At 40.6% G+C, this 144179-nt stretch overlaps 3 protein-coding genes across 13 annotated transcripts; all 3 read left to right on the top strand.

Annotated features, from left to right (window-relative positions):
• The first annotated feature begins 26418 nt into the window (after nucleotides 1-26418).
• On the top strand, nucleotides 26419-114010 carry LOC114319672 (uncharacterized). 11 transcript variants are annotated; one of them, XM_082878635.1, is made up of 25 exons: nucleotides 26419-26927; nucleotides 28701-28880; nucleotides 30919-31045; nucleotides 33205-33268; nucleotides 33401-37418; nucleotides 37550-37626; nucleotides 38725-38826; nucleotides 38976-39068; nucleotides 39224-39262; nucleotides 39907-39996; nucleotides 61112-61291; nucleotides 63075-68161; nucleotides 68303-68379; nucleotides 69474-69575; nucleotides 69725-69817; nucleotides 70652-70740; nucleotides 106486-106590; nucleotides 106733-106808; nucleotides 107480-107576; nucleotides 108491-108570; nucleotides 109058-110348; nucleotides 110493-110561; nucleotides 111324-111400; nucleotides 111557-111593; nucleotides 113694-114006. In XM_082878635.1, the coding sequence occupies exons 16-21, from the start codon at nucleotides 70689-70691 to the stop codon at nucleotides 109068-109070; spliced, it is 423 nt and encodes a 140-aa protein (XP_082734761.1). In that variant the 5' UTR covers nucleotides 26419-26927; nucleotides 28701-28880; nucleotides 30919-31045; nucleotides 33205-33268; nucleotides 33401-37418; nucleotides 37550-37626; nucleotides 38725-38826; nucleotides 38976-39068; nucleotides 39224-39262; nucleotides 39907-39996; nucleotides 61112-61291; nucleotides 63075-68161; nucleotides 68303-68379; nucleotides 69474-69575; nucleotides 69725-69817; nucleotides 70652-70688; the 3' UTR covers nucleotides 109071-110348; nucleotides 110493-110561; nucleotides 111324-111400; nucleotides 111557-111593; nucleotides 113694-114006. The 11 variants fall into 11 exon arrangements, 10 of the variants coding, with proteins under 10 accessions (XP_082734761.1, XP_082734762.1, XP_082734764.1 ...); XM_082878636.1 differs by lacking the exon at nucleotides 39224-39262; XM_082878638.1 differs by lacking the exons at nucleotides 38976-39068; nucleotides 39224-39262 and having other exon boundaries at nucleotides 33175-33268; nucleotides 33401-33529; nucleotides 37314-37418.
• Nucleotides 44863-45243, top strand: LOC145795947 (uncharacterized). The gene has a single exon (XM_082880899.1). It carries the CDS (start codon nucleotides 44863-44865, stop codon nucleotides 45241-45243), a length of 381 nt encoding a protein of 126 aa, XP_082737025.1.
• Nucleotides 114011-116002: 1992 nt separating the features above from the next.
• On the top strand, nucleotides 116003-117953 carry LOC145795946 (uncharacterized). Its single transcript, XM_082880898.1, has 4 exons — nucleotides 116003-116081; nucleotides 116178-116530; nucleotides 116629-117105; nucleotides 117336-117953. Exons 1-4 carry the CDS (start codon nucleotides 116003-116005, stop codon nucleotides 117951-117953), a joined length of 1527 nt encoding a protein of 508 aa, XP_082737024.1.
• The last annotated feature ends 26226 nt before the right edge of the window (nucleotides 117954-144179 follow it).

The following is a 144179-nucleotide window of genomic DNA, read 5'->3' as shown; positions in this document are numbered from 1 at the left end:
TTTTCAAAGTAATATTCTGGTTGGAAAAACAAATAGTCATTTATGCTATTTGACAGATAGTAGTAATATACTGTCTCTTTTCTTTGACAACTAGTAGTAATATACTGGTGTCATTAACAATTGCAGAATATTATTTGGTGTTACAGAAAATTATCTTGGAATTTTATTTTTCTAGTTTTAGTAACAAGGAAAATAAAATTATTTTGTTGTTATCATTTATTTTCTGGTTTTAGTAACTAGAATTTATTTTCTGGTTTTGGTAACCAGAAAATTGTTTTGTGTTTTTTCTAATTTTTGTAATCAGATATTATTTCGGTATTTTATTTTTCTAGTTTTAATAACAAGAAAAATAAAATTATTTTATTTTCTAATTTTAGTAACAAGAAAAATAAAATTATTTTGTGTTATAATTTATTTTTTGGTTTTAGTAACTAGAAAATTAATTTGTGGTATTTTATTTTCTAATTTTAGTAACATAGAAAATAAAATTATTTTGTATTATAATTTATTTTCTGGTTTTAGTAACTAGAAAATTAATTTTGTTAATCAATCATGTAACTTTGTGTATCGGTCACAATCTGTAAATTTTGTACGTGACTTACGATTTCGTTTGTAAGATCACTTAATTTTGAACCTTTTGTGAAAAGGTGTTAATTCTTTTGACTTTATCATAGTTCATTATGAGTATACATGGTAGAATTTGTTTCTAGAATAAAATATTAGTTTTTCAAACTAATTTCATTTTTATTACGAAGAAACCTTTGTGGTAAGATTATTTTCTTTATTTTTCTGAATCATTCTTTATTTTCTGTGTGTGGATCCGTAGTCGTGAATAGTTTCTACACATGAGTCAGAAAATATATATATTCACAAGAACATTTGAATGCATATTTAATTAGTTTATTTATGTACAAATCAAACTGATTAAATGAAGGTATATTTTGTGATTTTGGAGTTTAAAATTCAAAACGCGTTGAATTTTATTTATGAGTCGAGAATTTTTTTATTTCATGATGCAAGTTTTGGGATCATGCATGATTAATTTATTTTGTTAATTCATTTTTTTTAGTTGATGCGTTTGATATGTATGTATGACATCAACTCAAATTATTTCTTAATAATAATTTCATGTGATTTGGAATGACAAACTGATATGTTGACCTTATACACAAGCGGATTAATTTGAGTTTTTCCAATAAATTTTTGATGGGTGTTTAAACACTAGAGAAATTTAAACATGAAGATGCATATAGTTATGTCATTCCATTTAATTGGGAAGTAAATTTAAAAAATCTTTTATGTTGATTTTTGTTTATTTTGAATTATGTGACATGAGATGTCATTAATAATTATTTTACTTGCGTAGTAGAATTTGTTAAACCATGAACCATTTTATTAATATGGGGGTGTATCTCTTGCATTAGTTGCAAGAATATATACAAACAAATGGGTTTTTGAATTGTTTGATTCTTAGGCAAAAATTTTTATGAGGATATGATTTTGTCAAAACTTTAATTCTGATTTGTGTAGTCATAATTATTTTGGATTTTTCATTTGAAATTTATGAATCATGATTTGAAATTTCTGAATCCAGCACATCATAGACAACAAATGATGAATGTCATGTTACTAAATTCAGGCTTACAACAGAACTTGTGGGGGGAAGCAATATTGTCTGCTTATTTTGTTCTTCACAGTAGTGCATATCGGTTTCTGACTTATAAATCAGAAATACCTAATATAAATGTGAACACTATTATAGAGTCAAGGAATGCTATGTTTTTTGAACATGTCTTTCCTTACAAGAAAGGACAAAAATTAAGTTCACAGAAAAGAACTTATGATTGTACACAAAGTCAAGAGACTAATGACAATCAAATACAAGAGACTAGTAATGGTCACGACCAACAGGATTTAACTGATGATGAACCAAGACGAAGTAAGAGAGCGAGAACATCAAATTCCTTTGGTCCAGATTTTCTGACATACTTGTTAGAAAATGAACCTCAAAGCTTTAAGGTAGCAATAACAGGTCCTGAAGCACCCTTGTGGAAAGAGGCTGTTAATAATGAAATTGAATCCATTATGCAAAATCATACTTGGGAATTGATGGATCTTCCACCAGGTTCTAAACCTCTTAGATATAAATGGATATTCAAGAGAAAAATGAAAATAGATGGTTCAATTGACAAGTATAAAGCAAGACTTGTAGTTAAAGGTTACAGACAAAATGAAGGTCTGGACTATTTTGACACATATTCCCCTATGACAAGAATAACATCCATTCGCATGCTTATTTCTATAGCAGCGTTATTTAATTTAGAAATACATCAAATGGATGTTAAGATAGCTTTCTTAAACGGTGATCTACAAGAAGAGATCTATATGGAGCAACCCGAAGGGTTTGTAGTATCAGGGCAAGAAAAGAAAGTTTGTCGACTTGTAAAATCCCTTTATGGATTAAAACAAGCACCTAAGCAATGGCATGAAAAATTTGATCATGCAATGCTTACTAATTGGTTTAAGATAAACGAATGTGATAAATGCATCTATGTTAAAAACACTGACCAAGGATATGTCATAGTTTGTCTTTATGTGGATGACATGCTTATCATTGAAAGCAGTCAAAACATGATCAAATCAACTAAACAGATGTTTAACAAAAAATTTGATATGAAAGATATAGGGGTCGCAGATGTTATATTAGGAATGAAAATTACTAAAACATCTGACGGATATGCATTATCTCAATCACATTATATTGAGAAAATTCTTGGTAAATTTATCAAGGATGATATGAATTTAGCTAGAACACCTGTAGACGTCAACCTTTATTTATCGAAAAATAAAGGTGATGCAGTGTCTTAGTTAAAATACTCCCAAATTATTGGAAGCCTAATGTACCTAATGAATTGTACTCGTCCTGATATAGCTTATGGTATCATTAAATTGAGTAGGTACACTAGTAACCCCGGAGAAGACCATTAGAAAGCGATCATTCGGGTTCTTAGATATCTAAGATTTACCCGTGATCATGGTTTGAACTTTACTTGATATCCAGCAGTACTTGAAGGTTATTGTGATGCCAATTGGATATCGGATACTAAAGATTCAAAATCCACTAGTGGATATGTCTTTACAATAGGAGGCGCTGCTGTTTCTTGGAAATCCACGAAACAAACATGCATCGCACGATCCACAATGGAATTCAAGTTCATTGCTTTGGACAAAGCAGGAGAAGAAGCAGAATGGCTTCGTCACTTCTTAGAAGACATTCCAATGTGGCCAAAACCTGTGCCAGCTATTCGCATTCATTGTGATAGTCAATCTGCAATAGGCAGGGCACAGAATCATATGTATAACGGTAAGTCACGACATATTCGTCGTCGACATAATACCGTAAGGAAATTGTTGTCAAACGGAATAATCTCAATAGATTATATAAAATCTAAAGAGAATATTACGGATCCGTTAACAAAAGGTTTGACAAAAGAGCTAGTGTATAGTTCATCGAAGGGGATGGGATTAAAGCCTATTACATAAGAGTCGTCATAATGGTAACCCTACTTATATGACTGGAGATCCCAAGAACTAAGTTCAAAGGGACAACTAAGTTATGTATGGCTTGCCAGAAATCACCAAGGGATTAAAAATTCCCTACCCATGCCTATGGTGAGAGTGATATCTGCAACATATGTTGTATGCAGGGGTATAAGGATAAGCTTTGCTTTTAATAATTACTTATATCTTGATTAAGGAATAAAATCAAGACGAGTATAAGGAGATACTCACAATAAGTCGAACTGGGGCCGATTCTATGAGAATGAAAAGGCTAAATTCTCTAGAAACATTCATGAAAACCAGGGGCGTTCAAGGCCAAAATGAACACAACAGTGAGAACCACGATGTGTTAGAAGATATTTTGTGTGAAATCTATTGTCTTGGCTTACACAAACGGCTGAACAATTCAAGGCATCGCGTCCATTGGTTAGCCAGTAAGTCCGATAGGTTATCACTAGGGAAGGTTCAAGGCTAAAAGCTACCTATCCTAATGCAAGATATTTTCGACTTATACTCTTTTGATAAAGTCTACATATTGTTGCATTTCCGTTGTCATCAAATTCCATTCATGTGGGAGATTGTTGGAAATGGTTATAAAATTCTGGGTAAAACCAGAATTTTTTCCTAAGTTTGGTCTATTTTTTAGGTGGGCCTCGTGCGTCATTTTACACGGGTCAAAGTGGTAACGCGTTCTATGCTGCGTTGTGATTCACGTGGTATATTTGGTTGCTCAAAACCATTACCGAGTGAATGGGAAATTGAAGCCAAAGTGTGCTCCATGGAAATATAGTTTTGGTGGAAATTCCTTAAGGTTGTAAAATGGCTTGTCCCACATTGATTTGGTGGGAGGTTTTGAATGGGTTTATAAGGCTTGGGTTTGGTACTGAGGGTGTGCCCCAAGGGGTACCCAAGTGTTTTAGAGGGAGAGGTTATGGGCAAAATGGGCTAGACCCATTGGACCCAAAAATCACCACACGGGCGCGCGCCGCCGGCCGTCCGGGCTGGGCTTGGGCGCAGGTGCGTAGTGTGAGGTTGGGCTTGTTCGGCCCAATACTAATCTTTTTGGGCCAAAAACATTTGAATTTAATTTTATTTTTTGGTAAAATAAAATCCATAATTCAAAATTAAACTGGTGTGGTTTTACTGTACATCCAAACAGGGCCCTTCCCGAAATAAACCAGTCTGGTATTATTGCACACCCAAACAGGGCCCTTCCCGTTTTGTTATCTGTTTGAAATATAACCCAACAGATTCAAATCTGTTTGAATTCAAAACCAACAGGTTTCATACCTGTTCAATTCAAAATCAATAGCCACCTTTACATCTATAAATAGACTAGCCTCGCATTTGGATTAATCTCCAATTTTCGTACTCCATCCTCTGCTATAAACCTCTGCATTTTGCTGCATTTATTTTCTGAAAGAAAGAGTGTAAATACTTAGTGTGTTCGTAAGGCAAACAATTTGTAGTGCTGCTATTGTTTGTAGTAGATCATTTCATCCTGGGAGATAGACGTCCAATTTTTGAAAGCACCGTAGAGAGGACGAATCTGTCTTAAGGACACAGTGTCAAACACTGGACTTGATCAGATTATAATTCGAAAAAATTAAATCAAGTAAGTTATTTAATTTATTTTCAGTGTTTTATTATTTATTTAAATCAGATTTTAATTTTGTTTTTGTAACAAAATAAAATCTATATTTATTTATTTATTTTTAATTCGAGTTTGATTTTTGTAATCAAACAAATTCTCTCATTTCCTTTATTTCTTTTTATTCTGGTTGTTGTTTAGTACACAATAGAATTTAATTTATTTAAATACAGTGAAGATTGTCCAACAGTTTTGAGCTCGGCATATAAGGTTGAAGTTAGGTTTAAGCCGTTTGTTGCATCATTTATGCTCTAAGTCTTCAAGTACATGCTATGTGTGATATGTAGGTCTTGCGCCAAGCGTTGAGCCGTCTGTTTAGAGGTTTTCTCATCTTTTCTTTTTTTGAGGTAGAGATTTCTAGTTCTCTTTCAATACTTTCATTTATGGATAGATTTGTGGTATTTTTCCTTATGCAAAATATTGTCTTTTATGCATTTTGTGATAAACCATGAGATTAGCAGTTTGGGTTTGATGTTCTGGGGTTTTCCTTTTTGGGTTGGGTTATGATTTTTGGTGAATAATGAACAGAAAAGTTGGAATCAAAAGTGCTTTTGTGAAAAGTTTCAATTTCTTCAAAAACCCTAGTTGGCTCATAAAGATGGTTGATGGTTTTTGCTTAAATTAAAAGTGGCATCACGAAGTTGAGGTGTTAAATTGCACATATCCATGTTTAATTGAATTTTGAAAATGTTTGGAAAAATCTATGTAACAAATTGCGATTGAACTCTTGTTGTTGATATTCTAAGTTGTGCTATGAGATGAGATTGAGTTTGGGGATTTTGAATTTATGAATTGTATTAATGATATGAGATTTGTGATAAAATGATAAAGTGGAGATTTAAGAAATGCATTGAGTTGTGTTGTGTTGAGTAGTGTTAGGTTGGGTTGTAATTGGTATCCACACGGGGAGTCAAGGTGCCCAATTGCCCTGTCTGAGCTTATCATTAGACGAATGTGGAAAAATATTTTTGGGTGTCCATTAGTCCTACCATATAATAGTCGACAAAAGTGAAAAAAATGAATGATTTTGGTACCCACGTCCTGCCGTATAATAGTCGGTAAATGTGCGGATTGTATTAAATGTTTCTGGGTGCCCACATCCTGTCGTATAATAGTCGGTAAATGTAGGGATTGTATTAAATGCTTTTTAGGTGCCAAGTCCTGCCGTATAATAGTCGGTAAATGTAGGGATTGTATTAAATGTTTTTGGTTGTCCGCTCGAGCGGGTCTTTTTGCGCTCGAGCGGGGTTTACACACTTCCAGTATTTCGTGGCCCTGCAAAACTTCTGCAGGTGTGTTTTCTACGCTCGAGCGGGTTTCTTGCACTCGAGCGGGATTGTTGGCGCTCGAGCGGGTAGTCCTTTTCCTGTAAAGTTCTGGGAGATGAAAATCTGCGCTCGAGCGGACTGGTTTTCACGCTCGAGCGGATGTGTTTTGCTTTTGTTTCTTGGCGCTCGAACGGTTATATATGCGCTCGAGCGGGACCAGATGTTTGTGCTTTACGCTCGAGCTCTCTATTCTACGCTCGAGCAGGTCATGCGTATATGAGTTATCCGCTGGGTGATTTTAAATCACTTTTTACTTTTCTTTCTCTCTCCTACTTTTTCTAAAACCCATTTTTGAGAGCCCCTCTCTCTAGAAACTCCCTTATCTCTAGGGTTTGATCTAGTTAGAGTGTCCTCCTTCTCTTCGGCCTTTGTAAAAGTTGTGTTGATCGTTGAGGGCGTCGTTTTGATCCGAAAATCTTGGCTTTTGGAACACTTTGGTTTTGGTCTCTTCTCCATCCGAGCTCTAACTTCGAGGTAGGGATATCCTACTCCTCTTTATGAGCTTTGTCTTTAAATTTTAGCATTTCGATATGTTGGGGGTTGTTGGGTGATTTTGAGAGAGTTTGGGCCTTTGTGTAATTTTACAAAAGTTGGGTTTTTAATTATATAAAACCTAAATGCATGTTTGGCATGAAGGAATGAAATTAATGTTGAAACATTGATGAAAATGAAACCGTGGGGGTTGAAATGTTAATTATGAAAAATGCCCTAATTACATTGATTGATTAATTTGTACAATTAATTGTTAGAAATGAGGGATTGAATTGAGAATGAGGAGATTGGAAAGGGGAGGGATTAGAGGGTGTAATTGGATCATTTACCGCTCACCAAATTGAAATGTTGATTTAATATCCATTTTGTGCATTTATTTTCTGTTTAGAAATAACTGCTTTGGGCTATCGGAGGAGGATAGTCTTGATTGTTGTAGACAATGCATGACGATTAGGCAAACTAAAACTAATCGATTGAATGCTTCATAGAGTATGACGGTGGTTGAATACATTAATTTTATGTATTGATTGACTGTATATAGAACCTTTGAGTTTATATGCATTATGTGTAGAGGAGGAGATATGGGGATGTACTCCGCGGTTTAGGGGAAGATGGGGGATGAACCTCTAAACCGGATAGTGTTGGGAGGAGATGGGGGATGAACTCCGTAGATACAGCTCATATGCTTGTCTAGAGAAGTGAAGATACAGCTCATAGGCTTATCTTTGAGAAGTGTAGATACAGCTCATATGCTTGTCTAGTGAAGTGTGGATACAGCTAATATGCTTATCTGTTGATGTGTAATTTGTTTATCTGTTGATGTGTTGATACAGCTAATATGCTTATCTATTAAATCAAGGTGGAGAATGAAAAGTGACATAGACTTGTATGTTATGAAATTGTGATGTGATATATATGTGGACGTATCAGTGTTGGCCATTTATCAATTGCTAATCTTTTAGTCATTGTTCATAGTTGGTTTAGTATATTTCTGCTGGGCTGTGGCTTACCCTATATGGGAACATCATTTTCAGGTACAGGTAGCATGCCACCTCCAAGGACATAGCTTGGGAGACTGGAGGCGGACAGACTTTTGTTGTTTTATTTCCTTTTGATGTATTACATGTAAATTCAAGCCAAGGGCTTAATGTATAATCGAGTTAGTACCTTTTTGTAACCAAGTGTTAACTTGGAAAGCTGTAAGCCCGTAGGGCATTTGCTTTTGTTGTTAACATGTAATACTTATGTAATGAAATACTCTGAAGAATTAAAGAATATGAATCTTTTATATATAAATGCATGTTTATATTGATGGGTTTAATGTTATTATTTTGAGGGCGTTAGAATTTGGTATCAGAGCGTACCGGGTTCGAATACTTTGGGTACGTGGGAAGTGATTAGGATCACAATGGGTTTGTCTCGCTTGATAGAGACTTAGATGTAGTGTCATATGCTATGTGTTTAATTGATAACATGCTTATGTGACTATGTGGGTATGGGATTTAGTTTCTAGGATGTTGATTGGATCCTTGGGTTTCTGTGAGTCTTGTTGGAAAGGCACTTGATCAATGTTGTTTCTAACCGGAACTCTAGTAACGCCTCGGGACTATCATTATCTGAAAATGAAATTCGTAAGTGCTTATGTGTTTATGTGCTTACGTGGAATGAATTACAGTTGTCTATGCATTAGGACGCGAGTGTTATAGCTTCGGCACATTTGTGAATGTGCTAATAGTCTTGGTTACCTTTATTAGGATGTTAGGATGAGGGCGTGGTAGGCGTGGCAGGCATGGTAGGCAGGAGGCACCTTTACCGGATGACGTTCCGGCAGTGCAGGAGGGAGTTGGTCAGGCCAACGTGGCCGAGCTAGTGGGTCAGCAGGCTATGGGCCCCTTGGCCCGAGAGATAGCGGGGGCTTTGGGTATTCTCAGAGTTGAGAATCAGGTTGCTGAGGCAGGGCCTTCTTTCTTGAAGAGGGAATTCTTCCGGTCTAACCCGGACAGGTTTGTTGGGGATCCGAAGGAGCCACTTAAGGCTGACGAGTGGTTGGAACAGATGGAGAAGACGTTCGAGATGCTTGGCATCGAGGACGGGACTTTGAAGGTGACCTTGGCATCCTTCCAGCTGAAGGGAGATGCAGGTCAATGGTGGAAGTACGAGAAGGGCAGTGTTGGTGGTGCATGGGAGGCGTTTGTGAATGCTTTCTAGGAGAAGTTTTTATCTTCAGCTGCAAGGGAGAAGCTGAGGGAACAGTTTTGCCAGCTTAAACAGTAGGGCTTGTCAGTGGCCGAGTTTGAGGCTACTTTTACTAGTCTGTCCAGGTTTGCACCTGAACTGGTGGCATCCGAGGAACGCCGTTGCTTTGAGTTTGAGCGAAAGTTGAGGCGAGGCCTCAAGTTGAGGGTTGGTGGATCTTTCATCCGAGAGTATAGGCGTTTGGTGGATGCTGCTGCTCATATGGAGATTATGATGCAGGAGGAAGACGAGGGGCAGAGAGGCTCCAAGAGGAGCCAAGATGGTCAGGGTGACGGCAGGAGACAGAGGGGTTCTAACCCTCAGCAGTCTCAGGGTGGTTTGGCTAGGTCGACCTTTCTAGTGCCGATTGCAGGCTCCGGGAGAGGTAGTCAGGGGGATTTCACCTATTACAAGTGTGGCCAGCTGGGTCACAAGGTTTCGGTTTGCCCGCAGAAGGGAGGGGGTCAGCGAGCTGCTTCTTCATCAGCTAGACCTCAAGGCCATAGTCAGGACAGGGGCCAGTCCTTGTCTTGCTATCAGTGTGATCAGCCCGGGAACCTGAAGAGGTTTTGCCCGCAGTTGAGTGCCACTTTGGGAGCGTCTGGTTCTAGGCAGACGTAGAGTTTTCAGCCAGCTCAGTCTGCGCAGGCCTCGAGGGCCAATCCGGGAGGTTCGTCATCCCAGTCTGTGCAGCAGTCTTTTGCTCCTAGAGGTGAGCAGCTGGATCAGGGGCCTACAGGGCGCGTGTATGCTGTTACCACGCAGGATCTAGTACCGGCTCCATCAGTAGTGAGAGATACTTTTCTGTTTTGCAACTCGGTTTCTAGTGTGTTGATTGATACGGGTGCGCCTCATTCTTTTGTATCTGCTGCATTTGCATCTGTGTTGGAGTTGGAGATAGCACTATTGGCATCTCCTATATGTGTAGTATCGCCTGTTGGTGGTCAGTTGATCTTGAAACAAGGTGTTAGGGGTTGTGATATAGAGGTCGCCGACCATAGGCTTCCTTTTCCTTTTGTTGTCATGCCCATGAAGGGTTTTGATGTTATTTTGGGTATGGACTGGCTATCGTCATACCGAGCTGTTATTGATTGCTACCGCCAGAGGGTCACCGTATGTACCTTGAGCGGGGAGTGTTTCCATTTCTTGGGGGACCGGGTGGGTAGTGTGTTGCCACCGGTATATGATCCGCGAGGGCGGGGAGAGCTTAGTGGTCTACTTGCTAGCTTTATCAATAGTGAGTGTGATGAGACCCAGATTCTATTGCCGAGGGTGGTTTGTGAGTATTCGGATGTCTTCCCCGAGGATCTCGTTAGTTTGCCACCTCACCGAGAGATTGAGTTCTCTATTGATCTAGTGCCCGGCACAGCGCCGATTTCTATGGCACCTTATCGTTTTGCCCCAGCCGAGTTGAGTGAGTTGAAGATCCAACTCCAGGAATTGCTAGATAAGGGTTTTGTTCGCCCTAGTGTTTCGCCGTGGGGAGCACCGGCCCTCTTTGCTAACAAGAAAGATGGTGCCTTGAGATTGTGTATAGACTACCGGAAGTTGAATCGGGCTACGGTCAAGAATAAGTACCCTATGCCCCGTATAGATGATCTGTTTGTCCAGTTGAAGGGTTCCCATTGTTTCTCTAAGATAGACTTGAGATCGGGTTACCACCAGTTGAGGGTCAGGGAGGAGGATATTCCTAAGACGGCATTCCGTACGCGGTATGGCCAATATGGATGTAAGCCTCAGGGCATTTCTTTTATTTGTATATGAATGACATTATTGTGTAGCGAAAGGGAACATGTATATTTATTTATTCATCAAAAAATGAATTGTCATTTGTAAATAGACTAAATTAATGAATATTGGTAATGTTATCCGACTAATAAAATACAGGGCGTTACACGAACGACCGGTAAGATGAAATTCGAGTCATTCGGGCCAAGCTCAAATTTGAGCTACGTAGCAGAGCTCTTTTTAGATTCACTCAATTTAAATACACTTAAAACGTATAAAATTTATGATCTTTTTTTTTATTAAAAAAAAAAAATCGCTAAATATTAACAAAGATACAAAAAAAATTAATATATATTTTTTGTATTTATTAAATTTTTTAAAGATTTCTCCAGTCGTTTTTTTAAAACTTTTTAAGTATATGTATCTAAAAAACAAATGGCCATATATGAAAAAATTTCATTATAAATATAAAAATATATATATGAATTAAAAATTTAAAAATTATTTTTGAATAATTTTAAACCAACCAAAATTTTAAAAATTAGTTACTCATTCCACATTGACCATCCAAATTTAAATTTAACACATTTTTTTTCACAAGCTTCATAAACATTTTTTTTATTAATTCGATATACAAATTCATTGTATTTTAAATTTTTATATGAGTTAGTAACAAATAACTTCTTTAAAAAGTTTCATAAAATTTTTTTTAAAAAAAATCGATTAATTTGAAAATATGATGTACTACATACTTCAACTTAGATATTGGTTCAGTTAATGCAGCTTTGGTAATAGAGCTAAAGTTGATTTGAAATAGTTTTGGAAATAGAGATAATTTGGAATTGGTTTGAAATATATTGAATATAATGACTTAAATGTTAATCCTTCATCAATTTTATTTGACATAAATAGACAAATAATTTAAATTAAAAAATTAAAGTTTAAATTGACACAATTAAAAACTCATAATTTATTTTATTAGAATGGTTAAACCATTTTTTTTTTGAATTTTTTTCCATATTTTTAATTAAAAAAAAAAGAAAAAAATTCAGTGAAACTAATTGGTCATTCCCATAATGGATAAATTACAAATACATCCCTTACAATTTGCTTAAAATATAGATTGTTCTCTGTACTTTAAAAAATTACAAATGCCCACTTATCAAAATATTTTATTCGATAGAGTTAAATAAAAAATAAAATTCCTTATTGATTTACCATACAATAATAAAAAGGAAAATTAGTGAAACATATTATAGCGATCCTGGTTCTTCCTACATTGATTATTGTATCCGGACTTAGGTTCCGTGGAGTTGATTGTTGTATATGTCTTGTTGTCATCATTCAATTCCATATATTTGAGTTTTAGGATGTATTGGGCGTGTTTCAACAGGTTGGTTAAGCTTTAGTCTCATTCCTTGTTGCCCAGATTTTTGGTGGTCCGCTCGAGCGGGTCCCATTGCGCTCGAGTGGAGTTTACACACTTTCAGCATTTTGTGCCTCTGCAAAACTTCTGCAGGTGCGTTTTTCAAGCTCGAGCGGACCTATTGGCGCTCGAGCGGGTGTTCAAGGTCTGTAAAAATACTGGAAAGGGTTAATCTACGCTTGAACGGCTTTTCTTTCGCGCTCGAGCGGGTGTGTTTTGCAGTTGTGTCTTGGCGCTCGAGCAGGCATTTTTGCACTCGAGCGGGTTCAGTTTTTTGTACTTGACGCCCGAGCGTCCTATTCTCCGCTCGAGCGGACTAGTCATATATCAGTTGGCAGCTGGGTGATCTTAGATCACTTTTACACTTTCCTTCTCTCTCTTACTTTTCAAAAAGCCATTTTTGAGAGCTTCTCTCTCTAGAATCTATCTTCTCTCTAGGGTTTGATCTAGTTAGAGTGATCTCCTACCCTTAAGCCTTTACAAAAAGTGTAGAGCTTGGTGTGGGCTTCCCATCAATCCGAGAATTTGTGGATTTGGAGCATTTCGGGATTTCTTCATCTTCTCCTTTGGTTTCATCTCTTGAGATAGGGATTCCTACTCATCTTTATGAGCTTTAACCTAAATGTTGAGTTTTTGTATAAATTGTTTGATTTGGGAAGTTAGGGTTTGTAATGTGTTATATTGAAAAGAGGGGTTTTTGCTCTTTTGATTCAAACAAATGGGTTTTAGGTCTAAAAAGGAGGTTATTGATGCTGTTGATAATATTTGGACCTTTGAGTCACTATTGAGAAAAAGGGGAAAAATGCCATGTTTGGGTATATTTGGGTCATTAGTATAATTAATGACAATTGTTATAGAATCATGAAATTGAGTTCAAAATAATGAAATTGGTTCATTATGTAATAAAATGGTGGAGTTGGAATTATTAATCACTCACCTTCGAAAATTGTTGATACTTATCTGTTGAATGCATTTATTATCTGTTTAGAAATAATTGTTTTGGGCTATTGGTGGAGGATAGTCTTGATTGTTGTAGACAATGCATGATGATTAGGTAAATTGAAACTAATCAATTGAGTATGTCATCGGATATGACGGTTGGAATAATACATAAACTTAAGTATTGATTGATTATGTATATGATATGTGTTTATATACATTGTATTGTGTGGGAGGAGATAGGGGATGTACTCCACGGTTTAGGAGAAGATAGGGGATGGACTCCTAAACCGGATATTATTTGGGAGGAGATAGGGGATGGACTCCATTGATACAACAAATATGTGTATCTATTGAAGTATTGATACAGCAAATCTGTGTATAATTTGTGAAGTATGGAAGTATTTTTATGTATTTTGATACAACAATTATGTGTATCTATTGAGGCTTATGGAAGTGTTTTGATATGAGTTGTTATCTTATTGAATTGTTGAAATGGATGAATTGTTGATATGAGATGTAATCTCATTAAAGTATATGGTCAGGTTCTGAGCCAGGATTATGAATTGAGAAATTGGATAAGGAATGGAAAATGGAATGAAACATGGACACTTTTGTCATGTAATTGAAATGGTTTATGAATTGATTTATATGAGTTAAATATTTATCAAAAGCCAATGTTTTAGTTATTGCTCATATTATTTTAGCATATCTCTACTGGCATTGGCTCACCCTATATGGGACATCATTTTCAGGTCCAGGTATTATGCCGCCTCCGAGATCTTAGCTTGGATGGCTGTGGGAGTTGAAAACTCTTTGTTTATTTTTGTTGTATTACCTATATATCAAGCCACGGGCTTATTTTGTATAGAGTTAGTACTCTCTCTTTGTATCCAAGTGTTGACTTGGAAAGTTGTAAGCGTAGAGGGCATTTACTTTTGTTGTCAACATGTAATACATTTTGTAATGAATACTCTGATAAAATGTAATTATGCTTTATTCTCTTATGTCTAAGCATGTCATGAATGTATGATTTATGGGTTTATTTTGAGGGCATTACAACTTGGTATCAGAGCGTACCGGCTTTGAATGCTTTGGGTACATGGGAAGTGATTAGTATCACAATGAGTTTGTCTCGCTTGTTAGAGACTTAGATGTAATGTTGTGTGCTTATGTGATAATATGCTTATGTGATTACTTGGGTATGGGATTTAATTTCTAGGATGTTGATTGGATCCTTGGGTTTCTGTGAGTCTTGTTGGAAAAGCACTTGATCAATGTTGTTTCTAACCGGAACTCTAGTAACGCCTCGGGACTGTCATTATCTGGAAATGAAATTCGTAGGTGCTTATGTGATTATGTGCTTACGTGGAATGAATTACTGTTGTCCATATATTAGGACGCGAGTGTTGTAGCTTCAGCACATTTATAAATGTGTTAATGTCCTTCGTTACCTTTATTAGGATGTCAAGACGAGGACGTGATGGTAGGCGAGGTAGGCCTAGGAGGCAGGAGATGCCAATACCGGAGGAGATTTCGAAGTAGTAAAAGGGAGTTGATCAGGCCAATGTGGCCGAGTCAGTAGGACAGCAGGCTATGGGCGCCTTAGCCCGCGAGATGGCAGGAACTTTGAGGAAGTCCTTGGGCATTCTCAGAGCTGAGAATTAGGTTCAAGCCCATGTTGCTGAGGTAGGGCCTTCCTTTCTAAAGAGGGAGTTCTTCCGGTCTAATCCGGATGAGTTTGTTGGGGATTCAAAAGAGCCACTTAAGGCTGATGAGTGGTTGGAGCAGATAACGAAGACGTTTGAGATGCTTGGCATCGAAGACGGGGCATTGAAGGTGACCTTGGCATCTTTCCAGCTTAAGGGAGATGCGGGTCAGTGGTGGAAGTTCATGAGGGGCCGTGTTGGTGGTACATAGGAGGCTTTCGTGGATGTTTTCTAGGAGAAGTTTCTGTCTCCCGCTATCAGGGAGAAGTTAAGAGATTAGTTCTGCCAACTTAAGCAGCTAAGTTCTTCAGTGGCCGAGTTTGAGGCCGCATTTACTAGTTTGTCCAGGTTTGCACCTGAACTAGTGGCGTCTGAGGAACGCTGTTGTCTGGAGTTTGAGAAGAAGTTGGGGCATGGCCTCAAGATGAGGTTGGAGGTTCTATGACCCGGGAGTATGGGCGCATTGTAGATGCCGCAGCCCATATGGAGATTATGATGCAGGAGGAGGAGGAGAGGCAGAGAGGCTCCAAGAGGAGTCAGGATGGTCAGGGGGACGGTAGGAGGCAGACGGGTGTTAACCCTCAATAGTCCCAAGGTGCTTTTGTGAGGTCGACCTTTCCAGTGCCGAGTGCAGGCTCTGGGAGAGGCAGTCAGGGAGACGTCACCTGTTACAAGTGTAGTCAGTTGGGCCACAAGTCTCCAGCTTGCCCACAGAGGGGAGGAGGTCAGAGAGCAGCTTCATCTTCGGCTCGACCTTAGAGCCAGAGTCAGGGCAGAGGTCAACCACTGTCTTGTTATCAGTGTGGTCAGGCAGGGCACCTAAAGAGGTTTTGCCCGCAATTGAGTGGCATATCTGGTGCATCTGGGCAGAGGCAGAGTTTTCAGCCAGCTCAGTCAGTTCAGGCCTCGAGGGCCAATCAGGGGGCTTCATCGTCCCAGTCTGTGCAGCAGTTTTTTGCTCCGAGAGGTGAGCAAGTAGATCAGAGGCCTACAGGGCGTGTGTATGCTATTACCGCGCAGGACCTAGTACCAGCTCTACCTGTTGTGAGAGGTACCTTTTTGTTTTGCAACTCAGTTGCCAATGTGTTGATTGATACGGGTGCATCCTATTCTTTTATATCTGCTACATTTGCATCTATTTTGGGTTTGGAGTTGGCACAGTTAGCATCTCCTATTTGTGTAGTATCACCTGTTGGGGATGAATTAATTTTGAAACAAGGGTGTTGCGGCTGTGATATAGAGGTCGCCGACCGCCGGCTTCCATTTCCTTTTGTAGTTATGGCTATGTTGGGTTTTGATATTATTTTGGGTATGGACTGGCTATCGTCATACCGGGCTGTTATCGATTGTTACCGCCAGAGGGTCACAGTATGTACCCCGAGCGGGGATTGTTTTCATTTCTTGGGGAATCAGGTTGGTAGTATGTTGCCACCGGTGTATGATCCGCGAGGGCGGAGTGAGCTTAGTGTTCTTGTCGGTAGCCTTATGAGTAGTGAGTGTGATGAGATCGGGGTTGAGTTGCCGAGAGTGGTTTGTGAGTACTCGGACATTTTTTCCCGAAGATCTTGTTAGTTTGCCACCTCATCGAGTGATCGAGTTCTCTATTGATTTAGTACCCAGTACGACGCCGATTTCTATGGCACCTTATCGTTTTGCCCCAGCCGAGTTGAGTGAGTTGAAGATTCAACTCCAGGAGTTGCTAGATAAGGGGTTTATTCGCCCTAGTGTTTCGCCGTGGGGAGCACCGGCCCTCTTTGCTAAAAAGAAAGATGGTGCCTTGAGACTTTGTGTTGACTACCGGAAGTTGAATCGGGCTACGGTTAAGAATAAGTACCCTATGCCCCGTATAGATGATTTGTCTGACCAGTTGAAGGGTTCTCGTTGTTTCTCTAAGATAGATTTGAGATCGGGTTACCACCAGTTGAGGGTCAGAGAGGAGGATATTCCTAAGACGGCACTCCATACGCGGTATGGCCATTATGAGTTTCTGGTAATGCCATTTGGGCTCACTAATGCACCGGCAGTGTTTATGGACTTGATGAATCGGATATTCTGAGAATTCTTAGATCGTTTTGTGGTCGTTTTCGTGGACGACATTCTGATTTATTCGCCTTCGGATGAGGAGCACAAGGAACACTTGAGAGTGGTGCTTGAGTTGCTCAGAGCCCATATGCTGTATGCCAAGTTTGGAAAGTGTGAGTTCTGGCTAAGAGAGGTTAAGTTCTTAGGCCATGTGGTTTCCGGGGGAGGGGTGTCTATTGATACATCTAAGATAGAGGCAGCGCAGGATTGGGCACAACCTAAGAGTGTTTTTGAAATCTGCAGTTTTGTGGGATTAACTGGATATTACCGTTGGTTTGTGAAAGATTTCTCTAGGCTAGCTTCGCCGTTGACTAGATTGACGCGGAAAGGGGTCAAATTTGTATGGAGTGAGACTTGTGAAAAGTCGTTCCAAGAGTTGAAGATTAGATTGACCACCGCTCTGATTTTGATTATTCCGGAAAGAGGTTTGGGTTATGCTGTCTATTGTGATGCCTCACGAGAGGGTTTGCATTGTGTGTTGATGCAAAGAGGGAAAGTGGTAGCCTATGGCTCACGTCAGTTGAAAATACACGAGAGGAATTACCCTACACATGACCTAGAGTTAGTAGCAGTGATATTTGCCTTAAAGATTTGGAGGCACTACCTTTATGGTGAGAGATTCGAGGTATTCTCGGATCATAAGAGTCTGAAGTATTTGTTTACATAGAAGGACTTGAATTTGAGGCAAATGAGGTGGATGGAGTTCATTGAGGATTATGACTTTGAGTTACACTATCATCCGAGAAAGGCCAATGTTGTGGCCGATGCGCTTAGTAGGAAATCCATTAGTGATGTAACTTGTATAGCCATCCGGGAGTGGGAGATGTTGGGTGCACTTGGCGAGTTTGATTTGCTTCTGGACGAATCCGCCGAGGTTGCGGTCTTGTTTTCTGTTGTTGCGCAGCCTACACTTGTGAGTCAAGTGTTAGAGGCACAGAGAGGTGACCTTGAGGTAGAATCCCTCCGAGAGAAGATCTCCAGTGGAAAGGCTGAGAAGGGTTTGTCTGTGTATCCCGACCAGGGTGTAAGATACCGAAACCATTTGTTTGTGCCGGAGTCTTGCCGAGAGGAGGTACTCTGAGAGTTTCACTATTCACGCCTTGCGGTGCATTTGGGAGGCACCAAGATGTATCGTGATTTGGGTCGTCAGTTTTGGTGGTGGGATATGAAGAGAGATGTGGCAGTTTTCGTATCAAAGTGCTTTACTTGTCAGCAAGTGAAGGCCGAGCATCAGAGGCCAGCGGGTTTGTTACAACCCTTGCTATTGCCGAGTGGAAGTGAGAGTATGTCACTATGGACTTTGTTGTGGGTCTTCTGAGGACTCAGCGGGGTAGTGATGCTATTTGGGTGGTTGTAGACCGGTTGACTAAGTCAGCACACTTCATCCCTATGCGCTTGAGAGATTTGGTAAATCATCTTGCCGACTTGTATATTCGGGACATAGTGAGGTTGCACGGGGTCTCAATGTCGATCGTCTCAGATAGAGACCCTTGTTTTACTGCTAGGTTGTGGCAGAGCTTGTAGAGTGCTTTGGGCACTGGATTGACCTTTAGCACGGCTTATCATCCAGACTGACGGGCAGTCCGAGCGTACTATTCATATCCTTGAGGATATGCTTCGAGGTTGTGTTCTTGACTTTAGTGGGTTATGGGAGAGGCACTTGCCTTTGGTGGAGTTTGCCTACAACAGCAGTTTTTAATCGAGTATCGGTATGGCACCGTTTGAGGCCTTGTATGGCTGACCGTGTAAGTCTCTAGTTTGTTGGGCCGAGGTGGGTGATGCGCCTTTGTTGGGTCCGGAGTTGGTGAGGGAAACAACGGAGAAAGTTGAGCTTATCCGTGAGAGGCTTGTTACAGCCCAGAGTCGCCAAAAGAGTTATGCCGACCGTAAGAGGAAGCCTTTAGCATTTGAGACGGGTGATCATGTTTTTCTGAAAATATCACCCAGGCGAGGTTTGATAAGGTTTGGGAAGAGTGGGAAGTTGTCCCCTCGGTTTATTGGTCCTTTTGAGATTCTTGAGAGGATTGGCGAGGTTACTTACCGTTTAGCTTTGCCACCGCAATTGTCCAGAGTGCATGACGTGTTTCATGTTAGTATGCTTCGAAAGTATGAGCCGGATCTGTCCCATGTGCTGGATTGGACCTAGGGATGGCAATTTGACCCCGGCCCGATGGGGACCCGACCCCCCGACCCCGATTAGAACGGGTTTTCCCCGAAAATTATCCCTATAGGGTCGGGGATGGTATTGAAAATTAAATCCCCGATAGTTTCGGGGTCGGGGATGAGGATAGGTTTCTCGGCCCCGGCCCCGGCCCGACCCCGCCCCGAGTAATACCCGAGCATCCCCATATATATATATATATATATGTTTAGTTTAGGGTTGAATCTCATTTTCATTTCAGGGGTCAGTGGGGATTCATTTCTCTCCCTCACTCATTCTCTCTCTCTCTCTCTCTCCCCCCTCCCTTCCTTCCCTCCATTCCCCCCCTCCCTCCCTTCCCTCCACCGCCGATCTTCTTCACCCTCCACCGCTGATCTTCTTCACTCGCCACCAGTAATCTCCTCTCCCTTCCCTTCACTCACCGATCTATTTTTTCCTTTATCACTGTCGTCTCCAAAGGCGATCCCGCCACCACCGTCGTCTCCAAAGGAGATCCCGCTACCATCGTCTGCAACTTCTCCATTGATGCCTCTTTTTCTCTCAGTTCCGAGCACTCTTGGAGAAGGTGAAGACGGAGCAAATCGATCCGAGATATGAGTTTTGTAGATCTGAGATGTGATATGAATTTCACTGCTATTTTATCTTTGTTTGTTGATGTCTCTCTTTATCTCTCTTTATCTCACTATTAGTTGTTGATGTTGATGATGATCAGATGAAACAAATTGTAGTTGTTGTTGTTGTTGATGATGTTGATGTTGATCCGATGATCTCAGTTTGTTTGTTTTTTGTTGTTATTTTTTTTTTAATTTTTTTTTTGAGCGGGGAATTTCGGGGTCGGGGATACCCGATCCCCGTTAGCGGACGGGGGCGGGGATGGTGATAGGTCGGGGATCGGGGCCGGGGCCGGGGACGGGGACATTATTACCATCGGGGATCGGGGACGGGGAGTATGATCCCCAGCCCCGGCCCGGCCCATTGCCATTCCTAATTGGACCGATTTGGAGGTTGACGAGGATACCTCGTATGAAGAGAGACCGGTTCGGGTCTTGGATAGGCGGGATCAAGTCTTGCGAGGCAAGACCATTCCCCTGGTAAAAGTTTTGTGGAAACATCACGGAGTGGAGGAAGCCACTTGGAAACGTGAGGTGGATGTCCGTGAGAAATATTCGGACTTATTTGTAAATGTTTAACCATATATTGGGATTTTGTAATACTGATGAACTTTAAGAGCATTAAATATGTCTTAAGTTGTAAAACATTGTATATGTTTTGATTTATGGAAGTATTTGGAAACTTGCCTTAAAATGGAAGTTTAATGTAACATTGCATATGTTGAATGTATTGTAGAAATGGAAATATATCATGAACTTTGAATATGATATAGAATTGTGGAATATGTGTTCAGATTGGTAAATTTCAAGGGAAAGCATGCTAATGATGCATATTGAGTATATATTGTGAAATGCCTCTTGAATAGAGATGGAATGATCAGTAATGGGTCAGGTTATTGTATATTAAGTTGTAATGTTGTGGAGAATTGAGAAAATCTTGTTTTTGAAAAATTGTAGTTAATTTCGGGGACGAAATTCCTTAAGGGGGGGAGGTTATAGCGATCCTGGTTCTTCCTCCATTGATTGTTGTATCCGGACTTAGGTTCCATGGAGTTGATTGTTGTATATGTCTTGTTGTCATCCTTCAATTCCATATATTTGAGTTTTAGGATGTATTGGGCGTGTTTCGAACATGTTGGTTGAGTTTTAGTCCCATTCCTTGTTGCCCAGATTTTTGGTAGTCCGATCGAGCGGGTCCCTTTGCGCTCGAGCGGAGTTTACACACTTTCAGCATTTTGTGCCTCTGCAAAACTTCTGCAGGTGTGTTTTTTACACTTGAGCGGATTTCCTTACGCTCGAGCGGACCTATTGGCGCTCGAGCTGGTGTTTAAGGTCTGTAAAAATACTGGAAGGGGTTAATCTACGCTCGAGCGGTTTTCCTTTCGTGCTCGAGCGGGTGTGTTTTGCAATTGTGTCTTGGCGCTCGAGCAGGCATTTTTGCACTCGAGCGGGTTCAGTTTTTTTTGCTTGACGCCCGAGCGTCCTATTCTCCGCTCGAGCGAACTAGTCGTATATCAGTTGGCAGCTGGGTGATCTTAGATCACTTTTACACTTTCCTTCTCTCTCTTACTTTTCAAAAAGCCATTTTTGAGAGCTCCTCTCTCTAGAATCTATCTTCTCTCTAGGGTTTGATCTAGTTATAGTGATCTCCTACCCTTAAGCCTTTACAAAAAGTGTAGAGCTTGGTGTGGGCTTCCTATCAATCTGAGAATTTGTGGATTTGGAGCATTTCGGGATTTCTTCATCTTCTCCTTTGGGTTTCATCTCTTGAGGTAGGGATTCCTACTCATCTTTATGAGCTTTAACCTAAATGTTGAGTTTTTGTATAAATGGTTTGATTTGGGAAGTTAGGGTTTGTAATGTGTTATATTGGAAAGAGGGGTTTTTGCTCTTTTGATTCAAACAAATGGGTTTTGGGTCTAAAAAGGAGGTTATTGATGTTGTTGATAATATTTGGACCTTTGGGTCACTATTGAGGAAAAAGGGGAAAATGTCATGTTTGGGTATATTTGGGTCATTAGTATAATTAATGACAATTGTTATGGAATCATGAAATTGAGTTCGAAATAATGATATTGGTTCATTATGTAATAAAATGGTGGAGTTGGAATTATTGATCGCTCACCTTCGAAAATTGTTGATACTTGTCTGTTGAATGTATTTATTATCTGTTTAGAAATAATTGTTTTGGGCTATCGGTGGAGGATAGTTTTGATTGTTGTAGACAATGCATGATGATTAGGCAAATTGAAACTAATCAATTGAGTATGTCATCGGATATGACGGTTGGAATAGTACATCAAACTTAAGTATTGATTGATTATGTATATGATATATGTTTATATACATTGTATTGTGTAGGAGGAGATAGGGGATGTACTCCACGGTTTAGGGGAAAATAGGGGATGGACTCCTAAACCGGATATTATTTGGGAGGAGATAGGGGATGGACTCCATTGATATAGCAAATATGTGTATCTATTGAAGTATTGATACAACAAATCTGTGTATCATTTGTGAAGTATGGAAGTGTTTTTATGTATTTTGATACAGCAATTATGTGTATCTATTGAGGCTTATGGAAGTGTTTTGATATGAGTTGTTATCTCATTGAATTGTTGAAATGGATGAATTATTGATATGAGATGTATTCTCATTTAAAGTATATGGCCAGGTTCTGAGCCAGGATTATGAATTGAGAAATTGGATAAGGAATGGAAAATGGAATGAAACATGGACACTTTTGTCATGTAATTGAAATGGTTTATGAATTGATTTATATGAGCTAAACATTTATCAAATGCTAATGTTTTAGTTATTGCTCATATTATGTTTAGCATATCTCTACTGGGCGTTGGCTCACCCTATATGGGACATCATTTTTAGGTCCAGGTATTATGCCGCCTCCGAGATCTTAGCTTGGATGGCTGTGGGAGTTGAAGACTCTTTGTTTATTTTTGTTGTATTACATGTATATCAAGCCACGGGCTTATTTTGTGTAGAGTTAGTACTCTCTCTTTGTATCCAAGTGTTGACTTGGAAAGTTGTAAGCGTATAGGGCATTTACTTTTTTGTCAACATGTAATACATTTTGTAATGAATACTCTGATGAAATGTAATTATGCTTTATTCTCTTATGTCTAAGCATGTCATGAATGTATGATTTATGGATTTATTTTGAGAGCATTACACATATCTCTCCAATTTTTTAATTTTAAAATATAGTGTTGTTTCTTTAATTAAAATAAATGTCTCTTAATTTTGTATTGAATCTTGTTTCGTAATAATTATTTTTTAGTCAATAATGAATATGTATAATGTATAAAATAAATTGATCATTCTATTTTATTTCATTCCAACAATATTAGTTAGGAGAAATTATCCAAAAGAAAAAAAAAATGATCCTTATAACAAAATGAATCTTGAATTTTTAATTTGATCAATTTAAACCTTAATATTTTGATTAGTTTTCAATCTAAATCATTTATCTATTTTTCTTAAGTAAAATTAACAACAAAAAAAAAGCATTTTAATTACTAAACTTAATGAAAAATGACATTAAATTTAGTAGAATTGGGTAGTTGGGATCAGTGGTTGTGGGTGACAATACAAAGATAAATTATTGGGTTGGAACAGTTTGAAATACAAGGTTCAGTCTAGTTTGATAAAAAAAAAATTAAACTATTCTAATATCATATGTATGCATTGTAATGTTTGGACGGGAGAACTCTCAAACAATAAAAGTATGTAAAGAAAAATGAAAAATGTCAATAAAAAACACATAATAAGAAGAAAATATAACAAAAATTGATGTGGCTGGGATCAGTGGCTGTAGGGGAGAATATACAGACAAATTATTGGGTTGGATCGATTTGAAATACAAGGCCTAGTTTAGTTTGATAAAAATAAAATAAAATAAATAATAATAATTAACTATCCTAATATCATATGTATGCATTGTAATGTTTGGACCACAGAACTCTTAAGCAATAAAAGTATGTAAATAAAATGAAAAATGTCAATAAAAAACACATAATAAGAAGAAAATATAAAAATCGATAATTATTAAAAGATAGAATGAACCTTATGCATTGTAAAGTTTTTGGCAATGGTAAAGTTTATTCGAACGAAACCGGATACCGGTCAATAAGAACTTTTAGAAAGTTGTTGCAGAGACCTAGGTGCTATGAAGTATCGACACTTCAAAATAAGTGTTGCAGTCATGTCGGATAAGAACGCAATTGTCGTCAATTTTGTTGGTGAAAAAGCAAAAATTAAATAAGTTATAGTTATCAAATGGACTTAATTTTTTGTGTAGATGAAATACACAAAGTGCTTGATAAAATGAACGATTTAGATTATCAAAACGGGGCTTGTGGTAGGCCTCGTGGGCCAAAACAATGCTCTCTAATCCAAATTTTAAATTGGAACGGATCTTCCTCTTAATTCGATTCCCTATGCCCTATGAAACCTCTTAAATTAGAGAGAGAGAGAGAGAGAAAAAAAAAGAAACACAATCACTAATGTAGCTATTTTATATGAGGGAATTCTCTCCGGGCCACTCTTAAATTAGAGAGAGAAACAAAAGACCCGATCACTAACGTAGTTATTTTATATGAGGAAATTCTTTTCAGTCCATAATTTGAACTGAAGAGCGTTGTTTAGTCTTGTGATATCTATCATAGATATCGTTTTGATAATTCGAACTATTAAGTATGTTGGACATTTCATTTTTTTCTTTCGTGAACATAGAAAAATTATATCGATTCAATAATCATAACTTATTTAATTTGCATTTGTCACAAAAAAAAAGGGACAATTGTAATCTATTCAATTTAAATTAATTTTACAAACCTGTATCTCAACTCTCCGAAAGCGAGCTATGCTCCATCCTCATGCTTCAATGCATAATATTATAGTACATAATATTTTAATTATTAAAGTATTTGTAATAAGTGAAATATTATTATATATTTTTATGTATGTTGGAACGTTAGATTGGATGACTTTTTAATACAATTTTCATTTCATAAAAATTAGTTCGCTCACATTTAAAAAATATATATATATAATAATAATAATTGGAATTTAGAATTATATTATACTATTAATTTTAGATTTGACTTAAATTGATTACATCAGCTCAACACAAATTGCTTATAAAGTGATAAAATTTTGGTCCAGTCCGACCTGGCCAATGCCCAACTCCTACCCCGACCGGTTGGAGAAGTTATAAATAGGAATGGCAACGAGACAAGAAGAGTGAGTTTTACACTCTCAGTTCCCAATCTCCAATTATTATTATTTTTTTCCATTTCCATTCCTCATCCCTAACGAAGACCATTTTTATTCCACCGTCTCGCCTCTAATGGGGTTCGGTTTTTCCCGCCCCACAAATCTTTGACCCATTTTCGTGACCAGGAATGTTACATTCATCTAATTTGGTGCCGTCTGAATTGCATGAATTTGTTCACACTAGTCATCTAGATGACAGGATGACAACTGCGGTAGACGAAGGTGAAACCAATCGTCCAGCTGGCACAAATTCAAACGATTCGAGTGACAACAAATTCGATAAATAAATCATTTCACTTTTGTGATTTATTCAAAGTTACGTTGCTTCAGTTTATATCCCCATAACGAACAAAAAGATAAAAAGAAAAAAAAAATTAATAAGAGCATAAAGTGAATGAAAGTGACTTCATCAAAGATTAAAAATATACAGTTTTTATTATTTATTTATTTTTTATCTTACTTATTTATTTTTGCTTTCAATATTTTCAACTTTCTTTTATTTTAAAATTATTTTAACTGAAAAAGTAATTTTTTTTATATATAAATTTAAAAAAATGTTAAAGAGAAAAAAAGTGTAAGGCCTTAATTATAAATTAGATTACGCAAACTTGATTATGAAGTTGAAAGGCTTAAATAAAATAATTTTAAATTTACATTAAAAATTTTGAACATCGCATTGAAATAGAATGAGAGGGTTTAAATAAAAAAATTAATAGTGCGATGATTAGTTGCCAAATTTAATGGACAGAAATGAAGGGCGAACAGATGTGGTGCCTGTTAGCAATGGGTAGTCAAATTTATTTGTCGAATTTAGTAGTTGGACGATGTCGAAGAATATGAGATGACCTGAAGAATATCAATTGATAATTGAAAATCACAACGGCGATCACCCATTTGCTAGAGAGTTGTCGGAGTTTGGTCAGAACTCGCCATTCATTGATAGTTGTGGTGAGTGGTGACTAAAAGTGATGAGTGAGATGAGAAAATAAAAATTTATTTAAAAAAAAATTGAAAACAACTTATATATATATACAAAAACATAAAGATAAAACTAATACCTATATTATAAGACATAACAACTTTTGAAAATATGTTAAAATGTATTTATTTGAATAATTTTTGAAAATATGTTACATTTTATTTGAATGAGTGAAATAATTTTTAATCAATATCACGGTTGACATTATTTTTTTTTCCGCCCAAACACTCTCTACTCTTTCTCCCACGTCTGCTCTCTCTCCCACGTTTGCCAAACGTCTCTTAACGTCTCTTAACTCTCTCTCCAGGTACTCTCTCAATGTGTTCTAGTTGAGTGAGAGAGATGAGATGGGTGTTCACACTCTCTCTCTCTGAAAATCATCCTTATCCCTACATTCATAAGTCCTTCACCGTTTTCTCTCTCTAATCTCTCTCTCATGGCGTCGACTCTCCGCCAACATTCCCTTCTCCATCCCCTCGCTCCGATCCAAACCCCCACAAATTCGCCTTCCAAAACCCTAAAATCTCCTCCCGATTGAGACGATCATCGTTGCACTCCTACTCTCTCTCATCAAGCCCTCACTGTCTCTCTAGGGTTTCCGATTCTGCACTCTGTCCGTGTTCACTGCTCGATGGTCCCGTTGTTTCGGTGCCGAACAGACAATCTTCTGCAGGCTCTTCGCTACGCTGCTCAATTTGGCTCCCTTCGCTACCGACGGTGCTCTCGCAAGGTAAGATCGATTGAGTCTTTTCACCCCTTCTCTCTCTGTTTTTGTTTTTGACTGATTTGGCTAAACCCCACTGTCGTCTTTAAGAAGAGAGGTATTTTACCCCAATTTCGGGCTTCCTGCAGTTCTTTATTGTTCATTCGCTCTTCAAGGTTATGTACATTTTGTTGATTGGTGTGATGTGGGTTTGATATTTTTTCCCTTCTCTCCCTGTTCTCCTTTATTTCATGAATACATACATTTTTAGAGTTGTTTATTTGTTATTTTTTTCCCCTTTTCATTAATACATATGTAATTTGGGGTTTGATTTCCTGTTTTTATTAGAATTCCGTGGCCAATACAGACTTACAGGTTAAATGGAGGATTTTCTTATAATTGTTGCCAGGGACATAGAAGCTTGTTCATTTTTATTGTCATCATCATTTTGTTTAATATTTTTTTGGTACCACTAAGAACATCCTTAAATTTATATTTCTTTAACAAAAATCTTGTAAACAAAAAATATTGATGAGTTAGCAACCTACACATTTAATTAAGTTAGCAGTTTGTAAAAGTTTCTTTATATCAATTAATTATTATTAGTATAGGTTGTATTTATTTAAAGTTTAATATTATGATTATAATTTATTGAATTTTTTTAATTAAAAAAAATGTTGGGTTGGGTTAGGTTTGGTCAATTCAAATTTGGATTAGAACAGACGTAAGTCTCCTCACGCCCACAGACGTAACTAGTAGTCTTCTTCTTCAGCTCCAATCCAAGTCGTTGTTAGTTCAGTTGGTGATAATCTGTGTCTGTCTGTAAATTTCAATGGCGGACTGGGGGCCTGTGCTAGTAGCAGTGGTGTTGTTCGTGGTGTTTACACCGGGGTTGCTGTTCCAGATACCTGGTAAGAACCACCTTGTCAAATTCGGGAGCCTCAACACCAACGGCAAGTCCATCGCTATTCACACTCTTCTCTTCTTCGTCCTCTACTCCATCCTCATCGTCCTCCTCCATCTCCACATCTACACCGCCACCTGATTCTTCTCTCCAATCCATTTCAACAAAACAAAACAGATCTTAGATGTTACTCAACAAGATCTCTATGCCATCTTTGTGTATTTTGTATCTTTTCTTCTTCTTCCATATTTCTGTTTTCATTTTTATTTTTTAAGTATGTGAAATCAAAGCATAAAAACAGAAATTTCTTACATAAGCAGATGCGTGTATTAATTAATCTGTTTGTAATTAAATGTATCTGCTGCTTGTAAATGTTAATGTCATGTATTGGTTTTCTCTCTCTGAATCAATTAATTTGATTACTATCATATACATACATAGGGATTCATGTTACTGTTTTCTATACATGAATTCAGAGCCTGATCATCTGAATGGACAAAGAGTAAAAATCACTTCTTTTTTTTTTTCTTTTTCTTTTTCTTTTTTATAAATAAAAATTCTTTCCTTGACAAAAAAAAAAAATTACCCCAGAGCTGACTTTCCCAGTCATTTGCACCCTAAAAATTATTCATCTCAGTGGACCATACATGAAACTTTAAATACAACCTCTTCCCAGTCATTTGCACCCTAAAAATTTATGCAAAATGATGTGTCGCATTTATATCCCTGCATTGATAGTCAAATGCCCATCACTATGGTTCATAATTGCAAGAGTGTCATTGCCACATTATTTTTGTCTTAAATTCTGTTAGAAAATTGTGTGAGAATATCATTTTCCTATTAATACAACCTCTTCCGAGTTACTGTCTAATTTGAACTACTCTCTAAAATGGCAGGGAGTGGATGGAATTATTGAATTGGCCCCAGGTTACTTCCCTGCCGTATACAGCAGTATTAAAAAAGCAGGAGGGCTTTGTATTGCCGATGAGGTTCAATCTGGGTTTGCTCACACTGGGAGCCATTTTTGGGGATTTGAGACCCTAGGCATTGTGCCTGACATAGTGACAATGGCAAAGGTAAATCTATATAATATGGCAGGATGATTTTTAAAAATGTCCAAAATGATTTTTAATGGTCTAAATTAATTCTAAGTGTATATCAATGGTTAAGATCAATCCTTTAAAATGTACCAAACACTTGATTCCCGCCCAAATACTCTTCGCTCTCTCTCTCTCTCTCTCTCTCACGTCTCAAACACTTAATATGGCAGGATTCTTTTTTTGGCCTTTAGAGATTTGGCCTCTTCTTCTTGGGGTAGCAAACTGTGTTTTGAGGGGAGAGAGAGAGAGTGAGTGTGTTTTAAAATTTGAAATTTGAAAAAGTGAGATGAGCGAGAAAGGATGGATGGGTGGGTGGGGGTGAAGAGTTTTTTTTGTTTTTTGTTTTTTGTTTTTTGTTTTTTTGGGCTGTTGTGGCTCTTGGACACAAAGTGTGTTTTGTTGTCCGTGTCGCGGCCACCGCCACCATATGTTTTTGTTTTTGTTAGTATTTATTTTTATACAAAATATAAAAAAATAATTAAAATGTATTATTTACTATAATTTGAGTTCAAATACTTAAAATACATAAAAATACATAAATCATGCAAAATTATAAAATTTTATTTTAAATTTGTAAAAATTATTTTAAAATTTTTAAGTGTAAATTTTATAACATTACTCTAAATTTTATAATTTTTAAGTGTATTCAGATTGAATGGATCTGAAAAAGTAAAAAATGTTGATTAAAATATTTAAAAAGTTTACTAAAAGTAATAAAATACAGATTGAAAATTTTAAAAATTATTTTTGAAAGCTGTAAACCAAATAAGTTTTGAATTTCAAATTTGTAAAAATTATTTTCAAAATATACAACCAAACTCTAATTATAAAATTATTTGAAAATCTAAACCAAATAGACCATCTATTTATATTTTGACCTCAAATTTTTTTTTTTGCGCAACAAATTAGATAAATTATATTTTAATCCATAAGATGAATATTTCTTTATATTTTTTTAGTATTTTTATCAAAAAAAGTTATAGATTTTACAGATTTTAGCATGATACGTATAAATTATAACTGTATTTTGATCTCAACAATATTTAGGCATACACTAGTATATATATATATATATTATTAATTTCAGCTCCATATCAACATTTTAAGGTAGCTTGGTTGGTTGAAGCTTGCTTCCACTTACCCCCAAGGTAACGTGTTAAAAATTAGGGTTTCACAACTTTCACTCTCTTTTCCCTCCGTTGTTTCTAGACCCCTCTCTCTCGTTAATCTTCCACCGCTTCAAAATTAGGGTTTTATAACGGTCTCTCTCTTTTCACTCCTTTGTTTATTGACGCCTCTCTCTCTGTCTATTATCTTTCATCGCTGCTCTCTCTCTCCATAAACCTAAACCCTTTCGATCTCACTAGTATATATATATATATATTATTAATTTCAGCTCCATATCAACATTTTAAGGTAGCTTGGTTGGTTGAAGCTTGCTTCCACTTACCCCCAAGGTAACGTGTTAAAAATTAGGGTTTCACAACTTTCACTCTCTTTTCCCTCCGTTGTTTCTAGACCCCTCTCTCTCGTTAATCTTCCACCGCTTCAAAATTAGGGTTTTATAACGGTCTCTCTCTTTTCACTCCTTTGTTTATTGACGCCTCTCTCTCTCTCTATTATCTTTCATCGCTGCTCTCTCTCTCCATAAACCTAAACCCTTTCGATCTCTCTAGCTTCTATCCATTTGAGAAACCCAAAACCTTTGAAATTGACTCATTCAAATCGTCTTTCTGATGGAGAACATGAAGACGAAGCACAAAAAAACCCTTAGACGAAGCAGCAGAAACCCCCTAAACCACACTCAAACCCTAAGACGAAGAAGAAGTGTGAGATCGTCTGAAATCCATCATGCATCTTGAAATCTAGTTATTTATTTTTCTGAAATCGTCTTTCTGATGATGGAGAATTGCTTAAATTTTGCTTCAAATTGCTTGAGATTAATTGAAATCTGTATAAAATTGCTTGATTATTCTTGTGATTATTTTTGTTTATGTGATTTCAATATGATCAGGTGAACAAGCTTCATGAAGTGTGTTGAAGATTTCAGAGCTAGGGTTTATCTGCAACTTAACAAGATTTTTCAATGCTCAGTGGCTTCGATTTCTCAATCTCAAACCTCTAGTGGTCTTCTTTTACTGGTATTGATTTCTCTATCCATTGATTGCTTTATGACCACACACCCTCATCAAACTCTTAATCACCACTGTCACTATCTCTCCTCTCTCTCTTGATGTGTATTTTGCTATAGCATTGCATGATGTCAATATTTTCACTTTGACTCTATTCTTGATGCATGTCACAATATTTTCATTCTGTATAGTAATTTTGAAATTCATGTTTTGTTTTAGCTTTAATGTGTTTCAGCTTTAATATGTGCATTGGTTCCCTTATGTACAGTGAAAACTTCTACTCTATTTATAGACCAAATTTTCTCTTATGAGGTAAAAAAGTTATTTTAGTAGAATTGAGACAAGTTTTGTTTTGGTATTACTCTGAGGCTTCTATTGGAAAAGCTTGAAAATCAAAGCATTCAATGTATATTGTGTCATGGCAGGGTGCAACTTGCTTACATCTTTGCTTGTGGATGTGCAAATAATTTTCCATCACTACCGCCATAGATTTTAGTTATAAAATTGCAGTTCCCATTAAATAATGTTGTTGCTTCTTTTTTTTTTTTTGGGTGACTCCTATATGCATGTTCCCACTTTTCCATTGTTAAAAAATGTGTATTGTTTTTGTCTCATCTTATTTAATTTTGCTTTTACTTCACGTTCAGAGTTCTACATACATTGCAATTCCTGTTAGTGTAGTCCATGTAATTTGGAGATGTTGATGGAGATTGAGGGCGAGGCAACCGCCGAGATTTTCAGTTATTTAGAAGTTTAATTTTATAAAAAATAGCCCTTCAACCAAACGAGAAACAAATAAAACTTGGAAAAAATGACCATGAATTGATTGCAGGTGTTATTAACTTGTAATTACTATTTATTTGGAATGTTGAAGTATTTTTGGTGCTTGATATTTGCCTCTCTCCTAGTTCTTCCCCTCATCATTATGCTTACATATGTGATGATGTGACCATTGTTCTTCTATTCTATAGTTTTACTCATGAAATTCGTCTATTTTTTCTTTATTTTGGAGAGGTGGTTCTTCATGATGTTGATCCTAGTATGAGGACCTTCATTCATTCATGTTTGAGTCGGTAAAGATGATTCTATTTTTATTTTTTTTGTTAAGTAGGAAAGCCAATTTGTAGACATAAGTCGTAACTCAAAAATAAAATACTACTCATGCCAATTAGTTTCTCAATTTTCTCTTGACACTAGGCTCTAAGTATTCTTTTAGATCCTCCTTTTTGAAATTAAACATATGTGTTTAGTTGTCAAAATCTCCATTAAGCTCAATTAGTTTTAGTACGAAATTACTATACCATATTTTGTTCCAACAAGGTCGGGAAGGTGCTTAATAACTTTAAACATACAAAATAAGATGTGGCATCACATAAGGAACAAAATTTATTTCTGAAGTAGCATTGACACGACGAAAATAAAATAAAACTAAAATTATGAATACCAATATATGAAGGGTCTTGTTAACAAGTGCTTCGAGGACACGAAAAGTAGACCAAAAAATAAATTTGAAAACACAAGACACTTTTTATTAAATTCAATGCAGTTTTTATTGAAATTAATGCACTTCCTTTAACTGTTTGACCTATTCTCAAGACACTTCTTTATTTCAATCCTAATATCCAACACTTATAGCATTTGTCATATACAAATATCTTGAGGATACCACAATTACACGAATTATAACTAAGACCATTCCAATAAAATAAACTACATATATCTAATAAGAACAGAACAAAAAGATGACATGAGGAACTTGCTTCTCTACATTTCAGGAGCTTTAGCAATAATGGAAAAAACTACAAATGCAAGACTGATGTTACAGGAGGATAAGTTACCAAAAAATTTGATATCCATGTTTCATATTTCTTCTTTTCTACTTCTAAATCTCAAAATTCAGTCAAATAAAGAAACTAAATCCTAAGCAAAGAATCATGCCAATCTCAAATCATACCTGAGGGAGTAATGTAGGGAAATTAGTTAGAAGTTTTCTCTTGTTAAGATTTCGAAATTTCAGTGTAGCTTCTACAACATGGTCTAAAAATTCACTTAGTAGTTTATTGGTGGTAGTTGCTACATAATTAATGTCTGTTGGGCTATATATAATAAATCCATGTGTTTTTGGGCGATTAATGTAGACCTTTTTTTATTCAATGGCAACTGAGCAGCGAGTAGTAACACAAGTGATGAAGACTAAAGAATTCCTCAACTGAGCAGTGAGTTAACAACCAGGTAATCTCAGTTATCACTCAAGAATTCCTTCACTTATGTTGCTGCCATTGCTTGGAAATGGAGACTAAATTGGGCCCTAGTTTTTTTTAGTTTTTATTTTTTTCATTTATCCTTTTTGATGTTGTGATGCAGAGCGTGATTCTTGGGAAGCTAACATGGGCATGGAGATAGAAGGTGATGGGGGTGCTTGCATATCTTCAACCTGATTTGGAAGCAGATCTCGTCTTGCTTCCGGCACCAGCTAGCAGAGTCGACAACCATGTAATTTCTAATCTCAGTTATCATTGAAGAATAAATTCACTTATATTGCTAGAATTCCTTGGAAATGGATATTGTATTTCATGAGTAACTGATCAAAATAATTCTATTGACACCGCTTTTACAGGTTCCAACTAGTATGATGTTAGAATTGTATGATGCATGATTCGATTCATACAATTTAATATGAGTTTCAACCAAAATAATTTGAATTGTGTTGTTTGAAAATTGGGTGTGCTGTTGAATTGAGAATTGAGTAGTTCATAGGTTTTTGTTTACATAATGTATTGGAATGACGCCTTTTTCAACTACTCTATGATGAAACAAAAATAGGGCAATTGGTTATACTGATATACGTGGCGTTATATATATATGTAATATATAATTTATTTATATTGATCCTGTGAAGTATTTGATTGCAATTGCTATAGTGTTCTAACATATGTGCGAGGTTTGGAAATTCCTTTACAATAATTTGGGTTATATTTCATGATAAGCATCCGGTGGATCTTGTATGAGAAGGGAAAAAGAAATGGAAGGAAAAGTGGGAAAAAAAAACTTTGTTAATAGTTTCATGTGGAAAAAAACATGCAAAGAGTGAACTGCTAATACATGTATTATCTTATGCAATTTTATCTCTTCTTTTGTGGAGATTTTGTTGGAATTTTGTGTTTCATTTGTTGTGGCGCGTTATAGAAACCAAAAACACCCTTTTCGTAGTTTTTAGATAATTAGCGATCGACGATTCCAACTTCCTTTACTCCATTCAAAAAGTTGTTAAAAATAATTGATCAAAATTTCCAATGATCCGGTTTGTGCATGTTATTCAAAATAATGTTACTTTTAGGAGTTGTTAGTTTTTCGTTTGTATTTTTTTTCCTTTCTGTTTTTGGCGCTAACCCCTTGCAGGCAATGGCACATATAGACATGGTTAATCATTTAAGGTAATCTCCTTAACTTTTTGATTTTATTTTTTACATTCAGGACAATGCATTGTTTAGTTTGGGAGGAGAAAATACTTATTTTGAGAAGAATTTATATATTTGCTTGCAGCTATGAGTTAGTTATTTTGTTAAAAAAAAATAAAAATTTAGTGCTCATGGTATTCTTTTGTTCTATACATTGAGTGATTGGGCATACTTGTGGTATTTAATTGCTTTAACTCGAGAATTGTTTTGAAGTTTGATATGCTAGCTACTTTGTTAAAGTATTCCGTGTGTTCATATTTGGAAATCATTGCACTGCACTTCGGCCACATGAATATGATTTTTAGTTGATAAGTGGGTATGACTTGAAAATCTTGAGGAATGATAGTGGAGACTTTTAACCCTGTGAGTTTTGTGCCAATCGTTTATTGGAGGGTCATTATACATCTACTCTTAATTTTTCTTTGGAAGCGCATTAATTTGTTGTTTAGTCTCATTATTTTTTCATTTTTGGTTGAATGCTGAGAACAAATCAATTTGTTATCACACTTTTTACTCCCTCGAGGATCATGCATCGTTTAGGTTGGGGGGAGAAAATACTTATTTTGGGAAGAATTTATATGTTTGCTTGCTACTATGAGTTAGTTGTTTTGTTTAAAAAAAGAAAAAAGGTGTGCATGGTAATTTATTGTTCTATGCATTGAGTGATTTGGCATACTAGTAGTATTTTATTGCTTTAACTTGAGAAATTGTGTTGAAGTTTGATATGCTAGCTACTTTGTTAAAGTATTTCATGTGTTCGTATTTGGAAATAATTGCACTGCACTTTAGCCACATGAATATGATTTTTAGTTGATCAGTGGATATGACTTGAAAATCTTGAAGAATGATAGTGGAGACTTTTAACCCTGTGAGTTTTGTGCCAATCATTTATTGGAGGGTTACTATACATCTACTCTTAATTTTCTTTGGAAGGACATTAATTTGTTGTTTAGTCTCATTATTTCTTCATTTTGGTTGAATGCTGAGAATAAATCAATTTGTTATGACACTTTTATTCCCTTGAGATCATGAAAGTTGAAGGACCATACTAATTCTTGAGAGATGATTTTAGGCCATCTTTGTTTCTTTGAGCCTTTTATTTATTTTTCTTTCTTTTATTATTAATTCATGAACCATTAGAAACCAATTTGAGCCTTTATTTTAGCCTTTCTTTGTTTAACCCCACAACCCATACTTTCTTTTTACTTTTGTGGATATGATGGGATTATTTGAGTTTGACAATGGCAAATTTGTTTGAAAAAAAAAGAAAAAAGAAAAAAAAAGGTGAAAAGCTGAAAAAAATAAGAAGAAATAAATTGTGTTCAACTAAGGGAAAAAAAAAAACAAAAAGAAAAAAAAAAAAAGCAGAAGGAGGAAGTTGAAAAAAACAAAAAGAAAAGTAATAGAAAGAGGAAGGCATTTGGAATAATGCTCTAATTGTGTTTATTTTTATGCCAATTGTCTCTCAGACGTCCTTTTTTTTATTCACCTTTGGCTTTTTATTATTTTTTCGGAATTCCTCAACCCAAGCATTACAACCAAATAAAAGTCCTATTTGATCTTGAGTGTGGTATAGTTTACAAGTGGACATGATGGGTTGGGGTGATGGTGTGGTAATTTTAATTCTTAGTATTTGATATTCCATTCATGAGACTATTTATTTATTCTTTCATTATAGCGTTTTTCCAAAAAATTAGTATGCGGGATATTTTGCCTTTGATTTACATTATTCTACTCGCATATATTGAGAGTAATTTTTACACCATATTCTGAGTGATTTATTTGTTGAGTGCAATAACTGGTGAGATTTGAGTCGAAGCATGTTTCAGAAAGAGATTTGGGTTATATTTCATTTTAAGGCTAAGGTTGTATATGTGTTGGCTAAACTTTTTCACACATGCCAAATTCTGAATGCCATGAGATATCTTTACTTGCTGCTAGTGTCTTGAACTTTGATTGGTTATCTTGTTAAGGTTGTGAAATTCATGACTTGTTCTTGAACTTTAGCATGAGAACGAAAGAAATCCTTCGAGTAAAGAAAATTTTTGACGTTTGTGGGTAACACTTCTAGAAATTTTATTTCTCAGTATTTGATATTCCATTCATGAGACTATTTATTTATTCTTTCATGTTAGCGTTTTTCAAAAAAATTAGTATGCGGGATATTTTGCCTTTGATTTACATTGTTCTACTCGCATATATTGAGAGCAATTTTTGCACCATATTCCGAGTGATTTATTTGTTGAGTGCAATAACTGGTGAGATTTGAGTCGAAGCATGTTTCAGAAAGAGATTTGGGTTATATTTCACTTTAAGGCTAAGGTTGTGTCTGTGTTGGTTGAACTTTTTTCACACACTCCAAATTTTGAATGTCATGCAATATCTTTACTTGCTGCTAGTCTTTTGAACTTTGATTGATTATCTTGTTAAGGTTGTGAAATTCATGACTGGTTCTTTAACCTTGGCATGAGAATGAAAGAAGTCGTTTTAGTAAAGAAATTTTTGGATATTTGTGGGTAACATCTTTGGAAACACGAGACTTTAACTCGTCCATGAGGGCTAATCTATTGGATTAAGGGCTTGTTGCATGTGCTAAATTCAATCGTGATTTATTGCGGAAGTGGTTTAGAGTAGTTGCTTTTATTTTTCTTTTTGATTTTATTTTAGTCGCCTTAATTGCTAGGTTCTAAAATTAAAGCTGGTTGGGAGGTGTGACGAATGCTTAAAATTACGTAGTTATTCTAGGAATTTTGGATATTATATTCATTCTCTCAATTTATATTTAATTGTGATTTAATGTATTTAATTTAAATTTTTAGAAAAACTACATTTGAGCCATCAACAATATAAATTGCTCAACCAGGCCCATAAGACTCGGTTTGCTTTGAAATCATCTCATAGCATCCACAAAACTTCTCTCAAAGGTTAGACAAGATTTCATTGTACCTCCAGTCTTTTTATATTTTGATTCTGCTCTTCAAATATTTATTTATTTTTCCTTTTAATTACTACTCATCTTTTGTTCCTTATATGTAATATATATTGGGTGACTTAGATAATAGCAAGAACACTAGATCTGACTGTAATGTTGTCAAGGGTGCTTGGGCTGCTCGAATTCAGCGTAACAAGATGGTAAATTTTATCTTAATTTTCTAACCCTCTACATAATATATATACCTTTTTACTCACAAAGGTCTTGTGTTTGTAGCTTTTCATCGAATAAAAGATAATATTGCTATTGCCTAAAGGCAAGATTTCATATTTTTGTAGATAAGGGAGCAGAAAAGGGGTGCTGTTTTGAAAGAAAAAAGGGCCCCCAGTTGATTGACTTGTCCTCCCTGTGTCATTGTATATGATATGTTTTTAATTTAATATTGTTTGTACTCAAATGAATTGTTGAGCCTTCACAAAAAGGTTCTTTTGTATAAAACTAGACTACATTTGTTTCCTGGTAAATTGAGATCTAGATGGACCGGCCCTTTTGTAGTTAAAACTGTTTTTTCTCATGGGGCCGTTAAGATTGAAAATCCCAGGAATGGTAATGTTTTTAAAGTGACTGGCCAACGTCTTAAACCAGTTTTGGAGAATTTCCCACATGAAGAGGAGAGTCCATTGAATTAAAAGGCCCTATTTATCGAGACCCATAAACATAATAATAAAAGCAATGTTACTTTTAGGAGTTGTTAGTTTTTCGTTTGTAATTTTTTTCCCTTGTGTTTTTGGCAATAATCCCTTGTAGGTTCATGGTTCATCTTTTCTTTTTTAATAAATTTTTTGTTGACGCTCAAAAAAAAAAAAAAAAAAAATATATATATATATATAGACTTGGTTCATTATTTAAGGTAATCTCATAACCTTTGTGATTTTGTTTTTTACATTGAGGACAATGCATCGTTTAGGTTGGGGGGAGAAAATACTTTCTTTGAGAAGAATTTATATGTTTGCTTGTTGCAATGAGTTAGTTGTTTTGTTATAAAAAAAGAAGAGACCTTGTCTAACTTAAGAAACTATCAAAGCTTGAGCCATGATGGTTCTCATTCAAAACAGAACCAAACAAAACATGGAAAAAAATGACCATAAATTTATTGCAGGTGTTATTAACTTGTAATTACTATTTATTTGGAATGTTGAAGTATTTTTGGTGCTTGATATTTACCTCTCTCCTAGTTCTTCCCCTCATCATTATGCTTACATATGTGCTAATGTAAGCATTGTTCTTTTATTCTACAGTTTTACTCAGGAAATTCGTTTATTTTTTCTTTATTTTGGAGAGGTGGTTCTACATGATGCTGATCCCAGTAGGAGGACCTTCATTCATTCATGTTTGAGCCGGTAAAGATGGTTTAGTTTGTAGTCCTTTCACAATAGTTTATTTGTGGGGAAAAAATGAAATTATGATTTCATCTAACAATTATTCTCTATTTATGCATATCATATGATAAATCATATTTGAAAACCACTCTTCCAATGTTTGATTGCAGTGAATTTTTAGACCCTGTTGTTGCTGCTACACTGACTTTCGAATTCTTAACAAGAGAAAACTTTTAACTAATTTTCCTACATTACTCCCTTAGGTATGATTTGAGATTGGCATGATTCTTTGCATAGGATTTAGTTTCTTTATTTGACTGAATTTTCAGATTTAGAAGTAGAAAAGAAGAAATATGAAACATGTATATCAAATATTTTGGTAACTTATCCTCCTCTAACATCAGTCTTGCATTTGTAGTTTTTCCCATTAATGCTAAAGCTCATGAAATGTAGAGAAGTAAGTTTCTTGTGTCATCTTTTTGGTTCCATTCTTAAAAGACATATTTCATTTATTTTATTGAAATGATCTTAGTTATAATTCGTGCAATTGTTGTGTCCTTATAACTTGATATTTGTATATGACAAATTTTAAAAGTGCTGAATATTGGGATTGAAATAAGGAAGTGTCTTGAAAATAGGTCAAACAGTTAAAAGAAGTGCATTAATTTCAATAAAAACTGCATTGAATTTAATAAGAAGTGTTGTGTTTTCAAATTTATTTTTTGGTCTACTTTTCGTGTCCCAGGGCACTTTTTAGCAAGACCCTTCATATATATTGGTATTCATAATTGTAGTTTTATTTTATTTTTGTCTTGTCAATGTTACTTCAGAAATAAATTTCGTTGCTTATGTGATGCCACACCTTATTTTGTATGTTTAAAGTTATTATGCACCTTCCCAACCTTGTTGGAACAAAATATGGTATAGTAATTTCGTATTGAAACTAATTGAGCTTAATGGAAATTTTGACAAACACATATGTTTAATTTAAAAAAGGAGGGTCTAAAAGAATGCGTTCAGAGATACTGTGGACTTAATCTGCAGTGAAGGGCATTACTGACTTTCATACATATTTTTTTTCTGTTTTCTTTTTTGATGCAGATCAGAAAAATCGTTTCTAAGTGTGCTTCTGGCGTTGATGTCTCTTGGATGATTTGTTCAACTTATTTCCATCTCTCGTTGACTTACCAAGTGAGTTTGTTTTCCAGGATTCCCTAGTTACATTATGCTCCTTTTCGTGTCTTTCTTTTGTGGTTTTCATCTCTTGCCATATTTCACCATTGAGCAAAATGCCTAGGGATACGCAAAAATTTACCAAAAAATCTACCACGGACATGGGTGTGGGACCAACACCCATGTGAGTGTTTGCTAGAACATTTGGGGTCTTGCATTATTGTTTGTCAATTGAAGTTCTACTTACTCTATTAAAAAGCTGCACTGTGTTATTTTCCTTCCATTAATTTATTGATCAGTCAAATAGGCCATTTTGAAATGCCTTAATTAAATTTGTTCAGAAATTTAAAATCTACATGCTTGGTACTAGTTGGAAAACTGGATTTTATTATTTTGAATGAAAGCTAGAAAGAATAATATTTCTTATTCTCATATTTAAACAATGTGCACATAGCACCTCTATTAATAAGAGATACATGGCATAAAATAAGGGATTGATTAGCTACTGATTCTGAGGACTGATTAGCTACTGATTCTGAGGACTGATTAGCTACTATTTAGTTACTAATTCTAATTCTAAATATAAAATTCCCTATTCTATAGTATTGACTAAATCTAGATATTTACAGCTGTGATATCCTAAAGAATTCAGCCATATCCGGGCAGAATTATTTTCTTTCCATTTCCAACACTCCCCCTCAAGTTGGCTTGAATATGTCTTCCATGGCCAACTTGTAGATTAGGTGGTCGAACTGCTTCCTGTGTAGTCCCTTTGTAAGAACATCTGCAATCTGCTCTGCGCTGGATATATAAGACATGTAGATCAATTCCTTCTCAATCTTTTCGTTGATAAAGTGCTTGTCGACTTCCACATGCTAAGTTCTGTTGTGAAGAACAAGATTATGAGCAATTGCATTTGCTGCCTTCTTGTTACAGTAAACTTCCATTGGTGATGTTCGTGGAATTTTTAAGTCTTCCAATAATCTCTCGATCCACAAAGCTTTACAAATTCCATGAGCCATTGATCTAAATTCAGCTTCAACACTATTTCTAGCCACTACGTTCTGTTTTTTTAGAGGGTCAGAAATTAAACCCCAAATTAAGTATGGGCCTAAGTATTGAGGTAGTCGCAAAGAGGCGACCAGGAATGAAAAAGGAGCATGGGCTAAAGTCCAAGGGAAGTGGGCCAACAGTGGGCCGGAGTAGGTCCGACCCGCCAAGGGTCCAAATAGACTCCACGAAGGAAAATGACGAGTCAAGTTGCAGCGGGAACACATGCCACGGTCAAGTTGCAGAGGGAATACATGCAGCGGGGAAGTTGCCGAGGTACTTTGCCTCAGCGCTACCATTCCTAATATCTTCGGCTCCGCTACCATTGCCTCAGAATATTCCATGTGATCCCCATAATCATCCTCCTTTTGTCACAGCATACATCAATGATGCTAAGTTCAAGCGTGCTTTCCTTGATGGCGGGGGCGTCATAAACATCATCACTACTGACACCTTTGCATAGTCTGGGATCCCAGAGTCCAGGATGGTTCGCCAACCCATCATTGTGATGGGTTTTGGCGGCGAGAAAAAAGATACCAAGGGCCATGTGGTCGTGGACTTAGTAGTTGGTGAGATCCGTTCCGCAACCAAGTTTCATGTGATTGAAGCGGACACAAATTGCCACATGATACTTTGCAGAGCTTGGATGCACCGATATGGAGCTATCCCGTCGAGTTATCACCAATGCGTGAAGGCAAAGTTGGGAAAGCGCACAGTAACCATATAAATGCGTTTGAACAGCCATTTGGGGTTGAGAAGGCACACTATTCGGATGCAGTTTTCTTAGTGAGTTGTCAACGGGTGAAACTCCCAGGACCGGTAAAGTTGCAGGAGTAAAATTGCCAAAATGGGAAGGCATTCGGGATGCAGGGGCTGCTCCAGAAAGTAGTGGGCAGAAGAGAAGCAGCAAGTCCACAAGTCCTCCGCCCAAGATTGTTAAGGTGCGGGAGGGCGGTAAGACAGTTTACTACCTAAGACGGGTCTTGGAGGGCATGCTTCATACCTTGGGAGGAAGGCGCCGAGACAAATAAATGTGACGATGACGAGTCCCAAGAAAAGTTGGTGGAGACGCCTGAGCCCGCCCCTGAATGCGTGCAAGATAGACCCAAACCGCAGCAGGAGGTGCTTGCTGAGGTCAACCTCAGTGACTTACCAGGGCAGAGCAAGCCCCGTGTTCATCAGCGACACAATGGCTCCAACAGTTGAGGCAGAATTGATAACACTACTGAAGCGGTACAGTGACGTCTTTGCTTGGACATACGATGAGATGCCTGGTCTTGACTCGTCTCTTGTCACCCATCACCTGGATACTTTTCCCAACTCTAGGCCAATTAAGCAGCATGCTCGAAAGTATCATCCTGACCTTGAGGCAAAGATTAAGGAAGAGGTAGAAAAGTTGCCGAGGCCCTAGTTCATTGAGCCTATACAGTACCCAACTTGGCTAGCAAATATTGTGCCTGTGGAGAAGAAAAACGGCCAGATCAGGGTCTGCGTACACTTTCCCGACCTGAATGAATGAGGCCTGCCCGAAAGATGAGTTTTCATTGCCCCATGTTGACACACTTGTCGATTCTACTGCAGGCCATAAGATGTTCTCCTTTATGGATGGGTTCAGTGGTTATAACCAGATCCAAATGGCATCAGAAGATGCAGAAAAAACGGCATTTAGAACACCCTTGGGAAATTTTTTCTATACGGTTTGAAAAACGTGGGGGCAGCCTACCAACGGGCTATGACTGCAGTGTTCCATGACATGTTGCATCATGAAGTGAAAGTATATGTGGATGATCTGGTGGTCAAGTCTACCGAGGCAAACCGACACCTCTGCTACTTGGAAAAAGTTTTTAAGCGGTGCCGCAAATTTTGCCTAAAGTTGAACTCTCTCAAGTGTGCCTTCGGAGTTACCGCCGGCAAGTTCCTTGGCTTTTTTGTACTCCGGCGGGGGATTGAAGTAGATGGGGATAAGATTAAATCAATCATGCAGATGCCACTAGTCTATTACATCAGTCGCAAAGTCAATGGTGTCGAGTGGCGATATACCCCAATTAAGAGGCATTGTTTAGTCTTAATCTTCACAGCGCGGAAGTTGTGCCACTATTTTTTGGCACACCCGATCGATGTTGTGACGCCGGAGTGATCCGGTCCGCTACTTGCTAAGCAAACCCGCTCTGACTGGAAGAATGGCAAGATGGCTTTTGGCTCTAGCAGAATATGACATCACTTGTGTTAATCCCAAGGCTATTAAGAGCCAAGCACTTGCAGACTTACCGGCCCAATTCCCATCTAGTGAACATGAACCTGCAGAGGTATCTCTACCAGAGGTGAGATCCATGTCTCCGCAGCTGCAGTTGAGGCTTATTGGGACTTAAAATTTGATGGAGCTTCGGGATCTGGGAAAGGCGGAGCTGGCATAACACAAACCAGTGAAGAAGGAGAGAAGTTTCATCTATCATATAAGCTTGATTTTGAATGTTCAAACAACGAGGTTGAATATGAGGCGTTGATATTGGGTCTAATCGTTGCCAAAAGAAGGGACTCCGCAAGTTGAAAATTTTGGGCGACTCCGAGTTAGTTGTCAGGCAAACAATGGGTGATTTCGCCTTAAAGGAGCCTCTGTTGGGCCCGTATCGCACCGTGGTTCAAGGGTTGCTCATTCAATTTGATGATGTCGAAATCCAGCATACCCTTCGAACACACAACCGTTTCCCTGATGCCTTGGCGACACTGGGGGCAAAGGTGGATATACCAGATGATAGTATAGCCATCGTCATCGAGAAAAGAACAACACCAGCAGTGTTAGCCGAAGAACATACAGAGCAAGATGCTGAGGGATGGAAAGCAGATATAATCCAACAGAACAGTTGAAAACAGGCCAGGGAACAAGCAGACCAGCAGAACTTGCATAATTTCTGCTCCTCAGAGGAGAGTTGTTTTTTCGCGGTGCCAACAACTTGCTGGCAAGGTGCGTCGGTAGACAAGAAGCAACTTACAGACTTAAGCAGATCCATGCTAAGGCTAGGTTTGGCATAACCTATATAATCCATCTTTTTATCTTTTTTTCATCACATCACCTCTCTACTTTCTGCACATCTTTTCGTAAAAAGACAAAAAGTGTACTTTTTTAGGACACCCCAAACCAACCCTAAGTCTCGTGGAGATGGAGATATCAGTCTATACCGACGGATATAGAGGCAAGGGTATTACTGGCCAGAGATGAAAAAGGAAAGTACTGAGTTGCAGAGGCAATGTGCAAAATGCCAATCCCATCCTAAGGAAGAGAAAGCCCATTTCTTAAGCAGTGAAGAATGGAGGCAGCCATATGTCGACTATCTTGGAAATGGCACACTGCCTGAGAACAAAGCCGATGCAATCAGAGTTAAGAGGCGGGCCCTCCGCTTCTTCCTTGACCAAAGGATGAGGCAAATGAGGTGCCGAGCGAAGCCCACAACATCAAGGAGGGCAGCGATTATATGGACATCTCATTCACCTCGGCTACTACTGGCCGACAATGGAAAAAGATGCTAAAAACTTTGTAATGAGATGCCAATCCTGCCAGAAGTTTGGGAACTTGATACATGCACCGGCAGTTGAGCTGCACAACATCAAGACCCAGGCAGATGGGGTAGGAGTAGCCAACTTCATCAGAGAAAGCATAATCCGTAGGTTTGGCATACCAAAAGTAATGCTGTCCGACAATGGAACTCCCTTTGTAAATCGTCATGTGGGAAGACTTCTGAACGCCTCAAGCAGCACAAATCTAGTCCATACGACCCCCAAGGGAGTGGACAAGCTGAGGCGACCAACAAAACCATCATCCGAATATTGAGTAAAATGATGGATGAAGCAGGGGGCACTTGGTCTGAACGACTCCCCGTAGCACTCTGGGCGTATAGAACGTCAAAGAGAAAGCTAACTCAGGCAACCCCATTTTCCCTAGTGTACGGCTCTGAAGCTGTGTTACCAGTTGAGTTGGCAGTACCCTTAGCAAGAATGGCTATGTCAGCACACTTAGTTCCAGACAGCAGAAAGAATGACATAGAGGCAGCTGAAGAAAGAAGAGATCGGGCCTCGCGGGCAATGGAAAAGTATTATCAATTCGTAGCTCGTGCCTACAATCAATCTGTTCAGCACAAGAAGTTCAATAAAGGGGACTTGGTATGGAAGACAGTGGACGCAATTATGCGGGGGCAACCTATTCCCAAGTTCTCACCATGATAGGAAGGCCCCTACCAAGTTGCGGAGGCAAGCAGCAGCAGGTACTACAAGTTAACAAGAGTAGATGACGGGTTCAAAACTGGCCCTATCATCGCCACGTTGTCTGCATGCTCGAGGAAACCATCGACTGCCTGAAGCCTATCCTTCATCCACGATAGGTCCAAACAGTTCCTCTCAAAGTCGCTCTGGTTTGCCTCGGCACTTTCCACAAACTTGCTAGGGGTTGTTAGAATCTTCTTAGTAGCAAGGTTGCGAATGAAGCTGGCGAGTGACTCTAGCAGTGCGGTCTGCACCATAGATACAAGAACGTTAAAAGCAAGAAAGGTGCCGGGATGCAGCGCCTGGATGCGGGGCGCAAGTGGAAGCTGCTACGGAGGAGACCCAGTAACTTAGAGAAGAAACTTTCTCTAAGGGTTGAGGGGACTCCCTCACACCCCCGCCAGCTTCAATCACTGGAGGGAGACTGGTGGAGTGACCAAAGGTCTGAGGACGACGCACTTCCCCTCAAGATGATTGCCCAGCAGCATTGGAATAGGTAGATTCAGCGTTGGCGATCGGGTGAACTAGTCTTGCGAGAAAGACTGAAGCTGTCTGCACCGTCATGTCGCTCCGAAAAGAGGTTATCCATCTGGTTGTCTCCAACGTTCAGATCTGGAACAGTAGTGGTATCCATGCCAGTATAAAAATCTTAGGATACCCCAAGGTCAGTTGGCACTTCTGGAAAGTGAGTGGGGTACAAGTCTGCCAGTTGTTGAGAGGTTGCCGAAGCAACTGGGTTAGAGGTCCCAGCGACAGCAGTAACAGTGTGGGTGGCTAAAGTGACAGTTACCTCTGCAAGTCAGTCCAAATTTAGAGGGGTCACAGCAGGAACAGTGGAAGTAGCCGCTACACTTGCACTCTCCTCCACCACTTGGGCGTTCGGAAGTGGGGTCTGCTGAATCAATGGAGACTCAGTGGACTGGGAGGAACGACCAGATGCAGCTCCAAAGGGAGGTGGTGCAACTTCCAGCGGCTCTCTCATGTCGGTATCTTTCCTTGGGGTCTCGGGGAAAAAATCATCTCCGCCGACAGAGGAACGGTCGGAGTGCACAGAATCAGCGGGGTTTGGAGGCTGTGCACCCTCAGCAACTAGGCCGCCTGCAACAACTTCCACAGCAGGGGGAACTTCATTTTCTGCAGCCTCCACAACTGGCTCAGCCTCAGTAGTTGGTGCGCCCCCAGCACTTGGTTCTTCTTCAACATCTGGAAGTACTGCCTTGCGGGTCCTGAACCTTGTGACCCTTGTAGCAGTGGGAAGGTCGTCGTCGTTGTCGTCGTCTGAATTTGAGGAAAGTCCGATGGCAGTAGAAGAACCTCCGGTGTCGGTGGCATGGCCGGTGGGCCCTAAAAAGAAAAAAGGTTATGTGATTACCAAAGTAAACGTAAGAAGTCCAAGGAAGCAATGCAAAATATTTTCTAAGTATGGGTACGTTTCGGAGTCTCTTCCTACTTGGTGAGGCACGTGCCTCGGCAGCTGATGCCGCTGCCTCTTGGGCTGCCCTTAGTCTGGAGCGGGTCGTCCGTAACTGTCGTGCGGACTTGAGGGGGAGCAATTTGCTCTAGACGGGTGAGGCTTCTCCACGGTAGTTAGGGATAGAAGCTTGAAGCGACAAAATATACTGGTCTGTTTGCCTCGGCTAGAGGGCAGACGAAGAGATAAGTCAGGTTGCGGGATGGGTTCCATCGCAGGGACTACGGGAGCACTGTTGCAAAAGTTAAAGAAAGAATTGAGGTTGCGGTGCCAGAACAGCCTTTTACTGGGAGTAAAGGCGCCCTATCTTCCAAGTGTGAGAAGCTCCATGAAGCCTAAGCCCTCCACAAGTAGAGCGGTATAATCATGGATAAATCGCTGAAAGCTCTGGTGGTAATCAGTCTGAGGCGGAGGGGCATGTGGGACGCCCTGATCCATGCCGAACTGGTCAGGGACCCTGTCCAGTCGAATTGAGGTTGCGGTGCCAGAACAGCCTTTTATTGGGAGTAAAGGCGCCCTATCTTCCAAGTGTGAGAAGCTCCATGAAGCCTAAGCCCTCCACAAGTAGAGCGGTATAATCATGGATAAATCACTGAAAGAATTGGTGGTAATCAGTCTGAGGCGGAGGGGCATGTGGGACGCCCTGATCCATGCCGAACTGGTCAGGGACCCTGTCCAGTCGATATATGACGCTGGACATGCCCTTCTCGTTCCACACGGGTAGAAATCCGGGGCGTATCATGGCAGCAATAAGAAGGCAGTTTGCCTGGACACTATCGAGGGAGAAATCAACATGCCGAGCCTCGGAAAAATTGAATGGAACCACATGAATGCCTGGAAGAAGCTGAGTGAAAGGGCAGAACACATATTTTTCCATGCGGTCTACATAATCTGCAAAGGGTCTGTTGGTGCCAAGACCAGACCACCGAGAGATGCGAGAGAGGAAGGGAGTGGCGCACTTGCCTCGTGACAGGTCGACCCTTTGCATCTAGAACTGGACGCCCTCTGCATCAAGGACTTCGTCTGTGATGAAAGGCTCATGTTCTTTAGGGACGCGGCCCGTGGCAGGAAATCTCTCATAGAAGAAAGCGGTCAGGAACTGAGTGTGTACAAAGCTCTACACATCATAGCGGGCCCAAGGATTGCTCCATGTCTGAATGGATGAGATCAAGGCGGAAGTATAAGTTCCCCAAGAAGAGGGGGGCCAGAGGGATCTGGCTGCTGCTGCAAAGTTTGACAGCCAAAGGGAACACCAGAGGGTTAATACTCTCAGCAGGGTTGCTGGGGAGAACAAAAAAAAAAAATGAAGTAATTGACGAAGGCGGCCAAGTACAAGTCGCTGCGGCAGCCCGGCCCAACTGCGAAGTTGTGACTCTCCTCTGTGATGTCGGCCACAACTGGTTGCAGGTCCTTGAAGAAATGCTTCAGCTAGAAAGATAAGTGGTTTTGTCCCTCTTGGGCCTCTCCTGGAGTAGTTCCCCAGTCCTAAGATCAGACCAAAAGCCATATTTCCGCGCCTCTCGAAAGGCTCCTTGGAGGGCAGTGACAGCAACTTGTTCTGTAGGAGTCAGGGACGCTGGTTCGAAGGGGTGATCTCCACGAGTGCTCAACCGCAGAAGGACGGCAATATCTTCGAGGGTTGGAGTTCTTTCTCCCTATGCCAAAGAAAAAGTGTGAGTGTCGCGGCTCCAGCGGGAGACAACCATATCAGTGTTAGTCTGTACTTTGCGCACTGATAACACCCTCGAAATCGAAACGATATTGTAGAGAAGAACATCCTGCAATTGCTGCTCGAACCAACCATCTGCAATGATGTCATCAACCCAGAGGGACCAGTCTGTTGAAGGGCTCGAGTGAGTGCGATAGTAGATGTATGAATGGAGAAAGTCACCACGCTCCACGCGAAACCACAGCACAGAGACTGGGTTCACCATGTCAGCATCATCCAAAGCAGCCTCACTAAACGGAAATGGAGGCTCCTCCAAAGGAAGGGCATCAGGAACGAAGGAGTCAACGGCCTTCCAGAAAGGGTCAGCTAGCCCTCCGAAGTATGAGGCCCTCCTGCATTCAGTAGGGGGTGGGTCAGCCCTGTCGGGTAGAAACCTTGTGTTGGGCATAAGGAAGTATAAAGAAAAGTAAAGAAGACTTTGGAAAGTGGGGACAAGGAAGAGAAGAAAATAAGGAGACATAAAGTGTGTTTGGGCGTAAGTGGGGGACCAGTGGACCCATGGGCGCTATTTATAAAGAAAGTAGCAAAAGGGCGCCGACATGCTTCCCTAGGCCCATTATGACCCATCAGTCAAGAGGGTAATCCTTTTCAGAGTCGACACAACTTCTGACCCAACCGACGCAACCCTTGGGTTACTTGCTGGCGTCATGCACACACGGGAAACTAGGAACGTGTCCCCCACTGGGGCAGGGGCAAATGTAGGGGGTCAGAAATTAAACCCCCAATTAAGTATGGGCCTAAGTACTGGGGTCGCCCCAAAGAGGCGACCAGGAATGAAAAGGAGCATGGATTAAAGTCCAAGGGAAGTGGGCCAACAGCGGGCCGGAGTAGGTCCGACCTGCCAAGGGTCCAAACAGACTCCACGATGGAAAATGACCAAGTCAAGTTGCAGCGGGAACACATGCGACGGTCAAGTTGTAAAGGGAACACATGTAGCAGGGAAGTTGTTGAGGTACTTTGCCTCAGCGCCGCCATTCCTAATATCTTTAGCTCCGCCGCCATCCAAAGTTGACGAGGGAAAGAGAAAGCCGAAGCAACTAAGTTACAGAGGCGACAGTTGCGACGACCAAGTTGCGGAGGCGTTTTGTCTTGGCGCTGCCATTCCAAGTATTCTCGGTTTCATCGCCACTTCGAAGCAACCAAATTGCAGAGGCGCCCAAGTTGCATAGGCACTTTTTCGGCGCTGCCATCTTCAATATTGCCGGTTATGCCATTTGAACTTGCCACGGGTAATGACTACCGTAGCAACTACTGCCGCCGCAACCAACTTGCGGAGGGAACATCCCGCCAAGGTGATAGCAGCCTTTGGGAAAAGCTTCCCCTCTGTAAGTAGAGGGTAATGCCTGGCGCTGATAGCAGGCCCCAAGGCATTACTAGCCCAGGGCTGATAGCAGGCCCTAAAATTCATTTAACTTGGCACTGATAGCAGGCCCCAAGACTTACTGGCTGGAGCGGATGGAAGGCCCAGGGTACCAGTTTACCACGGCGATCCCGCGAAGATGGGAGTAGGGTAGCCCGAGCATAAGAGACTCCCTTTCCATTACCCAGGTCATAGACCTGCCTTAGTCGCACAGGCAGGATTAAGGAAGCCCCTTGGGCTTGGTACTAAGGAATAGCACGGTTGATAACAGGCTTGGCTGTGGCCTTCGCCCTGGGAAGCTGGGGAGTTTGTGGTTAGGTGGCTAAGGGTGAAGGCTTCGCTGCAGTGAGCACGAACATAGTCGGTAGCAAACTAATGGAGTGCTGAGAATGCATGCAGTGGCCAAGTAGAATTGAGAAGGCAAGTGCAGCAGCAAGGTTTACCGCTGCAAGTGCACTTGCTGAGGTTCGAGCTGAGAAGGCAAGTGCAGCGGCAAACGCTCTCGTCGCAACTGCACTTGCTGAGGCTCAAGAGGGAGTTGCAGCGCCAAACACTCCCGTCGCAACTACACTTGCTAAGGCTAAAAAAGGTAGTTGTGGAGGCAAACAGATAGTACACAGCACATGTAGAAGGACACGTGGCACGTTCAGCCTGGTGGCTCAAGGCAGAATATTCCATGTGATCTCCATAATTGCCACAGCATAAATCAATGATGCAGAGTTCAAGCGTGCTTTCCTTCATGGCGGGGGCGTCATAAACATCATCACTACTGACACCTTTGCATAGGCTGGGATCCCAAAGTCCAGGATGGTTCGCCAACCCATCACTGTGATGGGTTTTGGCGGCGAGAAAAAAGATACCAAGGGCCATGTGGTCGTGGACTTAGTAGTTGGTGAGATCCGTTCCGCAACCAAGTTTCATGTGATTGAAGCGGACACAAATTGCCACATGATACTTTGCAGAGCTTGGATGCACCGATATGGAGCTATCCCGTCGAGTTATCACCAATGCGTGAAGGCAAAGTTGGGAAAGCGCACAGTAACCATATAAATGCGTTTGAACAGTCATTTGGGGTTGAGAAGGCACACTATTCGGATGCAGTTTTCTTTACTGAGTTGTCAACGGGTGAAACTCCCAGGACCGGTAAAGTTGTAGGAGTAAAATTGCCAAAATGAGAAGGCATTTAGGATGCAGGGGCTGCTTCAGAAAGTAGTGGGCAGAGGAGGAGCAGCAAGTCCACAAGTCCTCCGCCGAAGATTGTTAAGGTATGGGAGGGCGGTAAGACAATTTACTACCTATGATGGGTCTTGGAGGTCAGGCTTCATACCTTGGGAGGATGGCCCCGAGACAAATAGATGTGACGATGACGAGTCCCAAGAAGAGTTGGTGGAGACGCCTGAGCCCGCCCCTGAATGCGTGCAAGATAGACCAAAATCGCAGTAGGAGGTGCTTGCTGAGGTTAACCTCAGCGACTTATTAGGGCAGAGCAAGCCCCGTGTTCATCAGCGACACAATGGCTCCAACAGCTAAGGCAGAATTGATAACACTACTGAAGCGGTACACAGTGACGTCTTTGCTTGGACATACGATGAGATGCCTTGTCTTGACCCGTCTCTTGTCACCCATCACCTGGATACTTTTCCCAACTCTAAGCCAATAAAGCAACATGCTCGAAAGTATCATCCTGACCTTGAGGCAAAGATTAAGGAAGAGGTAGAAAAGTTGTCGAAGGCCAAGTTCATTGAGCCTATACAGTACCCAACTTGGCTAGCAAATATTGTGCCTGTGGAGAAGAACGGCCAGATCAGGGTCTGTGTAGACTTTCCCGACCTAAATGAATGAGGCCTGCCCGAAAGATGAGTTTCCACTGCCCCATGTTGACACGCTTGTCTATTCTACTGCGGGCCATAAGATGTTCTCCTTTATGGATGGGTTCAGTGGTTATAACTAGATCAAAATGGCATCAGAAGATGCAGAAAAAACGGCATTTAGAACACCCTTGGGAAATTTTTTCTATATGGTGATGCCCTTTGTTTTGAAAAATGCGGGGGCAGCCTACCAACGGGCTATGTCTGCAGTGTTCCATGATATGTTGCATCATGAAGTGGAAGTATATGTGGATGATCTGATGGTCAAGTCTACCGAGGCAAACCGACACCTCTGCGACTTGGAAATTTTTTTTCAGCGGTGCCGCAAATTCTGCCTAAAGATGAGCCCTCTCAAGTGTGCCTTCGGAGTTACCGCCTGCAAGTTCCTGGCTTTTTTGTACACCGGCGGGGGACTGTAGTAGATGGGAATAAGATTAAATCAATCATGGAGATGCCATCACCACACTCTCAAAAGGCTTTGAAGAAATTCCTAGGCAAAGTGTCATACCTCAAGAGGTTCATTTCGGCCCTTGCTGAGAACCTTTTCCTTTGGGACACTGCTGAAAGGGAATCACAAGTTTGAATGGTTGCAAGAACACCAACAGACATTTGATATGGTGATGAAAGCACTTACAATGATTGCCCTACAACCCAACAAGCCTCTGCTACTGTACCTGACGTCTACACCTTGGTCTATTGCGGCTCTACTTGTCCAAGACATAGATGGCATTGAGAAGCCAGTCTATTACATCAGTCGCAAAGTCAATGGTGTCGAGTGGCGATATACCCCAAATGAGAGGCATCGTTTAGCCTTAATCTTCACAACGTGGAAGTTGCGCCACTATTTTTTTGAACACCCGATCCATGTGACCCCGGAGTGATTCGGTCCGCTACTTGCTAGGCAAACCCGCTCTGACTGGAAGAATGGCAAGATGGCTTTTGGCTCGAGTAGAATATGACATCACTTGTGTTACTCCCAAGGCTATTAAGAGCCAAGCACTTGCAGAGTTACTGGCCCAATTCCCATCTGGTGAACATGAACCTGCAGAGGTATCTCTACCAGGTGCGGTCCATGTCTCAGCAGCTGCAGTTGAGGCTTATTGGGACTTAAAATTTGATGGAGCTTCGGGAGTTGGGAAAGGCGGAGCTGGCAAAACACTAACCAGTGAAGAAGGAGAGAAGTTTCATCTATCATATAAGCTTGATTTTGAATGATCAAACAACGAGGCTGAATATGAGGCGTTGATACTGGGTCTAATCGTTGCCCAAAAGAAGGGACTCCGCAAGTTGAAAATTTTGGGCGACTCCGAGTTAGTTGTCAGGCAAACAATGGGTGATTTCGCCTTAAAGGAGCCTCTGTTGGGCCCGTATCGCACCGTGGTTCAAGGGTTGCTCCCTCAATTTGATGATGTCCAAATCTAGCATACCCCTCGAACACACAACCGTTTCCCCGATGCCTTGGCTACACTAGGGGCAAAGGTGGATATACCAGATGATAGTATAGCCATCGTCATCGAAAAAAGAACAACACCAGTAGTATTAGCTGAAGAACATACAGAGCAAGATGCTGAGGGATAGAAAGCATATATAATCCAACAGAACAGTTGAAAACAGGCCAGGGAACAATCAGACCAGCAGAACTTGCATAATTTCTGCTCCTCAGAGGAGAGTTGTATTTTCGTGGTACCAACAACTTGTTAGCAAGGTGCGTCGGTAGACAAGAAGCAACTTACAGACTTAAGCAGATCCATGCTAAGTCTCGTGGAGATGGAGATATCAGTCTATACCGATGGATATAGGGGCAAGGGTATATTACTGGCTAGAGATGGAAAAGGAAAGTACTGAGTTGCATAGGCAATGTGCAAAATGCCAATCCCATCCTAAGGAAGAGAAAGCCCATTTCTTAAGCAGTGAAGAATGGAGGCAGCCATATGTCGACTACCTTGGAAATGGCACACTGCCTGAGAACAAAGCCGATGCAATCAGAGTTAAGAGGCGGGCCCTCCGCTTCTTCCTTGACCAAAGGATGAGGCAAATGAGGTGCCGAGCGAAGCCCACAACATCAAGGAGGGCAGCGATTATATGGACATCTCATTCACCTCGGCTACTACTGGCCGACAATGGAAAAAGATGCTAAAAACTTTGTAATGAGATGCCAATCCTGCCAGAAGTTTGGGAACTTGATACATGCACCGGCAGTTGAGCTGCACAACATCAAGACCCATTACCTGTTCCATACTTGGGCATTTGACAGCGCAGCAATCGAAAGGCCACAGATTGCAGCGACTGAAGTTAGTACCAAGTGGGTGATGAGGAAGGCAGATGGGGCAACACTTGCACTCTCCTCCGCCACTTGGGCGTTCGGAAGTGGGGTCTGCTGAACCATTGGAGACTCAGTGGACTGGGAGGAACCACTAGATGCAGCTCCAAAGGGAGGTGGTGCAACTTCCAGTGGCTCTGTCATGCTGGTATCTTCCCTTGGGGTCTCGGGAAAAAAATCATCTCCGCCGACAGAGGAACGGTCGGAGTGCACAGAATCAGCGGGGTTTAGAGGCTCTGCACCCTCAGCAACTAGGCCGCCCGCAACAACTTCCACAGCAGGGGGAACTTCATTTTCTGCAGCCTCCACAACTGGCTCAGCCTCAGTAGTTGGTGCGGCCCCAGAACATGGTTCTTCTTCAACATCTGGAAGTACTGCCCTGCGGGTCCTGAACCTTGTGACGCTTGTAGCAGTGGGAAGGTCGTCGTCATCGTCGTCGTTTGAATCTGAGGAAAGGCCGATGGCAGTAGAAGAACCTCCGAGGCCGGGTGGCATGGCCGGTGGGCCTTGAAAAGAAAAAAGGTTATGTGATTACCAAAGTAAACGTAAGAAGTCCAAGGAAGCAATGCAAAATATTTTCTAAGTATGGGTATGTTTCGGAGTCTCTTCTTATTTGGTGAGGCACGTGCCTCGGCAACCGATGCTGTTGCCTCTTGGGCTGCCTTTGTCTGGAGCGGGTCGTCCGTAACTGTCGTGCGGACTTGAGGGGGAGCAATTTGCTCGAAACGGGTGAGGCTTCTCCACGGTAGTCAGGGATAGAAGCTTGAAGCGACAGAATATACTGGTCTATTTCCTTCGGCCAGAGGGCAGACGAAGAGATAAGTCAGGCTGCGGGATGGGTTCTATCGCAGGGACTACAAGAGCACTGTTGCAAAAGTTGAAGAAAGAATTGAGGTTGCGGTGCCAGAACAACCTTTTACTGGGAGGAAAGACGCCCTCTCTTCCAAGTGAGGGAAGCTCCATGAAGCCTAAGCCCTCCACTAGTAGAGCGGTATAATCACGGGCAAACCGCTGAAAGCTCTGGTGGTAATCAATCTGAAGCGGAGGGACATGTGGGACGCCCTCCTCGTTCCATAAGGGTAGAAATCCGGGGCGTATCATAGCATCAATAAGAAGGGTGTTGGCCTGGACACTGTCGAGGGAGAAATCAACATGGCAAGCCTCGGAAAAATAGAATGGAACCACATAAATACCTGAAAGAAGCTGAGTGAAAGGGCGGAACACACATTCCTTCATGTGGTCTTCATAATCTGCAAAGGGTCTGTTCGTGCCATGACCAAACCACTGAGAGATGCGAGGGAGGAAGGGAGTGGCGCACTTGCCTCTTGACAGGTCGACCTTTTGCATCTAGAACAGGACGACCCTCAGCATCAAGAACTTTGTCTGTGAAGAAAGGCTCATGTCAGGAACTGAGTGTGTACAAAGCTCTACACATCATAGCGGGCGCCCATGGATCGCTCTATCTCCGAATGGATGAGATCAAGGCGGAAGTATAAGTTCCCCAAGAAGAGGGGGCCAGAGAGATCTGGCTGCCGCTGCAAAGTTTGATAGCCAAAGGGAACACCAAAGGGTTAATACTCTCAGCAGGGTTGTTGGGGAGAACCAAAAAAAAAAAATGAAGTAACTGACGAAGGCGGCCAAGTACAAGTCGCTGCGATAGCCCGGCCTAACTGCGGAGTTGCGACTCTCCTTTGTGATGTCGGCCACAACTGGTTGCAGGTCCTTGAAGAAATGCTTCAGCCAGAAAGATAAGTGGTTTTGTCCCTCTTGGCCCTCTCCTGGAGTAGTTCCCCTGTCCTAAGATCAGACCAAGAGCCATACTTTCGCGCCTCTAGAAAGGCTCCTTGGAGGGCAGTGACAGAAACTTGTTCTGCAGGAGTTAGGGACGCTGGATCGACGTGGTGATCTCCACGAGTGCTCAAGCGTGGAAAGACGGCAGCATCTTCGAGAGTTGGAGTTATCTCCCCCCATGCCAAAGAAAAAGTGTGAGCGTCGCGGTTCTAGCGAGAGACAACCATATCAGTGTTGGTCTGTACTTTGCGCACTGATAACACCCTTGAAACAGAAACGGCATTATAGAGACGAACATCCCGAAGTTGCTGCTCGAATGGCATCTGCAATGATGTCATCAACCCAGAGGGACCAGCCTGTTGAAGGGCCCGAGTGAGTGCGATAGTAATGGGGAAAGTCACCACGCTCCACGCGAAACCTCAGCACAGAACTGGGTTCACCATGTCAGCATCATCCAAAGCAGCCTCACTAAAAGGAAGCAGAGGCTCCTCCAAAGGAAGGGCATCAGGAACGAAGGAGTCAACGGCCTTCCAGAAAGGGTCAGCTAGCCCTCCGAAGTGTGAGGCCCTCCTCCACTCAGTAGGGGGTGGGTCAGCCCTGTTGGGTAGAAACCTTGTGCGGGCCATAAGGAAGTATAAAGAAAAGTAAAGAAGACTCTGGAAAGTGGGTACAAGGAAAAGAAGACAAGGAGACAGAAAGTGTCTGGGCGGAAGTGGGGGACCAGTGGACCCATGGGCGCTATTTATAAAGAAAGTAGCAAAAGGGCGTCGACACACTTCCCTAGGCCCATTATGACCCGTCAGTCAAGAGGGTAATCCTTTTAAGAGCCGACGCATCCCTTGGGTTACTTGCTGGCGTCATGCACACGCGGGAAACCAGGAACGTGTACCCCACTGGGGCAGGGGGCAAATGTAGAGGGTCAGAAATTTAACCCCCAATTAAGTATGGGCCTAAGTACTGAGGTCGCCCCAAAGAGGCAACTAGGAATGAGAAAGGAGCATGGGCTAAAGTCCAAGGGAAGTGGGCCAACAGTGGGCTGGAGTAGGTCCCACCCGCCATGGGTCCAAACAGACTCCACGAAGGAAAATGACCAAGTAAGTTGTAGCGGGAACACATGAGTTGTAGAGGGAATACGTGCAGCGGGGAAGTTGCTGAGGTACTTTGCCTCAGCGCCACCATTGCTAATATCTTTGGCTCCGCCGCCATCCAAAGTTGACGAGGGAAAGAGAAAGCCGAAGCAACTAAGTTGCAGAGGCGATAGTTGTGACGACCAAGTTGCGGAGGCACTTTGTCTTAGCACTGCCATTCCTAGTATTCTCGGTTCCGTCGCCACATGGAGTTGTTGAGGAAAGGAGAGAACCGAAACAACCAAGTTGCAGAGGTGCCCAAGTTGCATAGGCACTTTGTCTGCGCTGCCATCTTCAATATTGTCGGTTATGCCATTTGAACTTGCCACGGGAAATGACTACTGCAGCAACTATTGCCGTTGCAACCAACTTGCGGAGGAAACATCCCGCCAAGGTGATAGTAGCTTCTGGGAAAAGCTTCCCCTTTGCAAGTAGAGGGTAATGCCTGGCGCTGATAGCACGCCCCAAGGCATTACTAGCCCAAGGCTGATAGCAGGCTCCAAAATTCATTTAACTTGGCACTGATAGCAGGCCCCAAGACTTACTGGTAGGAGTTGATGGCAGGCCCAGGGTACCAGTTTACCGCGGCGATCCCGTAACGATGGGAGCAGGGTAGCCCGAGCATAAGGGACTCTCTTTCTATTACCCAGGTCATAGACCTGCCTTAGTCGCACAGGCAGGACTAAGGAAGCCCCTTGGCGTTTGTACTAAGGAATAGCACGGCTGATAGCAGGCTTGGCTGTGGCCTTCACCCTGGGGAGCTTGTGGTTAGGTGGCTAAGGGTGAAGGCTTCGTTGCAGTGTGCACGGACATAGTCGATAGTAGACTAATGGAGTCCTGAGAATGCATGCAGTGGCCAAGTAGAACTGAGAAGGCAAGTGCAGTAGCAAGGTTTACTGCTGCAAGTGCACTTGCTAAGGTTCGAGCTGAGAAGGCAAGTGCAGCAGCAAACGCTCCCATTGCAACTGCACTTGTTGAGGCTCAAGAGGTAGTTGCAGCGCCAAACACTTACGTCGCAACTACACTTGCTGAGGCTCGAAAAGGTAGTTGCGGAGGCAAACAGATAGTACACAGCACATGTAGGAGGACATGTGGCACGTTCAGCCTGGTGGCTCAAGGCAGAATATTCCATGTGATTCTCTAGGACACATGTCGTCTCTCTATTTGGCCACTTGGTGTGCTCTTGGTACCAAGGAAAAGCCTATAAATAGGACCCATTTCCCAAGGTTCAACAAGAGGGATTTTTGGGATTTGGGGGAGACGCTGCCTATTTTGGCACTGCCATACATTTCTTCTTGAGCTACGTGCTTCACCCTCACCCAGCTGCACACTCTCCAACTTCCAGATAGTTGCTGCTGCTCATTCTCAAGCCACTTCCACCATTCTTGGACCATTAGCATAGTTTTACCTCTCTAATCACCTTTTCTAACCTCGAACCCCTTTACATTTCTGGCGACTCCGCTGGAGAGGCTGCTTTGTTGATGGTTCATACCCGCAGTGGTTTACACACCTCACTGGAAAAAATGGTAGAGGTTGAAGTTCAGCAAGGCTCTTCAAATGGCGGAGCAGCACATGCGGAGGACCGTGACCACAGTGTTGTGATTGAGGCAGTTCAGTCACTCCAGGATACGCAGAGGGAGATCCTGGCAGCTTTGCAAACTCTCACTGAGGTTGTTATGGCCATGGCTTCTCGACCAGCTCCAGTGCAAGCACCTCTGCCCGTAGTAGTCCCAAACCCAGTGCCTAACCTGTTCCCTGAGGTTCGGGCTCCGATCCAGGTGCCACCGGTGGTACTTCAGGCGAACGGTGCGGCCGCTGGTTCAACTACCCAGGAGCAGACTGGACCATTCCGGCCCACTCACTTTTTTACTCTAGCCGATGTACAAGTTATGCTCGAGCAAGAGCGTAGCAAGAAGCAACTCCCATCTCTCCCGACTCAGATGTGAGGGCCCCATACTCTCAGGAGATATTGACCATGCCATACCCAGTTGGGTATGGCGTGCCCAAGTTTATTAAGTTTGATGGGAAACAAGGCAATGCCAGAGAACAGGTGGTGAGGTTCATTGAAACTGTTGGTGTCCATGGCCGTGACCACTCTCTGTGCCTTCGGGAGTTCTCCAAGTCCACTTACTGAAAGGGCTTGCAGCTGGTATGTGAACTTGGCTCCCAACTCGATCAAGAGTTGGGAGGAGATGGTGAACAAGTTCTACACGAAGTTCTTCCAAGTCCAAGAGAAAGTTACAACCCTCACCCTTGGGCGAGATGTCCAAAAGGAGAGCGAAGATATACTGGACTATGTTAAGCAGTTCCAAGATAAGGCTATTGACTGTCATGAACCAGTGGATGAGGCCCATTTAGTCAGCATATGTGTGGAGGGGTGCCATACGCGACTACAAAATTTTCTTGGTGAATCATAATCTGCCTACCATTTCAGCCTTGATTGAGGCAGCTAGGAACCTCAGTACCACTGGTCCCTTGCACAGATCTCATGACAGCCACCGCTACCCTTGCAGTAGCAGAGTTGCTGCGGTAACCTCTGCAGGAGGGAGCCACTCGCAAGGATAGGCGACGTCCTTTCGGAAAAGAAAAAGTTATGAGGACCGAAATCTATGTCCTTGCAGCCTTGAGAATGTTGAGGCTCTGGTTAAAGAATGGGTAGCTGATGGTGAACTTACCTTGCCTCTAGTTGATGTCCCTCCAACCAAGAAGGACAAAGAAAGCCCGGATTATTGTGTCTATCACAGAACCACCAGACATCCTCCTAGGGACTGTTGGACTTTGAAAAGTATCTTTAAGAAGAAAGTTGACGCAAATAAGCCGAAGTTCTAAGATGCCAGTAACCGTGATGTACAGAAGGACCCTTATCCTAACCACAAGGAGAAGGGGAAGAATGTACATATATGATTGGCTATCTCGGGCCTGTGCGTGATCAAGTGCATATGGCGTCTTACTATGATGAGTTAGAAGAAATTGTAACCTGCCAGCTCCCTGAGACAGTACCTGCAGAGGCAAAATTCGTAGAGGATGCTAATGCCCAGGCCTTGCTAAACTCTGTTAAGTTTTGCGCCTTCTTTGACCAGTTAGGGCTGAGCCAAGCCGCCAGGTTGGAAGCAACAAAAGCCCTCATAAAGATTTTTGAAGTGCACCGTGATAAAGTTGCTTAGGCTAAGGAGTGTGTGCTTCGGCGCATCCAGGAAGCTTATGGGGCTGTTACTTTTTCAGAGGCAGACAAAGCATACCCATTTCCCCATAATCGTCCTCTTTTTGTCACAGCATACATCAATGATGTAGAGTTCAAGCGTGCTTTCCTTGATGGCGGGGGCGTCCATAAACAACATCACTCTTCTCTTCTTCGTCCTCTACTCCATCCTCATCGTCCTCCTCCATCTCCACATCTACACCGCCACCTGATTCTTCTCTCCAATCCATTTCAACAAAACAAAATAGATCTTAGATGTTACTCAACAAGATCTCTATGCCATCTTTGTGTATTTTGTATCTTTTCTTCTTCTTCAATATTTCTGTTTTCATTTTTATTTTTTAAGTATGTGAAATCAAAGCATAAAAACAGAAATTTCTTGCATAAGCAGATGCGTGTATTAATTGATCTGTTTGTAATTAAATGTATCTGCTGCTTGTAAATGTTAATGTCATGTATTGGTTTTCTCTCTCTGAATCAATTAATTTGATTACTATCATATACATACATAGGGATTCATGTTACTGTTTTCTATACATGAATTCAGAGCCTGATCATCTGAATGGACAAAGAGTAAAAATCGCTTCTTTTTTTTTTCTTTTTCTTTTTCTTTTTTATAAATAAAAATTCTTTCCTTGACAAAAAAAAAAATATTACCCCAGAGCTGACTTTCCCAGTCATTTGCACCCTAAAAATTATTCATCTCAGTGGACAGTACGTGAAACTTTAAATACAACCTCTTCCTAGTCATTTGCACCCTAAAAATTTATGCAAAATGATGTGTCGCATTTATATCCCTACATTGATAGTCAAATGCCATCACTATGGTTCATAATTGCAAGAGTGTCATTGTCACATTATTTTTGTCTTAAATTCTGTACGAAAATTGTGTGAGAATATCATTTTCCTATTAATACAACCTTTTCCGAGTTACTGTCTAATTTGAACTACTCTAAAATGGCAGGGAGTGGGTGGAATTATTGAATTGGCCCCAGGTTACTTTCCTGCCGTATACAACAGTATTAAGAAAGCAGGAGGGCTTTGTATTGCCGATAAGGTTCAATCTAGGTTTGCTCACACTGGGAGCCATTTTTGGGGATTTGAGACCCAAGGCATTGTGCCTGACATAGTGACAATGGCAAAGGTAAATCTATATAATATGGCAGGATGATTTTTAAAAATGTCCAAAATGATTTTTAATGGTCTAAATTAATTCTATGTGTATATCAATGGTTAAGATCAATCCTTTCAAATGTACCAAACACTTGATTCCCACCCAAATACTCTTCTCTCTCTCTCTCTCTCTCTCACGTCTCAAACACTTAATATGGCAGGAATTTTTTTTTTGGCCTTTATAGATTTGGCCTCTTCTTCTTGGGGTAGCAAAGTGTGTTTTGAGGGGAGAGAGAGAGAGTGAGTGTGTGTTTTAAAATTTGAAATTTGAAAAAGTGAGATGAGCGAGAAAGGATGGATGGGTGGGTGGGGGTGAAGAGTTTTTTTGTTTTTTGTTTTTTTGGGCTGTTGTGGCTCTTGGACACAAAGTGTGTTTTGTTGTCCGTCGCGGCCACCGCCACCGTTGCCTCACTCTCTTGGGAACAAATTATGTTTTTGTTTTTGTTAGTATTTATTTTATACAAAATATAAAAAAATAATTAAAATGTATTATTTACTATAATTTGAGTTCAAATACTTAAAATACATAAAAATATATAAATCATGCAAAATTATAAAATTTTATTTTAAATTTGTAAAAATTATTTTAAAAATTTTTAAGTGTAAATTTTATAACATTACTCTAAATTTTATAATTTTTAAGTGTATTCAGATTGAATGGATCTGAAAAAGTAAAAAATGTTGATTAAAATATTTAAAAAGTTGACTAAAAGTAATAAAATACAGATTGAAAATTTTAAAAATTATTTTTGAAAGCTGTAAACTAAATAAGTTTTGAATTTCAAATTTGTAAAAATTATTTTCAAAATATACAACCAAACTCTAATTATAAAATTATTTGAAAATCCAAACCAAACGGACCATCTATTTATATTTTGACCTCAAAATTTTTTTTTGTGCAACAAATTAGATAAATTATATTTTAATCCATAAGATGAATATTTCTTTATATTTTTTTAGTATTTTTATCAAAAAAAGTTACAGATTTTACAAATTTTAGCATGATACGTATAAATTATAACTGAATTTTGATCTCAACAATATTTATACCGTGCCTTTAGGCACAGGCATATACTAGTATATATATATATATATATATATAAAAATTATTAATTTCAGTTCCATATCAACATTTTAAGGTAGCTTGGTTGGTTGAAGCTTGCTTCCACTTACCCCCAAGGTAACGTGTTAAAAATTAGGGTTTCACAACTTTCACTCTCTTTTCCCTCCTTTGTTTCTAGACCCCTCTCTCTCGCTAATCTTCCACCGCTTCAAAATTAGGGTTTTATAACGGTCTCCTCTCTCTTTTCACTCCTTTGTTTATTGACGCCTCTCTCTCTCTCTCTATTATCTTTCATCGCTGCTCTCTCTCTCCGTAACCCTAAACCCTTTCGATCTCTCTAGCTTCTATCCATTTGAGAAACCCAAAACCTTTGAAATTGATTCATTCAAATCGTCTTTCTGATGGAGAACATGAAGACGAAGCACAAAAAAACCCTTAGACGAAGCAGCAGAAACCCTCTAAACCACACTCAAACCCTAAGACGAAGTAGAAGAAGAAGAAGAAGTGTGAGATCGTCTGAAATCCATCATGCATCTTGAAATCTAGTTATTTATTTTTCTGAAATTGTCTTTCTGATGATGGAGAATTGCTTAAATTTTGCTTCAAATTGCTTGAGATTAATTGAATTCTGTATAAAATTGCTTGATTATTCTTGTGATTATTTTTGTTTATGTGATTTCAATATGATCAGGTGAACAAGCTTCATGAAGTGTGTTGAAGATTTCAGAGCTAGGGTTTATCTGCAACTTAACAAGATTTTTCAATGCTCAGTGGCTTCGATTTCTCAATCTCAAACCTCTAGTGGTCTTCTTTTACTGGTATTGATTTCTCTATCCATTGATTGCTTTATGATCACACACCCTCATCAAACTCTTAATCACCACTGTCACTATCTCTCCTCTCTCTCTTGATGTGTATTTTGCTATAGCATTGCATGATGTCAATATTTTCACTTTGACTCTATTCTTGATGCATGTCACAATATTTTCACTCTGTATAGTAATTTTGAAATTCATGTTCTGTTTTAGCTTTAATATTTGTTTCAGCTTTAATATGTGCATTGGTTCCCCTACTTACAGTGAAAACTTCTACTCTATTTATAGACCAAATTTTCTCTTATGAGGTAAAAAAGTTATTTTAGTAGAATTGAGACAAGTTTTGTTTTGGTATTACTCTGAGGCTTCTATTGGAAAAGCTTGAAAATCAAAGCATTCAATGTATATTGTGTCATGGCAGGCTGCAACTTGCCTACATCTTTGCTGGTGGATGTACAAATAATTTTCCATCACTACCGCCATAAATTTTAGTTATAAAAATGCAGTTCCCATTAAATAATGTTGTTGCTTCTTTTTTTTTTTTTTGGGTGACTCCTATATGCATGTCCCTACTTTTCCATTTTTAAAAAATGTGTATTGTTTTTGTCTCATCTTATTTAATTTTGCTTTTACTTCACGTTCAGAGTTCTACATACATTGCAATTCCTGTTAGTGTAGTCCATGTAATTTGGAGATGTTGATGGAGATTGAGGGCCAGGCAACCGCCAAGATTTTCAGTTATTTAGAAGTTTAATTTTATAAAAAATAGCCCTTCAACCAAACAAGAAACAAATAAAACTTGGAAAAAAATGACCATGAATTGATTGCAGGTGTTATTAACTTGTAGTTACTATTTATTTGGAATGTTGAAGTATTTTTGGTGCTTGATATTTGCCTCTCCCCTAGTTCTTCCCCTCATTATGCTTACATATGTGATGACGTAACCATTGTTCTTCTATTCTATAGTTTTACTCATGAAATTCGTCTATTTTTTCTTTATTTTGGAGAGGTGGTTCTACATGATGTTGATCCTAGTATGAGGACCTTCATTCATTCATGTTTGAGTCGGTAAAGATGATTCTATTTTTATTTTTTTTGTTAAGTAGGAAAGCCAATTTGTAGACATAAGTCGTAACTCAAAAATAAAATACTACTCATACCAATTAGTTTCTCAATTTTCTCTTGACATCAGGCTCTACGGATTCTTTTAGATCCTTCTTTTTGAAATTAAACATATGTGTTTAGTTGTCAAAATCTCCAAGCTCATTTAGTTTCAGTACGAAATTACTATACCATATTTTGTTCCAACAAGGTCGGGAAGGTGCATAATAACTTTAAACATACAAAATAAGATGTCGCATCACATAAGGAACAAAATTTATTTCTGAAGTAGCATTGACCAGACGAAAATAAAATAAAACTAAAATTATGAATACCAATATATGAAGGGTCTTGTTAACAAGTGCCTCGAGGACACAAAAAGTAGACCAAAAAATAAATTTGAAAACACAAGACACTTTTTATTAAATTCAATGCAGTTTTTATTGAAATTAATGCACTTCTTTTAACTGTTTGACCTATTTTCAAGACACTTCTTTGTTTCAATCCCAATATCCAGCACTTTTAGCATTTGTCATATACAAGTATCTCGAGGACACCACAATTAAGAAAAAAACATGCAAAGAGTGAACTGCTAATACATGTATTATCTTATGCAATTTTATCTCTTCTTTTGTGGAGATTTTGTTGGAATTTTGTGTTTCATTTGTTGTGGCGCGTTATAGAAACCAAAACCACCCTTTTCGTAGTTTTTAGATAATTAGAGATCGACGATTCCAACTTCCTTTACTCCATTCAGAAAGTTGTTCAAAATAATTGATCAAAATTTCCAATGATCCGGTTTGTGCATGTTATTCAAAATAATGTTACTTTTAGGAGTTGTTAGTTTTTCGTTTGTATTTTTTTTCCTTTATGTTTTTGGCGCTAACCCCTTGCAGGCAATGGCACATATAGACATGGTTAATCATTTAAGGTAATCTCCTTAACTTTTTGATTTTATTTTTTACATTCAGGACAATGCATTTAGTTTGGGGGGAGAAAATACTTATTTTAAGAAGAATTTATATATTTGTTTGCAGCTATGAGTTAGTTATTTTGTTAAAAAAAAATAAAAATTAGTGCTCATGGTATTCTTTTGTTCTATACATTGAGTGATTGGGCATACTTGTGGTATTTAATTGCTTTAACTCGAGAATTGTTTTGAAGTTTGATATGCTAGCTACTTTGTTAAAGTATTCCGTCTGTTCATATTTGGAAATCATTGCACTGCACTTCAGCCACATGAATCTGATTTTTAGTTGATAAGTGGGTATGACTTGAAAATCTTGAGGAATGATAGTGGAGACTTTTAACCCTGTGAGTTTTGTGCCAATCATTTATTGGAGGGTCATTATTCATCTACTCTTAATTTTTCTTTGGAAGCGCATTAATTTGTTGTTTAGTCTCATTATTTTTTCATTTTTGGTTGAATGCTGAGAACAAATCAATTTGTTATCACACTTTTTACTCCCTCGAGGATGATGCATCGTTTAGGTTGGGGGGAAAAAATACTTGTTTTGGGAAGAATTTGTATGTTTGCTTGCTACAATGAGTTAGTTGTTTTTTTTAAAAAAGAAAAAAAGGTGTGCAAGGTAATGTATTGCTCTATGCATTGAGTGATTCGGCATACTTGTAGTATTTTATTGCTTTAACTTGAGAAATTGTGTTGAAGTTTGATATGCTAGCTACTTTGTTAAAGTATTTCATGTGTTCGTATTTGGAAATAATTGCAGTGCACTTTAGCCACATAAATATGATTTTTAGTTGATAAGTGGATATGACTTGAAAATCTTGAAGAATGATAGTGGAGACTTTTAACCCTGTGAGTTTTGTGCCAATCATTTATTGGAGGGTTACTATACATCTACTCTTAATTTTCTTTGGAAGGACATTAATTTGTTGTTTAGTCTCATTATTTCTTCATTTTGGTTGAATGCTGAGAATAAATCAATTTGTTATGACACTTTTATTCCCTTGAGATCATGAAAGTTGATGGACCATACTAATTCTTGAGAGATGATTTTAGGCCATCTTTGTTTCTTTGAGCCCTTTATTTATTTTTCTTTCTTTTATTATTACTTCATGAACCATTAGAAACCAATTTGAGCCTTTATGTTAGCCTTTCTTTGTTTAACGCCACAACCCATACTTTCTTTTTACTTTTGTAGATATGTTGGGATTATTTGAGTTTGACAATGGCAAATTTTTTTGAAAAAAAAAAAAGAAAAAAAAAAAGGAGAAAAGATGAAAAAAAGAAGAAATAAATTGTGTTCAACGAAGGGAAAAAAAAGAAAAAAGAAAAAAAAAAAGCAGGAGGAAGTTGAAAAAGACAAAAAGAAAAGTAATAGAAAGAGCAAGGCATTTGGAATAATGCTCTAATTGTGTTTATTTTTATGCCAATTGTCTCTCAGACGTCCTTTTTTTTATTCACCTTTGGCTTTTTATTATTTTTTCGGAATTCCTCAACCCAAGCATTACAACCAAATAAAAGTCCTATTTGATCTTGAGTGTGGTATAGTTTACAAGTGGACATGATGGATTGGGCTGATGGTGTGGTAATTTTAATTCTCAGTATTTGATATTCCATTCGTGAGACTATTTATTTATTCTTTCATTATAGCGTTTTTCCAAAAAATTAGTATGCGGGATATTTTGCCTTTGATTTACATTATTCTACTCGCATATATTGAGAGTAATTTTTACACCATATTCTGAGTGATTTATTTGTTGAGTGCAATAACTGGTGAGATTTGAGTCGAAGCATGTTTCAGAAAGAGATTTGGGTTATATTTCACTTTGAGGCTAAGGTTGTGTATGTGTTGGCTAAACTTTTTCACACACGCCAAATTCTGAATGTCATAAGATAGCTTTACTTGCTGCTAGTGTCTTGAACTTTGATTGGTTATCTTGTTAAGGTTGTGAAATTCATGACTTGTTCTTGAACTTTAGCATGAGGACGAAAGAAATCCTTGAGTAAAGAAAATTTTTGACGTTTGTGGGTAACATTTCTAGAAATTTTATTTCTCAGTATTTGATATTCCATTCTTGAGACTATTTATTTATTTTTTCATATTAGCGTTTTTCAAAAAAATTAGTATGCTGGATATTTTGCCTTTGATTTACATTGTTCTACTCGCATATATTGAGAGCAATTTTTGCACCATATTCCAAGTGATTTATTTGTTGAGTGCAATAGCTGGTGAGATTTGAGTCGAAGCATGTTTCAGAAAGAGATTTGGGTTATATTTCACTTTAAGGCTAAGGTTGTGTTTGTGTTGGTTGAACTTTTTTCACACACTCCAAATTTTGAATGTCATGCAATATCTTTACTTGCTGCTAGTCTTTTGAACTTTGATTGATTATCTTGTTAAGGTTGTGAAATTCATGACTGGTTCTTTAACCTTGGCATGAGAATGAAAGAAGTCGTTTTAGTAAATAAATTTTTGGATGTTTGTGGGTAACATCTTTGGAAACACGAGACTTTAACTCGTCCATGAGGGGTAATCTATTGGATTAAGGGTTTGTTGCATGTGCTAAATTCAATCGTGATTTATTGCGGAAGTGGTTTAGAGTAGTTGCTTTTATTTTTCTTTTTGATTTTATTTTAGTCACCTTAATTGCTAGGTTCTAAAATTAAAGCTGGTTGGGAGGTGTGATGAATGCTTAAAATTACGTAGTTATTCTAGGAATTTTGGATATTATATTCATTCTCTCAATTTATATTGAATTGTGATTTAATGTATTTAATTTAAATTTTTAGAAAAACTACATTTGAGCCATCAACAATATAAATTGCTCAACCAGGCCCATAAGACTTGGTTTGCTTCGAAATCATCTCATAACATCCACAGAATCTCTCTCAAAGGTTAGACAAGATTTCATTGTACCTCCAGTCCTTTTATATTTTGATTTTGCTCTTCAAATATTTATTTATTTTTCCTTTTAATTACTACTCATCTTTTGTTCCTTATTTGTTCCTTTATGTAATATATATTGGGTGACTTAGATAATAGCAAGAACACTAGATCTGACCGCAATGTTGTCAAGGGTGCTTGGGCTGCTCGAATTCAGCGCAACAAGATGGTAATTTTTATCTTAATTTTCTACCCCTCTACATAAGATGTATACCTTTTTACTCACAAGGGTCTTGTGTTTGTAGCTTTTCATCGAATAAAGGATAATATTTCTATTGCCTAAAGGCAGGATTGCATATTTTTGTCGATAAGGGAGTAGAAAAGGTGTGCTGTTTTGGAAGAAAAAAGGGCATCTAGTTGATTGACTAGTCCTCCCCGTGTCATTGTATATGATATGTTTTTAATGTTAATAATGTTTGTACTCAAAGGAATTGTTAATCCTTCACAAAAGGTTCTTTTGTATAAAACTAGACTACATTTGTTTCTTGGTAAATTGAGATCTAGATGGACCGGCCCTTTCATAGTTAAAACTGTTTTTTCTCATGGGGCCGTTGAGATTGAAAATCCCAAGAATGGTAATGTTTTTAAAGTGACTGGCCAACGTCTTAAACCAGTTTTGGAGAATTTCCCACCTGAAGAGGAGAGGAGTACATTGAATTGAAAGGCCCTATTTATCGAGACCCATAAACATAATAATAAAAGCTATGTTACTTTTAGGAGTTGTTAGTTTTTTGTTTGTAATTTTTTTCCCTTGTGTTTTTGGCAATAATCCCATGCAGGTTCATGGTTCATCTTTTCTTTTTTAATAAATTTTTTGTTGACGCTCAAAAAATATATATATATATATATATAGACATGGTTCATTATTTAAGGTAATCTCATAACCTTTGTGATTTTGTTTTTTACATTGAGGACAATGCATCGTTTAGGTTGGGGGGAGAAAATACTTTCTTTGAGAAGAATTTATATGTTTGCTTGCTGGAATGAGTTAGTTGTTTTGTTATAAAAAAAAAAGAAGAGACCTTGTCTAGCTTAAGAAGTTGTCAAAGCTCGAGCCATGATGGTTCTCATTCAAAACAGAACCAAACAAAACATGGAAAAAAATGACCATAAATTTATTGCAGGTGTTATTAACTTGTAATTACTATTTATTTGGAATGTTGAAGTATTTGTGGTGCTTGATATTTACCTCTCTCCTAGTTCTTCCCCTCATCATTATGCTTACATATGTGCTAATGTAAGCATTGTTTTTTTATTCTACAGTTTTACTCAGGAAATTCGTCTATTTTTTCTTTATTTTGGAGAGGTGGTTCTACATGATGCTGATCGCAGTAGGAGGACCTTCATTCATTCATGTTTGAGCCGGTAAAGATGGTTTAGTTTGTAGTCCTTTCACAATAGTTTATTTGTGGGGAAAAAATGAAATTATGATTTCATCTAACAATTATTCTCTATTTATGCATATCATATGATAAATCATATTTGAAAACCACTCTTCCAATGTTTGATTGCAGTGAATTTTTAGACCCTGGTGTTGTTGCTACACTGACTTTCGAAATCTTAACAAGAGAAAACTTCTAACTAATTTCCCGACATTACTCCCTTAGGTATGATTTGAAATTGGCATGATTCTTTGCATAGGATTTAGTTTCTTTATTTGACTGAATTTTCAGATTTAGAAGTAGAAAAGAAGAAATATGAAACATGTATATCAAATATTTTGGTAACTTATCCTCCTCTAACATCAGTCTTGCATTTGTAGTTTTTCCCATTAATGCTAAAGCTCATGAAGTAAGTTCCTTGTGTCATCTTTTTGGTTCCGTTCTTAAAAGATATATTTCATTTATTTTATTGAAATGGTCTTAGTTATAATTCGTGCAATTGTTGTGTCCTTATAACTTGATATTTGTATATGACAAATGTTAAAAGTGCTGAATATTGGGATTGAAATAAGAAAGTGTCTTGAAAATAGGTCAAACAATTAAAGGAAGTGCATTAATTTCAATAAAAACTGCATTGCATTTAATAAGAAGTGTCTTGTGTTTTCAAATTTATTTTTTGGTCTACTTTTCGTGTCCCAGGGCAATTTTTAGCAAGACCCTTCATATATATTAGTATTCATAATTGTAGTTTTATTTTATTTTTGTCTTGTCAATGCTACTTCAGAAATAAATTTCGTTGCTTATGTGATGCCACACCTTATTTTGTATGTTTAAAGATATTATGTGCCTTCCTAACCTTGTTGGAACAAAATATGGTATAGTAATTTCGTATTGAAACTAATTGAGCTTAATGGAAATTTTGACAACTAAACACATGTTTAATTTCAAAAAGGAGGATCTAAAAGAATGCTTTCAGAGATACTGTGGACTTAATCTGCTGTGAAGGGCATTATTGATTTTCATACATATATTTTTTTTCTGTTTTCTTTTTTGATGCAGATCAGAAAAATTGTTTCTAAGTGTGCTTCCAGCATTGATGTCTCTTGGATCATTTGTTCAGCTTATTTCCATCTCTCGTTGCTTACCAAGTGAGTTTGTTTTCCAGGATTCCCTAGTAGTTACATTATGCTCCTTTTCGTGTCTTTCTTTTGTGGTTTTCATCTCTTGCCATATTTCACCAATGAGCAAAATGCCTAGGGATACGCAAAAATTTACCAAAAAATCTACCACTCACATGGGTGTGGGACCAACACCCATGTGAGTGTTTGCTAGAACATTTGGGGTCTTGCATTATTGTTCGCCAATTGAAGTTCTACTTACTCTATTAACAGCTGCACCGTGTTATTTTCCTTCCATTAATTTATTGATCAGTCAAATAGACCATTTTGAAATGCCTTAATTAAATTTGTTCAGAAATTCAAAATCTACATGCTTGGTACTAGTTGGAAAACTGGATTTTATTATTTTGAATGAAAGCTAGAAAGAATAATTTCTTATTCTCATATTTAAACAATGTACACACTGCACCTCTATTAATAGGAGATACATGGCATAAAATAAGGGATTGATTGGCTACTGATTCTGAGGACTGATTAGCTACTATTTAGTTACTGTTACTAATTCTAATTCTAAATATAAACTTTCTTATTCTATAGTATTGACTAAATCTAGATATTTACAGCTGTGATATCCTAAAGAATTCAGCCATATCCTGGCCAAATTATTTTCTTTCCATTTCCAACACTCCCCCTCAAGTTGGCTTGAATATGTCTTCCATGGCCAACTTGTAGATTAGGTGGTCGAACTGTCTCTTGTGTAGTCCCTTTGTAAGAACATCTGCAATCTGCTCCACAGTGGGTATATAAGACATGTAGATCAATTCCTTCTCAATCTTTTTGTTGATAAAGTGCTTGTTGATTTCCACATGGTTAGTTCTGTTGTGAAGAACAAGATTATGAACAATTGCATTTGCTGCCTTCTTGTTACAGTAAACTTCCATTAGTGATGCTCTTGGAATTTTTAAGTCTTCCAATAATCTCTCGATCCACAAAGCTTTACAAATTCCATGAGCCATTGATCTAATTTCAGCTTCAGCACTACTTCTAGCCACTACGTTCTGCTTTTTTAGAGGGTCAGAAATTAAACCCCAAATTAAGTATGGGCCTAAGTACTGAGGTCGTCGCAAAGAGGCGACCAGGAATGAAAAAGGAGCATGGGCTAAAGTCCAAGGGAAGTGGGCCAACAGTGGGCCGGAGTATGTCTGACCCGCCAAGGGTCCAAACAGACTCCTCGAAGGAAAATGACGAAGTCAAGTTGCAGCGGGAACACATGCGACGGTCAAGTTGCAGAGGGAATACATGCAGCGGGGAAGTTGCCGAGATACTTTGCCTCAGCGCCGCCATTCCTAATATCTTTGGCTCCGCCGCCATCCAAAGTTGATGAGGGAATTGCAGAGGCGACAGTTGCGACGACCAAGTTGCGGAGGCACTTTGTCTTAGCACTGCCATTCCAAGTATTCTCGGTTCCGTCGCCACCTAGAGTTGCTGAGGGAAAAAGAGAACCGAAGCAACTAAGTTGCAGAGGCACTTTATCGGCGCTGCCATCTCCAATATTGTCGGTTATGCCATTTGAACTTGCCACGGGAAATGACTACCGCAGCAACTACTGCCGCCGCAACCAACTTGCGGAGGGAACATCTCGCCAAGGTGATAGCAGCATCTGGGAAAAGCTTCCCCTCTGCAAGGAGAGGGTAATGCCTGGCGCTGATGGCAGGCCTCAAGGCATTACTAGCTAAGGGCTGATAGCAGGCCCCAAGACTTATTGATTGGAGTTGATAGCAGGCCCAGGGTACCAGTTTACCGCGACGATCCCGCGAAGATGGGAGCAGTGTAGCCCTAGCATAAGGGACTCCCTTTCCATTACCCAGGTCATAGACCTGCCTTAGTCACACAGGCAGGACTAAGGAAGCTCCTTGGGCTTGGTACTAAGGAACAACAAGGCTGATAGCAGGCTTGGCTGTGGCCTTCGCCCGGGGAAGTTGGGGAGTTTGTGGTTAGGTGGCTAAGGGTGAAGGCTTCGCTGCGGTGAGCACGAACATTGTTGATAGCAGACTAATGGAGTCTTGAGAATGCATGTAGTGGCCAAGTAGAACTGAGAAGGCAAGTGCAGTAGCAAAGTTTATCGCTGCAAGTGCACTTGCTGAGGTTCGAGCTGAGAAGGCAAGTGCAGTGGCAAACGTTCTCATCGCAACTGCACTTCCTGAGGCTTAAGAGGGGGTTGCAGCGCCAAACACTCCCGTCGCAACTACACTTGCTGAGGCTCAAAAAAGTAGTTGCGGAGGCAAACAGAGAGTACACAGTACATGCAGAAGGACACGTGGCACCTTCACTTCTGCCTAGTGGCTTAAGGCAGAATATTCTATGTGATCTTCTAAGACACATGTCCTCTCTCTATTTGGCCACTTGGTGTCCTCTTGGTGCCAAGGAAATGCCTATATAAAAATAGGACCCATTTCCCATGGTTCAACAAGAGGAATTTTGGGGATTTGGGGTAGATGCTGCGCATTTTGGCACTGCTATACATTTCTTCTTGAGCTACTTGCTTCACCCTCACCTAGCTGCACACTCTCCAATTTCCAGACAGTTGCTGCTGCTCATTCTCAAGCCACTTCCACCGTTCTTGGACCATTAGAATAGTTTTGCCTCTCTAATTACCTTCTCTAACCTCGAACCCTTTTACATTTTTGGCGACTCCGCTGGGGAGGCTGCTTTGTTGATGGTTCATACCCGTCGTTGTTTACACACCTCGCTGGAAAAAAATGGCAGAGGATAAAGTTCAGCAAGGCTCTTCAAATGGCGAAGTAACACATGCGGAGGACCGTGACCACAGTGTTGTGATTGAGGCAGTTCAGTCACTCCAGGATACGCAAAGGGAGATCCTGGCAGCTTTGCAAATTCTCACTGAGGCTGTTATGGCCATGGCTTCTCGACCAGCTCCAACGCAAGCACCTCTGCCCGTAGCAGTCCCAAACCTAATGCCTAACTTGTTCCCTGAGGTTTGGGCTCCGATCTAGGTGCCTCTGGCGGTACTTCAGGCGAACGGTGCGGCCGCTGGTTCAGCTACCTAGGAGCAGATTGGACCATTCCAGCCCACTCACTTTTTTACTCTAGCCGATGTACAAGCTATGCTCGTAGCAAGAAGCCACTCCCATCTCTCCCCGACTCAGATGTGAGGGTCCCATACTCTCAGGAGGTATTGACCATGCCATACCCAACTGGGTATACAGTGCCCAAGTTTATTAAGTTTGATGGAAACAAGGCAATGCCAGAGAACAGGTGGTGAGGTTCATTGAAACTCTTGGTGTCCATGGCAGTGACCACTCTCTGCGTCTTCGGGAGTTCTCCAAGCCAACTCAGGCAACCCCATTTTCCCTAGTGTACGGGTCCGAAGCTGTGTTACCAGTTGAGTTGGCAGTACCCTCAGCAAGAATGGCTATGTCAGCACACTTAGTTCCAGATAGCAGAAAGAATGACATAGAGGCAGTTGAAGAAAGAAGAGATCGGGCCTCGCGGGCAATGAAAAAGTATCATTAATCCGTAGCTCGTGCCTACAATCAATCTGTTCAGCACAAGAAGTTCAATAAATGAGACTTGGTATGGAAGACAGTGGACGTAATCATGCGGGGGCAACCAATTCCCAAGTTCTCACCAAGATGGGAAGGCCCATACAAAGTTGCTGAGGCAAGCAGCAGCGGGTATTACAAGTTGACAAGAGTAGATGATGGGTTCAAAATAGGCCCTATCATCGCCACGTTGTCTGCATGCTCGAGGAAACTATCGACTGCCTGAAGCCTATCCCTTATCCACGATAGGTCCAAACCGTTCCTCTCAAGGCCGCTCTGGTTTGCCTCGGCACTTTCCACGAACTTGCTAGGGTTGTCAGAATCTTCTTAGTAGCAAGGTCGCGAATGAAGCTGGCGAGTAACCCCAGCAGTGCGGTCTGCACCATAGATCCAGGAACGTTAAAAGCAGTAAAGGTGCCGGGGTGCAGCGCCTGGATGTGCGGTGAGAGTGGAAGTAGCTCCGGAGGAGACCTTGTAACTTAGAAAAGAAACTTTCTCTGAGGGCTTAGGGGACTCCTTCACACCCCCGCCAGTTTCAATCACTGGAGGGAGACTGGTGGAGCGACCAAAGGCCTGAGGACGACGTACTTCCCCTGAAGATGATTGCGCAGCAGCATTGGAATGGGTAGATGCAACGTTGGCGACCGGGTGAACTAGCCTCGCGAGAAAGATTGAAGCTGCCTGCACCGTCATGTCGCTCCGAAAAGAGGTATCCATCTGGTAGTCTCCAACGTTCAGAACTGGAACAGTAGTGGTATCCATCCCAGTATAAAAATCTTGGGATACCCCAAGGTCAGTTGGCACTTCCGGAAAGTGAGTGGGGTACGAGTCTGTCAGCTGTTGAGAGGTTGCCGAAGCAATTGGTTTAGAGGTCCTAGCGACAACAATATCAATGTGGTTGGTAAAGTGACAGTTACTTCTAGAAGTCGGTCCAAATTTAGAGGGGTCACAGCAGGAACAGTGGAAGTAGCCGCTACACTTGCACTCTCCTCCGCCACTTGGGTGTTCGTAAGTGGGGTCTGCTGAACTAATGGAGACTTAGTGGACTGGGAGGAACCACCAGATGCAGCTTCAAAGGGAGGTGGTGCAACTTGCAGCAGCTCTCTCATGCCGGTATCTTCCCTTGGGGTCTCGGGGAAAAAATCATCTCCGCCGACAGAGGAACGGTCGGAGTGCACAGAATCAGTGGGGTTTGGAGGCTTTGCACCCTCAGCAACTAGGCCGCCCGCAACAACTTCCACAGCAGGGGGAACTTCATTTTCTGCAGCCTCCACAGCCGGCTCAGCCTCAGTAGTTAGTGCAGCCCTAACATTTGGTTCTTCTTCAACATTTGGAAGTACTGCCCTGCGGGTCCTGAACCTTGTGACCCTTGTAGCAATGGGAAGGTCGTCATCGTTGTTGTTGTCGTCGTCTGACTCTGAGGAAAGTCCGACGCCAGTGGAAGAACCTCCGGGGCCGGTGGCATGGCCGGTGGGCCCTGAAAAGAAAACAGGTTATGTGATTACCAAAGTAAACGTAAGAAGTTCAAGGAAGCAATGCAAAATATTTTCTAAGTATGGGTACGTTTCGGAGTCTCTTCCTACTTGGTGAGGCACGTGCCTCGGCAACTGATGCCGCTGCCTCTTGGGCTGCCCTTAGTCTGGAGCGGGTCGTCCGTAACTGTCGTGCGGACTTGTGGGGGAGCAATTTGCTCCAGATGGGTGAGGCTTCTCCACGGTAGTCAGGGATAGAAGCTTGAAGCGACAGAATAAACTGGTCTGTTTCCCTCGGCCTGAGGGCAGACGAAGAGATAAGTCAGGCTGCGGGATGGGTTCCATCGCAGGGACTACGGGAGCACTGTTGCAAAAGTTGAAGAAAGAATTGAGGTTGCGGTGCCAGAACAGCCTTTTACTGGGAGTGAAGGCGCCCTCTCTTCCAAGTGAGGGAAGCTCCATGAAGCCTAAGCCCTCCACAGGTAGAGCGGTATAATCACGGGCAAATCGCTGAAAGCTCTGGTGGTAATCAGTCTGAGGCGGAGGGGCATGTGGGACGCCCTAATCCATGCCGAACTGCTCAGGGACCCTGTCCGGTCGATAGATGACGCTGGACATGCCCTTCTCGTTCCACACGGGTAGAAATCTGGGGCGTATCATGGCAGCAATAAGAAGGGAGTTGGCCTGGACACTGTCGAGGGAGAAATCAACATGGCGAGCCTCGGAAAAATAGAATGGAACCACATAAATGCCTGGAAGAAGCTGAGTGAAAGGGCGGAACACACATTCTTCCATGTGGTCTACATAATCTGCAAAGGGTCTGTTGGTGCCAAGACCAGACCACCGAGAGATGTGAGGAAGGAAGGGAGTGGCGCACTTGCCTCGTGATAGGTCGACCCTTTGCATCTAGAACAGGACGACCCTCTACATCAAGGACTTCGTCTGTGAAGAAAGGCTCATGTTCTTTAGGGACGGGGCCCGTGGCAGGGAATCTCTCTTAGAAGAAAGCGGTCAGGAACTGAGTGTGTACAAAGCTCTACACATCATAGCGGGCCCATGGATCGCTCCATGTCCGAATGGATGAGATCAAACGGAAGTATAAGTTCCCCAAGAAGAGGGGGGCTAGTGGGATTTGGCTGCAGCTGCAAATGCAAAGTTTGATAGCCAATGGGAACACTAGAGGGTTAATACTCTCAGCAGGGTTGCTGGGGAGAGAAAAAAAAATGAAGTAATTGACGAAGGCGGCCAAGTACAAGTCGCTGCGGTAGCCCGGCCCAACTACGGAGTTGCGACTCTCCTCTGTGATGTCGCCCACAACTGGTTGCAGGTCCTTGAAGAAATGCTTCAGCCAGAAAGATAAGTGGTTTTGTCCCTCTTGGGCCTCTCCTGGAGTAGTTCCCCAGTCCTAACATCAGACCAAGAGCCATACTTCCGCTCCTCTCGAAAGGCTCCTTGGAGGGTAGTGACAGAAACTTGTTCTGCAGGAGTCAGGGGCGCTGGATCGAAGGGGTGATCTCCACGAGTGCTCAAGCGTAGAAGGACTGCAACATCTTCAAGGGTTGGAGTTATCTTCCCCCATGCCAAAGAAAAAGTGCGAGTGTTGCGGCCCCAGCGAGAGACAACCATATCAGTGTTGGTCTGTACTTTGCGCACTGATAACACCTTCGAAATCGAAACGGCATTGTAGAGACGAACATCCCGCAATTGCTGCTCGAACCCACCATCTGCAATGATGTCATCAACCCAGAGGGACCAGCCTGTTGAAGGGCCCGAGTGAGTGCGATAGTAGATGTATGAATGGGGAAAGTCACCACGCTCCACGCGAAACTGCAGCACAGAGACTGGGTGCACCATGTCAGCATCATCGAAAGCAACCTCACTAAAAGGAAGCAGAGGCTCCTCCAAAGGAAGGGCATCAGGAACGAAGGAGTCAACGGCCTTCCAGAAAGGGTCAGCTAGCCCTCTGAAGTATGAGGCCCTCTTCCACTTAGTAGGGGGTGGGTTAGCCCTGTCTAGTAGAAACCTTGTGCTGGCCATAAGGAAGTATAAAGAAAAGTAAAGAAGACTTTGGAAAGTGGGGACAAGTAAGAGAAGAAGACAAGGAGACAGAAAGTATGCTTGGGCGGAAGTGGGGGACCAGTGGACCCATGGGCACTATTTATAAAGAAAGTAGCAAAAGGGCGCTGACACGCTTCCCTAGGCCTATTATGACCCGTCAGTCAAGAGGGTAATCCTTTTCAGAGTCAACACAACTTCTGACCCAACCGACGCAACCCTTGGGTTACTTGCTGGCGTCATGCACGCACGGGAAACCAGGAACGTGTCCCCCACTGGGGCAGGGGGCAAATGTAAAGGGTCAGAAATTAAACCCCCAATTAAGTATGGGCCTAAGTACTAAGGTCGCCCCAAAGAGGCGATCAGGAATGAAAAAGGACCATGGGCGAAAGTCCAAGGGAAGTGGGCCAACAGTGGACCGGAGTAGGTCCGACCCGCCATGGGTCCAAACAGACTCCACGAAGGAAAATGACCAAGTCAAGTTGCAGCGGGAACACATGTGACGGTCAAGTTGTAGAGGGAATATACATGCAGCGGGGAAGTTGCTGAGGTACTTTGCCTTAGCGCCGCCATTCCTAAATCTTTGGCTCCGTCGCCATCCAAAGTTGACGAGGGAAAGAGAAAGCCAAACCACCTAAGTTGCAGAGGCGATAGTTGCGACGACCAAGTTGCGGAGGAACTTTGTCTTAGCGCCGCCATTCCTAGTATTCTCGGTTCCATCGCCACATGGAGTTGTTGAGGGAAGGAGAGAATCGAAGCTACCAAGTTGCAGAGGCGCCTAAGTTGCATAGGCACTTTGTCGGCGCCGCCATCTCCAATATTGTCGGTTATGCCATTTGAACTTGCCACGGGAAATGACTACCGCAACAACTACTGCCGCCGCAACCAACTTGCGGAGGGAACATCCCGCCAAGGTGATAGCAGCCTCTGCGAAAAGCTTCCCCTCTGCAAGTAGAGGGTAATGCCTGGCGCTGATAGCAGGCCCCAACGCATTACTAGCCCAGGGCTGATAGCAGGCCCCAAAATTCATTTAACTTGGCACTGATAGCAGGCCCCAAAATTCATTTAACTTGGCACTGATAGCAGGCCCCAAGACTTACTGGTTGGAGCTGATGGCAGGCCCAGGGTACTAGTTTACCGCGGTGATCCCGCGATGATAGGAGCAGGGTAGCCCGAGCATAAGGGACTCCCTTTCCATTACCCAGGTTATAGACCTGCCTTGGTCGCACAGGCAGGACTAAGGAAGCCCCTTGGGGTTGGTACTAAGGAACAGCATGGCTGATAGCCGGCTTGGCTGTGGCCTTCGCCCTGGGAAGCTGGGGAGTTTGTGGTTAGGTGGCTAAGGGTGAAGGCTTTGCTGCAGTGAGCACGAACATAGTCGATAGTAGACTAATGGATTCCCGAGAATGCATGCAGTGGCCAAGTAGAACTGAGAAGGCAAGTGCAGCAGCAAGGTTTACTGCTACAAGTGCCTTGCTGAGGTTCGAGCTAAGAAGGTAAGTGCAACAACAAACGCTCCCGTCGCAACTGCACTTGCTGAGGCTCAAGAGGGAGTTGCAGCGCCAAACACTCCCGTCGCAACTATACTTGCTGAGGCTCAAAAAGGTAGTTGCGGAGGCAAACAGATAGTACACAACACGTGTAGAAGGACACGTGGCACGTTCAGCCTGGTGGCTCAAGGCAGAATATTCGATGCGATTCTCTAGGACACATGTCCTCTCTCTATTTGGCCACTTGGTGTGCTCTCGGTACCAAGGAAAAGCCTATAAATAGGACCCATTTCCCAAGGTTTAACAATAGGAATTTTGGGGATTTGGGCGAGATGCTTCCTATTTTGGCACTGCCATATATTTCTTCTTGAGCTACTTGCTTCACCCTCACCCAACTGCACACTCTCCAACTTCCAGACAGTTGCTGCTGCTCATTCTCAAGCCACTTCCACCATTCTCGGACCATTAGAATAGTTTTGCCTTTCTAATCATCTTCTCTAACCTCGAACCCCTTTACATTTCTGGCGACTCCGTTGGGAAGGCTGCTTTGTTGATGGTTTATACCCGCAGTGGTTTACACACCTCACTGAAAAAAAATGGCAGAGGATGAAGTTCAGCAAGGCTCTTCAAATGACGGAGCAGCACATGCGGAGGACCGTGACCACAGTGTTGTGATTGAGGCAGTTCAGTCACTCCAGGATACGCAGAGGGAGATCCTGTCAGCTTTGCAAACTCTCATTGAGGCTGTTATGGCCATGGCTTCTCGACCAGCTCCAGCGAAAGCACCTCTGCCCGTAGCAGTCCCAAACCCAGTGCCTAACCTGTTCCCTGAGGTTCGGGCTCCAATCCAGGTGCCTCCAGTGGTACTTCAGGCGAACGGTGCGGCCGCTGGTTCAGCTACCCAGGAGCAGATTGGACCATTCCAGCCCACTCACTTTTTTACTCTAGCCGATGCACAAGTTATGCTCGAGCAAGAGCGTAGTAAGAAACAACTCCCATCTCTCCCCGACTCAGATGTGAGGGCCCCATACTCTCAGGAGATATTGACTATGCCATACCCAACTGGGTATACAGTGCCCAAGTTTATTAGGTTTGATGGGAAACAAGGCAATGCCAGAGAACAGGTGGTGAGGTTCATTGAAACTCTTGGTGTCCATGGCAGTGACCACTCTCTGCACCTTCGGGAGTTCTCCAAGTCCACTTACTGAAAGGGCTTGCAGCTGGTATGTGAACTTGGCTATCGAGTTGGGAGGAGATGGTGAACAAGTTCTACACGAAGTTCTTTCAAGTCCAAGAGAAAGTTACAACCCTCACCTTTGGGCGAGATGTCCAAAAGGAGGGTGCAGATACACTGGACTATGTTAAGCAGTTTCAAGATAAGGCTATTGACTGTTATGAACCAGGAGATAAGGCCCATTTAGTCAGCATATGTGTGGAGGGGTGCCATACGCGACTACAAAATTTTCTTAGTGAATCATAATCTACCTACCATTTCAGCCTTGATTGAGGCAGCTACGAACCTCAGTACCACTGGTCCCTTGCACAGATCTCGTGACAGCCACCGCTACCCTCACAGTAGCAGAGTTGCTGCGGTAACCTCTGTAGTAGGGAGCCACTCGCAAGGATAGTTCATGTCCTTTCGGAAGAGAAAGAGTTATGAGTACAGAAATCCATGTCCTTGCAGCCTTGAGAATGTTGAGGCTCTGGTTAAAGAATGGGTAGCTGATGGTGAACTTACCTTGGCTCCAGTTGATGACCCTCCAACCAAGAAGGACAAAGAAAGCCCGGATTATTGTGTCTATCACAGATCCACCAGACACGGTACTAGGGACTGTTGGACTTTGAAAAGTATCTTCAAGAAGAAAGTTGACGCAAATGAGCCGAAGTTCAAAGATGCCGATAACCGTGATGTTTAGAAGGACCCTTATCCTAACCACAAGGAGAAGGGGAAGAATATACATATATGATTGGCTATCTCGCGCCTGTGCGTTATCAAGTGCATATGGCGTCTTACTATGATGAGTTAGAAGATATTGCAACCGGCCAGCTCCCTGAGATAGTACCTGCAGAAGCAAAATTCGCAGAGGATGCTAATGCCCAGGCCTTACAAAACTCTGTTAAGTTTTGCGCCTTCTTTGACCAGTTGGGGCTGAGCCAAGCTGCCGGGTTGGAAGCAACAAAAGCCCTCATTAGTATTTTTGAAGTGCACCGTGATGAAGTTGCTGAGGCTAAGGAGTATGTGCCTCGGTGCATTTAGGAAGCTTATGGGGCCATTACTTTTTCAGAGGCAGACAAAGCATACTTATTTCCCCATAATCGTCCTCTTTTTGTCACAACATACATCAATGATGTAGAGTTCAAGCGTGCTTTCCTTGATGGCGGGGGCGTCCATAAACATCATCACCACTGACACCTTTGCAAAGGCTGGGATCCCAGAGTCCAGGATGGTTCGCCAACCCATCACTGTGACGGGTTTTGGCGGCTAGAAAAAAGATACCAAGGGTCATGTGGTCGTGGACTTAGCAGTTGGTGAGATCCGTTCCGCAACCAAGTTTCATGTGATTGAAGCGGGCACAAATTGCCACATGATACTTAGCAGAGCTTGGATGCACCGATATGGAGCTATCCTGTCGAGTTATCACCAATGTGTGAAGGCAAAGTTGGGAAAGCGCACAGTAACCATATAAATGCGTCTGAACAACCATTTGGGGTTGAGGAGGCATACTATTCGGATGCAGTTTTCTTTACTGAGTTGTCAACGAGTGAAACTCCAAGCGCCGGTAAAGTTGCAGGAGTAAAATTGCCAAAATGGGAAGGCATTCGGGATGCAGGGGCTGCTTCAGAAAATAGTGGGCAGAAGAGGAGTAGCAAGTCCACAAGTCCTTCGCCCAAAATTGTTAAGGTGCGGGAGGGCGGTAAGACAGTTTACTACCTATGATGGGTTTTGGAAGGCAGGCTTCATACCTTGGGAGGATGGCCCCGAGACAAATAAATGTGATGATGACGAGTTCCAAGAAGAGTTGGTGGAGACGCCTGAGTCCGCCCCTGAATGCGTGCAAGATAGACCCAAACCGCAGCAGGAGGTACTTGGTGAGGTTAACCTCAGCGACTTGCCAGGGCCGAGCAAGCCCCGTGTTCATCAGCGACACAATGGCTCCAACAGCTAAGGCAGAATTGATAACACTACTGAAGTGGTACAGTGACGTCTTTGCTTGGACATACAATGAGATGCCTGGTCTTGACCTGTCTATTGTCACCTATCACCTTGATACTTTTCCCAACTCTAAGCCAATAAAGCAGCATGCTCGAAAGTATCATCCTGACCTTGAGGCAAAGATTAAGGAAGAGGTAGAAAAGTTGTCGAGGGCCAAGTTCATTGAGCCTACACAGTACCCAACTTGGCTAGCAAATATTGTGCCTGTGGAGAAGAAGAACGGCCAGATCAGGGTCTGCGTAGACTTTCCCGACCTGAATGAATGAGGCCTGCCCGAAAGATGAGTTTTCATTGCCCCATGTTGACACACTTGTTGATTCTTCTACAGGCCATAAGATGTTCTCCTTTATGGATGGGTTCAGTGGTTATAACCAGATCAAAATGGCATCAGAAGATTCAGAAAAAACGGCATTTAGAACACCCTTGGGAAATTTTTTCTATACGGTTATGCCCTTTGGTTTGAAAAACATGGGGGCAGCCTACCAACGGGCTATGACTGCAGTGTTTCATGACATGTTGCATCCTGAAGTGGAAGTATATGTGGATGATCTGGTGGTCAAGTCTACCGAGGCAAACCGACACCTCTGCGACTTGGAAAAAGTTTTTCAGCGGTGCCGCAAATTCTGCCTAAAGATGAACCCTCTCAAGTGTGCCTTCGGAGTTACCGCCGACAAGTTCCTTGGCTTTTTTTTACACTGGCGGGGGATTGAAGTAGATGGGGATAAGATTAAATCAATCATGCAGATGCCACCACCACACTCTCAAAAGGCTTTGAAGAAATTCCTAGGCAAAGTGTCATATCTCAGGAGGTTCATTCCAACCTTTGCTGAGATAACATTTTCCTTTGGGACACTGCTGAAAGGGAATCACAAGTTTGAATGGTTGCAAGAACACCGGGAGGCGTTTGATGTGGTGAAGAAAGCACTTACAATGATTGCCCTACAACCCAACAAGCCTCTGCTACTGTACCTAACGTCTACACCTTGGTCTATTGGGGCTTTACTGGTCTAAGACATAGATGGTATTGAGAAGCCAGTCTATTACATCAGTTGCAAAGTCAATGGTGTCGAGTCGCGATATACTTTAATTGAGAGGCATTTTTTAGCCTTAATCTTCACAGCGCGGAAGTTGTGCCACTATTTTTTGGCACACCCGATCCATGTTGTGACCCCGGAGTGATCCGGTCCGCTACTTGCTAAGCAAACCTGCTCTGACTGGAAGAATGGCAAGACGGCTTTTGGCTCTAGCAGAATATGACATCACTTGTGTTACTCCCAAGGCTATTAAGAGCCAAGCACTTGCAGACTTACTGGTCCAATTCCCATCTGGTGAACATGAACCTGCAGAGGTATCTCTACCAGGTGCGGTCCATGTCTCAGTAGCTGCAGTTGAAGCTTATTGGGACTTAAAATTTGATGGAGCTTGGGGATCTGGGAAAGGCAAAGCTGGCATAACACTAACCAGTGAAGAAGAAGAGAAGTTTCATATATCATATAAGCTTGATTTTGAATGTTCAAATAACGAGGTTGAATATAAGGCGTTGATACAGGGTCTAATCGCTGCCCAAAAGAAGGGACTCCGCAAGTCGAAAATTTTGGGCGACTCCGAGTTAGTTGTCAGGCAAACAATGGTTGATTTCGCCTTAAAGGAGCCTCTGTTGGGCCCGTATCGCATCGTGGTTCAAGGGTTGCTCACTCAATTTGATGATGTCCAAATGTAGCATACCCCTCGCACACACACCGTTTCCCCGATGCCTTGGCTACACTGGGGGAAAGGTGGATACACCAGATGATAGTATAGCCATCGTCATCGAGAAAAGAACAACACCAGCAGTGTTAGCCGAAGAACATACAGAGCAAGATGCTCAGGGATGGAAAACAGATATAATCCAACAGAACAGTTGAAAACAGGCCAGGGAACAATCAGACCAGCAGAACTTGCATAATTTCGGCTCCTCAGTGGAGAGTTGTATTTTCGCGGTGCCAACAACTTGCTGGCAAGGTGCGTCGGTAGACAAGAAGCAACTTACAGACTTAAGCAGATCTATGCTAAGTCTCGTGGAGATGGAGATATCGGTCTATACCGACGGATACAGAGGCAAGGGTATTACTGGCCAGAGATGGAAAATGAAAATACTGAGTTGCAGTGGCAATGTGCAAAATGTCAATCCCGTCCTAAGGAAGCGGGAGCCCATTTCTGAAACAGTGAAGAATGGAGACAGCCATATGTCGACTACCTTCGAAATGGCACACTGCCTGAGAACAAAGCCGATGCAATCAGGGTTAAGAGACGGGCCCTCCGCTTCTTCCTTGACCAAAGGATGAGGCAAATGAGGTGCTGAGGGGAGCCCACAAGACAGAACATCAAGGAGGGCAGCGATTATATGGACATCTCATTCACCTCGGCTACTACTAGCCGACAATGGAAGAAGATGCTAAAAACTTTGTAAGGAGATGCCAATCCTGTCAGAAGTTTGGGAACTTGATACATGCACCGGCGGTTGAGCTGCACAACATCAAGACCCCTTACCTGTTCCATACTTGCGCATTTGACAGTGCAGCAATCGAAAGGCCATTGATTGCAGCGATTGAAGTTAGTACCAAGTGGGGGTGGAGGCTATACCGATGAGGAAGGCAGACGGGGCAGGAGTAGCCAACTTCATCAGAGAAAGCATAATCTGTAGGTTTGGCATACTAAAAGTAATGTTGTCCAACAATGGAACTCCCTTTGTAAATCGTCATGTGGGAAGACTTCTGAACGCCTACCAGATCAAACAGAACAAGTCTAGTCCATACTACCCCCATGGGAGTGGACAAGCTGAGGCGACCAACAAAACCATCATTCGAATATTGAGTAAAATGATGGATGAAGCAGGGGGCACATGGTTTGAACGACTCCCCGTAGCACTGTGGGCGTATAGAACGTCAAAGAGAAAGCCAACTCAGGCAACCCCATTTTCCCTATGTGTATGAGTCCGAAGCTGTGTTACCAGTTGAGTTGGTAGTATCCTCAGCAAGAATGGCTATATCAGCACACTTAGTTCTAAACAGCAGAAAGAATGACATAGAGGCAGTTGAAGAAAGAAGAGATCGGGCCTCGCAGGCAATGGAAAAGTATCATCAATCCGTAGCTCGTGCCTACAATCAATCTGTTCAGCACAAGAAGTTCAATAAAGGGGACTTGGTATGGAAGACAGTGGACGCAATTATGCGGGGGCAATCAATTCCCAAGTTCTCACTAAGATGGGAGGGCCCCTACAAAGTTGCTGAGGCAAGCAGCAGCGGGTACTACAAGTTGACAAGAGTAGATGATGGGTTCAAAATTGGCCCTATCGCCGCCATGTTGTCTGCATGCTCAAGGAAACCATCAACTGCCTAAAGCCTGTCCCTCATCCACGATAGGTCCAAACCGTTCCTCTCAAGGCCGCTCTGGTTTGCCTCGGCACTTTCCGCGAACTTGCTAGGGGTTGTCAGAATCTTCTTAGTAGCAAGGTCGTGAATGAAGTTGGTGAGTGACCCCAGCAGTGTGGTCTGCACCATAGATCCAGGTACGTTAAAAGCAGTAAAGGTGCCGGGGTGCAGCGCCTGGATGCGCGGCGAGAGTGGAAGTTGCTACGGAGGAGACCCAGTAACTTAGAAAAGAAACTTTCTCTGAGGGCTGAGGGGACTCCCTCACACCCCCGCCAGCTTCAATCACTGAAGGGAGACTGGTGGAGCGAATAAAGGTTTGAGGACGACGCACTTCCCCTGAAGATGATTGCCCAGCAGCATTGGAATGGGTAGATGCAGCGTTGGCGACCGGGTGAACTAGCCTCGCGAGAAAGATTGAAGCTGCCTGCACCGTCATGTCGCTCCGAAAAGAGGTTATCCATCTAGTAGTCTCCAACGTTCAGATCTGGAACAGTAGTGGTAACAATCCCAGTATAAAAATCTTGGGATACCCCAAGGTCAGTTGGCACTTCCGGAAAGTGAGTGGGGTACGAGTCTGCTAGCTGTTGAGAGGTTGCCGAAGCAACTGGGTTAGAGGTCCCAGCGACAACAATAACAGTGTGGGTGGCTAAAGTGACAGTTACCTCTGCAAGTCGGTCCAAATTTAGAGGGGTCACAGCAGGAACAGGGGAAGCAGCCGCTACACTTGCACTCTCCTCCGCCACTTGGGCGTTCGGAAGTGGGGTCTGCTGAACCAATGGAGACTCAGTGGACTGGGAGGAACCACCAGACGCAGCTCCAAAGGGAGGTGGTGCAACTTCCAGCGGCTCTCTCATGCCGGCATCTTCCCTTAGGGTCTCGGGGAAAAAATCATCTCCGTCGATAGCGGAACGGTCGGAGTGCACAGAATCAGCGGGGTTTGGAGGCTCTGCACCCTCAGCAACTAGGCTGCCCGCAACAACTTCCACAGCAGGGGGAACTTCATTTTCTGCAGCCTCCACAACTGGCTCAACCTCAGTAGTTGGTGCGGCCCCAACACTTGGTTCTTCTTCAACATCTAGAAGTACTGCCTTGCAGGTCCTGAACCTTGTGACCCTTGTATTAATGGGAAGGTCGTCGTCGTTGTCTGAATCTGAGGAAAGTCCGATGGCAATAGAAGAACCTTCAGGGTCGGTGGCATGGCTGGTGGGCCCTGAAAAGAAAAAAGGTTATGTGATTACCAAAGTAAACGTAAGAAGTCCAAGGAAGCAATGCAAAATATTTTCTAAGTATGGGTACGTTTCGGAGTCTCTTCTTACTTGGTGAGGCATGTGCCTTGGCAACTGATGCCGCTGCCTCTTGGGCTGCACTTAGTCTGGAGCGGGTCGTCCGTAACTGCCGTGCCGACTTGAGGGGGAGCAATTTGCCCAAGACGGGTGAGGCTTCTCCACGGTAGGCAGGGATAGAAGCTTGAAGCGACAGAATATACTGGTCTGTTTCCCTCGGCCAGAGTAAAGACGAAGAGATAAGTCATGCTGCGGGATGGGTTCCATCGCAGGGACTACGGGAGCACTGTTGCAAAAGTTGAAGAAAGAATTGAGGTTTCGGTGCTAGAATAGCCTTTTACCGGGAGTAAAGGCGCCCTTTCTTCCAAGTGAGGGAAGGTCCATGAAGCCTAAGCCCTCCACAAGTAGAGCAGTATAATCACGGGCAAATCGCTAAAAGCTCTGGTGGTAATCAGTCTGAAGCGGAGGGACATGTGGGACGCCCTGATCCATGCCGAACTGCTTAGGGACCTTGTCTGGTCGATAGATGACACTGGACATGCCCTCTCCATTCCACATGGGTAGAAATCCGGGGCGTATCATGGCAGCAGTAAGAAGGGAGTTGGCCTTGACACTGTCGAGGGAGAAATCAACATGGCGAGCCTCGGAAAAATAGAATGGAACCACATAAATGCCTGGAAGAAGCTGAGTGAAAGGGCGGTCTACATAATCTGCAAAGGGTCTGTTGGTGCCAATCACCGAGAGATGCGAGGGAGGAAGGGAGTGGCGCACTTGCCTCGTGATAGGTTGACCCTTTGCATCTAGAACTGGACGACCCTCTGCATCAAGGACTTCGTCTGTGAAGAAAGGCTCATGTTCTTTAGGGACGGGGCTCGTGGCAGGGAATCTCTCACAGAAGAAAGCGGTTAGGAACTAAGTGTGTACAAAGCTCTACACATCATAGCGGGCCCATGGATTGTTCTATGTCCGAATGGATTAGGTCAAGGCAGAAGTATAAGTTTCCTAAGAAGAGGGGGGCTAGAGGGATCTTGCTGCTGTTGCAAAGTTCGATAGCCAAAGGGAACACCAGAGGGTTAATACTCTCAGCAGGGTTGCTGGGGAGAACAAAAAAAAAAAAAAATGAAGTAACTGACGAAGGCGGCCAAGTACAAGTCGCTGCGGTAGCCCGGCCCAACTACGGGGTTGTGACTTTCCTTTGTGATGTCGCCCACAACTGGTTGCAAGTCCTTGAAGAAATGCTTCAGCCAGAAAGATAAGTGATTTTGTCTCTCTTGGGCCTCTTCTGGAGTAGTTCCCCAGTCCTAAGATCAGACCAAGAGCCATACTTCTGCGCCTCTCGAAAGGCTCCTTGGAGGGCTGTGACAGCAACTTGTTCTGCAGGAGTCAGGGACGCTAGATCGAAAGGGTGATCTCCATGAGTGCTCAAGCGTAGAAGGACAGCAACATCTTCGAAGGTTGGAGTTATCTCCCCCTAAACGAAAGAAAAAGTGTGAGTGTCGCGGCTCTAGCGGGAGACAACCATGTCAGTGTTGGTCTGTACTTTGCGCACTGATAACACCCTCGAAATCGAAACGGCATTGTAGAGACGAACATCCCGCAATTGCTGCTCGAACCCACAATTTGCAATGATGTCATCAACCCAGAGGGACCAGCTTGTTGAAGGGCTCGAGTGAGTGCGATAGTAGATGTATGAATGGGGAAAGTCACCACGCTCCACGCGAAACCGCAGCGCAGAGACTGGGTTCACCATGTCAGCATCATCCAAGGCAGCCTCACTAAAAGGAAACAGAGGCTCTCCCAAAGGTAGGGCATCAGGAACGAAGGAGTCAATGGCTTTCCAGAAAGGGTCAGCTAGCCCTCCGAAGTATAAGGCCCTCCTCCACTCAGTAGGGGGTGGGTCAGCCCTGTCGGGTAGAAACCTCTTGCTGGGCATAAGGAAGTATAAAGAAAAGTAAAGAAGACTCTGGAAAGTGGGGGACAAGGAAGAGAAGAAGACAAGGAGACAAAAAGTGTGTTTGGGCGGAAGTGGGGGACCAGTGGACCCAAGGGCGCTATTTATAAAGAAAGTTGCAACAGGGCGTCGACACGCTTCCCTAGGCCCATTATGACCCGTCAGTCAAGAGGGTAATCCTTTTAAGAGCCGACACAACTTTTGACCCAACTAACGCAACCCTTGGGTTACTTGCTGGCGTCATGCACGCGCGGGAAACCAGGAACGTGTCCCCCACTGGGGCAGGGGGCAAATGTAAAGGGTCAGAAATTAAACCCCAAATTAAGTATGGACCTAAGTACTGAGGTCGCCCCAAAGAGGCGACCAGGAATGAAAAAGGACCATGGGCTAAAGTCTAAGGGAAGTGGGCCAACAGTGGGCCGGAGAAGGTCCGACCCGCCAAGGGTCCAAACAGTCTCCACGAAGGAAAATGACCGAGTCAAGTTGCAGCGGGAACACATGCGACAGTCAAGTTGCAGAGGGAATACATGCAGCGGGGAAGTTGTCGAGGTACTTTGTCTTAGCGCCGCCATTCCTAATATCTTCGGCTCTGCCGCCATCCAAAGTTGATGAGGGAAAGAGAAGGCCGAAGCAACTAAGTTGCAGAGGCAAAAGTTGCGACGACCAAGTTGTGGAGGCACTTTGTCTTAGCGCCGTCATTCCAAGTGTTCTCGGTTCCGTCGCACCTGGAGTTGCTGAGGGAAGAAGAGAATCGAAGCAACCAAGTTGCAGAGGCGCCCAAGATGCATAGGCACTTTGTCGGCGCCGCCATCTCCAATAATGTCGGTTATGCCATTTGAATTTGCCACAGGAAATGACTATCGCAACAACTACTGCCGCCGCAACCAACTTGCGGAGGGAACATCCCGCCAAGGTGATAGCAGCCTCTGGGAAAAGCTTTCCCTCTGCAAGTAGAGGGTAATGCCTGGCGCTGATAGCAGGCCCCAAAATTCATTCAACTTGGCACTGATAACAGGCCCCAAGACTTACTGGTTGGAGCTGATGGCAGGCCCAGGGTACTAGTTTACCGCAGCGATCCTGCGAAGATGGGACCAGGGTAGCCCGATCATAAGGAACTCCCTTTCCATTACCTAGGTCATAGACCTGCCTTAGTCGCACGGGCAGAACTAAGGAAGCCCTTACTAAGGAACAACACGGCTGATAGCAGGCTTGGCTGTGGCCTTCGCCCTGGGAAGCTGGGGAGTTTGTGGTTAGGTGGCTAAGGGTGAAGGCTTCGCTGCAGTGAGCACAAACATAGTCGATAGCAGACTAATGGAGTCCTGAGAATGCATGCAGTGGCCAAGTAGAACTGAGAAGGCAAGTGCAGCAGCAAGGTTTACCGCTGCAAGTGCACTTGTTGAGGTTCGAGCTGAGAAGGCAAGTGCAGCGGCAAATGCTCCCGTCGCAATTGCACTTGTTGAGGCTCAAGAGGGAGTTGCAGCGCCAAACACTCCCGTCGCAACTACACTTGCTGAGGCTCAAAAAGGTAGTTGCGGAGGCAAACAGATAGTACACAGTACATGCAGAAGGACATGTGACACCTTCAGCCTGGTGGCTCAAGGCAGAATATTCCATGTGATCATCTAGGACACGTCCTCTCTCTATTTGGCCACTTGGTGTCCTCTTGGTGCCAAGGAAAAGCCTATATAAATAGGACCCATTTCCCAAGGTTCAACAAGAGGAATTTTGGGGATTTGAGGGAGATGCTGCCCATTTTGGCATTGCCATACATTTCTTCTTGAGCTATTTGCTTCACCGTCACCCAGCTGCACACTCTCCAACTTCCAGACAGTTGCTGCTGCTTATTCTCAAGCCCCTTCCATCATTCTTGGGCCATTAGCATAGTTTTGCCTCTCTAATCACCTTTGCAAACCTCGAACCCCCCTACATTTCTGGAAATTCCGCTGGGGATGCTGCTTTGTTGATGGTTCATACTCGCAGTGGTTTACACACCTCACTGGAAAAAATGGCAGAGGATGAAGTTCAGCAAGGCTCTTCAAATGGCGGAGCAGCACATGCGGAGGACCGTGACCAGAGTGTTGTGATTGAGGCAGTTCAGTCACTCTAGGATATGCAGAGGGAGATCCCGGCAGCTTTGCAAACTCTCACTGAGGCTATTATGGCCATGGCTTCTCGACTAGCTCCAGCGCAAGCACCTCCACCCGTAGCAGTCCCAAACCCAGTGCCTAACCTGTTCCCTGAGGTTCGGGCTCCGATCCAGGTGCCTCCGGTGGTACTTCAGGCGAACGGTGCAGCCGCTGATTCAGTTACCCAGGAGCAGACTGGACCATTCCAGCCCACTCACTTTGTTACTCTAGCCGTTGTACAAGTTATGCTCGAGCAAGAGCATAGCAAGAAGCCTATGAAGCACGGACACAGACATGTATACGGACACGGACACGGGACACGGAATTTTTAAAAAAATGGGGACACGGACACGGCTGGAGAGACGGCAATTTTTTTTTTTTTATATAAATATTTTATTTTAATACAAGTTAATTATTTTATTTAATTATTATATTTTTAAATAAACATAATTCTATTAATTTTTTTATTTTATTTTTTTTACTTTTTTTATTTATTAATATATATAAGTATATATTATATCTTATGTTTATATATTATATAAGTTATAAGATATGCCTTTTTATTAATATTAAATAAATAAACATGTATATATATATATTAAACCTAATATTAAACCTAATAAATATATATATATATATATTATATATGAATGAATCAGATCAGAGACGTGAGAGCATCAGATCAGATCAGAGACGCGAGAGACACGATCGATGCGAGAGCGAGAGACGCGACGCGATTGATGCGAGAACGATCGACACGATCGATGCAAGAACGAGAGAGACAGAGCAAAAGGGAAGGCGAGAGAGAGAGAGACTTACAGATGGAGGTCGACAAGCGAGAGAGAGAGAGAGAGTGACTTGCGGTGGTCGACTGAATGGAGGTTGACAGGTGACTCAACTGGATCGAAGACCAGGTTTTACTCTTCTCCTTTACTCTTCTCTTTTGCTCTTTATGTCTAGATTGGGACACGCGTGTCCAGATTTGGTGGACACGCGTGTCCCCGCCGTGTCTCCTCCGTGTCCCTGCAAAAAAAATAATTAAATTAAAGGGACACGCCATCCGGCGTGTCCCGTACGTGTCCCCGACGTGTCCCCGTGTCAGACACTGCCACGGCATGAAATTTGGCGTGTCCATGCTTCATAGCAAGAAGCCAGTCCCATCTCTCCCTGACTCAGATGTGAGGGCCCCATACTCTCAGGAGATATTGACCATGCCATACCCAACTGGGTATATGGTGCCCAAGTTTGTTAAGTTTGATGGGAAACAAGGCAATGCTAGAGAATAGGTGGTGAGGTTCATTGAAACTCTTGGTGTCCATGGCAGTGACCACTCTCTGCGCCTTCGGGAGTTCTCCAAGTCCACTTATTGAAAGGGCTTGCAGCTGGTATGTGAACTTGGCTCCCAACTCGATCAAGAGTTGGGAGGAGATGGTGAACAAGTTCCACACAAAGTTCTTCAAAGTCCAAGATAAAGTTACAACCCTCACCCTTGGGCGAGATGTCCAAGAGGAGGGTGAAGATATACTGGACTATGTTAAGCGGTTCCAAGATAAGGCTATTGACTGTCATGAACCAGTGGATGAGGGCTATTTAGTCAGCATATGTGTGGAGGGTGCCATGCGCGACTACAAAATTTTCTTGGTGAATCATAATCTGCCTACCATTTCAGCCTTGATTGAGGCAGCTACGAACCTCAGTACCACTAGTCCCTTGCACCGATCTCGTGACAGCCACCGTTACCCTCGCAGTAGCAGAGTTGCTGCGGTAACCTCTGCAGGAGGGAGCCGCTTGCTAGGGGAGGCGACGTCCTCCCGGAAGAGAAAGAGTTATGAGGACAAAAATCCATGTCCTTGCAGCGTTGAAAATGTTAAGGCTCTGGTTAAAGAATGGGTAGCTGATGGTGAACTTACCTTGGCTCCAGTTGATGTCCTTCCAACCAAGAAGGACAAAGAAAGCCCGGATTATTGTGTCTATCACAGAACCACCAGACTCCCTACCAGGGACTGTTGGACTTTGAAAAGTATCTTCAAGAAGAAAGTTGACGCAAATGAGCTGAAGTTCAAAGCTGCCGGCATCCGTGATGTGCGAAAGGACCCTTATCCTAACCAGAAGGGGAAGGGAAATAATGTACATATATGATTGGCTATCTCAGGCCTGTGCGTGATCAAGTGCATATGGCATCTTACTATGAGGAGTTCGAAGAAATTGCAACCGGCCAGCTCCCTGAGGCAGTGTACCTGCAGAGGTAAAATTCGCAGAGGATGCTAATGCCCAGGCCTTGCAAAACTCAGTTAAGTTTTGCGCCTTCTTTGATCAGTTGGGTCTGAGCAAAGCCGCCAGGTTGGAAGCAACAAAAGCCTTCATTAATATCTTTGAAGTGCACCATGATGAAGTTGCTGAGGCTAAGGAGTATGCGCCTCAGCGCATCCAGGAAGCTTATGGGGCCATTACTTTTTCAGAGGCAGACAGAGCATACCCATTTCCCCATAATTGTCCTCTTTTTGTCACAGCATACATCAATGATGTAGAGTTCAAGCGTGCTTTCCTTGATGGCGGGGGCTCCCATAAACATCATCACCACTGACACCTTTGCAAAGGCTAGTGTCCCAGAGTCCAGGATGGTTCGCCAACCTATCACTGTGACGGGTTTTGGCAGCGAGAAAAAAGATACCAAGGGCCATGTGGTCGTGGACTTAGCAGTTGGTGAGATTCGTTCCGCAACCAAGGTTCATGTGATTGAAGCGGACACAAATTGCCACATGATACTTTGCGTTGCGGAGCTTGGATGCACCGATATGGAGCTATCCCGTCGAGTTATCACCAATGCGTGAAGGCAAAGTTGGGAAAGCGCACAGTAACCATATAAATGCGTCTGAACAGCCATTTGGGGTTGAGGAGGCACACTATTCGGATGCATTTTTCTTTACTGAGTTGTCAACGAGTGAAACTCCAAGCGCCGGTAAAGTTACAGGAGTAAAATTGCCAAAATGGGAAGGCGTTCGGGATGCAGGGGCTGCTTCAGAAAGTAGTGGGCAGAAGAGGAGCAGCAAGTCCACAAGTCCTCCGCCCAAGATTGTTAAGGTGCGGGAGGGCGGTAAGACAGTTTACTACCTATGACGGGTTTTGGAAGGCAAGCTTCATACCTTGGGAGGATGGCCCCGAGACAAATAAATGTGATGATGACGAGTTCCAAGAAGAGTTGGTGGAGACGCCTGAGTCTGTCCCTGAATGCGTGCAAGATAGACCCAAACCGCAGCAGGAGGTACTTGGTGAGGTTAACCTCAGCGACTTGCCAGGGCAGAGCAAGCCCCGTGTTCATCAGCGACACAATGGCTCCAACAGCTAAGGCAGAATTGATAACACTACTGAAGTGGTACAGTGACGTCTTTGCTTGGACATACGATGAGATGCCTGGTCTTGACTCGTCTCTTGTCACCCATCACCTGGATACTTTTCCCAACTCTAAGCCAATAAAGCAGCATGCTTGGAAGTATCACCCTGACCTTGAGGCAAAGATTAAGGAAGAGGTAGAAAAGTTGCCGAGGGCCAAGTTCATTGAGCCTACACAGTACCCAACTTGGCTAGCAAATATTGTGCCTGTGGAGAAGAAGAACGGCCAGATCAGGGTCTGCGTAGACTTTCCCGACCTGAATGAATGAGGCCTGCCCGAAAGATGAGTTTCCATTGCCCCATGTTGACACACTTGTCGATTCTACTGCGGGCCATAAGATGTTCTCCTTTATGGATGGGTTCAGTGGTTATAACCAGATCAAAATGGCATCAGAAGATGCAGAAAAAACGGCATTTAGAACACCCTTGGGAAATTTTTTGTATACTGTGATGTCCTTCGGTTTGAAAAACGCGGGGGCAGCGTACCAACGGGCTATGACTGTAGTGTTCCATGACGTGTTGCATCATGAAGTGGAAGTATATGTGGATGATCTGGTGGTCAAGTCTACCGAGGCAAACCGACACCTCTGCGACTTGGAAAAAGTTTTTCAGCGGTGCCGCAAATTCTGCCTAAAGATGAACCCTCTCAAGTGTGCCTTCGGAGTTACCGCCGGCAAGTTCTTTGGCTTTTTTGTACACTGGCGGGGGATTGAAGGAGATGGGGATAAGATTAAATCAATCATGGAGATGCCACCACCACACTCTCAGAAGGCTTTGAAGAAATTCCTAGGCAAAGTGTCATATCTCAGGAGGTTTATTCCAGTCCTTGCTGAGATAACATTTTCCTGTGGGCCACTACTGAAAGGGAATCACAAGTTTGAATGGTTGCAAGAACACCAGCAGACATTTGATGTGGTGAAGAAAGCAGTTACAATGATTGCCCTATAACCCAACAAGCCTCTGCTCCTGTACCTGACGTCTACACCTCGGTCTATTGGGGCTCTACTTGTCCAAGACATGGATGGCATTGAGAAGCTAGTTTATTACATCAGTCGCAAAGTCAATGGTGTCGAGTCGTGATATACCCCAATTGAGAGGCATTGTTTAGCCTTAATCTTCACAGCGCGGAAGTTGCGCCACTATTTTTTGGCACACCCAATCCATGTTGTGACCCTGGAGTGATCCGGTCCGCTACTTGCTAAGCAAACCCGCTCTGATTGGAAGAATGGCAGGATGACTTTTGGCTCTAGCAGAATATGACATCACTTGTGTTACTCCCAAGGCTATTAAGAGCCAAGCACTTGCAGACTTACTGGCTCAATTCCCATCTGGTGAACATGAACCTGCAGAGGTATCTCTACCAGGTGCGGCCCATGTCTCAGCAGCTGCAGTTGAGGCTTATTGGGACTTAAAATTTGATGGAGCTTCGGGAGCTGGGAAAGGCGGAGCTGGCATAACACTAACCAGCAACCAAAATTAAGAAATAATGAGACTAAACAACAAATTAATGCGCTTCCAAAGAAAATTAAGAGTAGATGTATCACAACCCTCCAATAAAAGATTAGCACAAAACTCGTAGGCTCAAAAGTCTCCACTATCATTCTTCAAGATTTTCAAGTCATATCCACTTATCAACTAAAAATCATATTCATGTGGCTAAAGTGCAGTACAATGATTTCCAAATACGAACACATGGAATACTTTAACAAAGTAGCTAACATATCAAACTTCAACACAATTTCTTGAGTTAAGGCAATAAAATACTACAAGTATGCCGAATTACTCAATGCACAGAACAGAACAAAGGATTACCGTGCGCACTTTTATTTTATTTTTTAAACAAAACAACTAACTCATTGTAGCAAGCAACATATAAATTCTTCTCAAGATAAGTATTTTCTCCCCCCAACCTGAACGATGCATTGTCCTCGAGGGAGTAAAAGTATGATAACAAATTGATTTATTCTAAGCATTCAACCAAAAATGAAAAAATAATGAGACTAAACAATAAATTAATGCGTTTCCAAAGAAAAATTAAGACTAGATGTATAATAACTCTCTAATAAATGATTGGCACAAAACTCACAGGGTTAAAAGTCTCCACTATCATTCTTCAAGATGTTCAAGTCATATCCACTTATCAACTAAAAATCATATACATGTGGCAGAAGTGTAGTGCAATGATTTCCAAATTTGAACACATGGAATGCTGTAACAAAGTAGCTAGCATATCAAACTTCAACACAATTCTCGAGTGAAAGCAATAAAATACCACAAGTATGCCCAATCACCCAATGTATAGAACAAAAGATTACCATGAGCACTAACTTTTTTTTTAAAAAAAAACAAAACAACTAACTCATAGCAGTAAGCAAATATATAAATTCTTCTCAAAATAAGTATTTTCTGCCCCCAACCTAAACGATGCATTGTCTTGAATGTAAAAAATAAAATTAAAAAGTATAGGAGATTACCTTAAATGATTAACCATGTCTCTATGTGTCATTGGCTGCAAGGGGTTAGAGCCAAAAACACAAAGGAAAAAAAAAATACAAACGAAAAACTAACTGCTCCTAAAAGTAAAATTATCTTGAATAATATGCACAAACCGGTTCCTCAAAATAATTCTGATCAATTATTCTGAACAACTTTTTGAATGAAGTAAAGGAAGTTGGAATTGTCAATCTCTAATTATCTAAAAACTACGAAAAGTGAGTTTTTGGTTTCTATAACCCATCACAACAAATGAAATACAAAATTCCAACAAAATTTTCACAAAAGAAAAGATAAAATGGCATAAGATAATACATGTATTAGCAATTCGCTCTTTGCATGTTTTTTCCACATGAAACTATAAACAAAGTTTTTTTTTTTTTTCCATTTCTTATTTCCTTCTCATACAAGATCCGCAGTATAAGCAATTGCCCTATTTTTGTTTCATCGTAGAGTAACAGAAAAAGGCATCATTTCAATACATTATGTAAACAAAAACATAGACGAACTACTCAATTCTCAATTCAACAGGACACCCAATTTTCAAACAACACAATTCAAATAATTTTGGTTGAAACTCTTATTAAATTGTGTGAATTGAATCGTGCATCATACAATTCTAACACCATACTAATTGGAACATGTAGAAGCCGTGTCAACAGAATAATTTTGATCTTTTACTCATGAAATATGATATCCATTTCCAAGAAATTGTAGCAATGTAAGTGAATTTATTCTTGAGTGACAACTGAGATTAGAAATTACCTGGTTGTCGACTCTGCCAGCTGGTGCAGGAGGCAAGACGAGATCTGCTTCCAGATCGAGTTGAAGATATGCGGGCACGCCCATCACCTTCCATCTCCATGCCCATGTCAGCTTCCAAAGAATGACGCTTTGCATCACAACATCGAAAAGGATAAATGAAAAAAATAAAAACCAAAACAAACCTGCGCCCAATTTAGTCTCCATTTCCAAGCAATGGTAGCAATGTAAGTGAAGGAATTCTTGAGTGATAACTGAGATTACCTGGTTGCTGACACACTGTTCAGTTGAGGAATTCTTTAGTCTTCATCACTTGTGTTACTACTCGCTGCTCAGTTGCCAGTGAATAAAAAAAGGTCCATATTTATCTCGCAAAAAACACGTGGATTTATTATATATAGCCCAACAGACATCAATTATGTAGCAACTACCACCAATAAACTACTAACTTAACCCTATTCTTGTTTTTTCTTTTCTTTTTCTTTTTTTTTTTGGTTAAGTATGAAAGCCAATTTGTAGACATAAGCAGTAACTCAAAAATAAAATACGACTCATGCCAATTAGTTTCTCAATTTTCTCTTGACCCCAGGCTCTAAGGATTTGCAAAGCACACAAATTTCTATCCTAAAATGCCAATTGCTGAGGTTTAATTGTTCTGCAGGCTAGGCGTAAGCTCTTTTTTAGAGGGGCTATTGCCTTTGGCACGTCATGAGCTTCATTGTAAATCCCCTTTTATGGCAATAAAACATTTACCCCTTAAAAAGCATAGCATGACGAACAATGCCTATGCGCCACAGAAGTTGAGAAAAGGAAAACTAACAAATATCAACTATATTATATGGCTGAATTCTTTTGGATATCACAACTGTAAACATTTAGATTTAGTCAATACTATAGAATAGGAAAGTTTATTAGGATCAAAATTAGTAGCTAAATCGTAGCTAATCAGTCCTCAGAATCAGTAGCTAATTAGTAGCTAATCAATTCCTAATTTTATGCCTTGTATCTCCTATAAATAGAGGTGCTATGTACATTATTTAAATATGAGAATAAGAAATATTGTTCTTTCTAGCTTTCATGGTATCAAAGCTGAGAACTTATTCTCTGACCCTTCTGAGGTAATCCTAGAACCAGCAAGCTGTCCTTCACCATATCAGAAACCACATCTGAATCCACTACCGTTTCACCGAAAAACATTGAGAAACATGTCTCCAACATTGATTCTCACTCGGTGCAAATCACCAGCATTAAACTCAATGGTGATAATTTCTTGCGTTGGTTTCAATCCATCCAAATGTACATTCGAGGGCATCTGATCACATGACTTCTTTCTCTTCTTTATTCAATACTTATTTATTTTCTTTTGAAAGTGAAAGAGTTAGGATTGCTGATGGCAATTTCTCACCCATTGTAGGAAAAGTTCAAATAAAAATTTTAGAAAATATTACTCTTCACTCTGTCCTTCATGTTCCTAAACTGGCCTGCAAGTTGTTGTCTGCCAGTAAATTATCCAAAAACTCTCACTTTCGTGTTGTTTTCTTTGACTCTCATTGTGAATTTCAGGACCGAAACTTGGAGAGGTTGATTGGCAGTGCTAGAATGGTCAATGGTCTTTACTACTTTGATGATGACATATCCACCAATAAAACAACTCAAGGCTATGGTTGTAGTATTAGTTCACTTTCGGCTCGCGAGAAATAATGCTTTGGCATTTTAGACTAGGACATCCTAGTTTTTCATATCTTAAACATATATTTCCTAACTTGTTTAAAAATTTGGATTGTTCGTCTTTTCAATGTGAAAGTTGTTATTTATCTAAAAGTCATCGAACTACTTATCTTACAAAACCCTACCGTGCCTCTAAACCATTTTACTTAGTTCATAGTGATGTGGGGTTTCTCCAAGGTTACCACCATGACTGGTGTAAAGTGGTTTGTAACTTTTATAGATGATCACACTCTGCTTTGCTAGGTTTATTTGATGAAAGACAAATTTGAAGTAAAAAACGTGTTTCAAGATTTTTACAAAATGATTGACAATCAATTTCATTAAAAATTAGTATTTTTCGAGCTGATAATGGAAAAGAGTACTTCAATGAATATCTAGGGAATTTTTTTAGGAAAAAAGGTATTTTTCATCAATCTATATGTCGTGACACTCATCAACAAAATGGTATTGCCGAAAGAAAAAATAAGCATTTACTGGAAGTAGCATGAGCCATAATGTTCTCTATATATGTTCCCAAATATCTATGGAGAGATGCCATTTTGACAGCCTCTTATTTAATTAATAGAATGCCTACCCGGGTTTGCAATATGTCACACCCCTAAAATTTTTCAAAAAAACCTTTTTTGATTGCAGAATTAATTCAAATTTGCTTTCAAAATTTTTTTGCTATACTATTTTCATTCACATACCCAGCCAAATTCGATCCACACTTGATCTTAGAGTAGAAAAATGTGTTTTCATTGGGTATGCTCCAAACAAAAGAGGCTACAAGTGCTATAATCCTCAAACACAAACATTTGGATGATTATGGATGTCTCCTTTCTTGAAACTCAATCCTATTTTACCAAAAATTCTCTTCAAGGGGAGAAAAAGAAAAAGGAAGAAAACTTTTGGCAGACAACTTCGGATCCCTTACCAAATCCTATTCGATTTCCATCTCTTGTTTTCTGAAAAACAAGAACAGAAACAGGGTATTCAAGATATGGAGAACGAAGGAAATCTCGGTCCAACTTCTCCAAACATAGAAGGCTCACAAGCAGGGGGAGAAATACTACAATTGGAACAAACTGTTCCTGAACCTGAGTTTTTGGTTTATGCTCGGAAAAATACTAAAAGAAAAAGTAAAGACTAGCCAACCACTCTACCACAAAGCCAATCAGAATCTCTTAAAAAAGGTCCTTCAAGTAGTTCAGGTATTCCTAATCTGGTTCCTCCATCATCTGTCTCTATTTCATCTCCATTTCCTTCAGCGGTTTTACCTATGTTATACCCATAGATTGTGATCTTCCTCTAGCCATTAGGAAAGGAATTCGAAAATGTACCCATCATTCCATTGCGAAATATTTATCTTATGATAAACTTTCTAAAAGTCATAGAGCATTTACTTCAAAAATATCTAACCTGTTTGTCCCAAGAATTATTAAGGAAGCCTTGGATGATCCTAATTGGAAATCAACAGTTATGGAAGAGATGAATGCTCTAGAAAAGAACGGCACTTGGATGTTAGTGAATCTGCCTAAGGACAAAAAGACAGTAGGGTGCCAATGGGTATTTACAGTGAAGTGCAAAGCTGATGGTAGCGTGGAAAGATATAAGGTGAGACTCGTGGCAAAAAGGTTTACACAAACCCTCGGGATTGACTACCAAGAAACCTTTGCTCCAGTTGCCAAGATGAACTCAATTCGGGTCTTACTGTCACTAGCAGTTAATTCCAGCTGGCCTCTACATCAATTAAATGTAAAAAATGCCTTCTTAAATGGAAATCTAGAAGAAGTCTATATGAACTTACCTCCAGGTTTTGAAAAGAAGTTTGGTATAGATAAAGTCTGCAAATTAAAGAAGTCTCTATACGGCCTCAAACAATCCCCAAGGGCGTGGTTTGAACGCTTTGGGAAGGTTGTAAAAAACCTTGGATACAGTTAAAGCCAAGTAGACCATACTATGTTCTATAAACACTCAAGAGAAGGTAAAGGAGCTATCTTGATTGTTTATGTAGATGACATAATTCTAACAGGTAATGATAATGCCGAATCGAAAAAGTTAAAAGAAGGGACTTGCTAAAGATTTCGAGATAAAGGTCCTGGAGCACTAAGATACTTTCTTGGAATGGAGTTCGCTACATCTAAGGAGGGCATTTTTGTCACTCAGCTCAAGTACACAATTGACTTGATCAAAAAAACATGCTTGCTCGGATGTAAAGCTGCTGAAACACCAACCGAGCTCAACTTGAAGCTACAGCATGCTAGAATTGAAGATGTGATGAGTATAGACCAGTTTCAGAGACCTGTTGGAAAACTGATATACTAATCTCACACACGTCCCGACATAGCATTCGCAGTAAGCAGAGTAAGCCAATTCATGCATTCACCAGGAAAGGAGCACTTTGAAGAAGCATACAGGATCCTAAGGTATCTAAAGGGAAATCCTGATAAAGGCTTGATATTTAAAAAGTAAGGACATCTTCAAGTGGAAGTACATACAGATGCAAATTGGGCTGGAAGCATCACTAATCGCAAATCAGGGCCCACCGGCCATACCACCAACCCTGGAGGTTTTTCTACTGCCATCGGAATTTCCTCAGATTCAGACGACGACAACGACGACGACCTTCCCATTGCTACAAGGTCACAAGGTTCAGGACCGACAGGGCAGTACTTCTAGATGTTGAAGAAGAACCAAGTGCTAGAGCCGCACCAACTACTAAGGCTGAGCCAGTTGTGGAGGCTGCAGAAAATGAAGTTCCCACTGCTGTGGAAGTTGCGGGCGGCCTAGTTGAAGGGTGCAGAGCCTCCAAACCCCGTTGATTCTGTGCACTCCGACCGTTCCTCTGTCGGCAGTACTTCCAGATGTTGAAGAAAAACCAAGTGTTGGGGCCGCACCAACTACTGAGGCTGAGCCAGTTGTGGAGGCTGCAGAAAATGAAGTTCCCCCTGCTGTGGAAGTTGTTACGGGCGGCCTAGTTGGAGGGTGCAGAGCCTCTAAACCTCGCTGATTTTGTGCACTCCGACCGTTCCTCTGTCGGCGGAGGAGAGGATTTTTTCCTTGAGACTCCAAGGGAAGATAGCGGCATGAGAGAGCCGCTGGAAGTTGCACCACCTCCCTTAGGAACTGCATCTGGTGGTTCCTCCCAGTCCACTGAGTCTCCATTAGTTCAGCAGACCCCACTTCCGAACGCCCAAGTGGCGGAGGAGAGTGCAAGTGTAGCAACTGCTTCCACTGTTCCTGTTGGGGCCCCTCTAAATTTGGACCGACTTGCAGAGGTAGCTGTCACTTTAGCCACCCACACTGTTATTGCTGTCGCTGGGACCTCTGACCCAATTGCTTCGGCAACCTTTGAACAGCTGGCAGACTTGTACCCCACTCACTTTCCGAAAGTGCCAGTTGACCTTAGGGTATCCCAAGATTTTTATACTGGAATGGATACCACTGCTGTTCCAGATCTGATCGTTGGAGACTACCACATGGAAGACCTCTTTTCGAAGCGACATGACGGTGCAGGTCACCCGGTCGCCAACGCTGCATCTACCCATTCCAATGCTGCTAGGCAATCATCTTCAGGGGAAGTGCGTCGTCCTTAGACCTTTGGTCGCTCCACCAATCTCCCTCCAGTGATTGAAGTTGGCAGGGGTGTGAGGGAGTCCCCTCAACCCTCAGAGAAAGTTTCTTTTCTAAGTTATTGGGTCTCCTCCGCAGCTGCTCCCACTCTCGCCCCATATCCAGGAGCTGCACCCTGGCACCTTTCTTGCTTTTAACGTTCCTGGATCTATGGTGCAGACAACACTGCTGGAGTCACTCGCCAGCTTCATTTGCGACCTTGCTACTAAGAAGATTCTGACCACCCCTAGCAAGTTCGTGGAAAGTGCCGAGGCAAACCTGAGCGGCTTTGAGAGGAACGGCTTGGACCTATCGTGGATGAGGGATAGGCTTCAGGCAGTCGATGGTTTCCTCGAGCATGCAGACAACGTGTCGATGATAGGGCCAGTTTTGAACCCATCATCTACTCTTGTCAACTTGTAGTACTCGCTGCTGCTTGCCTCAGCAACTTTGTAGGGGCATTCCTATCTTGGTGAGAACTTGGGAATTAGTTGCCCCACATGATTTCGTCCACTGTCTTCCATACCAAGTCCCGTTTATTGAACTTCTTGTGCTGAACAGATTGATTGTAGGCACGAGCTATGGATTGATGATACTTTTCCATTGCCCGCGAGGCTCGATCTCTTCTTTCTTCAGCTACCTCTATGTCATTCTTTCTGCTGTCTGGAACTAAGTGTGCTGACATAGCCATTCTTGCTGAGAGTACTGCCAACTCAACTGGTAACACAGCTTCGGACCCGTACACTAGGGAAAATGGGGTTGCCTGAGTTGGCTTTTTCTTTGATGTTCTATACGCCTAGAGTGCTACGGGGAGTCGTTCAGACCATGTGCCCCCTGCTTCATCCATTATTTTACTCAATATTCGGATGACGGTTTTGTTGGTCAGCTTGTCCATTCCCTTGGGGGTAGTATGGACTAGACTTGTGTTGCTTGATCTAGTAGGCGTTCAGTAGGGATGGCAATATCAACCAGGCCCAACGGGGACTGGACTACCCTGTCCCAATAAATCGGGTTTTCCTCGAAAATTATTCACCATAGGGCCGAGGCTGGTATTGAAAAATACATCCCCGATAATTTTCGGGCCAGGGCCGGGGACGAGAATAGGCTCGTCAGCCTTGGCCCCGCCCTGAAATTTCCCCGATTCATCCCCGTCTCTGTTCCTCTTAGTTGTATTATATAAATATCTATTTCACTTTTGATCTTATCTTTTCTCTCACTGACTCTCAACTATCTCACTCTCTCTGACACTTATCTCACTCTCTCACTCTCTTCACTCTCTCGTTTTCAACTCTCTCCCTCTCTCTCAACTCTCCTGTTCTTCTCTCTCTCTCAACTCAACTCTCTCATAGTCACGACACAACGACATCGCCACCATCACCGCTGGCCCCGACCCCCCTCTCTCTCTCTTCTCCTCACCTCAGTTTGTCATTCTCTCTCTTGGATAAATCAATTTGTTACCATACTTTTATTCCTTTGAGATCATGAATTGAGAGATGATTTTAGGCCATCTTTGTTTCATTGAGCCTTTTATTTATTTTTCTTTCCTTTATTATTACTTCATTAGAAACCAATTTGAGCCTTTATGTTAGCCTTTCTTTGTTTAACCCCACAACCCATACTTTCTTTTCAATTTTGTAGATATGTTGGGTAAGTTGAGTTTGGCAATGGCAAATTTGTTTGAAAAAAAAAAAATTAAAAAAGGAGAGAAGGTGGAAAAAAAAAGAAGAAGAAATAAATTGTGTTCAATGGGGGGGGGGGCAAAACGAAAAGAAAAAAAAAAAGCAGGAGGAAGTTGAAAAAGACAAAAAAAAAAGTAACAAAAAGAGCAAAACATTTGGAATAATGCTCTAACTGTGTTTATTTTTATGCCAATAATCTCTCAGATTAGAGCTTATTTTTATGCCAATAATGTCTCAGACATCCATTTTTTTATTCGACTTTGCGTTTTTATTATTTTTTCGTAATTCCTCAACCCAAACATTACAACCAAATAAAAGTCCTATTTGATCTTGAGAGTGGTATAGTTTACAAGTGGACATGATGGATAGGCGTGATGGTATGGTAATTTTAATTCTCAGTATATGGTATTCCATTTATGAGACTATTTATTTATTCTTTCATTATAGCGTTTTTCCAAAAAATTAGTATGCGGGATATTTTGCCTTTGATTTACATTATTCTACTCGCATATATTGAGAGTAATTTTCACACCATATTCTGAGTGATTTATTTGTTGAATGCAATAACTGGTGAGATTTGAGTTGAAGCATGTTTCAGAATTTCACTTTAAGGCTAAGGTTGTGTCTGTGTTGGCTAAACTTTTTCACACACTCCAAATTCTGAATGTCTTGAGATATCTTTACTTGCTGCTAGTGTCTTGAACTTTGATTGATTATTTTGTTAAGATTGTGAAATTCATGACTTGTTCTTTAACATTAGCATGAGAACGAAAGAAATCCTTTGAGTAAAGAAATTTTTTGACGTTTGTGGGTAATATTTCTAGAAATTTTAATTCTCAGTATTTGATATTCCATTCATTAGACTCTTTCATATTAGCGTTTTTCAAAAAAATTAGTATGCGGGATATTTTGCCTTGGATTTACATTGTTCTACTCGCATACATTGAGAGCAATTTTTGCACCATATTCTGAGTGATTTATTTGTTGAGTGCAATAACTTGTGAGATTTGAGTCGAAGCATGTTTCAGAAAGAGATTTGGGTTATATTTCACTTTAAGGCTAAGATTGTGTCTGTGTTTGCTAAACTTTTTTCACACACTCCAAATTTTGAATGTCATGAGATATCTTTATTTGCTGCTAGTGTCTTGAACTTTGATTGATTATCTTGTTAAGGTTGTGAAATTCATGGCTGGTTCTTTAACTTTGGCATGAGAGTGAAAGAAATCCTTTTAGTAAAGAAATTTTTGGATGTTTGTGGGTAACATCTTTGGAAACCCTCACGAGACTTTTACTCGTCCACGAGGGGTAACCTATTGGATTAAGGGCTTGTTGCATGTGCTAAATTCAATCGTGATTTCTTGCAGAAGTGATTTAGAGTTGTTGCTTTTATTTTACTTTTTGATTTTATTTTAGTCACCCTAATTGCTAGGTTCTAGCAATAAAGCTGGTTGGGAGGTGTGATGAATGCTTAAAATTACATAGTTGTTCTATGAATTTTGGATATTATATTCATTCTCTCAATTTGTATTTAATTGTGATTTAATGAATTTAATTTAAATTTGTAGAAAAACTACATTTGAGCCTTCAACAATATCAATTGCTCAACAAGGCCCATAAGACTCGATATGCTTCTAAATCATCTCATAACATCCACAAAACCTCTCTCAAAGGTTAGATAAGATTTCATTGTACCTCCAGTCCTTTAATATTTTGATTTTGGTCTTCAAATACTTATTTGTAAAAACTTTTAATTACTACCCGTCTTCTGTTCTTTATTTGTTCCTTTTATGAAATATATATTTGGTGACTTAGATAATAGCAAAAACGCTAAATCTGACCGCAATGTTGTCAAGGGTGCTCGGGCTGCTCGAATTCAGCAAAACAAATGGTAATTTTTATCTTAATTTTCTACCCGTCTACATAAGATGTATACCTTTGTACTCACAAGGGTCTTGTGTTTGTAGCTTTTCATCGAATAAAGGATAATATTTCTATTGCCTAAAGGCAGGATTGCATATTTTTGTTGATAAGGGAGCAGAAAAGGTGTGCTGTTTTGGAAGAAAAAAGGGCATCTAGTTGATTGACTAGTCCTCCCGTGTCATTGTATATGATATGTTTTTAATGTTAATATTGTTTGTGCTCAAAGGAATTGTTAATCCTTCACAAAAGGTTCTTTTGTATAAAACTAGACTACATTTGTTTCCTGGTAAATTGAGATCTAGATGGACTGGGCCGTTTCATAGTTAAAACTGTTTTTTCTCATGGGGCCCAGATTGAAAATCCCAAGAATGGTAATGTTTTTAAAGTGACTGGCCAACATCTTAAACCAGTTTTGGAGAATTTCCCACCTGAAGAGGGGAGGAGTCCATCGTATTAAAAGACCCTATTCATTCATTCATGTTTGAGCTGGTAAAGATGTTTGTAGTCCTTCTTTCACAATAAGTTATTTATGGGGAAAAAAAGAAATTATGATTTCATCTAACAATTATTCTCTATTTATTATGGCATATCATACGATAAATCGTATTTGAAAATCACTCTTCCAATGTTTGATTGCAGTGAACTTTTAGACCCTGTTGTTGCTGAAGCTACACTGGACTTTCGAAATCTTAACAAGAGAAAACTTTTAACTAATTTCCCTACATTTCTCCTTCAGGTATGATTTGAAATTGGCACGATTCTTTGCTTGGGGTTTAGTTTCTTTATTTGACTGAATTTTCAGATTTAGAAGTAGAAAAGAAGAAGTATGAAACATGTATATCAAATATTTTGGTAACTTATCCTCCTCTAACATCAGTCTTGCATTTGTAGTTTTTCCCATTAACGCTAAGTTCCTCATGTCATCTTTTTGGTTCTGTTCTTAAAAGATATATTTAATTTATTTTATTGGAATGATCTTAGTTATAATTCGTGCAATTGTTGTGTCCTCGAGATATTTGTATATGACAAATGCCAAAAGTGCTGGATATTGGGATTGAAATAAAGGAGTCTTGAAAATAGGTCAAACAGTTAAAAGAAGTGCATTAATTTCCATAAAAACTGCATTGAATTTAATAAAAAGTGTCTTGTGTTTTCAAAAAAAAAATTTGGATCAACTTTTTGTGTCCCCTGGACACTTGTTAACAAGACCCTTCATATATTGGTATTCATAATTGTAGTTTTATTTTATTTTTGTCCTGTCAATGCTACTTCAAAAATAAATTTTGTTGCTTATGCCACATCTTATTTTGTATGTTTAAAGTTATTATGCACCTTCCCGACTTTGTTGGAACAAAATATGGTATAGTAATTTCCTACTGAAACTAATTGAGCCTAACGGAAATTTTGACAACTAAACACATGTTTAATTTCAAAAAGGTGGATCTAAAAAAATGCTTTCGGAGATACTGTGGACTCAATCTGCAGTGAAGGGCATTACTGACTTTCATATGTATATTTTTTTTCTGTTTTCTTTTTTGATGCAGATTTGAAAAATCGTTTCTAAGTGTGTTTCCAGCATTGATGTCTCTTGGGTCATTTGTTCAGCTATTTCCATCTCTTGTTGACTTACCAAGTAAGCTTGTTTTTCAGGCATGGTTGTTAATTCTCTACACAGGTTTGGCTTTGCGAGAGAACATACTTAGAGTGAATGGAAGTGATATTCGCCCATGGTAATTTGATATGATCTTATATGCATTTGGTTGAATTTTGTGCTAAGATTGCCTTGCCTTTATTCTTCATCATTTAAACTATTTGTGTATTTGTGATTGAGATTTTTTTAAAACATATTTTCATAGTCAGACATTAGTAATTTCATCTCCCATGCCTTTCAGGAGGGAAAGTGAATATGCAATTTTACTGGCAATGAATTTCTGCTATAAAATAGAGTTGCTAGAAGAATCTTTTGACTTCAATGCTTAAAATTATAGCATGATATTCAGTAAATGAATTTATACAGTTTGTTGTCAAACTGCATATTGCAATGAATTAGAAAATGAACAGAGGGTACATGGGCAATTAGTTAGTTTTTACTTTTAATTAGTACATGGGCAAAATTATAATTCTATTAGATGGAGTAAACAACACTAGTCATTATCATTTTATTTTTATTATTATTATTATTATTATTATTTATTTGAATAACTAAACTATTTTCAGCAGCAAAGAGTAGACACAAATATTGCAGATGGCTGTGATGCTCTGAATCTGGGTGTGGCTGCTGATAGCCTTTGGTTGTTTTTATTTGTGGTGTTTGGCTTGGGGTTTGATCTTGTAGTTGAAGGTTGGTAATGGCGAAGATTGCATACCTCGTAATGGACGATGGAATTTTAACAAGGTATTCCCTTGGTTTCGTTATGATAATGGAAGAGAAGTGTTCCAACTTTAGGTAGAGGGTTGCAGAAATTGATAATTCTTTTACATTCCCTATTTTGCTTAAATTCAGGAACTTTGTGAACTAATTTGGCAGTTACTTGTTCTTGTTTTATTCTTTTAAAGCAACTCTTCACCCCCATCCGAATAGAACGGTGGGAAGTTGTCAACTTCTCTGCTCATTGTGATACAAGTCATCTTTCCTGAGAACTTATTAACTGTGGAAGGAACAAGGGCCTTGTAAGTACCCTGTATTTGTTTCTATGATGGGTATTATTGTTTCAAACAAGCTTTGCTTGATATAATTAATTGTTTTCTTTACACTCAGAATATTCCTTTTTGTCTTGAAGGAAGAACATTAGAATCCTTGATTTTTTTATTTTTTATTTTTTATTTTTACTATAATGCGATGTTGGTTGTAGGCATCAGGCTCAGGATAAGCGGGTTTGTGTTTGCTTCATGATCCAAGCATCATAGCTTTTGTGTTGCTGCGGTTTTGACAAGTTTCTGGTTATGCACTAGAATTGTTTGTGGCAAGGTCTCAGAGAGGGATTTTGGGATTTTGGACTTGTTTTGTTTGTACTTAGCTCTTGTAAGTGTTGAATAGATCTGGGTCATCCATTTTTGTGGGGCCCAAAAATGGGTTACCCAGATCTGTTTGTGACATGGCCTCCTCAGATTTTTGATCTTTGGATCTGTTGTCTTTTAAAATGAGGCCTTTGGCTGTCCTGTTTGCGTTTCTTCCTCTGTTTGGTTGATTGATTGATTAAATCTGTGTCAACAATCTTGAGATATAAATGTTAGTTTAATGTGTGCAGGAGATAAATAAGATGTGGGCAGGTTTTAGGTTATTACAGACGGGCACGATATCTACTAGAGATGAGCTCTTTTTTTGACTCTTGTGCATCTAGATATTTGTAACACTATTTGATATGAATCTATTTCTTGTTGGATTTCATTTGATATTTAAAATGGCATTCTTAATGGATAGGATGTGCTCTTTCAAGTTCATCAGTTGACAGCGATGCTAACCAATTTCTTATTCTCTATGGCAAGAGACTCCATGTGAGCTACTAAGGTATTTGGTCTCATGTCTTGCATTTTATGAAATATCCATGTTGGCGTGTCACATGTTGTATCCTGTCTTTGTTTGTGCTTGTGTCCTTGCTTCTTAGCTCTACTGTTAATCATTTTTTTACTAGTTTCAGTTTCATCAATGCAGCAGATTCTGACGCTGTATCTACGGAATGGGAAGTTGAGAGTGATGATGAAACTGAGGAAGAATCTGAATGTAAGTTTCTTAAAACCAGAATGTGGCAGATCCTGTGCACTTTCTTATTGGCTATTCCCCCTTTGTAGTATTATTTATTTGAATATTAGATATACTTTCCTTTCATTCAGCTCCACTTCTATCTTCATTACCTTCTTCCAGGTCTTATTTAACATTTATCCTGTTGACTTGTAATTTTTCTTTTGAATTCCACTGCATGTTGTATGCTTTCCAAATTATTTTGAAGCCTTCTTTGGGTGCATTAGTATTTGGCATTAGCACAAATGCACCTGAAGCTTCATTTGTTGTTTTCTCTCGTATCTTTGTGTTGGTAAAACAAATATAACTATAAAGATGTGATGCCTGGGTTGCAAATTGTTCTTTTTCTTACTGGTTTTTTGTTTTATCAGTTCAACTGACTTGTGACTTTTTGCATATTATTGTCCTTATGGTATTTGATGTGTGGTGTCTTGGTTTCTTTATGGTATTTGATGTGTGGTGTCTTGGTTTCTTTTGTGAAGATACTCTAATTTTACTTGATTTTGCTTTAATGTCAAGGGTAAGAAATGCTTCTTTGAAGTTATAATTAATCGTAAAAATAAAAATAAAATTCAGTTTATTATTTATGTTTTGTTGTAATAGTTCATAAAAGCTCTGCAAGAGGATCCGTCAGCGTTAAAAATACTCACTCAAAGTTGAACTTTACTCATTTCCTCACCTGCAGAATTTTCTTCTTCAAGCTATGTTTCTTAACTGCTGTCTTTATTTTTTTGTTTGCCCCAGGTGGGTTAACAACTTTGGTTTACATGCCTCTTAACAGTTTTCCATCTACAGTTTCTAAAGAAACTTTTGAACTCAAGGTATGGATGGTTGAACTCAACTTTGGTTGACATGCCTCTTAGCTTCACTTTTTAATTAGGTAGTTTGAAACTTAGCTTCACTTTCATATTCTTATTGTACAAAAACTTGACCAACTATTGCCTTTTCTTGTTATCTTTTTTCCATCTACATAACAGATCAAGGCTGCAGCAAAGAGGATCTATGTTGATGTTGGTATGCTCTTAGAACTATATATGAGAAATCTCATATTTTAATCACTTGTTTAATCATAGTAAGGCTGTGCTGCAATGTTAGTAAATAGACTTGTAGGAACAAATGGGACCTCGATTGGATCTCCGGTACCTCGATTGGATCTCCAGTTAGAAAATTAGAAGGAAAATTGTAAAACACAAGACTTAAAATGCCCGTTCAGGGGCCGAAATTTTGAAATGACCACCGAAACCACCGAAACTTGGCACAGACAGCCTTTTGAAGCCTAAATAGACTTGTAGGAAATAACGGGACATGTATTGGATCTCCGGTTAGAAAATTAGAAGGAAAGTTGTAAAACACAAGACTAAAAAGGCCCGTTCGGGGGCCGAAATTGCGAAATGACCACCGAAACCACCGAAACTTGGCACGGACAGCTTTTTCAAGCCTAAACAGACTTGTAGGAACAAGCGGGACCTCGATTGCATTTCCGGTTAAAAAATTAGAAGGAAAAATGTAAAACGCAAGGCTTAAAAGGCCCGTTCGGGGGCTGAAATTTCGAAATGACCACCGAAACTTGGCACGGATAACCTTTTGAAGCCTAAATAGACTTGTAGGAACAAACGGACCTCTATTGGATCTCTGGTTAGAAAATTAGAAGGGAAGTTGTAAAACACAAGACTAAAAAGGCCCGTTCAGGGGCCGAAATTGCGAACTGACCACCGAAACTTGGCACGAACAGCTTTTTCAAGCCTAAACAGACTTGTAGGAACAAACGGGACCTTTATTGCATTTCCGGTTAAAAAATTATAAGGAAAAATGTAAAACACAAGGCTTAAAAGGCCCGTTCAGGGGTCGAAATTTCGAAATGACCACTGAAACTTGGCACGGATAGCCTTTTAAAGCCTAAATAGACTTGTAGGAACAAACGGGACCTCTATTGGATCTTCGGTTAGAAAATTAGAAGAAAAATTGTAAAACACAAGACTAAAAAGGCCCGTTCGGAGGCCGAAATTGTGAAATGACCACCGAAACTACTGAGACTTGGCACGGACAGCTTTTTCAAGCCTAAATAGACTTGTAGGAACAAACGGGGCCTCGATTGAATCCCCGGTTAGAAAATTAGAAGGAAAATTGTAAAACACAAGACTTAAAATGCCCGTTCGGGGGCCAAAATTGCGAAATGACCACTGAAACTTGGCACGGACAGCTTGTTCAAGCCTATATAGATTTGTAGAAAATTAGAAGGAAAATTGTAAAACACCAGACTTAAAATGCCCGTTTGAGGGTCGAAATTGCGAAATGACCACTGAAACCATCGAAACTTGGCATGGACAGCTTGTTCAAGCCTAAATAGACTTGTAGGAACAAACGGGACCGTGATTGGATCCCCAGTTACAAAATTAGAAGGAAAATTGTAAAACACAAGACTTAAAAGTCTCGTTCGGGGGCCAAAATTACGAAATGACCATCGAAACCACCGAAACTTGGCACAAACAGCTTGTTCAAAACTAAATAGACTTGTAGGAACAAACGGAACCTTGATTGAATTTCCGGTTAGAAAATTACAAGAAAAAATGTAAAATACAAGACTTAAAATGCCCGTTCGGGGGCCGAAATTTCGAAATGACCACCGAAACTTGGCACGGACAGTTTTTTGAAGCCTAAATAGACTTGTAGGAACAAACGGGACCTCTATTGAATCTCTTGTTAGAAAATTAGAAGGAAAATTATAAAACACAAACTTAAAAGGCGTGTTCGAGAGCTGAAATTGCGAAATGACCACCGAAACCACCAAAACTTGGCATGGACAACTTGTTCAAACTTAAATAGACTTGTAGGAACAAACGGGACCTCGATTGGATTTTCGGTTAGAAAATTACTAGAAAAAATGTAAAACACAAGACTTAAAAGGCCCGTTCGGGGGCCGAAATTACAAAATGACCACTGAAACCATCGAAACTTGGTACGGGCAACTTGTTCAAGCCTAAATAGACTTGTATGAGCAAACAACACCCAATTGGACTTCCCGTTACAAAATTAAAATCAAAATTGTGAAATTTATATCGATTTTTTTTTTTGTTTTGTCAATCTAATATTGTTTTTTCTTTTTTCATGTGATAGATTGGCAATGGTGGAAAACAGTTCGGGCTGCATCAGAAGATTTGATTTTGTTTTTTTGGAAATATTTTGACATAGGATTTTGGTAAATGATTTATAGATTAGATGTTTAGCATCAAAATATTTAGTTTTGTGTTTTTGAAAATATTTTGACATAGGATTTGGTAATGTATTTATGGGTTTGATGTTAGTAGTTTGTAAGTACTTTGGTATGCATGTTTTAGATTGTCAGAGAATTGTAATTATGTTTATTGAGATTTTTCATAGCTATTAATTTTGAATTAGTATGAATGTCTTGCACAAGTGTATTATTATTTACATTACATTTGTGTATATATTGTGCACAGGAAAACAAGTGTTTTGAATTATTTTGAACAGGAAAATTATTAAAATCAAAATTTGTGTAGTGAATTTTTAGTGACAGGTGGTGTTTTTGTCGTTGTTAATATATTTGGCGACAATATATTTTTTTGTCACTAAAAGTTAGTGGTTATTCTAAGAACTTTTAGCAACCAAAACTTTCGTCGCTAAAAACGTGAATTTTTAGTGACCAAATTAATTTTGTCGTTAAATAGTACTTTCGGCGACGTATTTATTTGTCGCTAAAACTACATAGCCTATCCAAATTTTAACCTTTTAACAACAAATTGTAATTTTATAACGACAAAATATATGATTTTTGGTGACCAATTTTGCTTGTCGCTAAATGTCTATATACGGTGACAATTTTTGATTTCGTCGCCAATACTTTTAGTGACAGGGCTTTGGCAACCAATTTTATACTTTGTCGCCGATTCTTTTAGCGACGAAATTTATACTTTTGGCGACAAATTTTTGGGTCGCCAAATGTGTTTTTTGTTGTTGTGAAAACAGATGAGAATGATTCTCCTCAGGAGCTTGGCAAAGAGGGTCTATCCCTAGTATTTAACCTCTCATGAGTAGCCAGCCAAACCACAAAGCTAACCCTAGGAATGGATGGAGGCTCCCAAATCAAATTAGCACAAGGGACTTTAGGACCTTTATCCCTCCAACAGTCCCAAGTAGATTGAATAGAAAAGAGCCCATCAGAATTAAGCTTCCAATAGGGTCTATCCTGAGTCTCACTACTAGGCCTAAATGTTGGAGGAGTGGAAGAGATCCACTTCCTAATTTCCCAAGAGTTAGCAGTTGGCCATTTCCATGCAAAATTTGAGATAATGGAGCTAACTTTGGTATCATAAGGAAAACCCGTATCATAAAGAATCCTATGCCCAAATCTATCCCAAAGAGAACCAAGGGGATGCTAATTATCAAACCACAAAAAAACATTCTCCCCATTACCAGTCTTAAAGTTGATAAGAGGATAGATGATCTTCCTAAGAGATAGAATTTTCCTCCAGACCCAAGAGAGGTCACTAGGTATTTTAACATCCTAATTAAAAATAACACGCTCAATATGTGGAAGAATAAGGGTCTGGTGGAAATCCTGAAGAATGATGATGGTTTTATTTTTTTCATGTTTGAAAATCGGGATTGTTGCATAGATGTCTTAGAGGGAGGACCATGGTATGTGGGAGGTTTCCTTCTCATTCTGAAGTAGTGGCATCGCATGATGAAGCTGTCTAAGGAAGATAAGAAAACTATCCCTGTTTGGGTGAAATTCTATAATATTCCTCTGGAATACTGGGATGGGGATGGTTTAAGTAGGATAGCTAGTGCAGTGGGGGTACCTTTGTTTATGGATCAACTTACATCTTCAGGAAGTTGAATTTCCTTTGCTAGAGTATGTGTGAATATTCCTGCGGATTCTGCTTTCCCTGACAGTTTTGTCATCACTAGTGGTGAAGAGTCTATTACTATCCATGTGGAGTATCAAGGTGTACCCTCTAGATGTTTGCACTGCCATGTTTTTGGGCACGAAACTAAAACCTGCCTCTCTGCTCAAATGGAGAAACTTGTTGAGTTACAGAAGATCACTGAAGAAAGGGTTGAACCTAATGGGGGCTGGACAAAAGTTAAGGATAAGGGTAAAAAGGAAGGTTGGTTACCAACCATCCCCTGACCACAATGTCCATATCGAAGAAACAAGTGCATCTGCAACAATGGAAAATGACAGGGTGAATGAAGTCCAGTCTGAGGAGGTTGTTATCCATACTGAGATTGAAGAGATTGATGCAAAAAAGCCACAGATCAGATAGTTGCATTCCATGCTGAGGTGGTGGAGATTGCAAAAATCATAAATCCAGTAGCAGAGGACTTTATTAGAAGTATTGAGCAAGCGGGAAGAGATGAAGTGATGGCAAATTCACCTGAGATATAGGGAGGAAAAGGGGATGGTGGAACAAAGGTGGGTAGTTCAACTAAGTAGAAGTCTTCTGGCAGAACATCAGGAAGCTAGAGAAAGAAAAAGAGGTAAATAGTGTTGTCCTTTTTGTGGTGGTCTGGTTGTGTTCTATTTTATTTAGATATTTTCATCATGTCTATAAAACTTTCTTTTTGGAATGTTAGCGGGTTTTGGAAACATGGGCGTTTTGGAAACAAAAATTAAAATGGAAAATGAAGCTAAACTTTTTGAACATAGCTTTAGAAAATGGAAATTTTTGTCTAATTCACAACCAAATCTGCCAGCTAGAATTTGGATATGTTGGGATCCAAACTTTTGTGATATTTTGGTGGTTCAAAAGCCAAACCAGTTCATTTTTGTAAAGGTGACTGTTTTTGAGAGCAATTTCAATTTCTTTGCTACTTTTGTGTACGCAGAAAATAAGCATGAGCTGAGACTTCCCCTTTTTTGTGATCTTAAAAAGATTGCTTTCAGCCATGCTAATCACCCCTCAATTTTCCTTGGTGATTTTAACGCTGTTAGATTTTCATATGAAAAAATTGGGGGGGGGAAAGGAGGGTTGGTGTAGTGCTAATGATACTTTTAATAATCTGGTTTTGGATTCTGAGTTGGAAGACTTGTGCTAGGTGTCAATTTACTTGGTCTAATAAATGCGGGGGTGGTAATTTTATTATTTCAAAACTTGATAGAGTCATTGTTAACGAGAGGTGGTTAACTGTTAATCCCAACTCGTATGCTCTTTTCCTGCCTCCTGGTGTCTCTGATTATTCACTTGTGATTGTACACCTTGGTCCTAAGGAGGCCAAATTAAAAAAACCTTTTAAGTTCTTTGATTTTTGGGCTGACCATGTTGAGTTCCTCCCTAGAGTGCATGGTGTTTGGAGAAAATACATCAGGGGCTCTCCTATGTTTAGGGTCTGTCAAAAGCTTAAGACTCTAAAACCTATTTTGAAAGCTTTAAACAAAAAAGAGTTCAGTGAGATTTCTACTAGAGTTGGAGTTGCTAAGGATCATCTTCTTAATTCTCACATTAAGCTTGATAAAGATCCGATGAATTTAACTCTTCAAGAGGAGGAAAGGGCTCTGTCTATGGTAGATATGTGGATCTTAGTAAAGCCAAGGAAAGTCTTGCTCATCAGAAATCCCGTGTCCAATGGTTAGGTTTAGGCGATAGAAATTCCAAATTCTTCTTTAGAACTGTTAAGGGTAATGTGAATAGGGGTTAGATCCATAGTGTTGTGCTTCCTAGTGGGGTTAGAGCGACTAAAAGTGAAGAGGTCCATAAATCTTTTGTGGACTCATTCACTAATCTGTTTGGGAAGCCTTTTGTGGACCACTATAATGGGCTTGATAGGATTAGAAACCTTGTCACCAAAAGAGTGTTTGAAGCTCAGTACCAAGCTCTTGCTAGGGAGGCTACTGAGAAAGAGATCACTGATGCCTTCAAATCCCTAAAAGCTAATAAGGCCCATGATGGGTTTTCTGCGGGTTTCTTTCTTAAAGCCTGGGATGTTGTGGGGAGAGAGGTTGTTGAAGCTATTAAATCTTTTTTTACATCTGGGGAGCTCCTTCAGGAATTGAATAGTACCTCCATTGCTCTCATTTCTAAGATCCCTAATGCTGAAAAAGTGGGGGACTTCAGACCAATCTCATGTTGTAACACTCTATACAAATGCATCTCTAAGATCATTGCTGATAGGATTAAAATTGTTCTTCATGATCTCATTGATCCTGTGCAATCAGCTTTTGTCCCTGGGAGGAGAATTGCTGATAATATTTTTCTTTCACAAGAGCTTATGAGGGGCTATCATAAATCATCACCTACTCCCAGGTGTGCCATGAAAGTGGATATTATGAAAGCTTACGATAATGTTAGGTGGCATTTTGTTCTTGATGTCCTAACAGCTATGGATTCCCTCCTAATATTATCCATTGGATAAAAGCTTGTATGACTAGCCCTACATATTCTATTTGTATTAATGGGAGTCTTCATGACTATTTTAGGGGGGAGAGAGGGTTGAGGCAAGGTGACCCCATGTCTCCATACCTTTTTGTTATAGTCATGGAGATTCTAGAATTTTGGCTGAGAAGGCTTCTCATCCTGAATTCAAATTCCATTGGAGGTGTGATAAAACGAAACTTGTCAATTTATGTTTTGTAGATGATTTGATGATCTTTTGTAAAGGGGATGTGTTCACTGTCCAATCCATCAAAACTGGCTTAGAGGAGTTTCAAAACTCGTCTGGTTTGTCCCCTAGCCCTAATAAGAGTCACATTTTCTTTTCTGGGTGTGAACAGAATTTAAGAGATGAGATTCTTAGGGTTTGTAACTTCAGTGAAGGCACTTTGCCTGTGAGGTACTTAGGGGTTCCTTTTGTAATACAATTTGTTCTTTTCTCTATGCAAGTGTTCTGGACCTCTTTGTTTATTCTTCCAAAGAAGGTCATTCGTTCCATAGAGAGTCTGTTTAGAGCCTTCTTCTGGTCTGGCTGTGAGCTGAAGAAGTATGGGGCTAAGGTGTCTTGGGATAGATTGTGTTCCCCTAAGAATGAAGGGGGCTTGGGGTTTAAATCTCTTATGGTGTGGAACAAGGCTGCTATTGCTAAGCATATCTGGTTCCTCTTCTCTGGGGGTGAGCAAACTATGTGGTGCCTGTGGATTAAATCTTATATTCTAAAAGGTAGAAGTTTTTGGAGAGTTAGGGTGCCAAATGACCCCTCTTGGGTTTGGAGGAAAATTCTTTCTCTTAGACCCATCATTTACCCTTTAATCAAACATAGGGTGGGAGATGGGTCCAGTGTATCTCTTTGGTTTGGTAACTAGCACCCTATGGGATCTGTGTGGGATAGATTTGGGGTTAGAATTGTTTATGATTCTGCCTTGAGTCTAGATGCTAAGGTTAGTGCGATTGTGGAGGGGACTACTTGGAGGTGGCCTTTCCCTTCTTCATGGGAGCTTATGGACCTCATTGTTAGTACTCCTTCCACCTTTCTCCCTTCTGGTGGGTCAGATGATGTTAGTTGGAGCCTTGCTTCTAATGGTAAATTTACTATCCAGTCCACATGGCACTCATTAAGGCAACATTTTGATCATGTGAACTGGTCTAAGATTATTTGGGGGCCTCATAACATCCCTAAAGTGAGTTTTGTGGTGTGGATAGCTATCCTTGGCAGATTGAACACTGGAGATAGATTAAAACTCTTTGGTGTGACCCAATCTACTGAGTGTGTCTTCTGCCAACACCCATGTGAAGACCACAACCACCTTTTCTTTGAGTGTCCTTTCTCTGAAAGAGTTTGGGCCTGTATAAAATGTAAAATGAATGTTGATTGGCCATCAATTCCTTGGAATGACTTGGTCCATCTCATTGCTAAATCTGTGAAAGGGAAGTCTTTAGGGACTATTATTACCAAGCTTGCCTTTACCTGTACTGTGTACCAAGTTATGGATTGCTAGGAATAATAAAGTCTTTACTAAGGATATTGTCACGACCCTAACCCGCCCCTATGGGTTAAGGACATGACCGGCCAGTAATCCTGTGATTACCTACGGCCTCAGACCGAAACAAGAAGAAGACTTGTCAGAGTAAAGGGGCCAAACGGAAGCCAAAAATTTAAAAATTTGTCCATAGAGCCGTGCTTATATGCACATCAAACAACCATACTCAGATACGTTAATAACTCACATCAAAAGTACAGTTTCACAAAATTCAATACAGACAGGATCATCCAATAACGAGTCAACCTATGACAGACTATTTACAGATATACAAAAAGTCCTTGCCGGCAAGACAAAATATAATTACATAGCAAAAGGCAAGGGTAGGTTTCAAGAGTGAGACACAAGGCTGACTTCCTCAAAACTCGGATTTTTCCTAGCAGACTTCACTGGGGCTGGGTTTGGACTTCCCTTGGCTCACCTACAACCACATGAATGAGCGTGAGCGATAGCCCGGAGAATAATATCAAATATGACAGTTGCATAACAATATGTACAACAACATGCTCCAAACGGCCTTGGGCCCAATTCATACTTCTATTTAACAAATATATATGACTATACGAATTGCAAATCGAGTAACTGTAGTTCCGAACATTCTAGACCTTGACCCATTCGGGTTTCCATTCATGGAAAAACGGCCTTCGGCCCATTCACTTATGTCGAAACGGCCTTTGGCCCACTCATTCATGTCAAAACGGCCTTCGGCCTACTCATTCATGTCAAAACGGCCTTCGGCCTACTCATTCATGTCAGAACGGCCTTCGGTCTACTCATTCATGTCACAACGACCTTCGGTCCATTCATTTACATCAAAACGACCTTCGGTCCGTTCATTTACATCAAAACGACCTTCGGTCCGTTCATTTACATCAAAACGACCTTCGGTCCATTCATTTATATCAAAACGACCTTTGGTCCATTCATTCACATCAAAACGACCTTTGGTCCATTCATTCACATCAAAACGACCTTTGGTCCATTCATTCGTTCCTGTCAGACTTTTGTCCACAATCCCAATTAACAACCTATAAAGTTTATAAGGGAATAAACAATTGGACATTGACAAGCTTTCAAATATTGATATTATTCACAGTGATCGGCTTGTGGATTCGCCCTGGAGCTTGACCCTACACATTCCATGAACACAGAAGGGTCATTAACAATTCAATCCGTTCCTTAATTCACATATTCCTCTTTAGGCTTTATTCCTATCTCATTAACTCATTTGTAACGCTTAACACATGCCTAAGAGTGATTACAAGTGAAAGAGAACGGAAAACGAAACACAGGATGCATGAACAAAATTTCAGAAAATAGGGTCCCCGCTCGAGCGTGTACTTACCCGCTCGAGCGGACCCTTAAGGCCTGCAAAAGTACTGGTTGCATGAAAAATGCGCTCGAGCGTGGAATAGAGCGCTCGAGCTGAAGGCCTGTCTACAAAACTCCACACTCGAGCGTGAGGTGTCCCGTTCGAGCAGACATCCAACTCTGCAAAAGTGCTGGGAGCACGATTTTCCCGCTCGAGCGGCCATTACCCCGCTCGAGCGGACATCAAAATTCTGGAAAACCCAGAACTGTGTTCTTGAGTTCCAAATCGACTTTCCAGCCACATTTCTTGCATGCAGTGACTCAAATCTCAATATAATCATACTAACATGGCACCAATGCAAGATTATAACATTATGAAGCTCAATTTCAAGATTTATCTATTTGCATGTCTCAAAATATCCCAAACCCATCACCAACATGCTCAAATTCAAACATTCAAGACTTATACTCCCATGATTTGTACATGCATGTGGGAGATGCTCATCGTTCTCAACTTAAATGGTACAAATGGTGATTACAACATAAGCTTTAACCAGAACTCCACATGAATCATGTATTTCAAGCTCAAACATGCAAATTCAAAGTAATTCCTTACATGCATGAGTTCTAAGACTTCAAACTCAACAAAAAAAATCAACTCATTACATGCTCTTGATCACAACAACCCTTGAACTTACAAGGTCACAGTTTCAAACTTATGAATTCAAGACCAAAAGCTTACCTAGAGGCTCAATCTTCCAAACTATGGCAATTTCTTGAGTTTAATCTTCCAATTCTTCACAATTTTGAGCCAATCACCCAACTCTCCTCCTTTCCCTCTCTCTAGCCGACTCCCCTCTCTCTTTCTTGCGTTTAATTCAGCCAAGGAGGATAATAAAGAGGGTATTTGAGTGTATAGAGCCTCACTAAGTCATAATATAATATAGAATAATTGGGTACTCATTTTACCAACTTAATCAACTTAATCTGGTCCAAATCAATTTTTCAATTAAATTTCACCGTAGGCTCTAAAAATTATGCCAATCACAATGGCGTAATCAATTTCAGGTTCTGTGGCCGATAAGGCCTCCAATTTAATTTCCGAAGCGGTAAAATCAAACAGATATTCCTACGGTGAACAGATAGAAATTCAAAACCACATATTTTCACATAATGGCATACAAAACCATGCTAAATACATAACCATAAACAACTTAAGGACCAATTAGCATAATACAGACCAGGGATGTCACAGTCTTCCCCCCTTTAGGAAGTTTGGTCCTCCAAACTTAATTTACCTTCGTCGAGAAACAAATGTGGATAGCGTAGTCGCATTTCCTCCTCTTTTTCCCACGTAGCATCCGTCCCATAGTGTTCCTTCCATTCTACTTTCACCATTGGGATGGACTTGTTTCTCAATTCTTTCACTTGTCGGTCAACGATTCTTTCCGGCCATTCAGCGTATTCCATATTCTCGTCAATAGCTACCCGATGATAATCAATCACATGTAACGGGTCTCAGAGGTAACCCCTCAACATCGACACATGAAACACATTATGGATTTGCTCGAATCCCGGTGGCAAAGCAACTCTATAAGCAACTGGACCAAGTTTCTCCAAAATTTGAAACGGCCCTATGTAACGGGGCGACAACTTGCCCTTTTTCCCAAACCTGACTTGGCCTTTCATCGGAGAAACACGGATGAACACATGGTCGCCGACCTCATATTCAAGAGGTCTTCTCCGAACGTCTGCATAATTCTTCTGTCGGTCTTGAGCTGTTTTGAGCCTTTGCCGAATAGTTTTGATCTTTTCAGAGGTGTCTTGCACAATTTCAGGCCCAAGCAAAGCTCTGTCTCCGACCTCTGTCCAACAAATGGGTGATCTACACCTCCTACCATACAAAGCCTCGTATGGTGCCATACCGATGCTGGAGTGGAAGCTATTATTATAAGCAAATTCTGCAAGTGGCAAGTAATCTTCCCAACTCCCCTGGAAATCCAAAGCACACATGCGAAGCATATCTTCCAAGGTTTGTATCGTTCGTTCTGACTGGCCATCTGTCTGTGGGTGGAATGCAGTACTGAACCTTAATTCTGTTCCCATAGCTTCCTGCAAACTTTTCCACAATCTAGATACAAATTTCGGATCCCTATCTGACACAATGGACACCGGGACCCCGTGTAAACGGACAATTTCATCAACATAAATAGTAGCCAATCTATAAGCAGTAAATGTAGTTTTGACAGGCAGAAAATGTGCAGATTTAGTCAGTCTATCAACTATAACCCAAACAGAATCCATACCTCGAGAAGTCCGAGGTAGGCCAACAACAAAATCCATAGTCACATGTTCCCACTTCCACTCAGGGATAGGGAAAGGTTGAAGTAGACCGCCTGGTTTCTGATGTTCAGCCTTAACTTGCTGACACTGGAGGCACTTGGACACATATTCTGCAATCTCTTTCTTCATTTTAGGCCACCAATAGGTTTGTTTCAAATCCCGATACATTTTATTGTTACCCGGATGCATAGCAAATACGGATCTGTGGGCTTCATCTAAAACCCTCTTCCTTAGCTCCGGAATATCTGGGACACATATTCGGTTTCAAAATTTCAACATTCCATTCTCGACACTGAACTCTGCTTTTGGGCTTACTTCAAATTCATCAATTACCTTTCTGAGGAACTCATCTTCTTTCTGTTTCTGCTTGATTTCATCAACAATTGTCGGTTCGGCTGTAATGGCGGCTATCAATCCGCCCTGTTCACATACCACCACTTCAATTTCAGACTTTTCAAAGTCTTGCAAGATCTCCCTTTGTTCAGTAAGCAACCAAGCCATGCTCCCTGTTGATTTTCTGCTCAAGGCATCAGCCACTGTATTAGCTTTCCCGGAGTGGTACTGAATCTCTAGGTCGTAGTCTTTTATCAGTTCTAGCCATCTTCTCTGACGCATATTCAACTCCTTCTGCGTGAAGAAGTATTTCAGGCTCTTATGATCCGTGTACACTTCACACTTTGCCCCATACAGATAATGCCGCCAAATTTTCAAGGCAAAAACAACTGTGGCCAATTCTAAGTCATGTGTGGGATAGTTCTTCTCATGTGGCCTCAACTGTCGGGAGGCGTAAGCAATAACCTTTCCGTTCTACATTAACACACAACCCAAACCCTTATAAGATGCATCACTGAAAATCACAAGATTTTCCGTACCTGAAGGTAGTGTCGAAATTGGTGCAGTGGTCAATCTTGTCTTCAATTCATGAAAGGCTGATTCTCTTTCACTATTCCACTCAAATGGTTGTCCTTTACGTGTCAATTGGGTAAGAGGCACAGCTAATTTCGAAAAGTCCTTTACAAACCTCCTGTAGTACCCAGCCAAGCCCATGAAACTGCGAACTTCTGTCACATTAGTTGGTGTAGGCCAATTCACAATTGCTTCTATCTTCTGCGGATCCACTGAAATTCCTTTCTTGTTAATCACATGCCCTAAGAAAACAACCTCATCCAGCCAAAACTCACATTTCTTTAATTTAGCAAATAGTTTCCTTTCCCGAAGTATTTGTAGAACAGTCCTCAAATGATGTTCATGTTCAAGTCTATCTTTAGAGTATATCAAAATATCATCGATAAAGACAACAACAAACTCATCAAGGTAGGTTTTAAAAATTCTATTCATTAAGTCCATAAATGCTGCCGGAGCATTAGTCACTCCAAATGGCATAACAAGAAACTCAAAATGACCATACCATGTTCTGAATGCGGTTTTCTCAACATCCTCTGCTTTAACCTTCAGCTGATGATACCCGGATCTCAAATCAATCTTAGAGAACACCTGTGATCCCTGCAACTGGTCAAATAAGTCATCAATACGGGGTAAGGGATATTTGTTCTTTATCGTTACCTTATTCAGTTCCCGGTAATCAATGCACAGGCGTAAAGTACCATCCTTCTTCTTTACAAATAACACTGGTGCACCCCAAGGCGAAGTGCTAGGCCAGATAAACCCTTTATCAAGAAGGTCTTGCAACTGTTCCTTTAATTCTTTCATTTCGGCAATAGCCATTCTGTAGGGAGTTTTAGAAATAGGCTGGGTGCCTGGCACAGTCTCAATAGTAAACTCTATCTCCCTGTCTACCAATTCCCCTGGTAATTCATTCGGAAACACGTCCGGAAATTCTCTAACAATAGGAATATTATTCAATTCAACATTCACGGATTGTTCAGTCAATACATAACACAAATAACCCTGGCACCCCTTCCTGATCAATTTACATGCTTTCATTGCAGATATCAAATATGGTGGAGGCACTACCCCATTTCCCACAAACACAATCTCTTTCTGTTCTGGGGGTTTAAACACAACCCTCTTTGCCACACAATCTATAGTGGCCCAATATTTGGTCAGCCAATCCATGCCCAAAATTACATCGAAGTGTCTAAAGTTTAAGGCAACAAATCTACATATAGGGTAGCATCCTCAATATGCATGTCACACAATCGATATATATAATCACATAACACAGATTCCCCCGATGGAGCAGACACACATAACAAATATGGCAACAATTCTAGGGGTCTTTTCAGTCTAGATGCAAATGCATATGTCACAAATGAGTGCGTCGATCCAGAATCAATTAATACAAAGGCATCCTGATTACATATTGAAATAGTACCTGAGACAACGGCATTGGCGTTCCGTGTATCGCCCGGAACGAGTGCAAAAACTCTCCCCTGTCTCACTGTATCCCCAGTAGTAGCAGATCTCAAAGTGTTTCCCGGCTTTGGGATCGATGCAGTGGAGCTAGCAGCTATCTTCCCACTATTCTGATTACAATCTCGGGCTATATGCCCTTGTTTTCCACACTTAAAACAGGCTCCCGATGCACGGTAACAGACTCCACGGTGCCTTTTGCTACAACTGTTGCACATGGGAGCTGTGTCTCGGGAAGAACTTGAAGTAGTTGAGGAGCCCGTGTTTTGCTTTTTCAAAAATTTCTTCTTCGAAAAGAAGCCTTGTCTTTTGTTGCCTTTCCATTCTGTTGTTGGCTTAGCTTGTCTAGCTATGTTAGCCTCTGATATGATGGCCCGGTCAAGCACCCCGATGTAGGTCTCCAACTTCAGGACATTCACCCGCTCTAGGATGTCACTTCGGAGCCCTCCCTCAAAATGCCTTGCCTTCTTATAATCAGTGTCGATTACGTGTGGTGCAAACCTGGCCAACTCAGTAAATTTGGCCTCATACTCAGCTACAGTCATGCTGTCTTGCTTGAGCTCCATGAACTCTGCCACTTTCCTGTCCCGGACACACTGCGGGAAGTACTTGTCATAGAAGATTTCCAAAAATTTCGCCCAATCAACATCTCTGTGATTTTCCCTCATCAACATCCACTATCTTCTTCCTTCATCTTCTAGCATAAAGGTGGCTAGAAGCACTTTCTGTGTATCCGAGCACGGAAACACCTCAAACAGTTTTTCGATCCCAAGCACCCAAGCTTCGGCTTTTAGAGGGTCTAGTCCGCCATGGAACTGGGGTGGTTTCATCTTCTTAAACTCCTTGGTGAGGGCGATTATCCGATCATCATTTTGATTATCTGGCACGGGTGGTGCCGGAGGTGGAGGTGGCGGGTGTGGTTGCTGCCACTGTTGTTGCCACTCCTGCTGCTGTCTCAAAGCTTCTGCCATTTCTTGGATCAGTCTTTCCATTCTGTCCAGTCTGGCAGTAGAGGATTCCTCTAACTCATCACCTCTGGTTCTCATCATCTGATTAAACTTGCATTATATTTCATAAAAAGGTACACAAGTATGCATACACTAAGGAGCACATATTTCCAGATAATTTGCAATGCCAGTAGTTCACAACTTATACATATAATTATTCATAACAAAACATTTAAGTATATATATGCTTCCAAACTCGTACTTATCACATGAATGCATCCTAGATCTTATCTAGACGCTTATTGCTCTTTTGGACAAGTGTGTGAGTTATTAACTCGTGCTCTGATACCACTCTGTCACGACCCTAACCCGCCCCTATGGGTTAAGGACATGACCGGCCAGTAATCCTGTGATTACCTACGGCCTCAGACCGAAACAAGAAGAAGACTTGTCAGAGTAAAGGGGCCAAACGGAAGCCAAAAATTTAAAACTTTGTCCATAGAGCCGTGCTTATATGCACATCAAACAACCATACTCAGATACGTTAATAACTCACATCAAAAGTACAGTTTCACAAAATTCAATACAGACAGGATCATCCAATAACGAGTCAACCTATGACAGACTATTTACAGATATACAAAAAGTCCTTGCCGGCAAGACAAAATATAATTACATAGCAAAAGGCAAGGGTAGGTTTCAAGAGTGAGACGCAAGGCTGACTTCCTCAAAACTCGGATTTTTCCTAGCAGACTTCACTGGGGCTGGGTTTGGACTTCCCTTGGCTCACCTACAACCACATGAATGAGCGTGAGCGATAGCCCGGTGAATAATATCAAATATGACAGTTGCATAACAATATGTAGAACAACATGCTCCAAACGGCCTTGGGCCCAATTCATACTTCTATTTAACAAATATATATGACTATACGAATTGCAAATCGAGTAACTGTAGTTCCAAACATTCTAGACCTTGACCCATTCGGGTTTCCATTCATGGCAAAACGGCCTTCGGCCCATTCACTTATGTCGAAACGGCCTTTGGCCCACTCGTTCATGTCAAAACGGCCTTCGGCCTACTCATTCATGTCAAAACAGCCTTCGGCCTACTCATTCATGTCAAAATGACCTTTGGTCCATTCATTTACATCAAAACGACCTTCGGTCCGTTCATTTACATCAAAACGACCTTCGGTCTATTCATTTATATCAAAACGACCTTTGGTCCATTCATTCACATCAAAACGACCTTTGGTCCATTCATTCACATCAAAACGACCTTTGGTCCATTCATTCGTTCCTGTCAGACTTTTGTCCACGATCCCAATTAACAACCTATAAAGTTTATAAGGGAATAAACAATTGGACATTGACAAGCTTTCAAATATTGATATTACTCACAGTGATCGGCTTGTGGATTCGCCCTGGAGCTTGACCCTACACATTCCATGAACACAGAAGGGTCATTAACAATTCAATCCGTTCCTTAATTCACATATTCCTCTTTAGGCTTTATTCCTATCTCATTAACTCATTTGTAACGCTTAACACATGCCTAAGAGTGATTACAAGTGAAAGAGAACGGAAAAAGAAACACAGGATGCATGAACAAAATTTCAGAAAATAGGGTCCCCGCTCGAGCGTGTACTTACCCGCTCGAGCGGACCCTTAAGGCCTGCAAAAGTACTGGTTGCATGAAAAATGCGCTCGAGCGTGGAATAGAGTGCTCGAGCTGAAGGCCTGTCTACAAAACTCCACGCTCGAGCGTGAGGTGTCCCGCTCGAGCGGACATCCAACTCTGCAAAAGTGCTGGGAGCACGATTTTCCCGCTCGAGCGGCCATTACCCCGCTCGAGCGGACATCAAAATTCTGGAAAACCCAGAACTGTGTTCTTGAGTTCCAAATCGACTTTCCAGCCACATTTCTTGCATGCAGTGACTCAAATCTCAATATAATCATACTAACATGGCACCAATGCAAGATTATAACATTATGAAGCTCAATTTCAAGATTTATCTATTTGCATGTCTCAAAATATCCCAAACCCATCACCAACATGCTCAAATTCAAACATTCAAGACTTATACTCCCATGATTTGTACATGCATGTGGGAGATGCTCATCATTCTCAACTTAAATGGTACAAATGGTGATTACAACATAAGCTTTAACCAGAACTCCACATGAATCATGTATTTCAAGCTCAAACATGCAAATTCAAAGTAATTCCTTACATGTATGAGTTCTAAGACTTCAAACTCAACAAAAAAAATCAACTCATTACATGCTCTTGATCACAACAACCCTTGAACTTACAAGGTCACAGTTTCAAACTTATGAATTCAAGACCAAAAGCTTACCTAGAGGCTCAATCTTCCAAACTATGGCAATTTCTTGAGTTTAATCTTCCAATTCTTCACAATTTTGAGCCAATCACCCAACTCTCCTCCTTTCCCTCTCTCTAGCCGACTCCCCTCTCTCTTTCTTGCGTTTAATTCAGCCAAGGAGGATAATAAAGAGGGTATTTGAGTGTATAGAGCCTCACTAAGTCATAATATAATATAGAATAATTGGGTACTCATTTTACCAACTTAATCAACTTAATCTGGTCCAAATCAATTTTTCAATTAAATTTCACCGTAGGCTCTAAAAATTATGCCAATCACAATGGCGTAATCAATTTCAGGTTCTGTGGCCGATAAGGCCTCCAATTTAATTTCCGAAGCGGTAAAATCAAACAGATATTCCTACGGTGAACAGATAGAAATTCAAAACCACATATTTTCGCATAATGGCATACAAAACCATGTTAAATACATAACCATAAACAACTTAAGGACCAATTAGCATAATACAGACCAGGGATGTCACAGATATGGTCCCTGAAGAGGTGATTATAAAGTGTATTGTGGACATGGTTAGATTCAGGGTAATGCATATTACCAATTGGAATTCACACCATACTGATAGATGGTACTTGAGCTCATGGAGACTACCTCATACTTTGTTGAAGCATGCTGTATCTGTTGAGATGGATGTGAGTTCAAAAACTGTGGGTTGAGTGATGGTAAGCATATACAATGTGGGGTTTCCTAATGTTTGTTATTGTTATAGGTATGCGAATTACAGGGAAGGGGAAGCTTGAGTGTGTGCCATATTTTATGAGGGTTGAGTATAGTGTGAGGAATAAACTAACTCCAAACCCAATATTACTAGCCATATTGAGAGGGACTAATATGTTTCTATATATTTTCTGTATTTGTTATTTTTGCAGGTATATGGAGCAATATTTCTTGAGTGATGTGAGCTTATATATTTGTGGGTTGAGTGTAGTGAGCATCTATATGTGTGGTGTAAAATGTGACTTGTCATGTTATTATTGGTTTGTGGACCTGATAATCTTATCTCGGTATCTGTTGTTTACAGGGTATACTATAATGTCTAAGCTCTGTTTGGGATACATGGGGTGGCAGGACAGTACTTCTTCTGATGGTGCTGTCTGTTTTGGGATTCAGCCTTGGTTCCTTCGAGCTGGGGAACTGACTGTGTTCCCCTGGTTGGCTGCTGGAGGCACCTCTTTGTGTGAAGAAAGATTTTATTTTATGTTGCTTTGCTTAGTTTGTTTTGGTATATGGCCTACCTGTGCGGGCTGTGTACACAAAACAGATTGGTTACTCTTGGCTTTTTGTTACCTAGTTGTATGGGTGTGTTCATGTTCCTCATCTAATCTTCATGCGGCCTATGAACACATTTTTTGGGTTATTTTCTACTATGATTGAGTTCCTTAGTTTAATTTTATTTTTTCTTTCTTTCTATTTCCTTTTGATCACTTAGATATGTTATGTTAACAATTTTAACAGTTTATACTGGTTTGGTTAAGGCCCCTTCGGCTTTGGTTTGTTTATTTTAGTCTCATGCTCCTGTTTTGGCTTAGGGCCTGGGGTATGCCCCTTGTAGTGGTGTAAGTTTTTTTTGTCTTTTATTTTATGACTTATCCACCCAAAAAAAGGTATTTTAACATACCAAAAACTCTTGCCTTTGAGTAAGTAAGACTTAACCCATTGGCACCACATTGAACCCTCCCCCCCAGAAAAAAGGAACCAAACATGCTTAGCTATAGCCGCCTTGTTCCACACACCGAAATCTTTGAAACCTAATCCCCCTTCACTCTTAGGCTTACAAATATCCTTTCAAGCAATTTTAGCACTATGATTCTTCAACTCAACCCCAGACCAAAGAAAGGATCTCAAAATATATTCAATCTCTCTAAAACCTTTTTAGGAAGGATAAAAAGAGAAGACCAATATACTTGCATAGAAAAAAGAATGGTCTGTATAAGTTGAGCTCTACCCGCATAAGAAAGGAGCTTGTTAGTCCAGCTTTTGACCCTCTTAGTAATCCTGTCAACCAGAATTTGACAATCAGTAGCCTTAAACTTCATAGTAATCAAGGGTACACCCAAGTATTTCACCGGAAGAGTGCCAATAGTAAAATTAGATATATGATTAGATTTAGAATGCTTTCTATGAACAATTTGAAAACTCATTCTAATGACAATTGGTTTATGAGCAAATGGAGGCTGCCTACTTCTATCTTGAAGAAGAATTCTTGTGATGAAAGCAGAAGAACTTTGAGTGTTGTGAGTCTAGCAAATGTGGGTTGAGTGAAGGGGAGTATATATTATGTGTTATCTAATTGTTTGTTAATCTTGCAGTTTGCTACAAGTTGGTTTGAGTGTTGCTATTTTCCATTGAGGGTTGAGTTTTAGTGAGGACCATACCTATCCTACCCACTGAGAGAAGCACTCTAAACGGTGCAGCCATGAAGAGACAGCAAAGAGAGAACCAAAATCATCCAAGACATCCATTCTATCACTGTACACAAGGAACCCGTTGAGTGCAGGTTCATAGCAATAGATCTCAAAAAGCCGTAGGTCCCACCACCACAAAAGAAACCTGTATATGAGCAGGTACACCAGCAAAACCATAAGAACCCAACCAGATCCAAAAAGCAGATAGTGCCTAATAGACCCAAGCACATCCCGCTAGGGTAGGAAAGGAATCCAAAACAAAACAGGAAGAAACCCATGTAAACTCCATATACAATATTTTGAAACTAGAAAGTAAAATAGAAAACACAAATGCATCCTTTGAAGATGCAAGGCATTGAGACTGGCGCAGATATGCAGCACGGTCAACGATGCCTTCAAACTTATCTTGATCCTCATACATTGTAGAATGACCTGAAATAGAGCAATCATAACAGTGAAATAGGCTATATTCACCCCCCCCCCCCAAAAAAAAAAACAGTGAAATAGACTAGAAACAACAACCACAATCTGAAGAATATATCTAAGACCCTCTAATTTTATATATAAACTAAATCACTCAACCCACAAATATATAACATCCTTAATAAAGCGCAACACTCATTATATACTCTCACACCACTTGGCCCACAACTTTTGAACTCACACCACTCAATGCTTGAATTTCTTGTGCCTGTAACAAATAATAGCAAACATATGCAAAAATATATTAGTAAACCCCACAATGTAGGAAGCTCACTCCACTCAACCCATATTTTACTGAACTCACATCTCTCTTCCTTTGTCGGATCTGCAAAACAGTACACAATGTTAGAAAAGTAGATGGTTTTTAGAACTCTCATCACTCAACCCACAAATGGTAACTCTCATATAATAATACACTCTGTTTAGGCTCACAATCACTCAGCACGCAACACACACAATCCTCAATTGGTACTAGGAATGTTTCACTTATGGAGGAACCAATCATCATTACTGGACTTCTTAATGTTTGAGAGGGCCATAGATCTACATCTCACCATCTGGATGATTTGTTGAATGACAATCTCTTCAGGTTTATTTTCTTTGTTGAAGACTCTATTGTTTCTTTCCAACCACAAATAGTACACAGTGCAACAGAAGCTCAGTTTTCTAATAATGGAAGCCAAAGATTTTCCTTTACATTTCCTTGCCACCTCAGTGACAGTTCCAATCAGTACCACCACAAGTCAAGTTACATTTATGTTTTATAGCTTCCCACACAACAGATGAGAAAGGGCATTGAAAAAATAGATGATCATGATCCTCCCCAACTTGACCGTACATAGGGCAAATAGGAGAATGAGTAAGACCAAAAAGAACCAATCTATCACCAGTGTTTAGACGGCTAAGAATGGCCATCCAAACAACAAAACTAGCTTTTGGGATGGTATGAGGCCCCCAAATGAGCCCAGCCCAATCAACGTTAGGCCACTTTTGCCTCCAATGGTCCCAGGCAGACCCAATGGTAAAATTACCATCATTCTGAGGAAGCTAAAGCAGTCTATCAGGGGACAAGTAAGAGGGATTAAAATTAGCTAGAGTATTACTAATTAAATCCCTAATCTCCCAAGAGGAAGCCACAGGCCAATGCCAACCAGAAGAGTCAACAATGGAACTCATTTTAGCTTAACGGGCAAGGCTGTATCATAGATAATCCTCTCCTCAAATTTAGCCCAGAGAGAACCCAAAGGGTGCCAATTGTCATACCAGAGAAAAGTATTGGTACTAGATCCAATAATAGATTTGAAGAGAGGAAAAAGGGCAACCCTCAAATTGAGCAACTTCCTCCAGACCCAAGAGGGGTCATTGGGGGGTTTTAGCACACCAGAAACTATTCCCTTTTAATAAGTAGGACTTCTTCACCCACTGACACCACATAGACTGATCACCCCTAGCAAGAAGGACCCACACATGCTTAGCAATAGTAGCCCTATTCCAAACCTCCATAGACTTAAAACCCAACCCCCCTTCATTCTTAGGGGAACAAACTCTATCCCAAGACAATTTAGCACTAGTGCTCTTAAGCTCAATACCAGTCCACAGAAAAGACCTGCACAAGCTCTCAACCTCCTTAATAACCTTCTTAGGAAGGATAAATAAGGACGACCAATAAACTTGCATAGAGAATAAGATGGTACTAATCAGCTGGGCTCTGCCAGCATAAGTCAATACCTTATTAGTCCAAGACTTAATTCGAGCAGATATTCTAGACACCAAGCCTTGACAGTCACTAGATTTAAGCCTAGTAGGAATAAGAGGAACTCCCAAGTATCTCACAGGGAGGTGCCCCTCCTTAAATGTAGTGACACCCAAGATCTCCTCATGAAGCTTTTTCTCGCAACCCGAGAAGAACACATGACTTTTCAAAGGATTAGGAGAAAGACCCGACAGTTTATGGAATTCATTAAGGCCATCCTTGATAAGGTGGACAAATTTGATGTCACCTTTGCAAAAGATCATTAAATCATTCCGCAAAACAGAGATTGACAATCTTCGTTTTACTACATCTCCAGTGAAATTTGAATTAAGGATCAGAAGCCTTTTCAGCCATGATCCTAGCCAGGACCTCCATGACAAGCACAAAAAGATACGGGGACATGGGATCACCTTGTCTTAAACCCCTCTCAGCCTTAAAATAACCAAAAAGACTCCTATTTATACTAATAGAGAAGGAGGCAGAAGTCACACAAGCTTTAATCCAACCTATGAATTTTACCGGGAAATTCATATCATTCAAAATGTCAAAAAGGAAATCCCATCTCACAATATCATAAGCTTTCATAAGGTCAACTTTCATGGCACACCTAGGGGAATTGGAATTCTTATGGTAACCTCTCATCAGCTCTTGGGAGAGAAAAATGTTATTGGCAATTCTCCTCCCTTGGACGAAAGCAAATTGCACAGGATCAATTAAATCGGGTAAAACAGCCTTTATCCTATTTGCAATAATTTTGGCAATAGATTTGTATATGGTATTGCAACAGGATATAGGTCTATAATCACCGACTTTACTAGGATTTGGAACTTTTGGGACAAGAGCAATACTAGTACTGTTTATCTCTTTGAGGAGCTCCCCTGATTCAAAAAAGGACTTAACAACAATAGTAACCTCCCTTCTAACAATGTCCTAAGACTTTTGGAAGAAACTAGCAGAGAACCCATCAGGACCCGGGGCCTTATTAGCATTGAGCGACTAGAGAACATCTTTAATTTCCTCATCAGTGATAGCAAGACACAGATTATGGTACTGATCAGTAGACAACTTCTTGTGGATCAGATGGTTGACCCTGTCCCCACCAGAATAGGTATCTGTAAAAGGGGCACCAAAAAGGTTTGTAAAAGCTTGCACAAATATATCTTGAACATCCTGAGATTTAGTCAAGCGACACCTAACCTCATTTACGACACTACTGATTCTATTCCTATTGATGTTATTACGGACAGACCTGAAGAAAAAACTACTATTCCTATCTCCAAGACTAAGTCACTGGACTCTAGACTTCTGTTTGGCAAAACTTTCCTCCACTTTACAAAGATCACTATACTTTTTAAAAAGATTCCGCTTAGAAGACTGTTTTTGCAAGCTTAAAGGGTCCTTATTCAATTTGATTTGAGCAATCTCAAGCTCATCTCTAGCATAGAGGACCCTGGATGAAATATCACTAAAATCTTTTTTGTTCAAAGTCTTAAGGAGGGGCTTCAAAGACCTAAGCTTACAACAAATTCTAAACAAAGGAGACCCCTTAAACATATTTGCACCAAACCCCACTCACAATGTTCTTGAACTCAGGATGGTCAGCCCAGAAGCTGAAAAACCTGAAAGGTTTCTTATAGCTAGGGATTTGAGTGTGAATTGTAACAATACTAGGGGAATGGTCAGAAGGACCAGCAGGATAGAAGTAGGCTGAAGAAGATGAAAAGAACTTCAACCAGTCATCATTGATGAGAACTCTATCAATTTTGGAAGTGATGAAGTTACCATCACACTGATTGTTAGACCAAGTAAATTGACAACCACTATAGGACAGGTCATCCAAACTAGCTTTAAGAATACTCCAAAAGAATGAATTTGAATTTGTGAGGGGAAGAAAGTAGAGCCTCTCTCTCTAGATTTTAGAGAGAGAAAGCTCCCCCTGGTGGTGTTGTTCTGGTGTAGCACCAACCAGTTGTTTAGCTCTTCTACTCTTTAACCTGAGGGAGAGTGAGTTTGGATTTTTAGGTGTGTACAGCTCCGGCTGAAAAGGTGGAGTGGTTTGACCTCCAACCGTTGTTTGTTTTGGTGTGTACTGTTCATGCTACTGATTTAAATGGTAGCTTTTGGAACATTGGTCCTGGTCTGCAATGTAGATGAGACCGCCATTTTTATGGTGGCAATGGTCACTCTATTTGGACTAGTTTCGGTGGTGTGGGTGTGGTTGTTTGTTTGGGGGCCTACAGTTTCGAGGTGGTGCTCGTCACTGGTTATGTTGGTGGTGTGCCATTTCTGGTAGGCATCGTCGCCGATTTACGTCGATGGTGTGCCATTTCTGGTTGCTTCTGCGATATTTTGAGTGCCTTTGGTCACTGGTTTGTGCATCCAGTATTTATGGTGGTCGTGATGGGTTGATTCGGCTCCAAGATTTTGGTGGTATTAATTGTATTGTCAGTGGTGGGTCACGTTTGTTGGCTATGTTCACGGCGTTGTGGGTTATGTGCTACGTTGGTGGGGTTTCTTGGACCCTATCGGTGTTAGCTGTGTGATTTCAATACTCGTTCATCTAGGGAAAGATAGCAGAGAGAGAGAAGCTCTCCCTGGCGGTATGTCGTGGTGGTGATTCTCTGGTGTAGTTTCGATGCTGGGTTTTTATCCGATGCTGGTTTTTTCGGCCGGTGTTAGTTGGTTTAGGTGTGGAATAGCTGGACGTGTGTCTTCTGGTGTCTGTTCTGACGTCTGTTCTGGCGGTGGTCGAAGTCGCTTGTTGTACTCAGCTTCTTCTCCGGTGTTGTTCGTTTATGTAGGAGGTCCCGGTTGTGGTGGATCAGCATGATTTTATAGATGCTTGGTGGTCTACTAGTTTGTTGTCGGTGATATTTATATCGTTGGTGATACTCTAGGCTGTGTTTGCCGGCGAGGGGCTGCTGTTCATTTTTGGTTAGTGGTGCACTGCGTTGTAGCATATCATTTTTCTGACTTCTAAAGTTTCCCGCCAAGGCGAGATGGATTGACGTTTTGTCTGGGCAACTAGCTGTAAAGTGTGGAAGTGATGTGTGGCAACATGTATGGTGCTGAGGTATATCTCTTTTTTTTTTGGGTGAATAAAAAGATTTACAAGATTACAAGGGGCATACCCCAGGCCCTACCAAAAAAGAAAACAAAAGCACAAGCCTCGACCAAAATAGGCCGAAACCCAGCCCAAAACAACAAAAACCAAAACAACACGCAGCTGAAAAAAAACAAAAAAGACAGATCAGCCCAAGAACTTCAACTCCGATTGCAAGCCAAAGTGAACCACGTTAGAACTGATTCACCCAAAAAAAAAAACCACGTTAGAACTGTACAAAATAACTAAAAACAGCAAAGATGAGAATTTTCTGAGTAATTGTTGCTTAACGATATTAGGTTAACTTAAGCACCTCGCTTAAGGTTTTCTTAGTCACTTAAGTGTTCAATTCTCGAGACCAAAAGTATGAATATGAATTCCCTTCGATTTTTTTCTTATTTTTCTTTCTTTTCTCTAACTTTCTTTTCTACCTTTGAAGAAGAAGAATGTTTCTATCCAACTTTCTCCGTCCTTCTCCATCCTTCTCTATTTCTTCTACGAACTAATTAGCTGAGGCCAGTACTTGTTTCATTAGCTTAAGCGGCCAAGTTTAACTCAAACTAACCTTGCTTAGCCTCCAAGAAAGCGAACTTTCTAAGTAAATGTAGGTTAACGGTATTAGTTTAATACAAGCACCTCATTTAATCTTTTCTAAAGTCCAAATGGTTGAATTTGAATTCCCTTTTACATTCTTCCAATTTCTCCTTCTGTTCACTAACTTTCTATTCCAAAAGCAAACTAAAACAAGCCGAATGTTACTCTCTAACTTTATCCGTGCTTCACCTTCCTTCTTCATTTTGTTGTGGGAACTAATTAGCTCGGACCACTAATTGTTTCATTAGCTTAAGTGGCAAAGTTTTACTAACACTAACCTAGCTTGGCCTCCAAGAAAGAGAATTTCCGGACTAATTGTAGCTTAATAGTTTAGTTTAACTTAATCACCTCATTTAAGGTTCTCTAAATCATCTAAGTGTTGAATTCTCAAGTCCAAAACGATGTATTTGAATTTCTTTTGATTTTCTTCCTATTTCTTTTTCTTTTCGCTAACTTTCTATTCTTGCTCTCACGCATAATGTTTCTCTGTAACTTTCTCCATCCTTCTCTATTTTGTCCTGGGAACTATGTGGATTAGGCCACTAATTGTTTCATTAGCTTAAGTGGCCAAGTTTAACTAACACTAACCTAGCTTGGCCTCCAAGAAAAAGAATTTTCTGATGAATTGTAGCTTAACGATATTATTTGAACTTAATCACCTCATTTAAGGTTTTCTAAATCATCTAAGTGTTGAATTCTCAAGTCCAAAACAGTAAAATTGAATTCCCTTTGATTTTCATCCTATTTCTTTTTCTTCTTTTTTTCCCTCAAACTTTCTCTTCTAACACTCAAGAATAAGGTTTCTACGTAACTTTCTCCATCCCTCTACATCCTTCTCTATTTTCTTTAACGAACTAATTTGCTTAGGCCACTAATTGTGTCATTAGCTTAAGTGGCCAAGTTTAACTCAAATTAACCTTGCTTATTAGCCACCAAGAAAGAGAATTTTATGAGTAATTGTTGCTTAACGATATTAGTTTAACTTATGCACCACGTTTAAGGTTTTCTTAGTCACTTAAGTGTTCAATTGTCGAGTCGAACAGGATGAATATGAGTTCCCTTTGATTTTTTTCTTATTTCTCTTTCTTTTCTCTAACTTTCTCTTCTACCTCTGAAGAAGAATGTTTCTATCCAACTTTCTCCATCCTTCCCTATTTCATTAGCTTAAGTGGCCAAGTTTAACTCAAACTGACCTTGCTTAGCTTTCAAGAAAGCGAGCTTTCTTTGTAAATGCAGGTTAACGGTATTAGTTTAATATAAGCACCTAATTTAATCTTTTCTAAATGACATAAATGCCCAATTGAGTAGCCAAGCTTAACTCAAGCTGACCTTGCTTATCCTCCAAAAAAGCAAATTTTCGAAGTAAATATGGAATAGCGGTATTAGCATGACGTAAGAACCACATTTATGCTTTTCTAAACGATGTAAGTGTTCAATTCTAAAGTCCAAATGGTTGAATTTGAATTCCCTTGTACATTCTTCCAATTTCCCCTTCCGTTCTCTAACTTTCTCTTCCAAAAGCAATCCAAACAAGCCCAATGTCTCTCCCGAAGTTTCTTCGTGCTTCAACTACCTCCCTTCTCCATTTTGTTGTAGGAACTAATTAGCTTAGGCCACTAATTATTTCATTAGCTTAAGTGGCCAACTTTAACATAGGCTAAGCTTTTTTTGTCTTCAAGAAAGATAATTTTCTGAGTAATTGTAACATAACGATATTAGTTTAACTTAAGGACCTCATTTAAGGTATTCTAAATCATCTAAGTGTTCAATTCTCAAGTCCAAAACGATGAATTTGTATTCCCTTTGATTTTCTTTCGATTTCTTCATCTTTTCTCTAACTTTCTCTTCTAGCTCTCAAGAATAATGTTTCCCTGTAACTTTCTCCGTCCTTCTCTATTTTGTTCTAGGAACTAACTAAATTAGGCCACTAATTGTTTCATTGGCTTAAGTGGCCGAGTTTAACCCAAACTAAGTTTGCTCAGTCTCCGAGAAAGAATTTTTTGATTAATGGTACCTTAACGATATTTGTTGAACCTAATCGCCTCATTTAAGGTTTTCTAAATTATCTAAGAGTTCAATTCTCAAGCAGAAAACGATGAATTTAAATTCCCCTTAACTTTATTCATATTTCTCTTCTTCTTTTTTTCTTCTTTTTTTTCCTCAAACGTTCTCTTCTGGCACTCAAGAATAATGTTTCCTTGCAACTTTCTTCGTCCTTCTACATCCTTCTATATTTTAATCAACAAACTAATTATATTAGGCCACTAATTGTTTCATTAGCTTAAGTGGCCAAGTTTAACTCAAACCAACCTTTCTTAGCCACCAAGAAAGAGAATTTTCTGAGTAATTGTTGCTTAATGATATTAGGCTAACTTAAGCACCTCGCTTAAGGTTTTCTTAGTCACTTAAGTGTTCAATTCTCGAGACCAAAAGGATGAATATGAATTCCCTTCGATTTTTTTCTTATTTTTCTTTCTTTTCTCTAACTTTCTTTTCTATCTTTGAAGAAGAATGTTTCTATCCAACTTTCTCCGTCCTTTTCCATCCTTCTCTATTTCTTCTACGAACTAATTAGCTGAGGCCACTAATTGTTTCATTAGCTTAAGTGGCCAAGTTTAACTCAAACTGACCTTGCCTAGCCTCCAAGAAAGCAAACTTTCTAAGTGAATGTAGGTTAACGGTATTAGTTTAATACAAGCACCTCATTTAATCTTTTCTAAAGTCCAAATGGTTGAATTTGAATTCCCTTTTACATTATTCCAATTTCTCCTTCTGTTCTCTAACTTTCTCTTCCAAAAGCAAACCAAAACAAGCCGAATGTTACTCTCTAACTTTATCCGTGCTTCACCTTCCTTCTCTATTTTGTTGTGGGAGCTAATTAGCTAGGACCACTAATTGTTTCATTAGCTTAAGTGGCCAATTTTAACTAACACTAACCTAGCTTAGCCTCCAAGAAAGAGAATTTCCGGACTAATTGTAGCTTAATATTTTAGTTTAAATCAATCACCTCATTTAAGGTTCTCTAAATCATCTAAGCGTTCGAATTCTCAAGTCCAAAACGATGTATTTGAATTTCTTTTGATTTTCTTCCTATTTCTTTTTCTTTTCGCTAACTTTCTATTCTTGCTCTCACGCATAATGTTTCTCTGTAACTTTCTCCATCCTTCTCTATTTTGTCCTGGGAACTATGTGGATTAGGCCACTAATTGTTTCATTCGCTTAAGTGGGCAAGTTTAACTCAAGCTAAGCTTACTTAGCCTCCAAGAAAAAGAATTTTCTGATAAATTGTTGCTTAACGATATTATTTGAACTTAATCACCTCATTTAAGGTTTTCTAAATCATCTAAGTGTTGAATTCTCAAGTCCAAAACGATGAAATTGAATTCCCTTTGATTTTCATCCTATTTCTTCTTCTTCTTTTTTTCCCTCAAACTTTCTCTTCCAACACTCAAGAATAAGGTTTCTCCGTAACTTTCTCCGTCCATCTACATCCTTCTCTATTTTCTTTAACGAACTAATTTGCTTAGGCCACTAATTGTGTCATTAGCTTAAGTAGCCAAGTTTAACTCAAATTAACCTTGCTTATTAGCCACCAAGAAAGAGAATTTTATGAGTAATTGTTGCTTAACGATATTAGTTTAACTTAAGCGTTTAAGGTTTTCTTAGTCACTTAAGCGTTCAATTGTCGAGTCGAACAGGATGAGTATGAGTTCCCTTTGATTTTTTTCTAATTTCTCTTACTTTTCTCTAACTTTCTCTTCTACCTCTGAAGAAGAATGTTTCTATCCAACTTTCTCCGTCCTTCTCCATCCTTCCCTATTTCATTAGCTTAAGTGGCCAAGTTTAACTCAAACTGACCTTGCTTAGCTTTCAAGAAAGCGAACTTTCTATGTAAATGTAGGTTAATGGAATTAGTTTAATATAAGCACCTAATTTAATCTTTTCTAAATGACATAAATGCTCAATTAAGTAGCCAAACTTAACTCAAGCTGACCTTGCTTATCCTCCAGAAAAACAAATTTTCTAAGTAAATATGGAATAGCGGTATTAGCATGACGTAAGCACCACATTTATGCTTTTCTAAACGATGTAAGTGTCCAATTCTAAAGTCCAAATGGTTGAATTTGAATTCCCTTGTACATTCTTCCAATTTCCCTTTCCGTTCTCTAACTTTCTCTTCCAAAAGCAATCCGAACAAGCCCAATGTTTCTCCCTAAGTTTCTTCGTGCTTCACCTACCTCCCTTCTCCATTTTGTTGTAGGAACTAATTAGCTTAGGCCACTAATTGTTTCATTACCTTAAGTGCCCAAGTTTAACATAGGCTAAGCTTTTTTGTCTTCAAGAAAGATAATTTTCTGAGTAATTGTAACTTAACGATATTAGTTTAACTTAAGGGCCGCATTTAAGGTTATTCTAAATCATCTAAGTGTTCAATTCTCAAGTCCAAAACGATGAATTTGTATTCCCTTTGATTTTCTTTCGATTTCTTCATCTTTTCTCTAACTTTCTCTTCTAGCTCTCAAAAATAATGTTTCTCTGTAACTTTCTCTGTCCTTCTCTATTTTGTTCTAGGAACTAACTAGATTAGGCCACTAATTGTTTCATTAGCTTAGGTGGCCGACTTTAACCCAAACTAAGTTTGCTCAGTCTCCGAGAAAGAGAATTTTTTGATTAATGGTAACTTAACGATATTAGTTGAACCTAATCGCCTCATTTAAGGTTTTCTAAATCATCTAAGGGTTCAATTCTCAAGCATAAACGATGAATTTAAATTCCCCTTGACTTTATTCATATTTCTCTTCTTTTTTTTTTCTTCTTTTTTCTCCTCAAACGTTCTCTTCTGGCACTAAAGAATAATGTTTCCCTGCAACTTTTTTCGTCCTTCTACATCCTTCTCTATTTTCATCAACGAACTAATTATATTAGGCCACTAATTGTTTCATTAGCTTAAGTGGCCAAGTTTAACTCAAACCAACCTTGCTTAGCCACCAAGAAAGAGAATTTTCTGAGTAATTGTTGCTTAACGATATTAGGCTAACTTAAGCACCTCGCTTAAGGTTTTCTTAGTCACTTAAGTGTTCAATTCTCGAGACCAAAAGGATGAATATGAATTCCTTTCGATTTTTTTCTTATTTTTCTTTCTTTTCTCTAACTTTCTTTTCTACCTTTGAAGAAGAATGTTTCTATCCAACTTTCTTCGTCCTTCTCCATCCTTCTCTATTTCTTCTACGAACTAATTAGCTGAGGCCAGCAATTGTTTCATTAGCTTAAGTGGCCAAGTTTAACTCAAACTGACCTTACTTAGCCTCCAAGAAAGCGAACTTTCTAAGTAAATGTAGGTTAACGATATTAGTTTAATACAAGCACCTCATTTAATCTTTTTTAAAGTCCAAATGGTTGAATTTGAATTCCCTTTTACATTATTGCAATTTCTCCTTCTGTTCTCTAACTTTCTCTTCCAAAAGAAAACCAAAACAAGCCGAATGTTACTCTCTAACTTTATCCGTGCTTCACCTTCCTTTTCCATTTTTTTGTGGGAACTAATTAGCTCGGACCACTAATTGTTTCATTAGCTTAAGTGGCCAAGTTTAACTAACACTAACCTAGTTTGGCCTCCAAGAAAGAGAATTTCCGGACTAATTGTAGCTTAATATTTTAGTTTAACTTAATCACCTCATTTAAGGTTCTCTAAATTATCTAAGTGTTGAATTCTCAAGTCGAAAACGATGTATTTGAATTTCTTTTGATTTTCTTCCTATTTCTTTTTCTTTTCGCTAACTTTCTATTCTTGCTCTCACGCATAATGTTTCTCTGTAACTTTCTCCATCTTTCTCTATTTTGTCCTGGGAACTATGTGGATTGGCCACTAATTGTTTCATTCGCTTAAGTGGGCAAGTTTAACTCAAACTAAGTTTACTTAGCCTCCAAGAAAAAGAATTTTCTGATAAATTGTAGCTTAACGATATTATTTGAACTTAATCACCTCATTTAAGGTTTTCTAAATCATCTAAGTGTTGAATTCTCAAGTCCAAAACGATGAAATTGAATTCCCTTTGATTTTCATCCTATTTCTTCTTCTTCTTTTTTTTCCTCAAACTTTCTCTTCTAACACTCAAGAATAAGGTTTCTCCGTAACTTTCTCCGTCCCTCTACATCCTTCTCTATTTTCTTTAACGAACTAATTTGCTTAGGCCACTAATTGTGTCACTAGCTTAAGCGGCCAAGTTTAACTCAAATTAACCTTGCTTATTAGCCACCAAGAAAGAGAATTTTATGAGTAATTGTTGCTTAACGATATTAGTTTAACTTAAGCGTCACGTTCAAGGTCTCAAGTGCTTAATTGTCGAGTCGAACATGATGAATATGAGTTCCCTTTGATTTTTTTCTTATTTCTCTTTCTTTTCTCTAACTTTCTCTTCTGCCTCTGAAAAAGAATGTTTCTATCCAACTTTCTCCGTCCTTCTCCATCCTTCTCTATTTCATTAGCTTAAGTAGCCAAGTTTAACTCAAACTGACCTTGCTTAGCTTTCAAGAAAGCGAACTTTCTATGTAAATGTAGGTTAATGGTTTTAGTTTAATATAAGCACCTAATTTAATCTTTTCTAAATGACATAGATGCTCAATTGAGTAGCCAAGCTTAACTCAAGCTGACCTTGCTTATCCTCCAAAAAAGCAAATTTTCGAAGTAAATATGGAATAGCGGTATTAGCATGACGGAAGCACCACATTTATGCTTTTCTAAATGATGTAAGTGTTCAATTCCAAAGTCCAAATGGTTGAATTTGAATTCCCTTGTACATTCTTCCAATTTCCCATTCCGTTCTCTAACTTTCTCTTCCAAAAGCAATCCGAACAAGCCCAATGTTTCTCCCTAAGTTTCTTCGTGCTTCACCTACCTCCCTTTTCCATTTTGTTGTAGAAACTAATTAGCTTAGGCCACTAATTGTTT

This window comes from Camellia sinensis, chromosome 7, assembly GCF_055761805.1.
Source record: "Camellia sinensis isolate YWXY chromosome 7, ASM5576180v1, whole genome shotgun sequence".
NCBI lineage: Eukaryota > Viridiplantae > Streptophyta > Magnoliopsida > Ericales > Theaceae > Camellia > Camellia sinensis.
The sequence above is the reverse complement of the archived record's forward strand: the minus strand, read 5'-3'. Positions and strand labels throughout refer to the sequence as shown.

Bases quoted from the DNA above. Each gene is read 5' to 3' on its own strand.
- LOC114319672 (XM_082878639.1), top strand. From the start codon at position 70,689: ATGTCTCTTGGATCATTTGTTCAGCTTATTTCCATCTCTCGTTGCTTA. The intron at 106,591-106,732 runs GTTAGATAAGAT...TTGGTGACTTAG, and splicing joins CCACAAAACCTCTCTCAAAG to ATAATAGCAAAAACGCTAAA. The intron at 107,577-108,490 runs GTATGATTTGAA...CTTGTTTTTCAG, and splicing joins TCCCTACATTTCTCCTTCAG to GCATGGTTGTTAATTCTCTA.
- LOC145795947 (XM_082880899.1), top strand. From the start codon at position 44,863: ATGGATGAAGCAGGGGGCACTTGGTCTGAACGACTCCCCGTAGCACTC.
- LOC145795946 (XM_082880898.1), top strand. From the start codon at position 116,003: ATGGTGGAACAAAGGTGGGTAGTTCAACTAAGTAGAAGTCTTCTGGCA. The intron at 116,531-116,628 runs GTTAGATTTTCA...CTGAGTTGGAAG, and splicing joins TCCTTGGTGATTTTAACGCT to ACTTGTGCTAGGTGTCAATT. The intron at 117,106-117,335 runs GTAGATATGTGG...CTGTTTGGGAAG, and splicing joins AGGAAAGGGCTCTGTCTATG to CCTTTTGTGGACCACTATAA.